This window comes from Andrena cerasifolii, chromosome 2 (assembly GCF_050908995.1).
Source record: "Andrena cerasifolii isolate SP2316 chromosome 2, iyAndCera1_principal, whole genome shotgun sequence".
NCBI classification, from domain to species: Eukaryota; Metazoa; Arthropoda; class Insecta; order Hymenoptera; family Andrenidae; genus Andrena; species Andrena cerasifolii.
In genome coordinates, this window is record NC_135119.1 from 9,389,899 (window position 1) to 9,534,077 (window position 144,179).

At 38.3% G+C, this 144,179-nt stretch overlaps 2 protein-coding genes across 2 annotated transcripts in view; one reads left to right on the forward strand and one right to left on the reverse strand.

Moving 5' to 3' along the window:
* The first annotated feature begins 443 nt into the window (after positions 1 to 443).
* Acj6 (abnormal chemosensory protein 6) lies at positions 444 to 85,131 on the forward strand. Its single transcript, XM_076830470.1, has 4 exons — positions 444 to 688; positions 60,999 to 61,055; positions 74,707 to 74,895; positions 84,020 to 85,131. Exons 1-4 carry the CDS (start codon positions 527 to 529, stop codon positions 84,782 to 84,784), a joined length of 1,173 nt encoding a protein of 390 aa, XP_076686585.1. The 5' UTR covers positions 444 to 526; the 3' UTR covers positions 84,785 to 85,131.
* A 50,025-nt stretch (positions 85,132 to 135,156) lies between these two features.
* LOC143366491 (uncharacterized) overlaps positions 135,157 to 144,179 on the reverse strand; it is a 9,317-nt gene continuing 294 nt past the window's right edge. Inside the window, exons 1-9 of the mRNA XM_076807607.1 lie at positions 143,876 to 144,179; positions 143,477 to 143,607; positions 143,006 to 143,246; positions 142,438 to 142,862; positions 140,091 to 140,104; positions 138,131 to 138,249; positions 136,160 to 136,290; positions 135,440 to 135,619; positions 135,157 to 135,301 (exon numbers count right to left, since the gene is read on the reverse strand). The exon at positions 143,876 to 144,179 is cut by the window's right edge and continues 294 nt beyond it. Coding sequence (XP_076663722.1) covers positions 135,157 to 135,301; positions 135,440 to 135,619; positions 136,160 to 136,290; positions 138,131 to 138,249; positions 140,091 to 140,104; positions 142,438 to 142,862; positions 143,006 to 143,246; positions 143,477 to 143,607; positions 143,876 to 143,989 — 1,500 coding nt within the window. The 5' untranslated portion in view covers positions 143,990 to 144,179. The remainder of the gene's footprint in view (positions 135,302 to 135,439; positions 135,620 to 136,159; positions 136,291 to 138,130; positions 138,250 to 140,090; positions 140,105 to 142,437; positions 142,863 to 143,005; positions 143,247 to 143,476; positions 143,608 to 143,875) is intronic.

Sequence of the window (144,179 nt, forward strand, 5' to 3'; positions counted from 1 at the left end):
TGCGCGTCTGCGTTCCGCCTGTGAAGTGTAAGATCGCTGGTTACGTACGGGCCAGCTGGAATTGTGATGGTTAGGACATAGGACATCGGTCGGACAACTGTGCGGACCTAGCCATCGCGTGCGCGATTACGTGCAACATGCCAGGTCCGCGGTCTCTTCGGTCGATCGTGGTAGAACCGGCGGACTGATCGGTCGTCCGCTCCACGGCGATTAGGATGAGTGTTGGTAACTGATAAAGGAGGAGTGTAATAGCAATCTCGGTCGCCGAGTGCGCAACCGTTTATGGTGGCACGTCATCGGTACCATCGGTGCGCGACTGCATCTTATCCCGAGGGGAAGTGAAAGTGAAGGTGGATGTACTTTGGTAGGGTGCGGGGTCATTGAGGATTGTTGTCACACAGATGCGAACCGCCACCGCTGACGTGAAGAAGCGCAGCTGCCGCTGCTGGTACCGTTCCGTTTGAAGCTGCCGGTTTCTGACTGGTTTAGGTCTAAGCCCGACAGCTTAGACTTAGCTGGCTGCAAGATGATGTATTCACCGGACAAGATGATGGGGAGCAAGGGGCTCCACGGGGCACCTATCACAGCCCCGGGCTGCTTCCCTTCGGGAAGGTATTCGCCGCCGCCTTATCGTCCTGCACCAGACCCCATGCCGCCACCGCCGCGACGCTGTATGCCGAATCCTACGGTGAGTAATCACCACCTCGACCCACCTTTATCTTTGCACTTGCCCTTTGTCATTACGGAACCGATGGTGATTACTCTTCAGAGCGGGATGCATCCTGATTCGATGCCCCGTAATCGACGAAAGACATGCCTGGTTAAATGATACCTTCCAGCGGTGTGAGTGGGGTCATTGCTTCTGGATGTTCAAGTGTTAAGTATTGCTTAAGAAATAGTTGAAAAGGAAAATTCTGCCCATCAAATATGCTTGTTCACGCAGCTTTCTTTCGGAAGTGAGTTTCTTCTTTAATTGGAGATTTCTTCTTGTTAGGCTATTCGATGTCTGGGGTAGGCGTACTTCAGAACTTGCTGACACTTGCGTTGATAAATTATTCTCAGCAGCTGTTTCTTAGCTCAAACCAGTCACCTTCTTCGGAGACTGTTTAATGGAAAGACTCTATTTATTGCATTTTGTAATGCAGACAGAGGAGATAAAAATCGTTATGGTAGAAGCATTTTGGCTTTTGGGGATTTCAATGTAGTAATGGTATTTCATTTTAACTGTATTGTTGTCGTTTGCGAATATTGGTGTTGATTTAAACTGCCAGGGTAACTCCAAACTCAAAGTGTGTGGAAACCACCCGCAGTGATCTTACAATGGAAAGTAAACTCGAACGCAGCTTATGTAATTTATAAATAATCTATTAATAAGAGTTTTTTTCAGCACAGTTAGGACATCAGTGCTTTTCTTTTACAATAAAACCTAATTTAAATGTTGCACAACATTCGTTAACATCATTTCTTTACGAATTTATTGATTCGGAGCTATGAATGTAGCAATGGCATTGAGTATTCTTCAAATACGTCCATAACCTCTGTAGTTTATTTATTTCAAGTTGAAGAAAGTAAAATAAATTAGATATAACTGTGTACATACTGGATAAACGATTTTCTAATTTCGTGAAATATTATAATCGTATGGTAGGGTTAAAATTTCGTTCCTCGAAAGTCTTTTTAGCGCTTCTCCAAAACCAAAGCAATTTTATAGTCTGAGAAATTGTTATAATCACCTTGAAAGCTTAATATAACGAAGCTCTGTAATAAATATTTTACAAAAATTCACACGAACAAAGCAAAAAATATATATGTAAAAGGATGCGTCTTTCAATTGTTAAAAAAAAGGGGTTCCGAATTTCTTCCCTTAGTTCCAGTGGGAAAACGTCGAAAAAATTGCACAGCCGTTTTTTATGTGTTTAAAAATTGTTTTATTAACATATGCACTACAAAAATAATGCTTTAAACGCAGAGTCGAGTCATAGATTTATGCAAGAATCACATAAAACTTTTTTTGTTTGCGGTGTAGATGAACACGACTCAAAGCATCGTCCGAAGCACCCAGTGCATCTAATCAATTTTTATACGTTGACATCGCTCGAAAATTGCTTGCCACATAGAAAACAGGCTCCACGTAGGGGACGAATTTGGGCACGAGCCATTTTTTTTTTAATATAATTGCCAGTTCTAATGGATACGCATAAGTGACAGAATGAGATCGCCAGTTCGGAATATGAAAACAGAAGTAATATATAAGAACGAAAATACCCACGAACAAAAATAAATGGTAGGTACAGTCACATACGTTGGATGCTGAAATACGGCTTCAAATATTAAGAAACAATACAGTGCCCTACTTCTGAAGAAACAAAGCGTTATAAAAGAATCTGGATATAACGAATTCATTTGATGTTATTGCCAGCTCATTAGTGGCGTTTCTGTTATAAATTCCAATTGTCGGACTATTACCTTGTTAGATGCAGCAGTTAACAATAGAGATTTGCCAGGGGACGAAATTCAGGCTCCTCACCCTGTATATTTTACAATTCAAACTTTCTTATTATATAATCTGAATCAACATCTTGAACAGTGATTGCGTTTACGGCTCAATTAAGTGTTCCTTAAGTCAATCTATTGATTTCATTACGATGCTATTCCATCGTGAACCGTGTGCAAGATCCTTCGAGGCAGTAACACAAATCAGGTTGCGATTAAACTCCGCAAGGAACAATACATTATACATGAATAGAGGTCGGTGGGCTCGAGGAATTCCCCCACATATTTGGAATGTAAGGTAGCGATAAAAAAGACATTGAAAGTTTGCATCATCCATTTTCATTGACCACAAGTTTCCCTTGTCACATATATTACACACCCCGTAGATCCGTTGCTTACCATACTTTTCGCCAATGCCTGGAACTTTTAAGAAATGCCTGAGCATTGCGGTCTTTTTTCCCTAATGTTACCGACTTCAATGCGTGCGATAGTGGGTTCCCCCATCACTGATAAGGATGTTAACCAAGAAATTTAAGAAGTTTATAACGAAACTAGCGTCCCCCGTGTCGGCTTCGCCCGAGATATTAGCGTGACTGCTTCATGTGTGTTAGAATTAATATATTTTAAGGAAATTAAGTATTTTGAAGGAAAGGGTAATTTTCTAAGGGATATTTCTTAAGGATTATCTCCTACATTCTCTCCTTTGGGAGATTTATAATATACCAGGCGCTTCTTCGTTCCATGCTAATAACGCGCTTTTGAGACACGCTACATAGCCTATGTCCGTCCTAGGGTATCCAGGAATAACGTGTTACAATTTCAGGAAGATCGGTTGAATAGGTCTTGAGTTTTGCGCGAACATAACAATCGGCTCTCTCTCTTTGTATAATAGTATAGATACCAACATTACACTTAAGTAATGTGTAAATTATGAATACCATGATTTATTCAGTTTGCTCAGTCTAAGAATTCAGCTCTACTTAGCTGTCGTTTTATCAGATAGAATAACCGATAAATCGAAATTTACATAAAATGCAAATCGAAGTATTAACGGCAATTAATGTGATTACCAATAATGCAAAAGAGTGTAATAATTATTTTTGAATTGTCAATTTGTGATATTCACTAACGTTTAGCACAGTACAGATTCTCAGTCTTTGCGTTTTGAACAGATCGCGGAACCTGAGTATGCAAATTGAGCGATTGTAGAATATTGTAATCGTGACAGCAGAGAGAAAAAGAACTGCAAACCACCGTTCGAGTATGAAATGCCGAATACATGACCTAATCACGTAATAAGAATCACAAAACTTGTGATTATAATTGCATAGTCAGAAACAGTGGTCTACATTACGCAGTCTTAGAGAAGACTGCGCTAGCAATTGGATCGTTTTAAAAAATCCTACAATATATTAATGATTTTAACCTGTACACCAACATGTTTGCCCCTCAATCGACCAACAATCTTTTGCAAATATAGTATAGTCAATTGAAAATCAATGATTCATTTAACTCCATAAGTTACAAACTCAAACTCTCCGGGTTAGGTCACTGTTGCAGTATTTAATGGTATCAGTATGTAATATTCATCGCTTCGACTATGTAAACTGGATAATCGCAACTCGGGGGAGAAATTATAAAAATTATATTTCAAACTGATGCGATTAGATCGTCTTAGTGTTTCCTTTCACACCAAGAGACGCAGTGCATATCTAAACATGAGTTCGCATAGCATTCATTTCTGGGTTGTAAGACGTTACAGGGTTATTCAAGGATTATTCATGAATCACCGATTTATGCCTCAGAACGACTGCCAGAAAAGAGATTCAGTACTACTGGATTGTTAAACGAATACATTATCCGAAGCAGGGTCCTAGATCATAATACTGAAAGCAAATCGAATCAGCCACGCTTCCAAACAACTTCCGATGCACAAAACGATATCGAACAGATCAGTCTGGATCAGGTTTACTATCTCTTTAGAGAATGCAAGCTTATTTGACAAGCCTCCCAAACTGACCGATCGTATCAACGTTCTACAAACGTCCATACTATTCCATCTTCGCCAACCCTTGTCTGAAGAAGTCTGGCCCGAAGATTCGCTGTTGCGACGAGTCAAAGCGACCGATCTGAAAGAGTGGAAAATCGCGACAGAAGGTACGGCTGCCGGGGAAGTACAGCCTCCGCTCAAGTCCCGTGGATTCGACACCCTGCGAAACCATCCACGTTGGAGAGAAAACGCGCACACCCTCCAGCGGTCGGTCATCCGTGTCGTCGGCAATACACGTTTCATGACGCAACCGGGGAAGTACAGCAAAGTAGCAGGCGTCTAAACAGAATCAATCGAAGCTCACAGTCACGCTGGCAGCCCTGCACCCCCCTGCCCTGACAGGTCCCACACTCGCCTCGATGTATCCATCCGCAGCTAGGATCCCTCTGCAGGCTGGCCCCGCGTCCCTCCGCAAAGCTGCAAACCGTGGCACACGTCGAACCGACCTGTCCCATCCTCCCCCCTCCCCCCTCCCCCTCCCCCCGCCAATCCCGCGATCTCTTTCCTCCGCTATATCGCGGACTCCACGGTCCTTTAGTTTATTCATGTGACGTAATAGGATAAAAACCGTCGCTACGAGCTGAGTGCCTAGATGAGATTACAGCCGTACTGTTACGCCCGGTAACGCGAATCCAGCATAATCGCTTCCTCCTGCGATTTTTCGGCTATCTTTACCATCGTCCTCGCAGTGGCTGTCTCTTTTTTTTCTCGATTCGATTCTCGACGGCGAATTTATTTTCCGCGCTTCGTCGCGTGGAATCAGCGCTAACGTATTGATTCATGGATTCATGCGGTTGGCTCTCCTGCGCTGTCCTTAACACCCTACCTGGTGTTAGTTGTAGCTGTAGTTTTACGATGACTATTAACCCCCTGCGCTTGTAAACCATGGATCATGAGCTTCGGTATTTCGAGTGCTATCACTCTGGGAAAGCTCGTCGAATAGTCAGTGTCGGACTTCGGTAGCCTCTCCTTGTTAGTGCTAGTCTCATTGTCAGTTTTGAGTTCATTTTTAGTTAGTTTAGTGGATCTTTATGGTTGTGTCTGGATACAGCGTTTTTGTTGTACGTCGACGGATATTTTTGTTGTACGTTACTTCAGCTGCGTTCCATGAAAATAATGTTAGTAGAAAGTATAGATTATTGTTGTTTCGTCCGTGGGCTCGTTTGTTTTGAGGTTTCAAGTTAAGGGGAGGTTCCGGTCTAGAGCCCCAAAAAAGGTTATCTTTAGGAATTAATTAAAGGAAAACTACTATATATAATTTAATGGGACTTTTTGCATTGTATTAAGAATGTCTTAAATTATTGAAATATATTTTTTGTTTTATAATTAATCATTACAGACGGCACTGGGAAGTCGTTAAAGTCAAGGCGTGAAATAATTGATCCAAATCGGTGGGGCTTGTAGCCCCAAAAGTTATTATCCGATTCGACTGAAACTTTTTTTATTTTGAAGAATATACTTCTGGCTATGGAGGGAAACAAGAAAAAAAATGCAAAAATGACATTTTTTAAGAAAATAACGACACTTGAAGTTTGAAATCACTTCCCCCCTATATTTTTCGTCCTTTCAACGCCTTTGAAAATTGTAAATTTTCAAATTTTTGTATTTTTTCTGCTTTCCCTCCTAGTCAGAAGTTTATTCTTCAAAGTAAAAAAAGTTTCAGTCGAATCGGATAATAACTTTTGGAGATACAGGTCCCACCGTTTTGAGAACACTGTTTCGAGAAAAACGCGTTTAAAGTTTTACGTGAGTGCCGAGTGGCCGGGTGTTACTCATGCATTTGCCGGGACTCAAATGCCTATAACTTCGGGAATTTTACGAATTTCAACAAATCCTTTTAAACACGCATTCCTAAAAGGTTGAATATTCGAAAAATGAGAAAAAAAATCGACTTTTATACCGGAACCTCCCCTTAATTCGCGCGGCAAATTGTGACGATTAAATGTTTAAATAGGGGCAGGGTGTTTAAGGATGTATCGGACGTACAACATTAGATTTACAGGGATTGTAACACGTTCGGAGCCGGTTACTAGTAACATAAGACAGTCTAGGCCAGACAGCCACTTAAGGGGGTACTTTGGTTATCTGGCCGAAAAATTGAGCAGCGCACAAGTAGATGAGTATTATGTAAAAAGTTTTGCACGATTATATTTGTTATTCGTTGAGTAAAAAATTCATAAAGATTGCTCATTTTTTCGGCCGGATGACCAGAGTGCGTTGAGTGGCTGTCTGAGCCAGACTGTCTTATACTACTAGTAACCCGCTCCGGGCGGGTTACAGGCCCTGAGTATCAGCAATGTCCATGACAATTGCTCTCAGAGTTGTCGTTGTCGAACAGGATTTACCTTCTCCGGTAATTTCGAATTAGCCAGTAATCCTGCCGCAGCAACGTTTTGACAAAGCAGCAGGAAAAATCCTTTGTGATTATTGCGTCCGGACGTCCAAACGAAATATCGCAGGGAAAGCTGTAGCACCGATAAGTGTAACGACTCTTGAGGGACACACGGCGGCGGCGATTATCGATTGCTCGACTACATTCACCGCGTCATCAGCTATTAACCATTAAAAGTGAACGCTCTTTTTCCCCTGATGGAGTGGCGGAAACCGCGAAACAACGTCACCGGAAATCGGCAGAATTTTATTTGCAACACTACCGTCGGCGTCGGGCTTGCTCCCATTAAGAATTGAATGGGAATCGTATCGGGCGTGGTAAATTTTGATTTTGAAGCGTAAATTGTTATTGCCAAAATGAGGAGACTACGAATAAGACGACCGGCTATTAGTATTTTAATTAGAGTCTCTAGAGTATCACGTCTCATTAGAACTCAAAATACCGTGTCTTTTGATGAACTTCTTAAGGTGCTAATGTAAAATCCTAATTGGATGTATGTGCTCAGGGGATACGTATGACTACATTCTGACGGTGACAATTTAAAAAGTACTTTTTAAATAATTTTAAATATTTCTAAGACTTTTTCGCGGGAGTTGCTATTGCAGCTCGCGACTGGAGTTTCGTAGAGGCATTATATCAGTGGCGGATTTAACAGGGCGGCCGATGAACAGTTGCCACCTGGGCCCCTGCTCGAAAGGCCCCACCACGGTCCCATCCTGAAACAAATTATGATTCTATCCAAACTTTTTTTTCTGTATTATTACACTGAACCCGTTTTCAGTAAACTGGCGCCTTACTTTCTCGAAAAATGGGCCCCTGCTCAGAGCCCCCCCCTGGGGCCCTATCTTCAAAACTAAATTATGATTATATCCAAGCAGTTATTATTCTATACAATTTTTTGTACATTTACTCCCTTTTAGTAAACTGCCTCTTCATTTTCCCGAAAAATGGGCCCCTCAACCTTTACCACCTGGGCCTTTTTTCTTAAATCCGCCACTGCACTGTATCCTACTGTTTTCTATCTTCTTTTATCTTTATTGTAACATTGCTTGGTGTGACGGGATAATGAGTATGAAATACCAGTCGTGGGCCATAGAAGTATCTTGTGCAAAAATCCTTCGAGTATTTCTGTATATAATTTCTTATAAATCTCTGATTATAAATAATTATATTACAATCAGCTATAACGTATGCAGATAATTTAACTATCCTGACTGAAAACATTCCACTATTCAAGCTTCATCATCATTACTTTTAAAGATACTAGCAACCTTGAAAAATACAAGAGTTTAAGAAATAAACAAAAAATAGGTGAGATCTCTATGCTTTTATACTACTTAGGTATTACGATTTCCATAACGAATGTTTTGCAATATTCAGAAATGTTTGACCAATGACTCTTTGTTTAGTTTCACCATGTTTCTTATGCTTTTAAGTTTCATATATTTTCGTGAACATGTTATGAGTTTTCAACAAAATCTCTTTTCTGACGTTAACGACTTGTTAGGAGCAACGACTGCGCGATCTTAAAGTAAACTTCGTCAAGAATAGACATTACTGCAAATTAATACTGATCACTATTCTCTTACCAATTGCAAAAATTTAATACAATTCTCCATGCAGCTTTTGTTTGGTACAAATACAGATTTCATTTCTTCATTGGGCGTTGTACAGTGCCAGGAAATGAATGTTTTCATAAGCTCATAAATATTTAATTATCAGCAGTTCAAACTCAAAACAAAGGTAGAGAATTTGACTTACCGTTACATATTATTACAAAATAGTAATTACTAAATAATCATTTCTGTATTGTATACATACAATAAACCAAAGCCTGTTCTGGGTATATCTTTAACATTTATGCATTTTAATACATTCCATTATGGCTCTAAAATAACAACAATAATCAGATTTTACAAAATTTTAATTAATTATCTCATCAATTTCATTACACATTCTTTTGCATACATATCGTTACATAAAAGCATTCTATATCAGTAAATCACTTCACCACTATACACGATATGATTTAATTTATATTTGAACTTTCATGGAGCCTCAGTAATTTGTATTCTGGATGATTTCGGCGAAAAGAGCTTGTAATAGTTTAGCCGAGATGCCATGTATTATTTTGAAACGTTTGTAGCGACAATCTCAGTAGTATAATAAAGAGAGTTCTAACTCAAGTTGGAGTTTTGCGTTCAATACACGTTCAGAGTGATACGATAGACGTTCAATAAACGTTCAGAGTGGTACGATAGACGTTCAATACACGTTTAAAGTGCTACAATAGACGTTCAATACACGTTTAAAGTGCTACAATAGACGTTCAATACATGTTCAGAGTGGTACTGGCGCCATAGGTGTATTGAACGTCTATCGTAGTGGTACGGCAGACGTTCAAGAAACGTTCAGAGTGGTTCGATAGACGTTCGATACACGTTTAAAGTGCTACAATAGACGTTCAATACTTGTTCAGAGTGGTACTGGAGCCATAGGTGTATTGAACGTCTATCGTACCACTTTGAACGTGTATTGAACGTCTATCGTATCACTCTGAACGTTTATTGAACGCAAAACTTAACTGTGGGTTAGAACTCTCTTTACTATACTACTAATACCACTGAAAAACTTTAATAATATAAAGGATTTTCAATTCTCTCCACTGCTTCATGCTACTGAAGCCTTCATTGTAACTTCGGTTAAGGGGGGCACACAAGCGTATTATACCGAGCAGATGTTACAAACGGACGTCAAAGTACGAAAACGAAGAGGAGCAAGTCAAACCAAGTAGAATCAGCTTTGTCAATAGTTGGAACTTAAACAGTGTTCCGCGTAGGTTAGTAACAAGCCACCTTGCAACGACTGCTATTCTACCGACACCACATGGCCAGTGGCCTGAATTTTCAGAATTTTCGTGAAACTCAATATTTGTTTAAGTGGTACATTTCTACCTAAACTACCAGAAAATCCTTGCCACCGAGTACGCCAACTGACGTCAGCCCGTACAGTCTCCACTATTTCGTTTTTGATGAACGGGCTGTGCACACACTGCATATCTGCCAGATTTGTAAAATCTTTCCTGAAGCGAAAAAATGTACTGTATTCTTTTTTTTACCAAGGAAACGTGCAGTCAGTTTCTACAGTTACTCTAGCGAGGTATTACTCTGTATGAAGAATGTTGCGCACCCGCTTCTTATACGTCAGATTTGTAAACCCTCGCGTTGGGTACGAAATGGGATTGAATTTTTATTCCGGAAGGAAGCGCGGAACTGACAAATAACGAGGATAGTAGGTACACTCACTGTTAGTGCAGATCTTCGATAGTTGTCACAGAAAAGAAAACCGCCATTGAAATTTAGATACGAGGTAAATCCAGAGGAACCTTCTGTTGATCGCGGATGTCGCGTGGGGATTTTAATTGCTTAATTCTTTGATGAAGTTTCTTCAGTGCTTCAACTAATCACGATGTACTGATCTTTTTAATCAGTCATATGATTTAGGTTATTATCGTTTATGTGAGACTATCAAGTTTTTCATCAGATTTGCATTCTATAATAGCAAAATACCCCCGCGTTGCGCTTTGGCTTTAAGAGAAATTAAGGACTCCATAAAACCACATTTCACCCGTTTTCACCACCCCCTTAGGGGATGATTAGGGCAAAATCATGAAGTTGGTTTTTAGGCATTTACGTGGGTAGCCTTTCGAAGTGAAAACCAAGTTGATATCTAATCGAGCCTAAGAGATTTTAAGAAATCCGTGGAAACACATTTCACCCCTTTTCACTCCCTTAGGGGCTGATTAGGGCCAAATGCTGAATCTGGGTTTTAGGCATTTACGTGGGTAACCTTTCTAAGCAAAAACCAGGTTGATATCTAATCGCGCCTAAGAAATAATGAGTCTGTGAAAACATATATGTATATAAATATAAAATAGAAAACTTCTATATTTTTGTGTTTGTCTGTCGCCTAAAAACTGTCGAACGATAAACTCTGGGATCTCGAAGTGTATCTCAGCTCATTATGCCTGACTTATCCAGACGAATGTGACCATTTTCAGAAAAAAACCTAAAATTTTTTTTTTATAAAATCAGAATCTAAATTTCGGGCGAGGCGGAGTAGTAAAGCTGGTATAAATACAATATAAGCTATTTCATTGTAGACAATAATATATGCGGAAAATGTAAAAGTACTAAAATGCGGGAAATTAGAATGGTGTGCCTTGATTCTGCAATTTAAATTGCAAGCAAATTTGAATAATTGAATAAAATATTTAAAAAAAAATCATTTTTGTGGAATATCTCGAGAACTATTAGAGATAGGGGAATAGTGTCAACGGACGAATTTTGTGTCTTTGAATGCGAAATATGACCGACTCACCAGATTTTCAAAAATCCACAAAAATGATTTTTCAACCCTAACTTTAAACGCACTTTTCACCCCCCAAATATGAAAACGGGGAGAAATAAAAAAACACGTATTTCTTATTTTTCGGTCCTCTCTGACATATCCAAAAATCAAAACGATCGGAGGCGGGCACCTAAAATACTCTCCTTGTAAGTAGTTGTCCGTGTAAAAACGGAACGATCCACTTCCGTCGATCTCTGCTTGTGCAGCGTCGGCCCGGTTTAGCCGTCGCTTCAGACGAGCGGCTTCCCCGTAGGGCGGCGTTGGAAGAATTTAAAAAGTGGGAAGAATGGGCCGCGTGGAATGGAAGGTGTATCGGGAAATCTGAAAAGTGGCATATGCTTCAAGTGGATGGCATGGTGTTTTCGTGAAGCGGTAGTAAGGCGATAATTAACGTCAGGACTGTTTGACAGACTGGGCTCGGGTCCGGTTTATACGTAGTGGGGTGGCTTACAGGGCAGCAGGGATGCACGCGCATACATGTATTACCGTTCGTACTGGGGGTTGCAGGCCACGAGATTGCATAATCGATATCTCGCCCACACCTGTGCCACTCACAAGTGCGCACCTGTGTACAGGGCTTGGGGGGGGGAGGGGGAGGGGCGAGGGCTGTGGCGGGAAGGTGAACGCGTTTGAAAAAGGTCATCCATGGATGCTTATCATCGGTATATTTATGCATCCTCAAGGGCCCGCTGAATTGATCACTTCACCTTCAACGCGTAACCACGACTTCTTTTCTCCTATTCTCTTGCGCACTTGTGCGGATCATCCGTGCGAATGCAAATTCCATACCGTGATTTTTGCAGAGAAATCACGCTCAAAGGTCGATTTATATTTACTGTTCAGACACGGAACGTTTCGGTTCACTCGAAACATCGTTGCGGGTTATTGGACACGAATGTTTACATACAGTGACTCGCATTAATATTCGGACACTTTTTAAAATCGCATAACTTTTTCAGAATTGGTCCAAACAACTTGAGTTTTTTTTAGAAGCTAGAAGGATTAGTTTGCTAAGTGACGCGATTCGTCGTTTTGAAAAAAATGCACTTGGTCGGAACAGCAAAAAAAAAATAGAAAAGGTCGTTTTTCAACTTTTTTTTGTGAGCCTGTAATGAAAATTCAAAAAAAAAACCGTTTGTAGATTGAAGTAAGTTGTATACGTGTCTAAAATTTCGTGAAAATCGGTCAACGTTGCTCTGAGCTATAAACGCTTAGAGATCGCAAAATCAGCGACTCTCGACCTTATTCTGCGATCTTTAAGCGTTTATAGCTCAGAGCAATGTTGACCGATTTTCACGAAATTTTAGACACGTATACAGCTTACTTCAATCTACAAACGAATTGAAAGAATTGGAGGTTTTTAAAATTGTAAGAATGTCGAATTAGTTTGATTGAAAAGTAATACATATATCGCCGTGAACAGTAATAGCTATACACGAGCGTAACTTATTGATTCCATTCCTCTGAAATAATAGAAAATTAGGTTTCCCAAATAGAATTTTCTATGTGACCTCGTTTAACAAAGTTCCAAATCTCCCGTGTGTTTCGTTCCGGGATTGGAAATTTATACTGCATACAATTTACAATGTTATTATATACGTATGAAGCACGTTCGATAAGTAGAGCGCTCTGATTTTACAAATCTCGGTGTCGTATAACTATAACGCAAAGCAATAGAATAAACGTTGTAAATGTACTTCATTGGCATTATATCGGATTCATTGGCGGTACGTTTCGAGCGTCTGCGATGACAAAACTCGAGTTGGCAAACGAATATATTATATACACTGCGTTCCATATAAGAGCGTACCAACGCCCCTACCGATTTGCGACCGAACTGCGCAGCTGCCACGGATCTGACGCACGCGATTGGTCGTAGCACTTTCCCTGCCGGTTTACTACCAATCAACAGTGTATCCCTGTGCGAAACGAGTATGCTCTAATGTGGAATGCGGTGTAGCGTGGAAATGAATAAATAACAATAGACTATAGCAGAGTTGGGGAAAATGTAATCTAATTAGAAATTACAAATTACGATTGAAATGTAATTGTGTAATTGATTAAACATTATTTTCTGTAATCGTTAATTGGACCATAATTTTGTCAACTACCTAAATTAACGATTACAGAAAATAATGTGTAGTCAATTACACAGTTTAATTTTAATCGTAATTTGTAATTTGTAATTAGATTACATTGTACCCAGTACTGCCTCAAAGTAAATGTGAGAAAGAATGATGACGTTTTGTCCCATTCGAAATAAAATAACTTACATAATGGAATAATGTGACATTTGTACTATCAATACAGGAGAACTGATATATATAGGGTAATAAAATATATATATATATAATATATATATATATATATATATATATATATATTTTATTACACTCTATTCAACAAACATTTTGGTTACAGATTTGACACAGTACTTAATAAGTTACTATATATATACTATGTCAAATCTGTAACCAAAGTGTTTGTTGAAGAGAGTGTAACAAAATTATCTGAGTGAGAGTGTAGGTAACAATTATTTTGGATGTCTCGTGAGAAACTAACAGCTGACCACTAGCTTTGATTATTACGACACACTATTTATAAAAAAAAAATGTTAAATAACATTAAACACTATATATATAATAATAGTGTCCCCCGATGTAATATATTGCAGACGTGAGAGTCGGTCGCGTTGTGTAGTAGGGTTCCCGATCCGAAGGAACATCGATGCGAGGTAAACGGGGTAGTATAGCTGGGTCCCTCCGGTGGCGAAAGTACGTGGATAGTGCATCGTCTCAAGAACCGCTCACCTACCCCCTGCCCTGTGCATGTGTGTCCCACAGCCATAGAACAGCCGCGGACGATCCCACACACGGGACACTGGGGACACATAACGCTCCCCACTTACATCCAATCACTCCTGATTTATATTTACTACTCGCGTGGCCCCTTATTTATCGCGCTTGACGGAGACGCGCGGAGAACAGGAACGTTAATTTGCACAAATTGAAAATTATGGAGCGCGACCGAAGACAAGAGTCATCGGTGGAAGGAACCTCCGCGGGAAGAGTTATCGACGCACCTCTCGTTCCGAGGGAATTAGCTGGCCTCAAGTTTCCCGATTTCACCCGTCGCGCGTGGTTCGCGCGCGCGTGCCGCTGGTCTTAATTGGCTGGTTTTATGGCAATCGGTTCGCGATATTACGACCCCCTCTCCACGGTCGCCTTCTTCGCTTTTGATGATAAAACGCTCGGGGAGATCGCAATCGTCTGGGCGGATCGTGAATTTTAAGCGACTTACGTTCCAACGCGGTGGGAATAATTGACATTTTCTACGCGGGGCAAGGAGCAATGGGTCGTTTAGTGGTTTCTGCTTCAGCAAGAGGATGCGAAAATTGCGCGCAAATGGTGGTAGTCTAGTTTAGGTTTAGATATTCGTAAGGGATATTCCACATTTGTCGACACTATTTCGTTTTAGAATTTAGTGCTGGAATTCTTTGTTTAGGAGAATTATCCACTAGGGCGGAGCGGAAAATTTTAATTTGAATTTTCAGTTGGATTGGGTGCGGGGTAGTTGTCTTTTGATTAACCAAATATAACTGTAAAAAAATTTTGAAAAAATATTCACGTCTGCAGGTTCCTTTTTCTCCTAAAAATGATTATATGATCAGCTAATGTATTTGTATTTACAAATACAGCAGTATGCATATTGCTTAGAAAGTATATGTATGTAAACATTTGAGAAATATATTATTAAATAAATTCATATTTAAAGAATTCAAACTACTAACAAATAAAAGCATATTCATTAACTTAATTATTTTCATCAGTCTGACGAAAATAATCCTCTTATTCAATTTATTTGAACTTTTTCCTTGCATTTTTACACCAACAAGACATTTAAATATTAATTTAACCTTATCCCTAAGGTTATGAATAAGATTTATAATTTACGGATGATGAAGAAATACAAACAAAATATTTATTCATCTAGTTCCAATAAATACACCGACAGTCCTAATAAATTTCATAGTCATTACAGACACCCTTTTACAGAGGTATTTGTAGTTGAAGACTGACATGCTATTGGGCAGTATGCATAAAAAATAAGAAAATGCTTGAAAGTAATAAGTAGAAGTAACAGCAAATACTAGATTTCGTATGCATAATCTTCTACTGCCACTAGATAGTAAATGATGGAAAATTTCAAGTAAATAGGTACTACTAGTATTTACCTACAAGGGAACACCGCGAACTCGCACTCGCCGATTGGAACGCAACTTTGTGGGTTTATAGAGTGACTCGAGGCAAGAACAAGGGCGTGTTTCGTTCGGGCCCTACCACCCTTTAAGGGGGTGAAAACTAACCTCAAAGTCAAATAGGCACTTGCACTTTTTCCCGCATAACTCCCAAAGTACAACAGAAGGAAAAAAATGTTTCAAACAAAAGTTTAATGGTGCAATCAGCGCTACAAACTTCCGTTAACAAAATTTTTGGAAAAGCTTCTTTCCTTAAAACAAAAATTTTACCTCACGTTATTTACAATTCCACGAGTAAACCGCTCTGCCTGTGGATATTTCCTGTAACACGCGGCAACGTCTCGCACGGGAACGTTACACGTGTGTACAGTCTAAAGCTCCTATACAGCACGGAAAATTGAATTTTGTCTGCCAATCACTTTTGACTTTTTCTACTTCATTTGTATTTTTTTTGGAAATTTAATCCAGTTTCGGCGTTTGGTATAGATTTTACCGGCAACTTCAGTTACTGTTCGACTAACTGTACCTACTCTGAAGAACACTCGTATCCTCACCAATGCCTACTTGCAAACCGGGATCACCTATGTATCTAAAAAAACACCTCCATTTTCGCTTTCCGTGAAAGACCGCCACCTCTGGTTTCGTTCACGATATCTAAAAATGTATCCGCCAGGTGGTTCACATGGTGTTCTTCGAATCTAAACCTGGCACGGTACTCTCGGGTACGGATATCGACTCTTGTAAACCTTGGGGTCACGAATTTGCATGAACAACGCCATGATTCCGATTGAGCAGACTATTTAAGACAGACGACTGGCAGACTTAAGACAACACTAGCATTTACTTGCAGTTTTCAGTAAGTACTATGTGCTATGCGTACAGAGTTGGGCAAAATGTAATTTAATTACAAATTGCAAATTACGATTAAACTGTAATTGTGTAATTAATTACACATTATTTTCTGTAATCGCTCATTTAGGTAGCTGACCACTTGGTTTTGTCAACTATCTAAATGAACGATTACAGAAAATAATGTGTAATTAATTACACAATTACAGTTTAATCGTAATTTGCAATTTGTAATTAGATTACATTTTGCCCAACTCTGTATGCATTCGTATTTTATGTATTCACTGAAAAATTAGTAAAAACTATTTCTAATAAATACTTCATCATTTATTGCATACGGAACTGAGTATTTGCTTGAAAAATCACTAGTAAAAGCTTATACTTGCTTTTATGTATACGGCCCACTGTTATTTAAAAAATACTATGTAGATTACTGATACATATGCATATAACAGAATAAAACTTAAAATTAATATTAACACCGTTGTAAATGTAATATTCATTGTTCTTGAATGGAAGGGGTGTGCGACTTACACATATAGTTTTATAAAGAGGAAGAAGAAAATCACTTTATATTATATTTAAGGAAGTATCGCCGAATATACTTTATGAATCTGAAATAACGCAAGAAATATTGAGTTGTTTAAATCAAAATAAGTAATTCTGCGAAAATTACGCGGATACAGCTGACATTTCACTTATCAACCCCTCTGGTGACGATGAATAATTATGATCTGTTTAGTCAAAAGTATTGTTCTTTGAAACCGTATCGAATGTATTGTGCCAAAAAAAAAGATAGCTACGAGTTGATCGAAAGCAAAGAAGTACAGGTGGACGAGGGGATGGATCACGTTAGGGCAAGAAATAAGTGGTGGTGGGTAGAATGAAGTAGGGATTTGAAGTGGTACTTGCTAATAGCAGGTGTAAAAGGAGAGGAGAGGTTTAGTCACGCACATATGTTCGAACGATACTTACTAATGGAAACCTTTATATCAACATACTGTGCCACACACGCGTATAGTTTTTTGACACGCAACGTGACTATCCTACTTGGAATCGTCATTGGTTACTCCACTCACGTGCGGAATATTTACGTGAATTATCGAAGACAGTTTTCCAAATTGTGTAATTTCTTCTTCTTCGCCCAATTAGATATCTGCTTAGGGTAGATTCTTTCTCGAGAAATTTTATAATTGCTTATTTCTTATTTCACGAGAAATACTATAATTTCTCGAGAAACTTAAGTCTAGGAAAAATATTATAAATCTCATTTATTTTCGTAAATGAAGAGAAATCAAGAAATTTAGAGAAATCAATTAAATTTAAGTAAATCTAGGAGCCTGTTTACCCTCCAGAAATCAGGCTTTTAGATTTTCAGAAAAATTTGAAATTTCACCACCCCCACTTTAGAGCAATCAATTAAATTTAAGTAAATCTAGGAGCCTCTTTACCCTCCAGAAATCAGGCTTTTAGATTTTCAGAAAAATTTGAAATTTCACCACCCCCACTTTAGAGCAATCAATTAAATTTAAGTAAATCTAGGAGCCTATTTACCCTCCAGGAATCAGGCTTTTAGATTTTCAGAAAAATTTGAAATTTCACTACCCCCACTTTAGAGCAATCAATTAAATTTAAGTAAATCTAGGAGCCTGTTTACCCTCCAAAAAACAGGCTTTTAGATTTTCAGAAGAATTTGAAATTTCACCATCCCCGCTTTAGAGAAATCAATACAGATCGTGCCCGATTATTGTCATTTCCATATTTAGCTGCAACCAAAAGTGTAGGTGCTTACGTCTTGGGGCGCAGCCGTACGGGGTAAAACTGTATCCCGCTATTTCAAGCAACAAGAAGAAGAAAACACCTACTCTATGTAGACAGATCCTACAAAGTTAATAGTACAATATTCGCAGCATGTTAAACCGGGGAAATACGAAAAGCACTAAATCTGTTGGAACGCTTTTCGTACGTGTAGAACACACACACATTCGCAGGCGAGCCGGCATTATTAATACGCGTGCATTACGAGGGTTTGCTGCAATGGGGCAGAAATGTCCATCGTTGGTCTGGAACAGGTACGCGGTGCGGGCTACCAGAAAGGGCGAACATTACTTCCGCTCGGTCCTCCGCGGTTTAACGCTCTTATTATTATTTTTATTAGGGAGCCGCAGTATATAATGCTATCAGCCCCTGGAAGGGCGGGCACGCAGGAAATAAACCTAAGTGTATAATTACAATAATACTTACCGAGATCCCTGCGTGGGTTTTCTCCCCTTCCTCAACCCCCTTTCTTCCACACCCTCCTGCAGACCCCACCGCCCCTCCGCGCCCCTCTCCTACACCCTCTATTTCTCCTTCCCTCCACGACTAATTGTGGACTTCTTTCCTTTTCTGTCGTTTCTTGCTTTCAACATGCCCAATCTTCTTCCCTCTTCTCCTTCGCCCTTCGCAAATCCATTTAACTGAAACTCCCTTCTTTTTCCTGATTATCCGTAATTCTTTGTTTCTTTCTCGCATATGCACAAACAAATATGTTAACTCATATTTGAGGACCGTTGGCTGAACGACGAACGAGATATAGTGCTCGACACTATTTTTTTGCCGACTATATGACTATGTATACATTAATCTGCAATATATATAAAAGAAGAAGTCCTGTCTGACTGACTCATTAGCGCCCAGCTCAAACCGTTTAACCGAGAGACGTGCAAAATTTGAAGGTACATTGTTGTCATGATCTAGGCACCCACTAAGAGAAAGGGTTTTTGGAAATTCCATCCCCAAGGGGGTGGAACGGAATAAAATGTATTTTCTCGGACTCCCTAATATCTCTCAGGCCCGATTAGATATCAACTTGGTTCTTACTCACAAAGATTACCCACACAAATGCCTAAAAACCAATTTCAGGATTTTTCCCTAACCAACCCCTAAGGGAGTGAAAATAGTTGAAATGTATTTTCACGGGTTGCTCAAAATCTCTTAGGCCCGATTAGATATCAACTTGGTTCTTACTCACAAAGATTACCCACACAAATGCCTAAAATCAAATTTCAGGATTTTTCCCTAACCAACCCCTAAGGGAGTGAAAATAGTTGAAATGTATTTTCACGGGTTGCTCAAAATCTCTTAGGCCCGATTAGATATCAACTTGGTTTTTACTTCGAAAGGTTACCCACATAAATGCCTAAGAACCAATTTCATGATTTTGCCCTAATCAACTCCTAAGGGGGTGGCGAAAAGGGGTGAAATGTGTTTTCATGGAATCCTTAGTATTATTTATAATTTATACAAAACTTGTGTAAATGAAAAAATAGATATTAAATATAATTGGTAAATTTATTTATTTAATAAAAAAGTCTTATCTCCTCTTTTCTATATTTCTTCTTTAATAGCCACAAGAAACTCATTAGGTACTTAATTCAGTATACAATTTTTCTAAATTTTTAAATAAGAATTTAAGAGCACCTTCAGCAGTTAATAATATCGAATCTTCTGTACTGTGATTTTCTATTGGAATTCATATACGTTCTAATGTTATTTACGAAAATAAATGAGATTTATAATATTTTTCCTGGACTTGAGTTTCTCGAGAAATTATAGTATTTCTCGAGAAATGAGAAATAAACAATTATAAAATTTTTATAATTGCTGAGAATGCTTTCTCGAGAAGGAGCACTATACGTGACCGATCGTCAAAAGATAGTGTCCAGCACTATAAGAGAATCCTCAATTTGTGACGGCTGTCAGCTGAGCCTCTAGCACCTTTCAGCACACAGATACAAACGATCGGTATTAATCCTTATTCTACTTCAACACTTCGAGTGACGTCGTCGGCGTACTTTCACGCCGAGAGGTTTCCACCTGGTGCATGGATTTGGCCGTGTCCTCAAGTTCATATTTTCCGGAGAGCATCGATCGTATTGTCCGAGTGTCCCCGAATGTTTGCTCGGGGCGAGTTAAACAAAACTTCCGTGGCAGTAGCGATCGCCTGGAAAGGTCAGACCGATTTGAAACGGTATTTCGCCTCACCTTGCACCACGCAAAGAGTTATATAATATAACTAGTAGTTCCTTTCTACTAAGTGTGTTGAAATGCAAGTCTATGGCCTTATGACGTTCAATACACGTACACTGACACCCCTCTTTATTCGATCAACTTTGACATACCTGGGTGGCTCACACCCAGAATAATATTTCAACGACTGCCATTCTTATCTGAAGAATCCAATCGTTATGAAAAAAATCATGGGTCAATTTCAACGTCTGTAGAATGTACTCCAATAGTTTTTTTTATTTAAATTTCATCACAGTTTTTGTAAAAAAATATCTAGATTACCATGTGTCGACGAAACACGAAGAAAATCTTTAAAAAATTGTAACTTTTACAAATTCCAATATTAGAAGCTAAAAATCTACAGAGTTATTGTTCAGATATAATATTTTCAGAGAAAAAATACAGTTTGTAAGTCGGCTTCGGAAAAAAGGTATTTATTCCACATATAGAAGACACAGAGCGTCAAAATCAGCTCGTGGGTGGCTCACACCCAGAGTGTCAGCGAAGGGTTAATACGTAAAAAATAACTAATCGGAATAACATCGTGGAAAGTGGCTTAATCGGTTGAAAATCGTTGTAGGCTTAACGAGAGAAACTACTAAAATAGATGCATACTTGTGAAAGTTAGAAGGGTGTTATACTACATGGAACGTGGCTTCTTACAGTGTAAGAATGTAGTGTCTCTGGTATGATATGTTTTATGCAAAACTGCACCCGAAAGGGGCATAAAAGTATTACGGTTAAATCGTTATTCCTCCCGTTGCACAGACAGACGCTAGAACGATCGAATACACTCCTGGAACATGGATTCTCCGTTTCATACGATACGCTGACAGTGTAACATCGCGAATGCCATTGATTATCGGTTATCGTTAGACGTGCTACTTTAACTGTAGTAGGTCGAGGGGATTATTGCTATCCTGCTTCGAATATGTACACAGGCATTCGAAAATATTCGACGGGTGGTATATTTGCAGTTGAAATTTAAACAAATTGCAATGCGTAAGTAATTTACTGTGCAAGACTACTTAAGGTCAATGACACATCTGCGACGTAATTCGTAACTTCGTGAAATTCTTCAAAACTCTCGTCAAATGATTTTCGTTGCAATTATTTACAGACGTACGTAAAATAGGAAAAATGTTTCGATGGGATTTTATAGAATTACATGGTATCTATTTGGAAATAATAAAATTATGTAGTATTCTATTTAACAGAATGGGTTTTTCTGCTCCCTTTTGTGAGGGTGACAAAGGTAGCCCCCCTCCCTTTGTCATATAAAAGGTTCCAGCAATCAATAAAAATTGCACTAAAAGTTTTCGCACTACCTTCCGGCTTCCACTGTCCTTCTGTTTCAGAAAAAAATAGATTCTAACGCTTTACATAATATACGTTGTATACGACAATAACACGGTTCGACAACCGTCTGGACTTGTAACATTCAATAGCTATTTCTTATAGGTTTTTTGAGAAATTCGATTTTAAAACAAAACTACAAAATTTTCAAATTTTAACATCTTTCGTGTCGAAACAGTAATAGTTATTCGAGTTAAACAATGACCATGGGAAAAGAACACCTGAAATGCACCCATTTTTGCAGATACCTTTCAATTTATTTCCAAAACTAAGGGGAAAAGCTGACTGCTCCACGCGATGCACCAAACATTTTTCTTTCGGAAATCACGTTTCGGTACTTTCACTGAAAGATGACACTTTCACTAGGAGGCGAGTAACCAGCACGGGCTGTAGCACTCAATTGATTAGAACCCATGGTATTCCCATGTAAAAATATTTCTTCCGTGAAAACATCGCCTGTATGATCGCGGCCTTATGGAGATACGAGTTGGAGTGGTCGTGGACGATTATAAAACATAAGCAATTCCGTGGTGTGTGTGTGTGTGTTACAGTACGGGGCAGACGTATACGTGCCTGAACTCTTAAATGCGAGAATTGCCAAGTTCCGATGGAGTTCGGATGGGGAATGGTCCGTGCTTGTGTCTACTCCGTTAGCTTCATCCCCCTCACGCAGACCGAATGGCACCCCGTACACGTACCAGTGTCCCATCCCCCTTGGCCATGTACAACGAGATACATACGGGTCACACGTGTGCCGCCTCCCGGATAAGGATACAGCTTCTCGATATATTTTATGTCGTGCGAAGCATAACCACCACCGTAGGTGAAACTGCTCACTTCGACGAAACACCCAGTTGATACTTTCCTTGGGAACCGTTCGATGTTGGACGCTGAATTCCGTGCTGTGGATCATTCGTTAAGTAATTAAAATTTTGTCGTGGGGAACATCTTTGCGATGGGAGCTTCAGCGTGGGTTTGAGAGCTAGGTGGTGGTAGGAGAGAAGCCATTCATTGTCAGTGGGACTAATAATTTGCCTGTTTCACTTTTCGTGGTTAAAATGTTCAGGGAAGTGTTTCCATGCCTGAGACAAGTTACGTGTAGCTGTGCTTGAAATACAGGTGATGTTAGGGGAGGATAAAGTAAACTGCATTTTAGTAAGCAATTTTTCTGTGATCTTCCATGTTTCCTGGAGGTTTGCTGGTACAAACTGGGATGTGTAGCGATGAAGATATTATAGACAATTTTTAATATTACAGTTTTGTGACTTTGAAAGCATTTTATTGTTATTACTGGGGGTTCTAAGACTCTAATTTTATTTTTCATTTATGGTTGAATATTTTTAGAAGCTATTTTCTTGAGGATGACCACAGATTGAGCTGAAGCTGTGGGAGACAACACAGCATAATTCTGCGTTTTTATTTTTCTTGAGAAATGATTTTGAATTCGACACTTCATCTGCAGGTCAGTCGGCTTTGTCAAAGATCTGATATAACACTGATACTATTCATTGTTGCTGAATCAGAGCTTGCTCCATCTTCGATTTGTTTCTTCCATGAGCTTCAGTGCCACGAAATCAAACTGTCCTTTAATAAAGTGGTATTAACAATTAATACTCTATTTACTAATTTCATGTTTCTTCTTTACTCCATATCTCATGTACAATAGCAATCTAGTGATTGAAAAAGTAGTTCCATATTTCCAACAGCCGACGAAGAATGAAATAAAAACAAACACCCCAAACTTGGGGCTTTAGACTGAATTCGGACAGCGAAAAAGTGTTTACCAAGTAACCCTCGTGCATTCCCAAAGTTTCATAACTATTTGGAAATTTAAATTCAAGATCCCCCTGGTAAATTATACCGATGTACACTTTATCTCTTGATGGGAAGAGCAGCTAGGTGACCTGCTAGTGTCTGTTTTCAATTAGAATCCACTTTTCACGGAGGAAGCGATCGGCCTATAATGCAAGGCCATCCGCGCGTTTTCTGTTTAGGTAGCGGAGAAACAATCACGAGACACTCAAAGGGAGCACCCCTCGTCAAAATCAAGAGTCTATTATTATGACCATATGTTTATGACACGATTGTATCTTGACGAAGAGGGCGAAACGTGCTCGGGCTAGGGGTGCAGTCGTACACCTGCTCGAACTCGACGATACATGTGTAAGAGTAGAATGCGTGGGCAGAGTAAACATTCGCATAGGATATGTGTCACTCTTCAAACAAAACGGTATACCTACTATACTGTTTATTGATAATTATTCGCGTTGCTGTTGTACTCGTGTGCTTTTTGGGCGATACATTTTGGCTTCGTACATGAAAGACACCCTGTATATGTCGACTGTGTCGCTACCGCTTATCATTTACTCATCGCAGAGCTATTCCAACCTAACCCGGCACTTGTTTCATTAATATCTCATCACGCCTGCAATATTTCCTAAATTTAATGGTATTTTTCTTATGCAAATCGCATATAAGCTTTCGAATAAGACCAAATTTAAAAAAATCGTTCCACGCATGACAGAGATATCGTGATATCGTGTCATGGATCTGTCAGAAACGGTCAGGTTTTTCTTATGCTTCTGATTCTTCTTCTGCAGTCAAAATTTTCGTCAACATAATACGTATCCCCATAAAAAAACTTCAAAAAAGTAAAGAAATTACGCCAAGTACACGAAATGAAATAAATCACAGAAAATAGAAGGTAATAATAATTACAAAATAAAAAAAAGATGTGAAATCAAAATGGGCTGCAAGTACGTAAAAGTGGTTTCCAACTGTGCTTAAGATGACACAACTACATATACACAGCTAAAATGCTGTGTTCATACATTGTGTTCATTCCATTACTCATATCGCGGACATTTTAATTAACCCATCAAAAAGAATCCCATTTAAAAACATTGTCGTAAATTAATAGCTTTAGAAAATTAATCAATGATATACAAAAATTGCGCCAATTATAATAATGGCTGTTTATACTAAATAAAAATGTATTACATAATATTAAGCAGATATATTTTTATACAAATGTTTCGTTCGTCAATTGCTATCTCCACTATGCAACCCTAGTAGCATTTCTGGTTGGCCCACAGTATCCCCAAGTTGGGAATTAGTTGGCCCTCAAAATGCCAACAATAAATGCTACCAGGGAATCTACTCCAAATTTTTGACACCTTACCGTCAAGTTGTAACCAAGTTATAAACGTGTTTTTACAAATATGCATCGTTGTGCCATTGAATTGCAACCAAAATGCAGTCTCAAACACAAGGTAAGTTGCCGAAATTAGAATTGCGCCATGTTTGAATATCATCAAACTGTTTTTTTTTATTTGTAACTAAACTGAGGATTTTATGTATATATAGATAATCGATGCGTAAAATGATGCTGTGACTAGATTTATCCTTAATTCTGTCCCGTGATAATTTGTAAGTTGTAATATTAAAAATTATCTGAAGTCATTCCCTATGCAAATTATCTTTGTAAAAAGAAGTGAGATCCCCATAAAAACACTTGAAAAAAGTAAAAAAATTACGCCAAGTACATGAAATCAAATAAATCGCAAAAGAATAGGAGATAATAATAATTAGAATATAAAAAAAGACGTGAAATCAAAATGAGCTGCAAGTACATAAAGGTGCTTTCCAACTGCGCTTAAGATGACACAGCTACATATACACAGCTAAAATGCGTGGTGATGAGTAAGTTGTTTCGGTCAGATTTCCTATAAAGCCCTATCGAAGGCTGTCTGATTAACAGAATGCTAGGGGAAAAAACTGGTCATTCAATATTATTCGAACTTCGGGTCGTTTTATCGAATTAGTGAGACCATCGTGGTAAATGTTCTTAAACAGCAACTTGTTAAGTAGTCGTTTAACATAATTTCTCATATTACACTACGTTTTGTGAAATTAAGAATTGAGAATATTGTGGAGCTTCGGGTGTGAAATTATTAAATGTAATATACATGCGCAAGCAAATCTGATAAATAAATAGTATATTTGAATGAGCAAAAGAGATAATAGTTGGAGAACAGTTCGTAAATAATGCATTGCAATCCTTTTATGCCACATGTTACTGTGTTCATTTATTAATAGCGAGACTCTAATACGACTTTTATGTAATTGCGTGAAGTGAGCACGCCTATGAATTCAATATTTAATACTACAGGCCTTGAACATTAATAAATTTTCCATTATGGAATTATTCAGAAGATATGAATACCTACTTAAAACTAAATGGTAAACATTCTATTTAGTGATACGTACTTTCAATGGAAACGGAAGGCAGAATGTAACAGTGTTGAATTTTAGCGATTTGGAACCACTGTGCGTCGCGCCGTCCGACGTTGACTACCCCTGTTGGCGCCGCACGTTTTGCCAAACTATTTCGCTTCTGTATTGAAAACAAAAAGTGATTTACCACTTTTGTTGATGTTTTCCGGGAGGGAAATATCTGCTGCATCGCGTGGAGTAGTCAGATTTTCTCCTGGACCTTTCGTTTTTGAAATATATAGAAAGATATCTGCAAAAATGGATGCATTTCGGGTGTCCTTTTCCCTTTGATTGATGTTCAAGCACATTTAAATGTTCAAAATGCAATAATACCTTATATCGTTGTATTCGGATGGATTCATAGAATAATTTGGCGGAATAAGCAACCGTTGATAGTTGAAAATTTGTATTTTTTTTTCAAAATCGAATTTCTCAAAAACTGAGGGTGATGGCGACAAACGGTTTGCATATTCGTTTTCAGCGCCAAAAATTTTTATAAAAAAAAACCGCTATTGAATTTTATAATTCCACGACGACAGTGATATTTGTATTAAGGTTATGTTTCGCCTGACGTCGGAGCGCAGTATTTCGTTAGTAATTGGCTCGCAGTAATGCATGCATGTCCGCAGTAACTCCTGCAATGACATTGATCGACAAATCTCTGTGTTTTTAATTAACTGTGCTTATCACCCCGCCCTCGTATTTTTTTTATGGAATTATTAAGGTTCCGCCTTTCTTTTAAAAAAAGAAGGAAGAACTTTCATTCGTTTGAACGCCGTATCGAGGGTTTTAAAGTTAACCAACCTTAAAAGTCCGCGGTAATACCCCCACCTACCCTATGGGAAAACAGTCGCATAAAGAATAGACTTTTTTTGTCGTATAGAATGGGGGAATGCCCGCCGACTAGATCACTGTTACCAACGTCAGGAAAACACTCTAGTACTAATGTCACTAATATTCATGTGCACGGCTACCAACTTTAAACATTCTTTTGCCCGTCACTGTATATCTTCAACAAATCGTTTAAACAAACTGAACGTTTGAACCAACGCACAACTTCGGATAATCAAGCCGAAATTGATCGATGCCCGGGGTAAACGTCTCCATCCTATCCACCGAGAGCAGTTCGCACGGTTAGCATTCTAGTCGAACGGGAAGCCACGATATCCATCAGATATCCGGAAGCCATAAATCACTGCACGTAACGTGGCCTTAAAAGCAATGAGAAAGCAGTCCCGCTATGACGCTTTATAAATGTAAGCCTCCTCTCCTCGGATAGAAGGAGGATCCTTCTGGTGGAACGCAGCCGAAGTGGCTGAACGTCCGCTGAAATTAGCATCATCCCTGGTTAAAGCAATATCGACCGTAGTACGTCTTCCGCGGTGTCTATTCTCCCGGCGTCAGGGTTTCACCCCAGGTCTTAATGAAATTATCGTCAGGCCGAGTTTCGAGGACAAATCGACGTTTCAATTTTCTTAATGCGCTCATCTCCCCGGTGGGATATTGGCGGGCGGCCGCCCTCCGTAGCCCCCGGAAAGATGTAGCCGTGGGTCGTAAGGGCACGCTCCGTTCTCCCGTTGCCCCAGCGAAATCCCCGTGCCACGGGACAAGTATCCGAGCACCGGACAACACGGCACGCTACAGTTGGGTGTCGCTGCCACGTGTCGTCGCGTGGCCTGCCACGTGACCGACCTGCTACCCGCTGTTTGCTCTCATCCTTCCTTAAGTGCATTACTACCATTGCAATTACAGGCCCACTGAATTTACGTGTCATTCGAATTATTTCCCTCGCACCCCTCCGTGGCTCCTCCCCCCGAACGGATGTACCCCATTTCCTGTTTTGTTTTTAGAAGTGGGTCAATAACACGACTCGTTTGGGACGGTTCCGACTAGTGTTCCTTCTCGAGAATTTCTCGAGAAATTTTATAATTGCTTATTTCTTATTTCACGAGAAATACTATAATTTCTCGAGAAACTTAAGTCTAGGAGAAATATTATAAATTTATTTATTTTCGTAAATGAATGTATTACTAGTTAATCGCGAACGTATAAACACATCTACAATTTATTATACATCTTGTTAATAACATTAGAACCTATATGAATTCCAATAGAAAATCACAGTACAGAAGATTCGATATTATTAGCTGCTGATGGTGCTCTTAAATTCTTATTTAAAAATTTAGAAAAATTGTGTACTAAATTGAGTGCCTAATGAGTTTCTTGTGGCTATTAAAGAAGAAATATTGAAAAGAGATTTTTGCACGACCCAGAATTTCTTCCAAAAGGGTCAAAAGACGCATTTTTCATTTAACAGCCAAGATAGATATTTCTAAAACGTCAAAATATAGCAGTAACTGATTTTGCTACAAAAAAAATAGATTCGCTGACGCTACATTAGACGCATTGTGCTATTTAAAAATAAATTTTAAAATCAAAAAGGAATGTTTCGCTTTGTACAAATTTTGTATTAAATAAATAAATTTACCAATTATATTTAATATCTATTTTTTCATTTACACAAGTTTTGTATAAATTAGACAGGAATATTAATTTAGTTAAAGTTTTCTTGTGTTTTTGATAAATATTATCAACGTTATTCCAAAAATATAATTTTTGCAATATTTTTTTTAATTTCTCGAGAAACAAAAAATATCGAGAAATCAGGAACACTAGTTCCAACGATTCCTTGAGAGTTGAGTGTTTCGAAATGATTAGCGATCTTGACTAGGGGGAGTGAAGAGTGTGATTCTTGGAAGTTGAGGGACTTACTAGAGGTTTTCTGTTATCGAGAGAGGTATGAATATTTTGTTCGCTTAGGAAAATGTTATGCAGTGATGTATTGTGCGAAGATCTTTATAGCGTGTGTTTAAGACGGGAAATTTTGAATGCGCTATTCCAGAGTTGCCAGTGTACTCGGTTTTAGTTAGTTTAAGGGGTTAGTTAGGCGGCCGCAAAAAGGCGAATGTTTGTGATTTTTTTTTTTCAAAAAGCAGAACCATATATTTTTACAGAACTTGTTGCACTCAAAAGAGCAACATTTACAGAACATTTGGTAATTTTTTCGTGGAAAAATATTTACGTTTATAATAAAGTAACAACCGACATCCAAGAAGCCTTTTTGAAAAATTGGTTTTGCGGTGAGCACTGCTATTCGGGACCAGATTATCTAAAATCAACAAACAAAAGAGATTTCGTTAGTATATTAATGTGAGGGAATTTCCGAAACATTAATTTAAAACAGAATGTTTAACTTAATTTTCAATATATCAAGATGAGCGTGATATCACCGAACTTAAATACACTGTGATTAAATGCTATGAAGGCCCTTTGAATGTAGCGCACTTGTATCAACGTTTTCTCTCTCGTAGGTTCACTATAATTTTTACGATATTTTTGCCACTCTGTGTTATTCCCTTCAGCGTAATGAAATGAATCTTCAATATATCAGATAATATAGTACTAATAACTTAGATGTTATGGAAGACGATGTGCAATAAATAATTCACAATATCAATTAAAACACGTGGATTACTAAACCATGTTTATTATATTAAAAATGAAATTGCTTGAACATAATTAAAAGTGAGTCGTGTTATGTTTCTATAAAATAATTATTCATCTCATAATAATATTAACGAAATACCTTGAGGCAACGTGACGATTTCGAAGCAATATTGTTTGATAAAGTAGCATCCTCACAGCTGGTTCATGCTCTGTAACGAGTGGGACGTCTGCAAAACTGATGAACTATTAATCAGCAGACCTGCAGCCAATTTGATTTTGCTTATTATTCGGTACGTGACCACCGTGTACAAATCCTGAAATATTCAAGCTTCCCATCGTTAGCATATATTTGTCGTATACGCTCTCGGGGATGTCACGAATATCTATTTAAGTCGGTCATTGGTTGACGTACGGTTAGTCAGATAGGATCAAAAGTCATTTTGAAATGTTTACTGGATACAAGGACGGGGCAATAAGGAAGCTATGAAAGCAGTGCAAAGAATGCTTCTTAGTGTTTAATTTTTTCTACAAATATAAGCATGTAGCTTTGCTACAAGAACTATTACCTATTACAATATGCTTGTGTCCGAGGCAAATTCAAGTAAAAATGTTAACGTTTTTAATTAAATAATTAAGTCATTTCTGCATATTAATTCTAGCATATAAAACCGGGTTTTTAAATTTAAAAACCGGTTTTCGAATTCTACAAATTTATAAATATAAACCGATTTTCAAACTCGGTTTTTAAAAACTGACAAACCCTATTTTCTAACATAAGCCAGTTTTATAAAAGGAAAGTCCATTATGAGAAACGAAAATCTTATTCCACTATCTCTTCTCTTCTTCTCTTCTTCTCTTCTTCTCTTCTTCTCTTCTTCTCTTCTTCTCTTCTTCTCTTCTTCTCTTCTTCTCTTCTTCTCTTCTTCTCTTCTTCTCTTCTTCTCTTCTTCTCTTCTTCTCTTCTTCTCTTCTTCTCTTCTTCTCTTCTTCTCTTCTTCTCTTCTTCTCTTCTTCTCTTCTTCTCTTCTTCTCTTCTTCTCTTCTTCTCTACATATATAAAATGGAAACGTTAGTCTGTCTGTTACCTTTTATAACTCAGGAACTGTGTTCCAATCTGTGTAGATACATGAAAATACAGAATAAAACAATTATACCCTGCTCTGTGAAAAATACGATATACAGTAACAATACATAACTACACATACATAACGATATTTTTAATAAATAATTATCCGAAACAATTATTTTTTCACGATGGTATCGCTTTTACCTTCGAATTTCGAACAAAATCACCTATACTCGTGATTGTTTAAATTCAGTGAGAAGTAAAACGGACAATGCCGGTTATATTATTAGTGAATCATAAACCTCTTGTTCGCCGAGAATTAAAAAACTCGGTGGAAACGGCTTGATATTTTGTCGCAAAATGACATGACGCGTAAACAATGGAATCAATAAATTTAACTGAACTCAATTTGTTTTTCCTGGATTATTTTTACCAGTAAAGAGTTTTACGTCACTGGAAAAAAGTCTTAAGCATAAATGTACATATTATGCTGCATATTTCACGCGAACCTACGGCTGTGTCTCTGACGCCATCTGAGTCAATTTTGCGCGCTCTCGCGTCGCCGTCTTCCTAGCACGTTGCTCACGATTTCGCTCCTCTGCGGTATATTTTTTGGCATTTTGCTCGGAAGAAGGCGGCACGAGACCGCGCGTAACACACGTTCGATACCGCAGTGGCTTGCACAACCCGTTTAAACGTAATAATTAGACTGCGGATGTCGATGCAAATATACATTTTTATAGAAAAGGACTGATCACGCGAAACTTGGATAGAAATATATTTCGTCATTAGAGGGTTTCCAAAATATATTTTTTATTTTAAAAAATGTAATGTTTATGATTTCTAGCATATACAGAACTTACTTACTTAGCTCGAGTATAGTAGCGGCCATGATATAGTTTATACGATTTAATGTACTAGGTAGTGTATTCGATTTTCTTACAATAGGGAGCTCGTAATTACCGTAAAAAATACCATACTTGCATAAACTTCCGCAGTCTAGTAATAACACGTATATTCCTTTTGCGACGTAGGTGCTGGATAAGAACCCGAAGGGGGTAGAAAGGGGTGAAATATATTTTCACGGATTCCTTATTACTTCTTAGGACCGATTAGATATCAACTTGGTTTTTACTTACAAAGGTAACCCACACAAATGCCTAGAAATCAGATTCAGCATTTTGCCCTAATCAACCCCTAAGGGATTGAAAAGGGGTAAAATGTGTTTCCACGAGTTTCTTAAAATCCCTTCGGCCCGATTAGATATCAACTTGGTTTTTATTTCGAAAGCTTACCCACATAAATGCCTAAAAACCGATTTAAGGATTTTACCCTAATCAACCCCTAAGGGGGTGGTCAAAATGGTGAAATGTGTTTTCATGGAGTCCCTAATATCTCTCAGACCCGAAGCAAAGCGCGGGGGTATTTTGGTAGTTGTGACGTCTCGGCCCCACCACATGGGTCACGCCAGTTAGTTTCCGCCGGCGCCGCTAGAGGTCTACTCTTCTCGCAAGTCCTACCGTCCACTTTCATCCGTATATATACAAGTTCCAAGTTCACTTCCTTTCAGTCCCCGTGTGTCTAGGGCAGGGGCCGTCAGCTATGGCCCTACTGACGAGTCTGGCTGACGGTCCCAAGACGAAACACGCACATCTTCTTTTTCCTCGATCTTTAATGCCAATCCACCTGCCCCGCACGGTACTCCAAAAAGCGTGACCGGCCCGAGGGATTACGATTACGCCGGAGGCGACGGGGCAAGAATAATCCCTCTTTACGTTCCGGAATCAGTCACCAATCACCATCTCGGTTTCGGACGTAACAGTAGTAGTCTATCATGTAACAGCATTTGCAGAATCTACATCGTTCGAGCTGTTGTAAGTATTCAAGCAACTGGAGTTAAACGCTTTGGCAGTAGTTTAGATAATAGGAGTTCAGCAGCAGCTCAGTAAATCGAGCAGCGATTAAAATTTCGTTCCAATAAATCAGTGCCATTCAGCCTATAGTTTTGCGGGCAAGGGCACCCGCCACTGTCCAGGGCTAACGCTGTGGGCAAAGCTCCGGGCAGTGCCGTCAGCTATCGTTACAGCGGAGTGGGGAGGAACGGTTGTGCAGGTTCCTAGATGCGTAGGCAGACATGTGTTAGTAGGTTCATTGTAATACTGTTGAGTCGACGCGACAGTCCTTGTTCATCCTGGCATCTGTAGAGTCTGTACCGTATTGCCCGGGGAGGCCATAACTTACTCGCCGCTGACTCGGTCTGCCCCGGGCAGCCTGATCTGTTGCCCGTACGGGCAACTCCTCAACGACGCTCAATAAATGGTGTCCGGATGATTTAGAAATGCAACATAAATCAAACAAGGAATTCGCAGAAGTGATGTAGTAAGGTCAACCGCTATTAGAAACATAAGCTTTTCGTAATGTCAAATTGCAGAACACTTTACACATCGCACGTACTGTACAATCTCTCACCTTTTGGGGCCGTTGTATTTAGAGACTGGTTATTGCCAGTCCAAAGAATGTCAGCGAAGAACATTGCCAAGTGATCAATAGTGCGCGCAATATTGGCTCAAGAATAGATGCCCGGCTGTTCGTTCACAGTCTTTTTCAATTACGAATAAAAATTTAAATAATTCATTCGATTACCTTTAGACAAGCAAACCGATTCATTTAATTAAAACAAAGTAAACATTTAGCTAGTGAACTATTATTCAAATAGAGGAGACCCAGGACATTTAAATATTTATACAGTAAATTATGTATACTTGTGTTCTTTGAGCTGCAATAACATAATGCAGGAATTACAACCTGTAGAAAAGCTTGCATTGTAAATTTAACATCTACGAATTATTTTCAATAATTTCTTTCAAAACTTGGCACCATTCATCAGCTATAGTAGGCCTACATTTAGCATTAAGATATCTCTGCAACAATTTGATGCGAAGCCAGGAACTGCTACCATTTTACATTTCTTTAATCTCCTTGAGAACTTGAGTAGCTTTTATTTTCAGAGTGGTATAAGAAAATATAAATATTTCCTCGAGGTTCAACTATGGATCTGTTAATATGAACTGGGTTGGCGAAAACCTAGAACCCTTAATGGGGGCGTGACAATCAGGGCTGTTTAATTTACCTGCAACGAAATCAAGCAGGCTACTGGAAGATTCTATTTTAATAAATGCCTCGGGCGACCGAGGTCCGGAAAGTAGTTTCTGGCTTGGCAGCCGTGCCGTCGGAAGAAAACGGGGAAAATGGAGGACGGGGTCTGCCACGTTCCTGCTAACCGAAATGACGTGAAACATCGGGCTGGAGAACTGGAAGGAAAATCAGACGAAAGTGCCAGAGCTGCGATCCCGCCGAGCTAACCGGGATAAGGACGAATGAAGACGCGAGATGGAAGAAATGACGAACAAGTCTCGTTATACAAAGTGATCTATCAAAAACAGGTCACTTTAATATGTCGCATCTAATTGCTGCCACACGAAATGTATCAAAAGAAGATAGAGCAGAACGAAGAAGTTGACTAGCAGAGACAGACGTCTGCATCAATTACAGCTAGATTGTTCGTTTATATATTTCATTATGTTTATTATCAGAATTTCCTTTTACCCTTTTCTGAACAGTTAGAAAAAATAAAAAATTTAGAACAAATAATTTCTAACGTGAATTTTGTAAAATTTTGGTAGCTTATGTGTCTTTTTTTCTGCACAAAGGAGATTGGACGCGTTAACAAAGTGGCAGGTAGAATTAGAATTGCTATTCATACAGAAGTGAAGCAAGGGTTAGATTTGTGTTAGCTAAAAAATGGCGCGGGTTTTTGAAGCAGGTATGAAGTTAAAATGAGGGTGATAAGCCAGGGCAAAGTTTAAGAAGCTGGGGCTGAGAAAGTTTTGTAGTGATTCCTTCGTGCCTTTGAACGTTGGTATCTCTTGCATACCCGAAACCATAACTACTGTCTTTTCTGCTTTTTCGTACTCCCCTTCGCGAACATCGTGTCTGTGAAGATTTCACTTCCATACACGCTTTCATTGTTCAAGGATTTTATTTCTATACGTTGCCTTTATTCCAGTCGCTGCAAAATTATATTCTCCCCTCCAAATTCTCTCCATATTCTGCTCCTTAATTCCTACTCCTCTTTCTTCGGCATACTTCTGTCCCTATTTTTCATTTCTTTATTTCATAACTTTTTTACTTCACTTTTGCATGTTTTGTTACTTTTAATGTTAAGCACCATTGCTGTAGGTTGAATATTTCGTACAAGATGGACCCTCAAAATGTTGGACAACGGAACAGGAAAAAAAGATTAATTAGGGTGTAGGAAATTAGGTAAAGGAAATTAGGATTTCACAAAGTCGCTGTTGACTTATTTCTTTCGCCTTTTCGTTATAATTTTTTCTTAAAATCAAGGGATGTTATTACCTGAAGATGTATGTAAATATCTATGCATTCAATAATTATAAAATACACAGGGCAGGGACAATAGGAAGCTCTATTTGTTTAATAAAAAATTATCCTGTATGAACTATTATTATAGTCTATAATTAAGAAGTTTCATTACAACAAAATTAATCCGTTTGGAGTCCATATAAGCAATGATATAATGTAAAATCTTGTTCTATCGAGAGAAAAAATATGAAGTCTTTACAGTTCTATAAAAGGGAAATAAACGGCGATAATAACGACAGAAATAAATCGATTTATGGTATCATCTTCAAGACAAGGTCAAAGCAATAATGAAGCTGGACTATAGAAGCCATAAAGAATTAAACTGTAAAATGTACGACAGCGATGGAGGAGACGGAGGAAGTTACATACATACCTGATTAATCTTAAACATGCACCGAGAAACACTACATTACTGATAAGGGTGACCTATTAATGCATAATACAAAAAAACAGTGGGAGCAAGAGCAGAGGGGAATAGCTGAGAACGCAAGGGTAGAAAAACGTGAACAACGAGAGAGGGACTAAGTGAAAAACCGACACAAGTGAATGGGCAGTGTGGATGATGAAAAGGGCGAGGAAGGGGTAATAAAAACTAGAATAAATAAAGATGGTGGTACAGAAGGGAGGGGGGCAGGCAGGGGACAAGAGGGGAAGCAAGCCAGAGGAGCGAGGAGAAACGCGGAGGGAAAAGAGGAAGAGGGGTAGAGGGTGGTAGAGGGCGAATCAGAGGAGGACAGAAGTAGAAGAGGGCGATTTTAGTCGTTAGGGTGGTGGCGTAGATGAGGTTGCGCGGATAGGTGCGCGGGCCGAGTAGATGGAAGCAGACCTCCATTAGAGGAACTCTGCCATCGCCATCTACGGCCGTTACTGCGGCCACAGTAATGACGAGGCTGCGTGTTAACTAGATAGAACTCGCATAGATAATCACTTTTCATGATTAGCCCTGCTATTATCGTCTATTCTATTCCGACATATTTTTTTACCCCGGTTCCACATCTACTGCCCATAACCTCGCGATTCTAAAACGTTATTTGTCTGGAACTTAATGTTTGCCCCACGCGGGTGCCCCTACACTTTTTTTTTTTAAAGCAAAACGAATGCTCGTTGATTTGTGAAAAGTGGCGAAGAAGAAAAATAGTACAGCAATGTATCGAATGCAACAAGTTCGCGAGAACATTTGTGCACGTCGTTATAGGTTACGGATTCGCGTATTACAATTACAATGTTACTGTGAGGAGGAGTAACATGTGGCGCGCTTACATCGTAAACATGCTAATGTCGTTATAATTATACTAATAAGCGCGTTAATATAGGATAGATAGGTGCGAGCGCCATGATTCTAAAGCTGGATGCAATATGGAATGTGTCTGTGCCCCCGTGGGTTATCAATCGTTTAGTTACGCAGCGCATGGTAACTTCTGAATCGACAACAAAATATATCCTTCCGTCTGGGAAATCTACACCCGTTCTTGTCAACTAGCGTATGATGGATGAGAAACGATTACACAAGAATATCGCTCCATCACACTTAAGAGCAATTCATTGCACTTGCGGTCCCTCCTCGTGACATGTCACACAGGCCACGTTGTAACAAATAATACGATTCCGTTAACAAGATTCAGCGATGTATTCGCGAGGGCATAGATGTAAGAATATAATACAAAGTTAACACGTTAACTCGCTGCAACAAAAATTTCCACGGCATTGGTACACATTAATTATTGCATAAGAATTAACGGGGGATTTCCATTCCATTTAATAAACATTTCATTATTACATAAGGCTTTGCGATACCCATGTTACAATAGGGTGGTATTTTCAACCTGCGATTTCTTTTGCTCTCACCCCCTGATATGGTTCCATTTCATAAAAATACAGTCCCTGAAAAAGATTGTTGCAATCGGACAACAGGAAAGGGTGCCGGCCAGGCCTTAAAGTTTAGAATTCATTAGTGGTTTGAATTTGAAGAATTTCTCAAAAATGGTAAGCCCTATCGAAATTTTGTTCAAATAACGTTAAAAGAGCAGTCAATTTCCTACAATTATTCTATATATAATTTTTTCGTGCTTCCAACCATTTTTTGGATAATAGCGTTTGAATATAGAGAGATCCGCGCCTCGCGCGTCCCACCTGTGCGACGTGACGTATTGTCTATACGCGCGTAGCGCGGGCCTCTCTATATTCAAACCCTATTATCTAAAAAGTGGTTGGAAGCACGAAAAAATTATATATACAGTAATTGTAGCAAATTGTATGCTCTTTCAATATTATTTCAACAAAATTTCGATAGGGCTTACCATTTTTGAGAAATTCTGCAAATTCAAAACATTGATTAATTCTAAACTTTAAGGCCTGGTCTTTTTCAGGAACTATTTTTTTATCAAATCGCACCGTTCTAGGTGGTCAGAGCAAAGAAATACAAAAACAAAAATTTCGACGCGTATAAATAAGAGCTGAGTGAGCCTTCGAGTGAATTTGGGCAGCGAAGAAAAATTGCGTTGTAACCAGGAGGAAATCCCCTACGTACTCACAACGTTTCAGAATTTTCGGGTTCGGGATCTTCCCTTGTCAGATTCGCAAAAATTGCAGTTTCGCAATCTAATATTTTAGTAACGGTAGTAATTACGTTATAAACCGATCGGAACAAAGAAATTAGTTTACTGAAGGCACGATCACGTTGAAGAGCAAATACACGTTTCCAACTAGTTTCGCGTGATAAACGACGTGAGTGTAATATACACCATCTATCATATGTATAATATATAGTGTATTCCCAGTTCCACTTATGAGTGACATTCATACCCCTTTCCATTTCACTCTTCAATTGCGTGCAATCAACATGATTAGGTCTGCCGTTTGAAGAAAAGTTCTCTTACTTTTATCCTTCATCAACCTCAACGTATCAACTTCATCTTTGCCTGTAACAACATGGTATTTATTTTCAATGAATAAGAAAAATTAAATTTCACAATCTAGGAATAGAATTTCGATATCATTCATATCTATTGCACAGTACCTATTTCGGAAAATCTTTCAATTAATATTAATAATAAAGATACTAAATACTATCCAATACTTGCAACAAAATGTGCAAAGCTCGTACAGTGAGCCACAAAAGTATTCGAACGGCATTAATTATACGCACCTTATTTTATATTATTACTTTATATTTATATTATTATTTTATATATTACCTTTAGCTTCAAATACGCTTTTGAGACGTTGTCGCATTCTGTGCACTAGTTTTTCAATTATTTTAGATTCGATAGAATTCCATACTTCTAAAATCTTTTGTTTTAGTACGTCTTTCAAAGTTTTGTTGTAATTTTTTTAATCTCCTGTCGATTTCCGCCTACAAATATTCGAGGTGATTAATATCCAGACTTTAGGGGGTTGAATGTAACCCATGCAGTGTATTATACAATTATACATTATACAATATCCATTCTTGCATAATTCATAATTCATCATTGTCTTGCTGGAAATAAAAAATTTCCAATAACCCCAATTTGGTAGGACTTTCTTCTAAATTGTTTTTAAAAATATTTAAAAATGTATGTTTATCTAAAATGTCATCTATAAAAAAACGAGATTTCCAGTGCCGTTTGTAACCCCACAGCATCGCGATATAAAGCAACATACGCGGTATAAAAATTTGTCCCTTTTACTCATCGGCAGATTCAAAAGAACAATCAAGTTTCGGCGCGCTTCAATGTGAAACGAACTCCAAAATCTTACGCGAATCGAGTTAAGCTTTCTCGGTGTCTAAATAAGTAACGTTGCCCGAAAAGTAATCTGAGATTGCCTCTTTATAAAACGGGTGTCAGGAAATACGAGCGCTTGATACTTTCTCTTCAATCACCCCTCTCTCCTCTGTTTCGTATACTGTAGCTACTTTAAGCGATCCTTTTTGTTCAGTTTAAATCGAGCCAACCTATGTACGATCGCGTTATGACAATACATACACATTTTCGCTGTAAATAGGCAAGCCATAATTTTGAATTCAGTTTATATTTGTTTGTTTTTGTGAAGGATGTTTTCATTCGCCTTGTTGGGCAACTTACCCTGGGATAAAATGACCCTCTATTCTTTCTCTATTTAATGTTCAGAGTATCGTACATTTAAAGTTATTCGCATCATCCGTGCCTTATGTAAAATCAGGGTTTATGGTTGTCTACTAACAATTTCCACTAGTTTCCTACTTATTCTATTCACTATACATTTGAGAAAGCAAAACAACTCTCTTTACCCCCGTTTCCACCCTGACGCTCTGCTTCATCAAAGAACTTTTTCCGCACCGTTGTTCACTTTACAATTTAGATAAAACAGACAATATAATTTATGCATTAACTAGGTCATTGGAGTATATTAAAACAGAACTAGGGGAGCCTAGGGCAAAGTGAAACGCGTGATTTAATAAAATTAAGATTTAATAAACAAGTGATTCAATAGCACGCAAAATTCACAAAGACAACAGAAACAAGTATATTTTTTTATTATATTGTATTACACACTTTTGTTTTATAAAATCCACAATTCAACAGCTCTGTCACTTTAGAATTCGATAAAATATTTGTACAAAGTATATCCTACAATTTTTTCACTTTTTCGCGGGGCACGGTGAAAAATAACTCATGAAATAAATAAGTCAGGAAAGATCAAGTATTTTCATTGAATACGAGTTTATAAAAAATATGTTGAAACTTGGTTGTGAAATAATTTAAGAAAAAGGCTTTAATTCCAGAATATCCAAAATGGTAAAGAAGTTAAAATACATACAAAAAAAAGAAGAAGAAATAATACGCTGAAAACGGGATGAAATTATAGGTAAAGAGCTCAAAACATTTTTTTATAAAAAGTTATAAAGTTTCACGAAAAAAATTGAATATAAAATGAATTAAATAATTAAAATTTCTCAAATTAACTAAAATTTATTACTAAAGAAATACATAAAAAAATGATTTATGTACATTTGGTACATAAAATCGGCGTATCTCCTGTATGATTTTTGCAAATAATGTTACTGCAATTTAGGCATTATATACTATATTTTGTCATTGCCAACAAAAATATAACATTGTGATAGACTTTGTCAGAGTTGGATCGAAATGACCCTGCATTCGTTGCACGAGGGTTAAGATGCTGAAATAAAGCCAATTTAACGTTCTTTCATATAATCTGAATGTTAAGCTGAAGCAATAACACCTATGCAAATAAGACCTTACTTACCTGACTTTATAGATTACATGCATAAAACTGAAAATTTTGGAATAAAATCTCTAAATGCTTCACTGCAGCAACAAGCAGTCGCACAAACGATAATCGCTTCCTTTTATGATATACCTAAGTACCTGCTAGAATATCACTACTACATAGCTTGTGCAAAACAATATTTCACTTTGCCTCACCATTTCGGTTTTGCCCCGGTGTTACCAACTATTGTAATACAGAGATGATCTTATCTTACTTTACTAATAACCCTAACAACTGACGAAAGTTTTAACAATAATAATAATAATAGTTTATTTGACGGAAATAAAATCCACTGCTACAGAGAAGAAATTGACGATAAACCCGTAAAGTCCTTCAGTACAGAGTCTGACATCGCAGATATTGTAGACATTCCACAGCTAATCAGGACACATCCGTTACCTGGGTTGATCCCCTTGATATAAATCAAATTTTTAGACTTAAAAGTGCGCAGGGAATCGACAAAAGTATCAGCGTATAACGTCATGCGGTTTAGCTGTATTACAGACTCTGTTTATCGGGTCGGTCTCCGCCAGATTCGATCTAAAGAACCTGATATGAAAAAGGTGTTTGTAACGGAGTGTCCTAGACTGAGCGTTGAGCCCCACCGGACCTAGAATATCAGGGCAGTCAGTCTCATCGCGCAGCAAATTTCGCAAAAAGGTGAGAGCAAGAACAGACCTACAGTCCTCCAAGGTGTCCGTTTTTAAACTTGACAGCAAATAGCACTGTAGTCCTGATCCGAGTAAGCCTTACTTCTGCCTAGCAAGAAGCTGGCGTGCCAGAGATTGCATCTATTTTGTCGCTCAGCATTATCCTGAAACAAATCAGACCTGTTGGCAAGCTACTTCCTGGGTCAGCGAAGTTTCCTTCTTAATAAAGAAGAGACAAATAGGGAAATTGACCATCACCACCTATTAATAACCCTCCATGAGCGATTGGAGCAGACTCAGGCTGAAAGAACCAGGCTCGAACGAAAGTTCTTTCTGGCACGGTGTCAACGAACACCACCGACCACCTCAAATGTTGATCAACAAATTTAGCCGCCGGTAGAGCTCTGTTGCCCCGAGTCTTACAGATTGTTATATAGTCCAGATCGGTGTATGGTCGGCGAAGGATAGGGGAATGGGCAAGCTGAGCATGGCGGCTGACTATAGTGTAGATGGTTTGGATCGATGAGAGAGAGCGGCTGGTCTGATTGGCGGGGCTGCGGGGGCGGAACACCACGTAGCCAATGAGCGTGTCTATCCCTCGATACATCTACTCGTGGTAACGAAATCACTGAATTTTACGCTGGGCAACCGTCAATTTCGGTTTAACTGTAAATACCATAAAGCGAATCATCATGATTTATGGACGCGCCCTCGTACCACCCCCATGCGCAGTGATAAGAATCCGAATTTTTCTGGCGAACAACGTTGCACGCTGCAACCCTTGCGTCGAGCAGCGAATTTTTCCCCCGGCACTACTATATATACACTGTCTGTTCTTGCCCCTGATGATTATTTAATGGATCAAATTTGACCAGCTCGCTTTCGATTCCTTTTGTATTTAGGTACTTACTATTGCGTGGTTTGGAGAACCTTCGGGGTGAAAATAAATAAGATAAGGTTTTGCTTGGATAGCTGAAGCAATTAAAAATTTTTTGCAACATTTACTGTCATTTGGTATAAGTGATAACTTTTAAGGGTTGGGTCCATAGTTTGTTGGCTTTCTATGAGCAACATACAATATATGAATACGCAAATGAAATGAAATACCTGAGAGTTTGGCAGTTTGAGGACATAATAATGTATCAGAATAAAATAATCCAGGATATAATGAAAAAATTCTTGTCTAACAAGGGAAGATCCCGAATCGGAAAATTCAAAAAATTCTGAAACTTTGTGAATATAATAGGGGATTTCCTCCCTATTACGACGCAATTTTTGTTTGCGGCCCAAATTCGCTCGAAGGGGGTGAACTTAACCCCTGAGAATTCGGCTATTTTTTCGATATTTTGTTATAACTCGCTAATAATCTGTGATGTGTCTATAGCAATCTATAAATATGCATGTTACAACAATCTTGAGTGAATAAGTTGAGAGAGTCACAGTGACGATTAACCAAGTAGCAAATATCAGAAATAAGTTGGTGCAACCTCTCCAAACGCACAATCGAAGTTCAAGAAGAGGAAGCTATCCAGTCCGCGAAAGAAAATGTAGCGCTAAAGTTAGAGTTAAAATTGTACAGCTTTAAAAAAAATGCGAATATACATTCGCATGAGAAAAAAATTACAACAAATCTTCTGGATTTCAGAAATTTGATTTCTTAACTTTCATCTAATTTTTTCGAAAATTGCTACCAAATGTGCTGTCGATTTGCCAAAGCAATGGCGGAAAAGGCAAAGGTCCGTTAATTTTTTAAAACTTGGATAACTTTTGGTGGACTATTTCAAATAGAATGCAGGATTTGTTTTCTAATTACTTACAGCTGTTTACTGAATTATTCCACTTTTTTTTAGAAAACCGTCGTACTCTTTGCATTAGATCACTCATCATCATGGTTGGCAGTTCTTCATCTTTTCACACCAACAGTTGAGTCTCTAACTTTGTCAGAACATCGCATCAACAGGATTCAAATTCTAATTTTCACCTGTACGTTATTTGTTTTTTTTATTAACTGTACTAGTATATCTGTGACAGTTCTAACTCAAATTTGAGTTTCGAGGGAGGGGGAAATCCAAATTTGGATTTGAATTTTTTCAAAATTATCTATCAAACGTCTGTCGTACCACTTTGAACGTGTATCGAACATCTATCGCACCACTCTGAACGTGTATTGAAAATCTGCATGTTCGATAGACGTTCCATACACGCTCAGAGTGGTACGATAGACGTTCAATACACGTTCAAAGTGGTACGATAGATAATTTCGAAAATTTTCAAATCCAAATTTGGATTTCCCCCTCCGTCAAAACTCAAATTTGAGTTAGAACTGTCACAGATATACTACTAACTGTGAGCATCAGCAACGTTCCACATTAATATTTCATTCACTAGACCATTCTTTCATTCAAAATCTTTTTATACAATATTCATATCATTGTTCCACAATCCTTAATCAAGTGTAATCGTTCTGAAATACTTCAGACTGTTTCTGTGGAACGTTTTAGTCGATAAGCTGCATTTGAAATTCTCAGAAAACATTACCCACTCGATAACAGTAGCGCACTTAGGATTTAATCTTGGGGGGGACCCGAGTTGAATGGATAAAAATATTTTTAATGCAAATTCAATAAAATTCATTCATAGGTGATTATGAAATTTATTTAAAGAACAAAATCCACTTTTCTTTTCATCTTACAAGGCCCCTTCTTTGGGGGTGCCAAGGCCTCCTGCCCTCCCTCTACCCACTGTTCAATAATAATTTCGTGACAGAAATAACGTTTTCCCAACTTTACTAAATATTCGAACATTTACATTCACGCATCTGAAGCTCCGCTGTTGCGTACACAAACCATTCGTTTTTAACTCTTACAGAATGGCATTGAGTTTTCGTACCACCCTGCGCTTATTTATAACAGCGCGCAACAAAACTCGCCCTGTGCCAAGGCATAGTGGTACGTTACCACGCAATAATACACATTATTTCGTTGTTATCTCCTTCTCGCTGCAGTGCTCGCATGAATTTAAGCGTCCATAAAGCAGCATAGCCGTAAAGCGAGCATGATGAGTGAAATTTCATATCAATAAAGGCATCTACTTCGTTACTCAACGAGTGCGAAGTGATACTTTCGCCGCGACTAATAATCCTGCTCGCGTTTATACAACACTAAATTTAATGGTAGACGTGGCATTCGACGGGCGGCCCCAGCAGATATGTAAAGTTTAAAGCCGCGGCGCGAAGGGAGAAATATTTGTATTTTTGGAAATGAGGGAATAACAGGGGCGACGCTGGTCGATAAACCGGGGACGTTCTAGCGCTGTACGTACGCGCGAGCCCACGATTTCTCTGCTAGATTTCGTGCGTCACGTGACGGATAACAATTATGATACTGCGACAACAGAACGCGACTTTATATGGATTCGAACGATAATTCCAGTATACCGCGTATTATTGACCATCGAATTAGTATGGTGTTATTAAATCATGCACCGACGGAGATAAACTACTTTAATGACAAATCGTGGGAAAATTTATCCGCGATACATATATTTTTGTTCTGTCGATTGTCCGCAGGAGAATCAGAGGAAATTAGGATATTTAAATATGTTTGGGACATTTGGTAACTGTGAAGTGAAAACAGTGAACGGCAAATGGAATAGATCGCACTGTATAATTGAAAAAATTTTCGCTCGTGCTCCTAAGTAGTCCTAAACGAAGTAAATGAAATTAAGGACCTTGGGGTTCATATTACATCCACGCTGGATTTTTCCAAACACTATTCAGTGATTAAAACATATGATTTCGGCGCACAGTTTCGGTCAATTAAAAGAATAAAAGCTAATTTGCAAATATAAGAAGTATCATCTTCCGACGTGTCGGTCAATTTTTAGACCTTTATCACGGAAAGTTTGAATAACTAAATACTGCGTATACTTATACGTCGCACGCTTCTATCAAGCATGTTACATATTACTGTGCGCCGAAATCATGTTTTAATTTTTTAAAAAAAAAAATTTATGGTCGAAATTCCAACTTCATTATTTACTATTGAATACTAACAAAGCCTTGAAGACTTTGGGTTTCGTGAGACGTTTCTTTGCTGACTTTGTAAATGTAAGTACTTTGAAGTTATTGTACACATCCTTAGCTAGGCCTCATTTAGAGTATCCATCCATTATATGGTCTCGGAATACAATCAAATGCAATACTCAACTGGAGAGGGTGCAACATAGGTTTCTGAGGTTCGCAGGATATAAATTACACATTCACAGGCCTGTCTGGGATCATGATTTTGCATCGATACTTGTTAAACTTAATATGACAACGCTTTCTGCGCGCAGAACTGTAACGGACATGACCTTTCTTTTTAAGATCATAAAGAGTGAAATTAATTGTTCTGCACTACTGGAACTTGTTGAATCACCTGCACCAGCATTACATCACTTTCTCAAGGCGTTTACATCAATGCGATATAGAATTTAAAAATACTGTTAAAAATTTAAAATATATTCTTTTATACTGTCAATAAGTGTATTAATAAGAAGACAAAACCTTATTTACCTTGGACATTCCGTTTACTAAACAAGAAATCCTAAAAAGTGACAATTTTTCACGACTTCGCAGTGGACTGTCCCTTAAAGGAACTTAAACCCAAAATTATTTTTATAAAACCTTATTTAAAACATTATTAAAACACTTTCAGTCCCCTTTCTAAACTTTTGTTCCGAATCACCTACCAATAAGTTTAGCAACACTAGGAATTGTAATTTAAAAAGTATTCTGTGTTCTTTATAAGTACATATGAATAATTCCTATTGCGAACATATTTTCGGTGGGTTCTGTGATTATCAACACAAATAACCCAGCAGTGAAACTATAATTTAATAAACAATTAGTTTTAAAGATTATCGAATAGTGCAATGTTATGTTCGTAAATAATTGTTGACGAGAAGTTACATTGCATCGCGTTGGAAATTCTCGGAATTAGAGTAACTCGTTTCGCAACGTGAATCAGCTGAAACGATGTTCCTCGGGCGACTTAATCGTATTCTACATTAAAAGCAAAAAATTACTCGGGTAAAGAGTTGACGCTGAGCAGGAGGAGCGCCTACGAATCAGAATACTACATTACGAAATTTCATAAATTCTCTTTATGATGGCTCTTAGACGGTTCGCGCTTCGTCAAGACCTGTGTTTTTAGCTTGAAATGGTAATGACTCGAGCGAACATAAATTCGGTGCAGCTACTAGCCCCCCTTCATTTTTGGTACCATCGAAAAGTATCTAACGCCATGCTTGAAGGAACGTAGATGAACCGACATATATTATGACAGACGATGCAATCATATCAAATGTGTGACATAAAGTTTCTGCTACGTATGATTCATGTAGAAACGTTTAATGTGATTTTTGCTTTAGCTTCCACGCTTTGTTTCATAAGGGGAATAAGCAATGTACTAGGCCCAAACCTAGGGTCAACTGTACAACTTATTTTTGGGTCCAGTAATGCTTTTTTTTATTGCAATTTACTGTTATGGTAAAAAATACATTCCTCGCAGAGTGAAGTAAAGCGAAAATCTTTGCAAAACATTACTTTTAGGTGAATTTATTTGCTGCCGAAGTTGGTGGTGTAGAAAAATTGGTTGCTTTGTCATTGTGAAGATTGCTTAGAATCTAGTGACTGGATTGACTTGAATCATGGGCAGTAAATTCTAACATGTCCTGTCTGTCCATCGATGGTGGATTTTTTCATTTTCCCATTTGTTCTCATTTTGTGTTAATGGAAATGAAAAAAATTCATGTCAAAAGTGGAATTTACAACCCTTTATGACTGCCATTTTGTTATAAATTACTGTTTTGCAATAATTCACAATTACAGGATGGGCTGTACGGCTTAGAATATAGGTACTGTCAAAGTTTGAAGTCATTTTGATTCTGATAAGGGAACATCCCGAACCCGGAAATTTAAAAAATTCTGAAACTTTGTGAGTATGTAGGAAATTCCCACCCCATTATAACTGAATTTTTGTTTGCTACCGAAATTCAGTCTAAGAGGGTATAATTTACCCCCGAAAATCCGGTTATTTTCCGATTTTGTATTATAACTCGTGAACTGTAAAATAATTTCTTCACCAAATGATTAAAAGAAGTAACTTTTGACGACAAACTTTTATTCTATCCCTTACAGTTCGCGAGTTATAGCACAAAATCGGAAAATAGCTGAATTTTCAGAGGTTAATTTCACCCCGTTCGAGTGAATTTGGGCCCCAAACAAGGAGGAAGTCCTCTACATATTCACAAAGTATCAGAATTATTTGAATTTTCGGGTTCGGGATCTTCCCTTGTCAGCAGAGTAGTTACCCCTCCTAAATTATACAAAATTATTAACTTTGTCTTTGTCATTCATTCAATTTGCATAGGACCCCTTTATAGGATTATTAGTACCCTACGTAGTAGGTACATACCTATTTAATTGCAAATCTAAAATAATTTTGATACTTCCACTCTAGAATTTTTGTTTATATTTTCAGCACCACAAAGGCATCCTACTAACCTAACCCAGACCTTTTTTTATAGAGGGGGCAAATGCATTTACGCATACCGCGACATTTGATGTCGGCAGAAATTGCGGACTACCCACTAAAAACCCCCTCTGAAGCCCTCCAAGGGCAGGCCCCAGGGCGGTACCAAACGTTACCTAATAAACAATCTATAGAGTACCACGGTATAAATGTATTATTGCTTCAAGTTTTTAATGCTTTCATGTGTATCAAAAACCTGACACTACTCAATGTATACAATTGAATGATTACATAAAAAAATAAACAGTACATGCCAAATCTTCCACGTAAAAATTCTTTAAACACAGCTAATGTCACATAGTTTTGTAATTGAAACAAGAAGTACTGTCATGCTGAAAGGCAGTAGAAACACGTACGAAGAGAATAAACTCACGTAGGCCGAGAAGAAAAATTGGGATATGAAGATTGAAGGCGGGTAGCACGTCCGAGCGATGTTTAGAATGGTTCAAACGGATCCGTTGAATAATACAGGCTGGTAGACAGTTACTGTAAGGGAGCAAGTGTCTCCGATTATAACAAAAGTGAAGGGGGAGAAGCTCGGCTCATTTGTTATTAACCAGCGTAGTGGAGCGTCGAAGTGCAGAAAGACTTGGAACACGACTTCACACTTTGACTCGCAACCCTTGGTAAATTTAGTTAATTATCAGTCAAACTTCCGCGAAGAACCTCGCTTCCTCTGTCCTCCCGTTTCTCGAATGCTCTTTCCTCTTCCAGAAGGAGAATTTTATCTCAATTATCGTTCGCTACACTTCGGTTCAGGCATCAAATCCCGAGGCCCCAACACCGGTAGCAAACATTCTTTATTTTAAACAATTGTGTTGTACAATTGTGCATATGTGTGCAAACTGCAATTGTGTTCGAGAAATTTTTATGTCGTAAAATTTATTGCCATCGGGTTTGCAATAATTCCAGTTTCTGTAATATTAGGTTTCGATAAAACGGCTTGCAATATTAACAGGCACTGTGCAATGCGTTTTCATTTTACTCTTCACGAATTATTCAGTTTTTTATTCAATACCCCACGGTGTTTTACTGATTGGAGGCAATGATTTTCGATCGACAATTTAATTAAATCGAATAATGATACATCATAATTAACTTGATGCAACAGGTTCCATTAAGATTGACGATCGATTATTGTGAAGATTTTACTGGTTATATTTAGCACAATAAGTTCGTTATTATCATTAAATATATTACTGTCCTTGTGTTGTTGCGACTGGTCCTTCGAACCCTTGAAAAAAAAAACAGTTGGCTGTACCGTACGTAAGACCGGGTGTGACAATTCTCAGACCGTAATGGCATTGCATCTTGAGTAAAGAGGAAGTCACGAACGGGGGCGCAAAGTGTTCGAAACGGTCATTACGAACAAGATGCACATAGGTACCAAGGTTGCATCACTTTGGTACAAAAAATTAATTTACATTAATCATTCGATTGCTTCTTAATTGAGGACCTTGCAGCAAGAGGGGTGCAACTCCATCTTTACCAACTTTGAGTAAACTGGAAAAAACTGTTTATAAAGTTATTGCTTTGACATAACATTAAAAGGTGAACAGTAATTGAAAAATATACATTTTCGCACAATAAGTAGTAGTTACTGAGTTGATAAGTTTTTATTTCTATTTTTGGCGAATTTTTCAAGTTGGAGCTGGACCTGTCTGGCAACAAAGAGTATAATAATCGGTTGCCTTTTAATAACTGTGCACAATAAGGAACACATTTTTTTTATTTATTTTGTTGCTTTATTAATCAAATATGGAAGAAATACGTCGACATTTGTTGCATATACCAAAAAATAACATTATTTCTTGTGCCTGCTCGTCATCATTAACTGTTGACCAGCTTTACTACTCGGCTTCGCCCGAAATTTAAATTCTAATTTTATAAAAAAAAACATTTGTTTTTATTTTGTGAAAATAGTCGCCGCATTCATCTGGATTAGCTAGGCATAATGAGCTTGCTTGGAGACATTTCGTGACCACAGAGTTTACCGTTCGAAATTTTTTAGGCGACAGGACAAAACACTTTCTGCTATATACATATATATTGAGACTAGGATTAGCGTCCCCGCCTCGGCTTCGCCCAAAATATTAGCGTGACTGATACATAATTTGTAATCTGCCATCTGTAAACTCGAGAGCCCTCGGCCACTTATTCCCGCCGCGGTGCTATTTCGCAAGCGAGAAGCGCTCGGTCGGTCGCCGCCTGGCGGTCGCCTCGCGATCTACTATTATTGAAAAATCATCATTTTAAAAAAATAAAAACGTTAGAACCTTTCTCTCGCCAAGACGAACAAAGTGATGTTTTGTGGGTACAGTTCATATTTACTGAGAAACCGCATTTCAAAGTATGCAACTTCAATTTTATATAATAGTATAGATATAGATACCCTCATCCCCAGTCAACACACATTGGAGAGTCTTATAAAAAGGCTGCTTATTAGGTGGGACGTAGTTGGTGGCTAACTGCATTACGTCGTTATACTTTGCCTTTTTCAGTGGCAAAGGAGCAGTGTACATTACATTGTACATCACTTGTTTAGTACAAGAATGAGGCAGATCCAGAACTCCAAAATGGGCAATGAATTGCCCATTTGTTATCGGATTTGCATCAAACTTGCGCCAAACGATGTAGATTTTTTTATGACTATTACACGTCATAACTGAAAAACTGTAAAAAGTGGAATTGTACCCCTCTTGCTGCAAGATCTTCAATTTTATTATAGACTGTATAAACGAGAGGGAAGAAAAATGCTGAAAGTAATAAAACCGATTTAGGAAAATTAATACAGATTATTACGAAAGCCTCTCAGCGCTAGTGAATTATCAATGAGATATTAGTGTGGAAACATAATTTCTTCAGCCATCTATGACTTTTAATATACTGTATAATGGAGAAATTTTCCTAACATCATCTATGAAGACACCAGAAAATGTTGTTATAATTTATTTATTGCTATAAACCCTAAGTGGTTTATATAGCGTACAATAATTATTATGCACAAGGTTGTAACTAAAAAATAGATATTGAATAAGTATACAGTAATATTTCTCGGTTTCGTATTCTACAATTTCTGAGAAAATTCTGAATAATTTTTAATGCTGCAATCTATCTAGTCCACGCAAAAATGAGTTACTGTTATACAGAGGACAATGCTTGCCTCTGAGGAGCACTGCGAAATGGAATGGCTTAGATTGAGATTCTACATTCTAGATCTTGGGTTCCTACTTTACAGTGGTAGGTGTTAACTGAGATGTAAATTATTCTAGCTAAGGAAGCATTTAAATTATAATGAGAATGTTATAATGTAAAAAGACAATAGTAAAGGAGCATATTAAAGAAATTATGGGAAAGAATTACATTTAAGTAAAAATACCATTTCCAATAAATTTCGTAAGATCAATAACACTTCTGTCCCAATTTTAGTTATGATATTAAAATATTCCAATTTCGTCTTTATTGACTTGCATACCGAAACTATTGATCCTTACTGTACAGACGCAAAAGCTATGCATATTAATGCATATTAATATCTTCCTCTAATATTAGAAGCTTTCACCATTTATGACGCGCGTCTTAAAGGAGCAAAAAGACATTGTGCAAACGAATCTCCGAAGACGCAAATAAGAACCGTGAGGAGCATGGAAGCATCGAAGAATACGGCTCGCGTAAAGTTGCCTCCCGAGGCCACAAAGGGACCGCAAGCTTTTATCGATATCGACTGACTTGATTTGTCGAATAATTTTATTTCCTTCCAGCGAACCTTCGCAAGCTTTACACTGTCGCTACAATGGATATCCTCTGCACTCGATGTATTGCGTTTAGTGAAAAAGATTAGTAGTATTCATTAAAGAACATTGAAATGAAAATTGTATACAATAGTATCTAACAAGGGAAGAATTAAAATTTAAACTAGCATTTCAAAATGACGTAAAAAGAATTACAAAAAATGTATTACATACATTGTTAAATTAAAATTTAAACTAGTTTAAATTGTAATTTTTAAACTAGTTTAAATTTTAATTTTTAAACTAGTTTAAATTTTAATTTTGAAACTAGTTTAAATTTTAATTTTTCCTACTATTTTTAAGTCATTATGAAATTTCCTATAAAAATTTCACACATTTGGTACTTTCGCCCTAAAGCGCCCAACATGCTTCCCAGCGACGTTACTGTCTCCTCGGAGAGAGGGTTGTAGGAGTCGTCCCACCTTAGCTGAAGGCGCACCGGTGGAGGGAGTACCGAAACATCTGTTTTAGGAGTGCATTTCCCCTACTTGGGAAGGCCTGATCTACCCAATCACTTTCTTACATCTTTACAAAACTTTTCCAATTTTAACCCCCCGGTGTGTTATGACGAGCTGGACTCGTCATAGGAAAACTGTCCGCAACGGCGGTATGACGAGCACCGCTCGTGAAGGGACGTGAAAGGGAGGCGTAACGAGAAGGGCTTGGGACTAAGGTCTATTGGACCCCGGAACTATACTGAATCCATCCTAAGAAAAACCCTAACGTCTAAACCGTTTTGTGACCGATCTGCGCAGCCCCCCACTACTGCTTACGGGCCCGACGCAGGCGATTGTTTATAGCGCTTTTCCTGCCGGGTTCCCTGCTTCTCCAAGGGCGGGACGTAACAGATGTCAATGTCAACACTGCAGGTTGCGGAACAGTTGACAGAGAGGTAACAGGCGGTAAGACGGAGAAAAACGTAGGCGATTAAGTGGGAAGTCGGACCAATCAGCGCCTCCTCAGAATCATCCCTGCGCGAACGAGGTTTTTCTTAGGATGGAACAACTATAGAGGTGTGCTGTGCTCTTCTCATATACATTCCGTAGGCCTTGGGAAGGAGATATTGGTGCGAAGAGGCCTTCTTCAAGAGAGTGGCCGTTTGGGGGGAATGCAAGCCCGACTGGTTAGATCAGGAGGTGTGACAATACTTCTTCAGGTCTGCTATGCAGTAACGCCTTAACAGCGGGGGTTAAGGTTCCAACCAATGCAATTAATTCCACAGCTACGTACTGTTCTGGGCAGAAAGCCTCCACGCTGACGGGTTAATAAGAACCACACAAAGAAAAACTATTCTATAGTGCATGTGTTTCTCGTTTCTCGGCATTACGTTAAACACAGGTGCACTGAAGATTGTAGCAGGGCGAAAGTAGGATTCTCTGTACAAACGGCAAGGCTTTTACACGAACCTAATACATATTGCTACTACAGTGAGTCCGGCAACCGATTGGCAGAACGATCGACCGTGTCCCGTATAATTTGGCGAAGCGGAGTTTTTGGGGGTTGATTTACAATCGGCCGGGTGCAGCCTCTCTGATAATCAAACGGGAGTTTCCGATTGGATTTGCACGATGGGCGCATGGTTGTCTCCCCGTATCCGTCGGCGCAGCAACGCGTGCATGCACCCGGTTACGCCGAATCGGGGATACCAAGGAAAATCAATTAACCGGGCAAATTGTTTCGACTGCGGCTGTTTGCCCGCTCGCGGGAGTAGGCAATGTGTTTCGTCTCGAATCTGGATACGTGTCCCTGCACCGCCGTGTAAACGCGTACCTGCGTGCACACACACCGCCCCCGTGCGCTTACAACCGGGCCACCGAGCGACCTACGCCAGCGCCGCAGCATAACGCACCGGTGGCCCGTTGTAACGCCGATGTTTCCGTGAGCGTGGAGCGTGGCTGATTGCACACGCGAACACGCGGCACGAGAATTCGAAATTGTTCGGGGGAAATTGAAATGCTCGCGATAACGTAGAAATGCCACGGTATTTCGAGTGTAAACGGTTTCGTGATGCCCATAGGCGGTATGGCAGATTTTCAGTTCTGCTGATTGCAATCATACGAGGAAGCACTTGGCACAGTTAATTGTTTGTTATTTAGCTGTTTGGTATCGGCACGGTAAAGTTATTCTGTACTCTTGCTGGAAAGTCGTGGATGGTACCTATGCGATGAAGAAAGTTGTCCACTAGGGTACACATATGTAGTTGCGTAACGGACACGAAAAAACGACGAATCAATAGTTCCTTTCACAAAACGTTTGTTGGCTAATTGCAAGGTGTATAATAGTGCTGGTATACTTTCGTATTATAGAGTTGGTTATGGATTATACTGAAACTGCACTGAATTGGATCTGAATTTGAATAGGAACTAAGTATGGGGTAAGAAATGAAAGTGGTACCTCCCTAAACACAGTCCTGCAAGAGGTAGTAGGGGGCCACGTTTAGCGGCCCATACCCAGCAGGATATCGGTTAAGACCCCGCTGAGTGACCTCACACCTAAGTCACTATAGCTCCTAGAGGCACTGTACACAATTTTTCACAAGGGAAAAAAGTTTCCGGGCTCTTATAACTGTGAGGCTTATATTGGCGAAATACTTGAAGCGAAGTAAAATTAAATGGAGACTGAAATCGTGACAATTAGGACTGAATAAGTGCCATATTAAAACTCCGCTTGAATGTGACGCAATATTGAGTTCTTAGGGTGTTTTCAAACAGAAGTAAGCAGGAATGTGATCCAGAATGGGTGACTCAGGAGCTGGGGTAACGCAGGATTCGTGTGATGTAGGGTTTAGGGAAAGAACATATTTAGGTTGACTAGAAATACTTAAGCTGAGTTTACACCTGACGAATGACTCGGCCGAGTCACTCGGTCTGCAACTCGGCCGAGGGAAAATCTTGGCCGATTTGCCGCCGGATTACTCAGCCGAGTACTAGAATATGTGTTCAGACTGGGGTTATAGGCGAGTGCTCGGATCAGTGGGCTCACGCGGCCGAACACTCGTCAGGTGTAAACTCAGCATTAGCTATTATAATAGGGTTATTCCACTGCAGTAAATGTAGTAGCATATTCTAAATTATAACAAAACCACGCCATAGATTTGCAATATCAATTTAGTGACAATAAACGTTTGATACTTTCAATATCTACTGACACCTAGAAGCTACGTATAATTATATAATATGAGATTCTGTGCTAAAAATCGTGAATCAAATATGTTTTGCTTTGAAACGTTTTTAATTCTTCAAACAGGTAGACACATTCGAGTTGAAGCTTTCTTCTCATAAAAAAGAACTGTGTCTTTGAAGAAATGATTCAACGAGCAATGATTATGACCATTAAAATGTAATACGCAATCGCAAATTATTGTTTTTTAAAAGATATTATCATTTTCGTTTGTTAATACTTTGTGAACCACGAACTCGTGCATCCATTCAGTTAGTGCATGCAGCCTATGCGGACAACGCCGATACGCGTTTAGTGAATGCTGTGAACAAACGTGACTGGAAGATTTCCGCAATTAGAGATTGAAGAACTGAAAGAAATAACTGAAGATTTCAGTTATTTATTAGTATAGAACAAGCGGTTGTTGTCTAACAAAACTTTTGAACCCGTTTCCCCAAAAATCGTGAATTTTGCTATCGCAGAAAATGAGCGATATGATCTAGGGTAAACCAACCAGTGTTATATATTTATATATAACAACATAACAACTTTTGAAATTGCATTTAAATTTATTTTTCTTGAAATTTCTATAAAAATAATTACTTATTCTTATCGTAATTTAACAAAAAAAAAAATTATAAAATGCAAAACGTGTAGAAGCCCAGTAAATGACCGCATACTTTTAATAAGAATTTTACTTATTAATCTTCGCTTTATACGCCTAACCAAAATATAGGATATTAAAAGTGCAACTACACTCCATTTATAAACATATAATAATGTTCAAATTTATAATTGTCATTTCTTTGCCTAATGGTCATTCACCGGTATGCGGTCAATTACTGGTTGGTCTGTGAGATCTAGTTGGAGCAGGATACTATTGGTAAGAACAGGCAGGCATGTTTGCTCTGCAAAACAGTAATTAATTGCAGTGCCTTAATTTTAAATCGAATTCACCACTTGCAGATGAAACGTCAGTTTTAATCAATACCAAACAATGGCAAATTTACAAATACACGCACATCTATAGTCGTGTGTGTGTGTGCATACGTCGTAGATGTTAGCCAAGCTTTGTATTTACATTTGATGTACTCTATACAGCTTGCAGCAAAGCACACAGGATATGTCTACATACATACGGGAACGCACACGCGTACACGTGTGTAGGCATATACGCGTCGATTGTGCTGTTGGCATACCTGCGAAAGATACAAATGCATACAGGTGAATGCATAATATGTATCCACCTATATCTATATTTAATGTGCGCGCAGAGCTACGTTGAAACATCAGTGAAAATTGGAGAAGCAATATTTCTAATGCTGCGATTGCAAATTCACGTAGGCTAGGGTGTCCCTTATAATGACTTTTTTTTTTAAACTTAAGAATCCGGTCCGAGACGCTAGCCTGATTTATTTCCCTTTGGTGTGGTAAATATGTGTGCACAATTTCAGCTCGATCAAACAACTCTAAACCCTGCCTCAAGAGGCTCAAAGTTAAACGAAACTGCGCTCTTGCAAACAGCTGTTTTTTTAATGTGCAACCCCGTATGCAAGCAAATATGTGATGGAACTGGAGTTGGGACTACCGATTATCGATATCTCATCGATAACTTGTTGATACTTAACGATAAGTATATCGATAATATCGTTAAGATATCGTTAAGTGGTGGAAGAACGAGGGTGGTACAGGCTTTCCATTTCTCCTGACTTTGGACTCTTGCGGTAAAATATGTATTTATGCAGTCCAGGAACCTCTGTCCCAAGTGAACGTTTATTTTCTTAAGGTGGACGAACAAATAAAAATAAATACAAAAAAGTCTATAGTGTATCGTAACTTTAAGCTTCTTGAGGCAGGGTTCAGACGAATCCGATTGTGCCGAAATTTTGCGTAGTTCCTTAGCACACCAAAAGGTATAAAATTAGCGGGCGTCCCAACGTTTTATCGCACCTTCAATTCTAAGGGACACTCTAACGCAGGCATATAGATTAGGGTGGTCCATTTTTTTCAAGTATAAAATGTAGGTTTTCCTCAAGGTTGCTTTTGTTCCGAACATGCTAACTGTCATCTGTGCAAAAATTGAGCCTAATTGGTAAATATTTAGAGGTTGCTAGGGTTAATCGTTTTTAAGGGCATGGGAAAGAGTTTCTGTGTGTTTTCCAATTAATGACTCTCCAGCTGACGTCGCGTAGATTTGGGGATACTAGTGGAAGCCATTTTTATACCTGACAGAAAAAGAACTTTTTTTACGCTACTAAGGAATAATATGTACTATATAAATTTAATGTTGTGTAAAATAATCGTACGGATCGGTAAATATGGTTCATTAGGGTGGCCCTCCTTTATAATTGTTGAATTTTTTTTTGTATTTCGTTTCTCCCACCCCCCCCCCAGAACGGGGCTATTTGCTAAAAACAATTGTCCCTGAAAAAGTTTATTGCAATCGAGCAACAGGAGAGGGTGCCGACCAGGCCTTAAAGTTTAGAATTCATCAATGGTTTGAATTTGAAGAATTTCTCAAAAATGGTAAGCCCTATCGAAATTTTCTTCAAATAATATTGAAAGAGCATACAATTTGCTACAATTACGGTATATATAATTTTTTCGTGCTTCCAACCATTTTCTAGATAATAGCGTTTGAATATAGAGAGATCCGCGCCTCGCGCGTCTCACCCGTACGGCGTGACGTATTGTCCATACGCAGACCTCTCTATATTCAAACGCCATTATCTAAAAAATGGTTGGAAGCACGAAAAAAATTATATATACAGTAATTGTAGGAAATTTAATGCTCTTTTAATATTGTTTGAACAAAATTTCGATAGGGTTTACCACTTTTGAGAAAAGTGAATTTAGGATGTTTATGGTGTATAATTAGCTGGCATCCAACAGTTATAATACCTCAGAGTACGAAATAGTAAATACAATATGATTTAAAAGGTTAATTAATAGTAGACCCCACGGCGCGGGACGTGACGCCGCAAAAAGATTAATAACAAATTAATTTGTTCCGAGCAAAAGCTGAAACATCTAGTAGTAGGTGACAAAAACACCAAGCTAGAATATCCAATATTAACTTGCATTCCAATTACTACCAAATTCGAAATGTAACGTAAAATATCTTAAGCGATTCGATACAGGCAACCTTCTTTAACATTGCGAAATAAATGAAGAAATAAAAATGTCACAATACTTCTAAACCGACTTGTCAGAAATAATGCATTATTGAAATAAATTCGTTTTCTGATTCTTATAACAATCGTACTGAATTTTGTTCGAACAGATTATTCTTGTTTACAGATATGATAAATTCACTCTTCGCGAAAGATGAATGATCCTACGAAGTTTACATAAAAATGATGCAACGGCATTCAAAATAACTGTACAAAAACGCGTCGGAGAAGTTGACAGATTAATGAAGACGATAATATGAAGCATTGATGTCAGTCGCGACTCGACAATGACACGATCATTGTCATCAGCGCCGATTGAACACAGAATTGGCCGGCACTTTAATGAGAACGATATCGAGTTCTGCGCGAATCCTAAAATGACTCATTTAATTTGTGATGCCCGCCGGCGCGGCGTCGCGACGCTGCAATGGCCCGATTCTGTCAATCTTAGTGGCGCGCTTTAAATATACACATCACGCGATTGCTGAGAATAAAATATGCAGACTAGATGAATATTAAGCCCCGTTGACAGATAAACTGCGCCGATATACACAGATTTCTAGCCGATGGAAAATATATCGCCGCATAGATCATCGGTTGATTTATGGAAACCCATTAATCACCACGGCGACGCATAGTCGTTTCCAAATTGATTTTACGCGATAGATTTGGAATAAAGGGATTTGAAAATCATCAAGCTTTTGAACTTCCTTCGTAACTTCAATATGAAATTTTGGGGGAAAGCCAGGAAAAGATTGCTAACAAACTAACTAACTAATGATTACTAACTTATTAATAAGGTTACACTGTATTTGGATGTGGGAAATGCAACTGGTTTAAGTACCTACATTTGGCAATATTATTTTTGTTCTGGTTGCTGGTAGCATTTCCCCAAAAACATGAGGATCCTTTGCTATATAACAACACAGTCTAAAAATCATCCCTCTTTTGTCAGTGAATGTGTAAATACATTTACGTGTCAAATGTGATCCCAAACAACTAGCAGAAGCTGTCTTTTTATATAGGACAACGTAGTCTAAAATTTGGAAACCTCGAACAATAAAAACTGTATATAATTTTTTTTCTTATTTTCAGTGTTTGATATGTCATGAATGTTTCCTGAAAATTTGGGACCGAAATTCGCAAAAATATCGAAGATATAGTCTCATATTTCGATATTTTTCCGAATTTCGATCGCAAATTTTCAGGAAACATTCATGACATATCAAACACTGAAAATATATGGAAAAAATATGCCCGCCCCCCTTAAATATTTAAAAAATAGTCCTCGAAAATAAAAATTCCATTTTTTTGTTCGCTGTCATAAATAAAAAGTGTTCTAGAAGCAACTTTCAAAATTTGAGGGAAACAATTTTTTCTTTTTAGCCTTTCGGACTTTTTCAAAAACCGTTTGTCGCACGAGAAAAAGTAATACAACATAAAAGATGCTCCTTATCCGGATCTACAACTTTCGTTTGACATATTTTTTTATGTAATCAATAATTGGAGGATATTATATAAAATCGACTTCGCGAGCTATTCAATTATTTAAATGTTTCAGGGCCCAGGGGCGCCCTTTCCTGTTATCCGATCGAGCTCAAACTTTACACGAATTTTTTTAAATTATTTGGAACTATTCTGGAGGGTGCCCCGATGAAAATTCAAAAGTCGAAAACAAGAGCCACCCTAATATAATTGCTACAGTTTGACAGTGAAATAGGAATCAAAATATCTCAAGCCCTTATAACAACATCGCTTCAAAAGTAAAGTATCAATTATCTCCATTAATTAGCCGGGGTGAAGAAAGTTAAATATGATTTCATTTACTTAGTCGAATATCAGTTCCATCATTTTGTTACCATTTAATTCATTACAATTAAGGCAAGTTAAGTTCGTTACTGAATTGATTCGCAGTTATTTTTGAGTATCTTCAGTCGATTCAATGGACAAATATAGGCATTGATATAATTTGTTAAGAGTATGCGCAGATGAATATAGTCCATTATTATATCAACTGATAAGACCAAAATTCAATTTAAACGACCCCCCTTTTTTTCGTAAATTATGACAATAAACATTTTTTCAATACTTGTGCGAAACAATGTTTTGAGATAGTTACATTTCTATATTAATTTGAACTTATTCTAAATATGTAAAGGAAACATGAATACTCTAGCAGAAAAGTGTACGACAGTGCTCCATGCGCAATTAATATTTATGACTACTAGTCTAGACAGATTATTGGGGTCAAAGCGTCAGGTTGGAAAATTTTACCAGCTTTCCAGTCCCGATTTGGTCTCTAAACAGTCTATCACCTATCACTGAGAGTTCAACGACATTTAAAACTTATAAAGGGAAAAGTACGGACGAGCTTAGATACCTATACATAGAACTGCCCTACACATATAATACATATAAGTACATATTACACTATCTATTTCAATTTCGTAAAAATATTTTTCAGATCATCGACAAATTCGATACGTCCTAATAAAAACTAGACTCCGCAAAGTTTATCATAAATTAAAAGTTAATCCGGCCTGCGCTGATAAAGAATTAATTTGCATCTGAAGCTTCTAGTTGGAGAATACTTGAATATTGTATAATGCGTTAAAGAGGAATTATACAGTGACTGGGGCTATAATGAAACCGAAATTAAGGGCATTCACCGGTCAAATCGCGCGAAAACATAGGTGACTTTTATGATTTTTTCTAGAAGAAAGTATACAACGTATGGGTCTAAAACTTTTTGCACTCTATTCTGCTACAAATGTGGAGTATAAAACAATTTTTTTTACTTCATTTTTACCCACCTCTGCCTGCGATTGCGTGCTGCATCGTTGTAAAAAAAAAACAAACTGGCGCCACGATAACTATAGACAGGATCATCCAAAATAAAAAAACCAAAGATATTCCTTAATTACACATCTGTGGTTATCGCGCTACCCTCAGGCAGTGTTAAGAAACAACTGGACAATGATTGCCAAATGTTTAAACGATAGGGTCCCCCGAACATGGGTTTTTTCGCACAAAAATGTTTCCTAAAGAAAATTGAGTGGATGAAAATTGGCAATGGAGGGTAGCGCGGAAGCCGATGTAATTACGAGCAGAATCCCGTTGGAGTTTTTAGATTCGGTCGAGAATTGCATTTTTCATCGTGGCGCCAGTGCGTGAAAATTAAGAAAAAAATTTATGAATGTGTCGAAGGATGTGAAACAGTTAAAAATCGAAACCTTTTCTTTTTACAGAGTCGTATATTGGAAGATGCCTCCATTATGTGCAATTCCTGGTCACCGAGGCATAACGTGAGTAGAAAATAACATTGATTACATTCATCGTAGGTACACTGGTCGACAGCAAAAGTGTAGTGTCACTGCGAGACATTACTAAATTATTCTTGGTTGATTAATCGGTTTATTAATTATTAATAACAAGCTTTAAGTTCAACCCAGACCTAACCCAGCTCTTCAGACTTGCCTAACTGGGCGCGTTGCGGCTTTTACACCGCAATCGGAGTTCTCGTTGTTTTACCTCTAAATTTAGGCAATTTTAGATCTCACAGAAGAAAATCGAAATTACGTTAGTTGCTTAATAATATCCACATCCATCTGCTGCTCGTTTTTATAGTGAACATACGAAATATAAAATTTGCGGCTAACTATCGCGGGCGCGCCCACCCCGGAGGGTTAAGCAATTACTTCGATTAGACAAATGAAATTAATGTAAATTTAATAGTGAACGATTTAATTGATTATGCTAATGAATTAACTAGCCCCTACTCGGGGCACGTTGATACAACATGTCTGGACCTTCAAAATGGCTTGTTTCAAAGTCATGGTTCTCGTTTAATTACACGCGATAGCGGTCATCGGTAGAGGAAAGAACGTACTTTAAGTCAGAGTCATTGATAGTATTGAAAATGGAATGCAAAACAAAATAAAAAATAAAAAACTGAAAATTGTAACAACTAGCCCCGGTCTCCCCTACTTAGCAAAACAAAAAAAAATAAATAAAGATTAGTTAAGTAAAGTTAAAATTACTACTACGCAATGATGCATTACAAAATAAAAGGGGCTATAGTGTAAGCTTCAAGAAAAATGAAGACAGTTGAACGGACACTTTGAAAACGACAGCTACAAGAAAAGGGTAGAAGAAGGGATGTACGAGTAAAGGACAGATGAAGAGACAAAACTCCGAACTCTGTTGCTTCAGGCAAAATACTCCATAATCGTATTTATGCTTTACGAAGCCACGTAGTTATGATGGCTTCGCTGACATAAACTTGCTAACTCGTGGTTACGATTATGGCCAGTAGTAAATTGATTATTTAGACATACGACGAGGTGATGCGAGATAGTTGGACTGCCGTAAAAAGAGCTATGGGTCGCTTACGCCTCCCGCAAATGCGGCAAACAGTTGCAACCGTGACATCTTTCGCATGACCCACTCAGCACTCTTAATTACTGGATTTATGCTGTCTGGCAATAATCACGAGATAATTTAATTTCTTACGGTTCTCGTTGCAAACAACGGATTCTTTAAAATTTACCAAAATTTTCTTTCATTTCGCGACACATTCTTCTGAACTTTACGAGAATATTTAATGCATCGCAGTTTTAGCTAGTACTAATTAAATTGACAATTGTCATCATTAGAATGGTTTTCCTCTGTTAATTTTAAACGATGTTGAATGCTTATTAAATTCTCACTTCTTGCAAATTTATTACTCTATAGGTATATGCCTGGGAATTCGCTAGTCTAATCCCAAAAGCCACTTCGCGTACTTATCTATTCCTGAAAAAAATTCTTAAAAATGGTTTACTTTTCCGGCCGTCACAGTGGTGTTCCCCCTTAAAGGGTCTTTCCACTGTGACGCCTTGATAAAGTACCGCTGTTTGGAACTTTTTTTGTCACAAAAAAATGTGTTTACTAAATTGGAGCTTCTTCTATTTATTAATGTGTTTTGAGAATACAAAAAAATTTCATATTTTTTAATGCATGCTTGCCCCTAAATAAGAAGGTACAATATGCGCTGTGAAAAAAAATACCTCGACTGCGTGGTCGATTTTGAAGGAACATTTTATCTTGGGCGGTGGTAGAGAGTTGTGAATCACATATTTTCTAGGCTTCTTCTCATCTTTTGCGTCCCGGAATGATTAAAAAATTTAAAAAATTTGTTAATTCCACATCAATCTAATTAATTTTAAGTAGTCCCTGCCATAGCGATAGTCATACTGATTACAAATCCTTTTGGTTTTTTCGTTTTAAACACACGTCTGCTCCAAAATCGACCACACAGTCGAGGCGCCTTTTATTTTACAGCGTATATTACACCCACTTATTTTGGCGCAAGCAAGCATTAAAAAAATATGAAGAAAAAAAATAATTTTGTATTCTCAAAGCACGTATTAATAAATAGAAAAAACATAAATTTAGTAAACAAATTCTTTTCGTGACAAAAAGAAGTTCCAAACAGAGATGCTTCATCAGGGTGTCACAGTGAGACCCCTTAACACAAACCTCAGGATTAAAAGTAGCCTGACTTCCCACGGTAGGCATCCTACCGTGAACATTTTTACAACATTTCGTGAGTATGCTTTAGGCGAGAGTCTATTCTTCGTCCTAGACTATATTCCGGAAAAATACCAACCGTTTGAAGTGGGGTAACTCTCCGTCGTGTATTTGCATCGGGGCGGCCAGAATCGAGGGATGTCTCTTGTGCTTCTTGTCCATGTCGCGGAACGCAGCGCGAGCATTTTGCGTCGCAGCCTGATGTACGGCAATATTTCATATGGCGGGCCTCCACACATTCAGCCGATGGTAATTTACAACAGGGCGCAGTATTTCGTAGCTTGCATCAATAATAACGGAATAATTGCGTTATCGAATGAACGGCATCAATTATTTGCGCACAATGTCGAACGAACCAACGACGCGACGCGGCGACGAGTTACGGCGTCAGGCCAGACGCCGCGCCGGCAGAGAGCTTCCTGCAGGGAAATATCGAGCGCCATATAAATCTGGATCGTTTCTAAATCGATGACGGTGACGGCGAGGTCCAGTCGCGTCTGTGTCACAAGTGAAACTGAATGTCATCATGACAGGACCGGCACCACGGGGATAATATACCCGTTACTCTAGACAGCAGGTACTCCGCCATGCAAGTGATAATTCGAACAGTCTGCTGGTTTTCGTGTCAGACGTCAGATTTTCTGGAAGAATTTACTTATTCATTCGTCAGACTACTTCGCGATGTAGGTTATCGGACGGAAATAACATAATTGTCCCAATTTGCAATATCCGTTGGCCGTCGGCCCTCGAACGCTCTGTATTTAGCCGGTAGTAACCGACGCTTCGATCCTGGACCAGCTTTTAATCGCAAACTCGGCTGGATAATAAAGTATAGGAGTCATCGCTTTGATTGCTTTTATTTATTGATTATTTATGGAATTATTCAGAGCTGTTTGAGTATCGTCTGTTTAAGGCGGCAACTTAAACCGCCCGGCAACTTTAAATACTTCATAAATTACAGGGATGTCTACCTAAGCGTATTCAGAATGTATCAAATATTAACTAGACATCCCAGTTTATTTAGTATTCGAATTTTACATGTGGGACAAAATGCAGTATAGTTTTGAAGAAGTAAGTACAGTGGCGGATTTAACAGGGCGGCTGAGGAGCAGTTGCCACCTAAGTCCCTGCACAGAAGGCCCCCGCAGGGCCCTATGACCAAAACAAAATTATGATTAGATTATCCAAACACTATATTTTTTTCTGTACTACTACACTTGGCTCGTTTTTAGTAAACTACCCCTTCATTTTCCCCCAAAAATGGGCCCCTCAGAACGTTTGCCACCTGGGCCTTTTTTCTTAAACCCGCCACTGAGAAAGTAGACTTCTGTGTACGCCTTACAAAGAATATCACTTAATTGACATTTTTCGATTTTGGTGAAACTTGACACATGGGTAGGTACGGTATTATTCAATATTAGACGCGTCTTTTGTTTATCAGCTGAAATTTATGCGAAGGGTTGATAATCGTCCCTAAAATTGAGGATGGAAAACCTAGTGAGTTAAATACGGTCGTGCTTCATAAACTGCGAGGGGTCTGTCCTTTAGGAAACGCACGATCGACATGCGACATCCCCACTTCGAGTTCTATGTCACTCAGTCTCGGTGCGTCTTGTTTAAGTACTGTCCTCGGCGGCGCGGCATGGTGGGTAGGCTCGAAGCCACGATAAAAATCATTACCATGCACCGAAAATCGCACACGACCGGTCCCGGATGGTCGTGCGAATAATGAAGCACTACTGTACCTTGAAATCTATTGAGAATAGAAAAAAAAATGTTTGGAATTTGACTAATTATTTATTTTAACAAAAATTTGACCAACGAAGGAACATTTCTAACCCGAAAAGTCTGATTCTAATGGAACTTCGTGTGAATGTAGAGCACGTTGGAGTGTGCCAGGTGAAATTGTTTTTGTCTCCGGAAATTCACTCGAAAAGAGTGAAATCAGAACTATCGCATTTTCTCTTTTTTTTATTTTTAATATAACTTTATAACGGTGCGATATAGAACAGAACTTTACATATAAGAATTGTTTAATTTTTTATTCTCTATCACACTTCTAAGAGAAAAATAAAGTTTTATTAAAAAATCACGATAACTTTAAGGGCTGATTTCACCCCTGTAGAGTGAATTTCCAAAGACAAAAAGCATTGATCCTGCATACTCCAATATGGATTGCATTCACACGAAGTTTCATTAAAATCCAAATTTTTGGGGTTTGAAATGTTCACTTGCAAGTTGTAAGCGGTGCCACTATAGATTGTTAGGTGCGTTTTTTGCAACATTAGTCAGAGTACCTATAAATTTTGCGTTTAACATGCACCTACTATTTGTCAGAACTTTATAGAATGTTACATTTTGAAGGAGAAGTGGAAATGTTCAACATTGATATTACATTTAATAATACTGTAATAGGAAATAATACTAGCGTCAGCGTCATTCTTATGAGAATAAAATAATTGCCTGCACTTGCCACGCTACCATCAAATTACCGTTCACGTAATTATTGGAGCACTGCCATTAAAAGGGAACGACAAATAGTATTATAAAACGTGATTAAAACTCCATACTTAATTATAATAGAAATAAGCATCAATTTTAATTTGAACGTTAGATAACAAAACTTTTAAGTATAATAATGCGATATGTGATTTCAACGAGCGATGAGGAAATTGAAATTGATGCTATTTCTTAGATGAATAACTTAAGGGGAGAAGACCCTACAAATCGACAGAAAAATCGAAAAAAAATAAAAAATAAAAAAAATAAAATAAAAAAAAATCAAAAATATATTTTCAAAGTTATAGGCCGAAATTTAACTTCGTATCGATACTATAGCTTGGTGAGTCAGCGCGCCTCCGAGGGCTGAGCACACCTAAAATGCACTTTAAACACGTTTTACTCGAAACCACGTTTTCAAAATTGGTGCCGCGGATAACTCAAAAACTATTTGACCGACGAACTTCAAATTTTGCACACTTTTAGTTTATAATATTCCTCAGAACGTGAACCTAAATCTCCAACCAAATTATTAATTTTAACCACTTTTTTAAACAAACAAACCGCGATTTTTTGCGAAAATTACACTTAATTGTTTGAATGCCGCTATTTTTAAAATATGCAATTTTTTTTACACCGTTTTAGGTTCACATTCTGACAATTGTCAAATAAATTGAAAAAAATTGTATTGTTCTGTTTCACATAACTACCAGAGATGCTACAACCGGCACCGTTTTGCACCTCGAAAAAAATCTATTTAAGATATCCTTCTATTTCTTTTATATTTATTATAATTTTACTGTAATAACATTTTTTTTACTTGTCAGAATATTAAATAGAGTAGGTACGCTTAAAGTTTCAAAAGGATTAGCACATTGGTATCTGTTACATCAAAAAATTCTTAAATACTGATAAAAAAATAAGCCGTTGAGAGGGGCTTCTCCCTTTAAGGGAGGAAACCAGGCTGCCGGCCGGAAAAGAAGGCTGATTTTGAGGCTCCGTTTTTGGTAAATTAAAAGTTATTATAAGTTATTATTTAGCACGTGTATTGTCTATTAACGTTCTCCTTTCTATATGTAAATAATCAAATGGTTATCGTTCACCACGTGTTGGAAAATACGAAAGTTTAATAGAAACAGTATCATTAGAGTCAGTTTCGCTCTTGTATCCCTGACATTTTCGCGACTGAGGTAGACAAATTAAAAAAACAAATCAATTTCCTCTCCCCTATTTTGTATTCTCCGAGATTGAATTTTTTATCGTCTTTATTTTAAACTGTGAGTTTGTTTTCATCTGGTGAAACGTAATGGAAACCAGAACTGTACGCATTACATAGTCATGAATGTGCACGTCGTGTTCAATTGCATCGAGTTCTGCTCCATTCATCTTAGCTTTCAGGTATACGTACTTTATTTATGCAGTTTATTTCATTCTGACAAGAGTGGCTCGGTTTTTTTTTTGTTTTTTTTTTCGATGCGAAACATTGTGCATAAGAGATAGAAGTGGATTGCATCATGGAATGACGGATGGAGCAGTAAAAAAATGTAATAAAAATTTGGTTAGGACGCCACCTTTCCCATCAGTCGCGAAAATTTACGAAATTCATGTTCCTCGTTGCGAAGCAATCGAAACGAATTTTGATCGACTCGTGAATGGCTCTGGGAGAAAGAAACATCGCGAATGCTATTTTATGAATAGCGCTGTGCTCTGAAATCAAATAAACGTTGCCTCGCAGAGCAAGCTGATAATTCGATTCGATGCTACGGATTAAACGACGAGGGATGAATTTACTGATAAAATATATGAAAATACAATCTATGAATATCGAAAAATTAGATTGTTTGAAACATAATGACTGATATCATTATTTGTTAATTCAAACATTTTAGCTGAAATAAAATTTGCATGGAGACAACTAAATATGCAGTATATTCGATTAAAAGTCATCAGAATTTTTATTGTGTTTGTGAATACCGAATAGAAATTATTGCAAATTTAAATGCCGAATGAAGTCATTGAAATTCACATGATTTATCTAAAATCGATAAGAAACGTTTGCACTTTATAATTTACTCCCATCATTAAATATGCACAGTCTTGCTAAGCAAACAATTTTCAAGTATTTATGTAAGTTTTATCAGGCATAAAGTAATTAAAATTTATTTAAGTTACTTAAGTTTACAATGATTCAGTTACAATTAATTTCCAAAATCTGTGCACGTTTCGTAATTGCTTACAAAAAATTATTTTGCCTATTCATTGTTATTCATTTTAAATGGCCGTGCACCGTATAGTCAAATACATAAATGAATGAATAAATTATACTATCCACTTTTTTCACGAATTCTTGACAAATTTCCTTTCCCGCACAAAAGAGCAATTCCACACTATTTTCTCCTAAATTTCGAACCACTTTGCATTACCCTATCTTCTCTAATACTCGAGTATTCCCAATTTATGCTATAATCACTTGCGAGAATGGTGGAATTATCGTCTGGGGGAGCGGGGGGGAACAGGTTGATGTAACACTTTGTTTCGCGCGGTACATTACGAGCTTAATCATTCCCGCCTTTTCGCGAATCAACTCGGGCAGATAAATTACACCGACGGCTTGTAGGGTGCGATAATTCAATTGTAATTGGCTAATCTTTAACGTGCCGTGGCTGGAAGACGTATTTAACGGGTGGGTTGGCCGCAGGCAGCTCGGAAAAATGACTCTATTAACCACGGGGACGTACTGAATCGTGGCTCGAAGGGGGACCCCGTAGAAACTTTGCTAAACAACTGCACGAGGTGCTAACTACGCAGCTAACAAGAGCAATCTGTATCCGTTGCTGGGTATTGCCGTCGCTTTTCTCATCTCTGCCCTTTCTCTGCCAAACGGTGCCTTAGCAAAACCTAGTTGCACTGGCGTGCCTATATGTGGTCTGTTAGAAATAAAATTGAAAGACAGACGTAAACTGCATCGTTTCGGATAAATTATCGAACTTCAGTCGTAATTCTTTTTTTTTTTAATAAGGAAACAGGGTTCTTCTGTTTTCTTTTGCAAGTACTTAAGTGATTTCGCGTGTGTTTAATTTCAATTGCACTGCTTAGTTGAGAAATAATTTTGAAATTAATATTTGTTCATTTAGCATAATGGAATTCGCTGATTTCGGGAATTTGCGCGATTCTCGACCTTATTTTGCGATCTTTAAACGTTTGTAGCTCGGAGCAACGTTAACCGATTTTCATGAAATTTTTACAAACAGGTTTTTTTTGAATTTTCATTACAAGCTCATAAAAAATTGTTTAAAAATCGACCTTTACTATTCTTTGCGCTATTCCAACCAAATACATTTTTTTTTCAAAACGACGAACCGCGTCAGTTAGCAAACTAATCCTTCTAGCTTCTAAAAAAAAACTCAAGTTGTTTGGACCAATTCTAAAAAAGTTACGCGATTTTAAAAAGTGTCCGAATATTAATGCGAGTCACTGTACATATTTGCACTTGCAACCTACGTGGAGCGTTCTGAACAAAAGTCTATTTTTTTCTTCTGAACTTGTAGTTTATTCATTTATTTCGCAATAAGAATCTTATTAAAAGAATAACAATTTGTACGCAAGACTAGCGTCAAAAGATCAACGTACTGCTAGCCCCGAGTCATCAACACTTCTCACTAAAAATTTCAATGTAGCAGTTGTTTTTTTAAGGATTTTATTACCGTGCTCACGATTCATTTCAAAGTCAAAAACAGAACATTGAAGGCATTCTTCGTCCCCTGAGCATGAATTTCAATTGATAAGAAAAAAAAAATACGTGTCTCAAGTTCTCCAATAGCTTTTAGCATGTCCAGGTTCGATCACAATCGCAAATTGTCAATAAGTTGATGATCCTTGTTGATTTCTATTGAGATTTCAATAACAAAAAATGGAAAGTTTCCTGTCATTTAAGTGTACTGGGAAATTACAAAAAAGTGAAGCGTAACCATTGCTGTTTGAACATAGTAATTATATTTACACAAAGTCGAGGATATATGCGGCAAAGAATAGTGCGTCACGCTACAAAATTGAAAGCAAAATACTCTGTAAAGTGGCAATTTCATGGCACGCAGGAAGGGAAACGCGATGATAAACTTCAAAATTAGAAAAAGTGCCGGTAGTTCAGCAACCTACAGACAAACAGTACAGTACACGTACTCGACGAAGGCCCGAGGAGTTCATAAATAATCGAAGCGCTGAAGCACGACGGTGGTTTTCACATGAAACATTGATCGACCGATGCGGACATTACAGTTTATAATGAAGTAAGTGGATAGTGAATCGCTCTTAGCTTCGAGTGACTGAACGAAACTATCGACGCTCTCATGAGTGCCTACCCTAAGAATATATTAATATAAATTTTTAATACTTTTCCTGTAATAGCCTCGGTGGAAGAAACTTCTCCTGTACATTGCTTAAATTCCTTCAGAATGTTATTTAATATTTTACGTGCACACACAAGGGTATTAAAATCAGCGTTATATACAGTTACTTACAAAAGAACTCACCCACTGTATACGCGCAACATATTTTACATATTTAATCGATGTTAAAGTTAGAATCACCAATTCTAATTTACATTATTATAAACAGCGATTCGTACGCTTAAAATTAGGAGGAGTTTAATTGAAAAATTATACCTAATTTGTTTAAAAAAAATATTGCTATCCGTACAAAAATATTCTCGAAATTTAATAGTTATTTTATATAAACTTGATTAGAATGAATTAATATTCGTCCGATATCCTTGCGACTATACATATAAGCTTTAATCTATTTTGTATAGATTGAACTACTTTTTTTCTAGAAGCCACGTTTATTTTCATCCATTCCTCTACCAAAATCTGTTTGAACATTTCATTGGTAGATGGTACCAAATAACTATAAGTACATTTCTCAAGTGAGAATGCGAGCCAGGATTGGCAACTCTAACATTGATTAAATGTGTAAAATATGTATGTTACAGGTTTGTGGTGTGTGGATACTTTTGCGAGCAACTGTATATGTATATGTATACATAAATGTGACATTGGTTACGTAGTAACAGAGAAGTTTCAAGGAATTTTTTTAATTCTTGCTTAAGATTTATTTCGCACGTTTCAAGTGGCACATGGAAAATATGCTTTCAGAGTTTCACTTACACAGTCTACGATTATCGAGCTAAAACGTTTTGACGATGCGATTTGATTAAGACGGATTCATACAACTTTAATCGGACTCCGCAGCACAGATGGTTCCCGTTAAACTGTTTTGACAATGAATCGGCCTTTATCGATATTTAATAAAGCCAAGAAATCGATGACACTGTTCGATTGTATTCTATTTTCGTGTTCCGTTAAGAGAACACTAACAACAACCAACATACCAAAGGTCACGGATTTCATGTTACAGAAAACTGTACATATTTTTCTAAAGAGTATTCATTTGTATTCTAAGATTTTAAACACAGAGTTTCCAAGACAAACAACTTTTTCGATCACGTTTACCTTAATTTAATTGAACGGCGTAACACATTTTCCAAGGATGAGTCACATTATCTCGGTTTAAAAAAAAATTAGAGCTTTTCAACGTTTAATTATTTCGAAATAAATGTTGAATGAAATTAAATTTTCCAAACTACACGTATGTACCAGTTTAATAATTCTAAGTGCTTTTATTGCCATTCTTATCGCATTTAGTCTTGTAATAAGATCAGTTTTTTTCAATTTGTTCGAAACGTAATTGCTGTGTATAAGTTTTATATTTAATTATTAAATAATGACCATGGACATTTTCACGTATTATTCTGAGCATTTCTAATTAAATAAGATATTATGAAAATATATATATAAAGAATAGACTGTCTATACTTTTATTGGATATTTATAAGACACTTTTACAGACATGTTATTTAAAATGTTAAGTAAAATTATTATTCCTGATAAGTACTATTTTTAAGCTAAACTCATTTTTCATCATTTTGGGGGTTTACCACTTGTCCAATGGAACAGCTCGAATATTGGCATTCATATAAAAAATACTGTCCTTCGAAGCAATTTTATTGTTGGTCGATAAAATGTATGTCTCTTTCACGTTACAATCAAACTTCAAAAGTGATATAGCGCGTTCATATCATAAAGTTCTTTCTTTTTATTAGAGTTTCAAGTTGCTTCGCATTAGAGTTGTTTCGATTTTCCTCGAATAATGTGACGATGTTCCTTGCGTGGCCGCCAAACCTTGCAATGCGACGCGAGTGACAGATGCAGTTGACGCAAAATATCCCATATAATATCGATTGCCACGGTATAGAGGTGTATCTGGACAAAACGAAACCGTGAATTCGCTTCACAACTGTTATTAATATATCAACGGGGAAGAGATCGTATTACTCCTTCACCCTCGGTCGTTCTCCGTTTATCATTATTCCATATAAAATTATGTGATTCATCTTCGTCAACGTCCTCGTTTGTTCCACCTCGGATGTAGTATTAATATTAACACTAACGTACGAAATGTTGTATGTCTGCTTTTGCGATGGTGGCCATTACAAATGAATTCGAGAAATCATTTAAAAAAGTATTTTAATGGTAGACTTAAGGGGTTATACCCAGTCAGGCGGCCGAAAAGAGGCGAATATTTGCGATTTTTTTTTGAATAAGCGGAAGCGTATATTTTTATAAAACCTTTTGCGCTTAAAAGAGCAACATTTAAAGAACATTTGGTAATTTTTTCGTGGAAAAATATTTACGTTTATAATAAAGTAACAACCGACATCCAAGAAGCATTTTTAAAAATTCGGTTTTGCGGTGAGCACTGCCATTCGGAAGCAGATTATCTAAAATCAAAGAAACAAAAAAGATTTCGTTAGTATATTAATGTATCCTCAGGTTGGCGAAGAGAATTTTCTGAAATATTAATTTAAAACAAAATGAAATCCTGTTTTTTTTCGTGCAAAAATCACGCGAAAACAATCAGGGTTTCAACTTTAAATAGCCGCCATTTTGTTTTAGATTAATATTTCGGAAAATTCTCTCCGTCAATCTGAGGATACATTGATATACTAACGAAATCATTTTTGTTTTTTAATTTTAGATAATCTGGTTCCGAATGGCAGTGCTCACCGCAAAACCAAATTTTTAAAAATGCTTCTTGGATGTCGGTTGTTATTTTATTATAAACCTAAATATTTTTCTACGAAAAAATTACCAAATGTTCTTTAAATGTTGCTCTTCTAAGCGCAAAAAGTTTTGTAAAAATATAAGCCTCCGCTTCTTCAAGAAAAATTCACAAATATTCGCCCCTTTTCGGCCGCCTGACTATGTATAGCCCCTTAATGAGACCGTTGACCTGATATAAAAGTTACTATAAACTTCTATCAGCTTGATCAGTAAGATCTGGGTTGTATTCAGAAAAAGATCTACTACAATCCTGCTGTAACAAAACATGTGTTCCCATTTAAAAATTCAATAGTTGACAAAACCAAGTGGTCAACTACCTAAATGAACGATTACAGAAAATAATGTGTAATCAATTACACAATTACAGTTTAATCGTAATTTGCAATTTGTAATTAGATTACATTTTGCCCAACTCTGTCTGACACCCTCTGTTTAGTAACTTTCAAAATTTTCTGTTGGTTATATTGCTATTTGCGAAAGTCATTTTCATTGTTGTTAACCATAATTTCATCAGTAATTATAGGCATGTTTCTAAACGCATGAAAGGATTGGCAGACCCTATTGCGCGTCCGGTTCAAATGGCACATCCACCCCAATATAGTCTGGTCAGCAACCCCAGCGACATTTGACAAGCAAGCGAACGTGATTAGTGAGTTTCGTAGGTCACACGTAGTTGCTTTTCAAACAACATTAATTTCGCCTCAGTAAGCCACATTTTATGTTTCACGTACCTACACTATAACCCGGGCTGTACTGTGAGATCATAAAATGTACAGGAAAATATTAACAACATTTACTGAAATGTAGAATTTGCTACACTTCCTTATATCTACAATTCGCTGAGAATAGTATAAAAATGACATTCGCCAAGTATCCGAGAATACTGAAATTAAAGTTAATTTAAACAAAACCGATTGCCCTCACAGAACTAGGGAACAACAAATAATCTAAGGAGTATACCGTTAATACTTCAGTTAGACACCAATTAATAAGGAATTCATATTTAACTAATGAAACACTTGTATGTAAATTTATCAACAAGATTATTATTGTCGATGTGTCATAAGCATCGGTAATTCAATAAAGCTTAGCAGCTACTAAAGGACTGCCACTAAATTGTTAAAAGTAATCAACGCAATAGTACTATAAACATTAGCATAAAATTAAGCTGAGTTAAAAATCTCAACACAGTTCAGCTTCCGTTAAAATCGAAGTATGGGAAAGGCTAAATTCAAGTTTCCAGTGTCAAAACTATTTTTAGAATATCGATCGCACGGCCATGTTGAGTACGTGGAGTGACCTCTGACCGGGTGCTTTTACACAAACGAGTCGCGAACTCTTTCGCATAAAATGACATTGCCACGAATTTTTAAACAAATGTTCTTTCCGTGTATATTATAAATAGCAACTCCGGTCCCTGAAATCCTCTCACCGAAAGTTTCTCAGAATCCGGCACGCCCTTAAATAAATTTCTAACGTTCAACGCAGCATCTATTTCCCTGTGCCCCGATCTAACAACCCCCCTCCGAAAATCGTAACTCTGGAGGTTGCACGGTATCAACTGCTGACGTTACAAGATTTGTCCGATACGATTTAACTTCGTTTAAAAAGACGGGAGGCAGGCCTCTTTCTGAATTCTGTTATTCCAGCCTTATAGCGTGATCCATGATTCTTCAATCAGTGTCACGTGTCCCTTTTAACGTTTCAGGGTGACTTATTCGGGGGCTTGAACAGCGGCCTACAAGACGGCTTACTCTCGAGGGCGGAGGCTTTGGCTGCGGATTTAGGAAAACACAACGCGGGCACTCCGATGCCTTTGAAGCACGACCCTGTCTCCGTCTATCATCACGGAGCCCACATGCCAACCCCCCATCCAAATAACCGGCCACATCATCAGGTACATTCACACCTCTTTGTGAGTCTGCTTTTTTTGACATATTACTCTCTCGTATGAATATTTCTTATGCGTATGCGCGCGGCTCGTGCCACCGGTGAATTATTACGTCAGTTGTTTCTGCAAAGCACAGCCGTCGTTTACGAGGCTGCTGAGACTTTTAATGAATATTCTGTGTACATGTGTACAGATTGTTCGAGTCTGATTTATAATGTAGAAGCTTAAACTAACCGACGCTGCAACGGGCTTCTTATCTCCTTCTTTCATTTGTGGAAGGGTGAAAGTCGAACGATAACAATATAATATTCTTAAAATAACTGGCACGTTCATTAATTATTACGCAATGCTTAGGCACTTATATAATAATGCGCTGAACTTCAATTATCACGTAGTGTCGAGCGGTTGAAATTAGAGGGACGGGTTTCATGGTGGTCTATGGTATTTTTCGCAGGGTCCTAGAGAGTAACTATGCAGAAGGGCCAGAGCGGGCAAAGCGTTTAGGAGTTAGGGGAGACCGGGGCAAAGTGACGCGAAAAAAGTTTGAAGGCGAATAAAATTTTTCCCTTTCAATAAAAATGTGTGGAAATAGATTTATAATATAATTTGAACATTACTACTGATAAATGACGAATAGCAATAGTTAAAATAAACTTAAAGTATATTAAAATTCAACTTGAAAAGAAAATGCCAAAACGACCACTTTACCCCATATATGGGGTCTGGGTTAGGTTATGTATATGAGGTAAAAGTATGCAATAAAATTGTTTCATAAAGTGTGTTTTAATGAAACAGTCGTCGGTATTGGTATTCATGACAAATGAAAAAAGTGAAAAGAAAGAAAAATATGACACTATTTCATTACCTGTTTATTTTTATACTTGTCTTAATTGTTGAAATTTAAGAATTAAATTATTTGTAAACTTTAATAGTTAACTATATACAATAAATAATTTAACGGTTATTTTTTCGATCATAGACAGAATTATTTTTCCATTTTTGTTAAGAGGTATTGGTATTGACAAAGTACTGAGTAAAGTAAAATGTACTAACGCCAATGCCGCTGCATTCCAATAAATAATGATACGCGTAAATGGTTTCCGGGGAACAATAATTATATTATAGCCTGATATTGTTTCCAGCGGTAATGTTTATCTATGAAATAATTATCACAAATGCATTTGACCGTTGTTACTGCAGTTTCGGAAAATTCAACGTTTAAATGTGGTTATAAAATGCAACGAATTCTAGCAGTGAATTAAAATCGCGTACAATAATTGATTATGCGTAGCAATTAATCACGATACATAATTAATCTCGCAGCTGAAACATTCATCTCTGTCGATTTTTCATGAATGCCCGTAACAATACGGGCAGCAGTTTTTGTTTTCAGACTTTAATCAATAATAACTTCAGTATTCCCACGTGTGCAAGCAATTTTGTACATTTAAATGTGAAAATTTAATGTCCCATTTCATTAACAATTATTCATCGCTGCAGAATAAGCGTTCGTTGAAAAATAAACATTTTGGTGTGCATGGATGAACTAAAGTAGTATTGGTCAAAAGAGAGTTAAAAAATGGTATTGTTGTGTATGCACAATTGGTTCAAAAGGATGAAAAAGAACGTTTCCCCCGTTTGGAATACTAAATAAGAAACGCATAAACGAACCTATACCAACGTTCTTAAATTTAATTTAAAAAATAAACCATAAGGAACATTTACAATTCTATTGGTCAAAATATATTCAGTTTTGAAAAAGTGTCAAGATATTAACGAAGGTACAAATGACAGTTGCTTTAGTAGACTAACAATAAGTATTATAAAAGTACAAGGAAAGTCCAAAGAGAAGTGTATAAAACAATAGAAAGACACAACAAAGAGAAAAGACACAAATAAAAGTAAGGCTGCTAGTGACCACAGTAGTCTAAAGTGTACGTGTAGTAGGGCTGTTCGAGTACTCGAATAATCGAGTAGCTTGAAATTCGGACCTAGCCGAGACTCGGCTGCCGAGCCGAGCCGAGTACTCGAAAAAAACGAGCGGCTCGAATAGAACCGAGTAGCTTGAATAGAACCGTGAACTCGAATTTTTTTCGAGCGGCTCGAATAGAACCGAGCGGCTCGAATAGAACCGAGTAGCTTGAATAGAACCGTGAACTCGAATTTTCTCGAGCGACTCGAATAGAACCGAGTAGCTTGAATAGAACCGTGAACTCGAAGTTTTCGAGCGGCTCGAAGAAAACCGAGCGGACCGAAAGTACCGAACAGTCCGGTGTGTCGAGTAGTTTGAAGCTTGAATGTTTCGAATATTTTAGAATATGTTTATATACTGGATAATGGTTTGTAACTACTACTATTATTATTTCGACTTTATTTTCAATAGTTAGAGAATACTTTCATTTGCATTTTACATTTCAATTACTCGCATTATTACTGCGGCCTCGCCTTTACTCGTATCTTACTTACTCCTTATGCACTATATTTTCTGTTTACCGAGTAATAAAGTCGATAAACAAACAAATAACTCTGAAAAGAAGCGGTGTACATAAGTGGGGATGTTACGACCGCGCACAAATTCAATTACAATTTGCTACTTGGTGTTTCGGGGTGCTTTATGCTAATACAAGCAATCTGAGGCCGACGAATGTAGGATAGGACGACAGTAGGGTGAAGTAACCAATGTGCAGCGACCCGGAATGATCTTCTTCAGCGCAGGGGCGTTGCTCGTATATTATCTCGCCATCGAGACAATTCGTAACATACTGGGCGGAACGCAATCAATTTTGACAGAATGTTGTTTCTATAGTACCAAGATTGGGTACACCATCTAATCCGTAACGCACAAAAAATTCATTTAGTTGATCATAGAAAACTGTCTCACAAATTTACGAAGTACCTATGTATGGATTTCACAGGGAAGATCGATGAATCATTTTTTAAACATGTTTTAAATTTCAAAAGATGACGGAGGTGTAGGCCAGTGGAAGTCAGTGGAACTTCTCACAGCGATCAGAATTTTTTAAACAGTTTGATATTGCGACATGTATGTACACTGCAAATGAAACGAATGTCACAAAGCTCTAAACCCCAGTTACATTAAATCATAACGAAATCCGAGCGGATATCATACGTCAAGTTAATGTCGTTCGATCGATTCACTTAAGGAGTTGGAGGAGCGAAATGTGGATGACAGGAAGAAAACCAGTGACGGTCGAAAGACAGTTTAAAAAGCGAACGATAACAAAAATGCCACAATTTAGCCACAGGGAACTGTATCACTATGCTGTTTAAAATCAGCAGATTCTCTGCAACTAATCAGTGACACCAACATAATAATTACAGCCTACGTTATAGTAATTGTAATATACTATATAATACTGAACTTTAATCTGGTATAATACTGGTCACAGTTACAATTTAATGTCCTTATTAAATAATAAAATTACAGAGACGAAAAATTTACTTCTGTCGCTTAAGAATTTGTTTATTTCACTACACACACGTGTTGCACCACAGACAAATAGAACTTCTGTTAGAGTTACCTAGCGGCACTCTCTACAACCTGTAATGAGTTTCAACTGTTTATATAGCACCAGTAATAGACAATGTTTCAAGGTACACTATGCCCGAGGTACAACAGTCTCCCCTACTTTTCTCGATAGTGTATGGTGATTTAATTAATAAAAAAAAATGGCTCTTGGGTCTTAAACGTTACACATATGAACATCTTTCTTTTGAATAGTAGCGAAAGTGAGACGATGTTGCAAATCTTCAGCAGTGAAATCGCAAACTAAGAAAATTAGTAGCCCTGTACGAGAAATTGGAGAATTAGGTACCCATTGAACGAATTTATTGTCAGAACAGGGGAAATCAAATGTAACCTGTTTCGGAGTTTCTAGCTTCCTATTACAAGTACACCTACCAGCACAATTCTTACGAATCGATAATATGATTTTTAATAATTTGAGTGAAATTTAATTTCGTCAATGTTCACGTTATGAATAAAATAATGCGGTGAAGGGGATAGAAAAAAATTTCACACTAGCATACAGTTGCCAGTCGTCGTATCTACCTGAAAACCATGCCAAAATTAAAAATATCATATGCAGTAGTAATCTAGTAACACAGTAGATTTTCATAAAAGAGAATTATGTTAAGAAACGTTTGCTTCCCTCGTGTGATATCCACATTGCATACTCCTCTTGTTATTTATTACGCGCATATACAACATTTTAACACGACGAAGGAAAGAAAGCTGCACAGTGATAGAAATGAACGTAAGCTAATTTTCCAAAGAGTTTTTCACTGCAAGAACTGATCGATAATAAGTCACGAAATCAATTACTAAACGAAGACGAGGCTCCTGAATAGCAAATCGGCTAAGGACACCGCCAGCAGGAAAGAATAAAAAGTAAGGCGGGCCCATCGATCTTGATGAAAATTGGTTGACTGTTGGCCCGGAGGTGTACCCCGTTGACCATCAAGTGGCTGTATAGATCGCAGTTCTGGCTTCCCGCAGTGCGGTGGCATGAAACAGCCCCCTTCTCGCTTACAGCTCGCCCTCTCGCTCTTTCGCGCGAGCCTCCCCGTACAGATGGCCAAACAGCAAGTGTCCCATAAAGTCTGTTTTTATACGCGAGGCTGACGAATTCAATAACGGCGGTGTCCTACCGGCGACCCGCCAAACGCGCAACGTATTACGTTCACGGACGCATGTAACGAGTTTTGTATCATTGGCACAAGCTTGGGGAGCAAAACGTGAGAGGGAGAGAGAGGAATCGTGACGAGTGATAGGCGGTGCAAGGGAGCAAGCGTGATAGAGAGGAAAGATAGAACGAAAAGGATAGACAGATAGATAGATAGAAAGGGAGAGAGAGAGGGGTGAGAGCGAGAGAGTAAGAGGGAGAAGAGGGGAGAAATCGACTAACCCTACCGTCGTGTCAGCGTAATGATGAAATATTGCGGGGGTCTCTGGGGTCCTACCTTATACGCCCCTGGGCTAGTCCCTGGCTCACTCCATATTTGCCACCATCCTCTTCCAACCCCGTTCCTTCTTCCTCTTTCATGCTGCTTGCCGCCACCCCCAGCCCCCCTCTGCATTTCTGATGTAACGATGCTATTCCAGAGCACCCCAGGACTGAAATCGTGCCATCCAGTTAGGCCGCTATACTGCATATCCTCGTGAGAATAAATGTTGCGTACATTGCGAGTATAAATGTTGCATATATGCGTAGGCGTACGTGTCACGCCCTACGTACCGTATCGCGAACGTCGCGATGCCGTATGCTCGCGCAGGAATTGAAAGACACATTTCCCTTTTTTTACGGCCCCTCCCGTACGCCCCCGTGGTTCCAAGATCACGGATGCGCTGAAAAATCTTGAGCGTCGTGATAGAGACTGGCGATACCTGAAATCACGATGTTACGTAGAGTGACGTATGGTTCTGGGACTGTATACCTGTGTTTCTAGGATTATTGCTGTTATTAATGCCTTTAGTGTGGAACGACAGATAGAATTGTATACAATGTGAAAGTAGTATACGGAAAGGGAAGAATAGCGAGACCGGTTGGGGATAAAGGGACGACATATGTACTTAAGGGGAAGTCCTATTCTTTGGACTAAAATCGTAGCAAAATTTGGGATTTTTTTTTTAAGAAACCAGCGCTTCGATTCGTCTGAAATTTGGAACATGTTTTGATCCACCTTTGAGGAAGCTGCGGTTTTTTTTTTATTAAATTGTAACCGTAAATATAGTAGTTATGCATGATCGACCATCATGCCGCGCAAAATTCGTCGGCCGTTGGTGTGCATGATATTTATCTACCAGGTAATCTGAAACAGAAAAGTGAAACGGCGTTTTATTTTATACATATGTAGCTTGAATTTGATGAACCAGCAAAGAACAAAAAAATTTATTCAGCAGTGTGGAGAGTTTTCAAACTGAAAGGTCTGAACCTTTCATTTTTGCGATCCAGTTTTGCGCCAATTTTCTTATGCAACGAAAGAAGTAGAGAACTTAACGGTGTTCTGGTTCATCAAATTGAAGCTACATGTGTACAAAGTAATACGCCGATTCATTTTTCTGTTTCGGATTACCTGGAAGGTAAATATCATGCACACCAGCGGACGACGAGTTTTGCGAGGCATAACTCCTATGTTTATTATTAAAAATTAATAAAAAAAAAACTGCAACTTCTTCAAGGATGCATAAAAACATGGTCCAAATTTCAGATGAATCGAAATGCTAGTTTCTTTAAAAAAAATTCCTAAATATTGCTATGTTTTTAGCCCATAAAATAGGATTCCCCCTTAAGGTATAGGTGGAGAAGAATAGGTTAGGTCTGTGGGAAAGTTCTCTCACAAGATTTGGTCTGCTCATAATGCAACAAGAATGGGTACGTGGATTTCACTAATTGACTATGCCTAGCTTAAACTATGAAATTAGTTAATTTCTTGGGAAATACAGCATTGTTTTATGGAGCTTGATAGAGCCAAAGTGTTCAACAGCGAAGTGCAATAGCAGAATGTATACTTCATAAGTAACAAAAAGGCAATGAGATAAAATGTTCGCGTAAAATTATTAATAGAGAGATTGTTTTCCATCATGAAACCTTAGCCCATGCACAGCAATCGTGACTAAAAAATAATCCATTACTTCGCTTTGGAAGTAATTAGTCATCCACTATAATGCTCCGATTAGGTGCTATAAAATTTTCATTCGGTCGTTGCAAAATTTTGGATCTTACATTAAAGTACTTATTAGTGTGGCTAGTGTTCACTAAGCTAGTAAAACACGTTTAATAACAATAGGTCGAAAGTTTCAACCTACCAGAGACAGAAGTGAGTTTATTATTTAGCGAAATAAGTGATTTGCTTGCTTCTATCGGGCGTATGTGCAATGAAAGCAAAAGATTACCTTACTATTCTCTTGCATCGACGCTAACGAACGGTGTTCCAAGCCTTCCGTATCCATTTTTGCGCACGCTTCGTTATTTTCATACCACAGAGTTGTGCACTCTTTTAAGAATTCCCTGTCTGTCCTTAACAGGCCTTTTCTACTTACTTTAGCAATCTTTACAGTAGATTGTGTCTTATAACATAGTATACACAGTACAATATTATTATATGAATGAAATCCAATTGTTGTTAATGTAGCAAGATAAAAATGTGATCACCTTTTCGTCTCTTGACCTCACTTCGCGTTTAAGATAAATAGAAACAGACAAATCACTTGCATTAACAGCGTCATAAATTGGTTTCTTCTCTGACAGAGTTAATTTTTTACCTATGTTCACTAATAATCTTTTACGCAGCGTAGTTGGTACTGTATACCATGTAAGTTCCGAATCCTTTTCGGAAATTATAGCGTGAGCACCGTAATAGGCTTATGAAAGGAAAGCACACGGACACCACTTGACGTGATGCAACTGAGAGGAAAAATATGAAGGGAGCTCATAAATAATTTGTAAGGGGACGCGCACACGGCTCGCAACGACAACTACGCCACGTGCTGCATAATTGTCCGTACTAGTTTGTACACGTTTCTTCTTCGTCTTTGCATCCCCGCGCCTCCCCTCCACAAATCGCCACCCCATTCATCCATTCCTTTCATCAATGGTAATTAATGCAATCATGCCACCATGTCGCTAGGGTAATTTTTCACCTTGCAATAACTATCCACTTAACGTAATTTCACAGTTGCAGTACTTCGAAACTGAGAATTGATTAATAACATTGAATGAAGCAGCAAGTCAATCAGTCATTTACAAATATTATATAGGGTGGTGCATAATTTGTAGCAGAACAGAAGAACGACTATTATTGACAATTATTTAAGTATCTGAAATATGTGAATAAGTAGGTTTATATAAATATGCCATTATTCCTGAAAGAAATATTATATTTTTAATTCTTTCTTCCAATTTACATTTATGAAGTATATGTAGATTAATGTTGCTCATATATATGTATTCACTCAGGTCTTAATTATTTTCTGCTTAATTTTATTCATTAATAATTTAATATCGACGATTCATTAGATATGAAATAGTATTTTTTTTTATTCCAATTAACACTATACGACATTCTGGTTTGCAATTCGTACTTTTAATATGATTAAAAGTCTGAGTTCTCTGTAGACAAAAGAACTAGCCAAATCTTTATCGGCAATCATGAACAGTTTAAATCAATCGTTGCATTCAGCATGTGAGATATCATAGCTAAATCTTTATATGTGAAATATCCGATGCAAAGTTTCTTTTTCCGAAGATTAATCACATACAGGCTGTACATATAGAAATATCTTGATCTAATGTCACTAAACCTCATTTAATATACTGCGAATGGAGGATATGAAAATATATTTAAGAGTAGCATAATAATACGATCGTACGTGCCAGTGTTTTTAATTGCAATGTAGAAATAAGTATTACATAGTATTCAACAGCTTACTCTAAATTCTTAAGGAAGAAAGCATGTCTGTTGTTGCAGGTACTTACATATATAAACATTTATAAAAATTAAAAAAAATCTTGTGTGCATTTGTTGATATATACTCTCCCATAAGAATCAAATAACCATGTAGCTCTTGAATAATCTATAACTAAACATGACTTCCAAAAATAACTTAAGGGGTCTTTCCACTGTGCCTCGATAAAGTACCTCTGTTTGGGACTTCTTTTTGTCACAAAAAGAATTTGTTTAGGGAAGACCGAGGCTAAAAGTTCCGATTTCGATAAAATATAAAAAATGACTGAACAATAATGTAGTTATTCTCTTCGCTATTGACTAATTTCTTAGTAAACCCATTCTTTTTGTGACAAAAAGAAGTTCCAAACAGCGGTACTTTATCGAGGCGTCACAGTGGAAAGACCCCTTTATCCTACAGTAAGTAGGTACTTTCCATTACCACTTATTCCGAACTTCCCTTTAATTACGAACATGATAGCTTCCGAACAATCGCGTACACAGGAATTTTAAAGTCAACCCTTTACACTCCACAACAAGCTGGAACGAAGTAAGATTACACGGGGTCCATCCGGACGTTAGAATACTAATTATTAAAAAGGCAATGCAACAACAAAAATACTTGCTGTATCGCACGAATCGAAAGTGTATGTATCTTTTCCAGATGAGTCATCCAGGAATGGAGAGCCTGGACATGCTAGACCCAGCGAACTCGATGACCACACTGACGCCAATGTCAGAGAACACCGGCGGTGGTCCCGGCCACCACGCCGGCATCCACGGCCCCTCCGTTTACGGAGGTATGAATGGCATGATGGGTCACCATCACCACCACGGGAACCTCGGCGGCGGCGGCGGTAGTGTGCCTCATCCGGCCCACCATCATCCAGCCATGGCGGCAGCCGCGGCAGCGGCCGCTGCCGCGGGCCTCCACCCTGACGCGGACACGGATCCTCGGGAACTGGAGGCGTTCGCCGAGCGGTTTAAACAGAGACGCATAAAGCTCGGTGTGACCCAGGCTGACGTAGGTAAGGCGCTCGCGAACCTCAAGTTGCCAGGTGTCGGCGCCCTGTCCCAGTCGACGATATGTCGATTCGAGTCGCTGACGTTGTCGCACAACAACATGATCGCCCTGAAGCCGATACTGCAGGCGTGGCTCGAGGAAGCAGAGGCCCAGGCGAAGAACAAAAGGCGAGACCCGGACGCCCCGTCCGTGCTACCCGCTGGCGAGAAGAAGCGGAAAAGGACGAGCATAGCCGCGCCGGAGAAACGATCGCTGGAGGCGTACTTCGCCGTGCAGCCCCGGCCGTCCGGCGAGAAGATCGCCGCGATCGCGGAGAAGCTCGACCTGAAGAAGAACGTGGTCAGGGTCTGGTTCTGCAATCAGCGACAGAAGCAGAAGCGTATGAAATTCGCTGCCCAGCATTGACCCGAGGGTGGCTTGTGACAGCAAAACTGACCGTATCAGTTGCCCAGTCTCGAGCCTAAACCAGAACCCTTGACCGAGTTTCAGGGATGGCCGTAAACAGATACGGACGGCGCCATCGCTGCAAGAGGACAACCGTCGGCTGGATTCGAAGACGCTCGATGGTCCACGGTGCACCGTCGGCGGGCTCGGATCCGCGAAGGCAACTCGGTTTCAATTGGGTCGCTTAAACGGTAACTCGATGTTGTGGGCAAATAGACGATAGCCAAACTGTCACAGGCTTAAAATTGAACATACTGTTGTGGTGGTCGCGTGCGCGCGCGTGATGTTCTCGACGCGTCTCCTGCGGAATTTTCGATTGGCAGAAATGATTTCCTGGCTCATCGGCTAGCGAGTCTCTTCCCTCCGGCGCTGCGATCGATCTCTCATTAACTGACACCGCTTTATAAAACGGTGTTTACTGCTTTGCTATGTTCACCTGGTCCTGGTTTGCACAGCGATCTTCATTATTGAACGATTTGCTGCTTAAACAGCTGTTGTTGAGAGGGTAATTATGTTTTCCACTTAGTATGAAAATGGAGTATATTAAGATACGTTGTTATCGAAACATATCCAGTGTCATTTGTTGTATTCCTCATCTACTTGCAAATTTATTTTCTTAATTACTACTTGCGTGTTTAACACCATTAAATTATCTGCGTTGAAGAAATAGCTGCGGGATTAGGGATGGAAATATGCAAGTAATAACAATATGTTTGGAAAAATGCGAGGATAATTCAGCAGTCTGAGTGATATGAATCAACATTTTCGTGGTGAGAAGTAGAAGACGGGGTTCGTATTGTGTAAAAATTTTGTATAAAATCGCGTGAAATAACCCCGGTGGAAACCTTGGCTCAAATACTCTGCAAAGTGAGATAGAATTTGCGAAGTGTATCAGTTACGATCGCGATAAAACAGTTTACGAGCGTATCCATCCTGAGACAGCTCTCGTGTAAACTCGTTGAAATTGTGGTTGATGCCGATTTTCATGATCAAGGGTTCCACCGAAGCTTGCCAAAGTCAGCATGCAGGTATCTGAAGCCACATATTTCTTTCTACGGAATTTCACAACAATTTCTCGAACCGATAGAATCGTCGAGCCATGTATAATTTATTTTAAGTCATATACACTGCATCTAGCACGATACAGGTACATTTAGATATTTGACAAATGGAGGGAAAAGTAAATTAAATGCCTGGTATTTAACTTTTAACGTTTAACCATATCGAATGTTTTATTTATCTATTAAATGTATTTAATTTATGAGATCGAAGGTGAAATGTAATTTATACAGTTTATCATTCCCCTTCGAATACGGACAAACGTACTGACGCGCGCAGACCAACTCTCACGCGTCACAATTCGTATTCGTGCCTGAATTTCTAAACAATTCTGTGTAATTCGTGATAGGGCAAATTGATATTGCCGTGTAATAAAATAATTATAAAGTAATGAAATTAAAGAGACCAGGAAATAGCATTTCAATAATACACTGCTTTACAACGCCATTGAAGAAGAGGGGAGATTCCGCGTACGAAGAAGAGCCAGTTGCAACGAAGTAGTCGAATAATCGTCGACGCGTCTTGGAAAGTACAATTCGAAACAATTAAAAGTATAAAAAGTACGCATTGTTATAAAGCTGACGCGCGGGTACGTCGCGCCGAAGAAATAAGTGATATTAATCCTAATGAAGACACTCAGTGCAGTGTAAAAAGTGAAAAGCTAGTAAAAAGAGAGAAAAGAATATGTATATGCGTGTGCGTGGTAGAAGCAAGAGTGTAAAGCATCGATATATTTAATGCTAGAACAATATTTATACTTCTGCACACTATTCTCTGTGATTTTTATTCGTGGAGAACAATTTCATCGCTGTCTTACAGTTTCCAAAGACCTAATGGAAACAAATGGAAACAACCTTGATGACTGGTGTATAAATTTTATTAGAATTAAAGATGCTAATCTCAAAGGAAATTTTCGTTTGTCAAATTCAGGAATATACATTTTGATCGAACAGTCGCGCGAAATAATCTATAAATTTTGCGCAGCACTGTCTTTAACAAACTCTAAAAACCTACTCCGCAAGAGGAGCTCTCAATCTTGACTCTGAATTCTTCATAATTCCGCGTATGAAATCAATTTCGAAAGTGTTATATTTGTTAATAGCTATAGATTGTTACACGTGTATTTTGCTGTACTTTATGGCTAAACGAACATTACCCAAATCATCAAGGTTTGAAAAGTTTAAAAAATTTGAGGAATCTTCTGTTTCGTTTCCATAGTAAACATCGCAATTGCTATTGGTCCCAGTAAAATGTATCGATGAAGAAAAACGCTGCGAGGTGAGAATGAAAGGGAGAAAGAGGGTAGGGAACCACGACGAAGGAAAGGAAAAGAAATAAGAGAATGTGTTACGTAGTGATATTGGACAATCAGTGAAAAGACTGTATCATATCATATTGAAGCAATACTGTAGCATTAGTCGACGAATTGATGAACTTTATTTATATTCTTCGTGATCGACCGCGCGTTCCTTGTGCACTCGAGGGTTGCTTTCGTACCGTAGGAAAGACGGGGGGGAAAAATAGAGGAAAGCTGCGAGAGGCCATTCGATCGAGTGCCCTCGAAACGAACCAATCCCAGACCCAATATTTTCGATGACAAAAAAAAAAAAAAAACAAATGGTTGAACGCATAACCGATAGAACTATGCTTCGCGGATTACTCGCGTGACATTGGGGGCCGCGGTTGATCGCTCAACGAACAACTCAGAAATTGATCTTTCGATTCTTGAAATTGAGAAAAATCGCTCGCCGTATCGCGAGCGGGCACGTTTTATTTTCCGTTTCCCCCGAACGATTTCGGTGTCCTTCGCTGACAACGAAACTCGATCGACGCGAAAGAGGGGATATCCTCGTACAACTGTGCATGTCGGGGCTGATGACGGGCCGGCCGGGCGGCGCGGCGAGCCAGTTTGGGTGCCGAACAATCAAAGAATTAGAACTCGACAGCACAGCCGAGTGATCACGCTAGAATTTGTCGCGTGCATCGAGCAATACCACGAGGATGTTCGACGAAAAGGAAACGATATGTCATTACGATAGTTAAAAGTAAGCGGGAGGGTAGTAGTAATTTTTAAATTGTACATACGTAAGAGGATAGGTATTTTCTAGAGGAATAATAGTCTATTGCCACTCTGCTAGGTAATGGAAGAAAATTCTAGTGCAATATAAAGTCTAACGACAATTTATTATTATTATCATCATCGACATTATTATTATTAATATTATTATTATATTCTTTATTGCTCGTTATTTTGTCTCTATGTCTGGCTGCACTAGGCTACCATTGTCGCGTCTATCAGCCACCTCAGACCTACATTTGAAACCTCGTCTCATTTATGTTCGGGATACATAACTGTTCTTTTCAACTATCGCAAATTACTTTCGCATTCGCGTGCGTTCGTATGACAGTTTAATAGATCGCGTGCCACTGGCGACAGCAACCTTGTCTTGGGCATGTGTTTGCACGATAGAGAAATAGCCAAGAGGACAGCAAGGAAGAAGGGACCGGTTTATCGCAACACTCTGAAATATTCTGTATAGTGTCACGAGTATCGTTTCAAACCAGAGGGAAATGACAGAGTCCATCGTAGCTGGTTTCGTTCGTTTATCGATCTGTCTGTTTCCTTCGAAAATTGCAGTGTTCCCGCGTGCACGATTTGCAGTGCGCAATTACTGTGATGCTTCGAAGTATATCAGTGTCGTTTGTTCATTTCGCGAATGGATAGGTGCGTAGGTACGCGAGTACGTACATCGATGGTCTGCTGGCTAACCGACGACATATTTCCGTTGATTCTTTTTTTCCTATCGTTCACGGAACCAACGCGATACCGACAAATCTGTGTGTAGGGTATTGGTTCAACTCCTGTGTACACTGATCCAGAATATACGTTACGAACGGTATCTCACTGCGCGTGTGCACCAAGGATACGTGTTTTTGACTCGTCAAACACACTTGCCACGCTTTTAAATCCCCGAGGCAAGGTGCGCACAGAAGTGGAACGGCGGATGGTGTGGTGTATGGCATAACTTACAAAGCTGAAGTATACAAATGAGTGAACATTCTGCTGAATAGCAACACACCGACGTTAGTAGACGCCGTACTCTACTTGCTGTTTTATTTCTTTGTGCATCTTGACTAACATTGGATGGTATGCTCATTTAGTTCTGCCGTGATACGCGATGAAGTAGTAGTGTTTACATTTATTCTTTGTATTTTGTTTTTACTGTGTTATTTACACAGGATGGCGTTTCAAGAATTTTGTTTATATTGCCCAACGAACAGTAAGTCAATTCCATTTTTTCCCTCCTCTCTCCTTCGGCTCCCAGCAGCAGCAGCGCACCGAGAGAAAAGGTGGTGTGGGGTGTGGTGTCTCGGTCGGTCTCAGTGGTCACCCATCTTTCCTCAGTACACCGCCCTGTGACGTTTAACTTCGGTGATCTAACGAGAACCGGTGTATTCATCACGGCTACGGCCGCTGGTAGTATTACATTTATCGAGGAACGATTGTGATACATATGTGTCGCATAAACATTAGGGAATTAAGTAGGTACCATATTCAAGGGATCTCTGATTTTGAACAACCTAATTCTGATAAATTTAAAAGGAGTACACATGTACCAGCATTTAGCAATATTGATACTTCTGTAAAAGAAACATTTTTTACCGTGGAAATGTATTTATGGTTTTTAATACTACTGCAATAGATACTGCGATTTTTAATTGCTTCATTTTTGTCCTCTTTGTAACAGCTACTGTTGCTATAATAGAATAGTAATAGAATAGCTTTATATAGGTATTATCATATTTTTCTTTTACATTCAAATTTTAATTTTTTTTTTATCTGGCTTGGACTAGTTCCATAGATGTTACACGTTGATTTAACAGATTTTCCAGATTCACCGAAACAATTTGTACAGGTTGTTTGGAATCGACAACCCCGCGGCTATGGTCTTTCAAGATATTAGTCCTTTCCATCTCAATATCGGTTCGTCATTTTAAATCAGCGCTGTCCAGCGTAGGGGCCCCTCACGCGCCTGCTTCCCCTTCCAATCTTTCTCACGCACAGCTTGCCTTCCGTTGTCAAGGAGACCGCGCGACGCTACGAAGGCTGCCATGACGGGCTAGCCGGGCTAGCATCTTTGCGGTCAGCGTCGCGCGGTGTCCCCGACAACGCGGACGAGAGTGGGAGAGCCGCAAGCTCCCGCGGGAGCGACCTTGGACAGCGCTGTTTTAAATAGTAGCAGCATCGTCGCAGCAACTCTCAACGATAAAATACTACGAGCAGATACTCGCCATTGAAGATTTCTCGTATTTTTTTTGTTCTTCACGACGAAATTAGTAAAATATCCCACAAGCGAGCATACCATCCTTCCGTGTACGAAATTTCTCACGCGTATTCTTTCCATTCTTTCAAGAGGTTCGCTTTAATTGAACCAGTGAACGAGCAGTCGAAAATCCGCGGCACGACTTGCTCGTAACAATTATCCAAACACCTCTTCCTCTTCTCGCGACGACTCAGCACGGGCACAAGAGATTTATCTTCTCAGGTAGCCATGCAAGATTGCTCGTACAGAAACGTTCTAACCAACAAAATGTTATGTAGATACTAAAGACAGGGTAACAAGTCATATCGCAGTATCCTTTTATCAATTATTATTATCCTCATGTACACCTAGGTGTCTTGCTGTTTGGCGCGAATAGTTGTACGTGCCGTGATTTATTTTCACGTGATCCCAAGCGATCTTTAAAGAAGTGGCGGCACACCTATCTGAGAAAGGAACAAGGAAAAAAAAAACTGTAGTCCACTATTTTGCATACACGTGTATATACAGCCATTGAGCAAAGAATGGAAGTAATCATTGACGACTGAATAAATGGTTCAAATAGACCAGAGTGTTTCCTGATTTTCAAGTTAGAGACGGGATTCTGGATGCAATATATCAGACGTGTCGAATGGAAAGAAACATCGTTAGCTATGTTGTGTAATAATCGGTGAACGGTATTATTTGTTAAGAATATCGTCGTCTTGTACACAATTACAAATTTAACGAAACTCGAACCTCTCTTTCATGTGTTCTGCGTGCCAAGTACTTCGAAGCAACGTTAACAAACCCGTAACGAAACATACAATTATATTCAAATGCATGTACAATCCGGTATGTCCTTGAACTTGTTAGCAGTAAGGAGTCACTCTCGAACCTATTACTCGTGATTAAATCGGGTATGAACCTTGTGTACATACATTCTGCACCTACAATAATTGCAAACGTAATCGTATACACGTAGGACGATCCATAAAGGCATGTCCTCTGTTTTCAAGATTTTTTCGAAATTCTGGTAACGATTGATGGTTTGATTTTTCAGTAAACGATCTGAGGTGATATGTTTACAATGGAATTAAGTGTAATCTGTCCATTTTTGATGAAATAAAGAAAAAAGCATTACCATGTTAATAATAATTATGTACAATAAAATAATGCCAATTAGCGTCTAAATCTTAAGTACCTATTACTGAAAATTCTACTAACAAATGCTTAACACTCTGACTGACGCGCCAGTTTTGTGAATGTCATCACGTGAGCCACAGTAAAACTTTCATCACGCGATGATTATATTATCACGAGATGTGCTAGGTATATTTATTAATTAACGAGGCGTCAAAACTTTATTGCTAGAATCTTGTCACATGTCAGTTGATTATATGGACACCTGAAACATTATTACCCTTCAATAATATTTTGCAAAAATGAATGAATAAATTCATGGACTTTGCAGTTTAAATATTTACAAAATACTCTTAAACCTTTGCTAACTACTGAGTTGTTTAAATTATTAAAGTCTCCTCGACGCGACAGTCAAAGTGTTAATTATTAAAAAAATGCTCAATTACTAAAAGAATATTATAATAAGAAACGAATGAACCAATTATTGCATTTTCTTTATCTTCATCAAACTATTCGAAAGTCATACAAGGCTTTAAAAACACCACTCTGCCTTTCACGTGCACTGGAGCCACATTGGTGCGTTCAATTACAAATGAAAAACAGTGAAACTAACGTGCCCTCGGGCAAGCATAAATTCTATATGGATCAACGTTTCATAAGGTGACTTCCCAAGTGAGCTTGCATGGATCGTCCTGTACTAACGCTGCATATAGTCGATTCGAATTTTCCGAAGGCGCGAGACAAAAATAGAAAAAGACAGAAATTACGCGCAAAGGGTTGCTTAATCCTTCATGCGTAAAGATCAGACATTTCTGTGTATATATACGTGCGAATCGTTTCTTTATTTGTAACATGGTCGCACGCAACAGCGACGATAGTTTCGAATGCTTGTCGAAGGCTAAAAACTAGTAATATAACCAGCGTTGCCAGAGTTGGGGACGCGATTTAGGGACGCGCACGTCACCCCTTGTCCCTGTCGTCCCGACCGTAGCTACGTATACTATACTACTTGTGCGCACACGCGAGGATGCTCCCTCTACTGCGGTAGTCACTCGTTATGAGTCCGTCGAGCGGGGCTGGCGGCGGACTCATAGTGGCTTGCGGACACGGTTCCGCGCGGCCAGTGGCGCGAGTGAGAGTAGCGGACAACGAGCGAGAGGACACGAAAGCGTCGACACGAAGTTGCCGTCGGGTACGAAAGAGAGAAAGCACGACACTTTGTCTCGCTCCGTCTTTCAGCTGAAGCTCTTCTTTTCACCGAGAATATGTAATACGGCGGAGAATTAAATTTTTCAGGTTTCAATACTACAGAGGATTTTACGTTCCGCGAATATTTGTCATGCTCGGCTGCCGCGAAACGAATTATAATATGTATGATAAATACGGAATGCGCCGATGCATCGTAGAGGCCCGCACGCGGGTTGAGCCCGAGCTCGAGCTGAAAGACGGAGCGAGGCAAAGTATCGTGCTTTCTCTCTTTCGTACCCGACGGCAACTTCGCGTCGACGCTTTCGTGTCCTCTCGCTCGTTGTCCGGTTCTCTCGCTCTCGTCCGCAGGCTTCCAAGAAACGGTGGAGATAGTCGCCGGACTCTCAACAGGCGGAAAGAACGGACTCATAACGGGGGATTACTGTACGCCCCGATGCGTCGTAAGTCGCCCCCTAGTGCCCCTGGTTCTGGCATCCCTGAATATAACCAAAGAGTATTACGTTGACATGTACGACTATAAAAAGAAGATTTGTATAAAGGATTTCGAGAACTACTAATTAGTATAAATAATTACTATCAGCAATTAGATTGAATGTTTATAATAAATCTAAAGAAGCCAAACTGAATTGTTAAACTTAGAATCATTACTCATAGGTGTATGGCGTGATCAGTTTCCAGTGGCCGCTCTTATTGCACAGCGACACGCCCATTAACGCAATGTATCAATCGACGGAATCGTTTAGCAGTTTAATATATTTCCAACAATTACGCATTCGTTCGTTCCATTGCTCCTTTTTCGCGTTACGTAGTTGACTCGCGCTAGATCAACAGTGGTAATAAAGGGGGGGGGGGAATATTTGAAAACAGCTCTGGAGTGAATATAAAGAGCGACTATTTGAAAATGTAAAATTAATAGGTGAATCGATCCCAAGGATGCTTTAGAAACGTAATTATTGTTCGAAATTACAAATATACAGTGTTGCCAGAATCGTGGGATGTGGGACAAATGCTTACCCCCACTATGACCTACCGTCGTCCCCCCACTTTCTTCCCATCGCACTGCACTGAAGCATATCCCTACTCCTGTCCATGTGAGGTGTCTGTGGGCTGCCGCATAGCATGTATAGACGGAGCAGAAGCTGGGACTATCGGCGAACGGAACGGTAAGCTTGGAGGGGAAGAGGCAGAGGTCAGATACAGGCACGTCGGGTTAGCTTCGGAAGCATTCGGTACATATGCATAACCACTACGTTACCCGATTTGCCTGTATCGCTCCCCTTACCGCGAATCTTACACACACCCTCAGCTTACGCTCTGTCTATATATGCTATGGGCTGCCGAGCACACGGACAGGAGTAGGGATATGCTTGTGTACAGTGCGATGGGAAGAAAGTGGGGGGCGACGGTAGGCCATGGTGGGAGACGACGGTAGGTCATAGTGGGGGTAAGCATTTGTCCCACGTCCCACGATTCTGGCATCACTGCAAATATAGTTTTCACCGTCTTAAGGGGTTAGGCCACCTTGGACGGAGCAAAATTGCAGTCACTTTCGGCATTTTTTTTTAGGAAGATAACGAAGTAAACAGAAAATTTAATATAAAGACTGCTATTGTACAACTCTCGCCGGAGAAAATCGTATTTTTTTTTCCTAGAAAGTGGCGACGGTAGAGCCGTGATACGCAAGATCTTGAGGAACGACGTTTTCTACGGTGTTCAATCTTACGGCTATACCCTCTGACCTAGAACAAGAAACAAAAAAGTTTTATTTTCTACATGACTAAATCTAGAGAAGTACGTAGCGGTTTCGCGATATCTTTAATATATCCTTTGCAATTGACACTTTTATAAAAAAAACTGCACTTTTTCTCCCCATGGTCACCATTCCGAGAGAAATTAATATTTCTCGATTTCCCTACGTACTTCACTAGATTCAGGCATGCAGAAAATAAAACTTTTTGATTTTTAGAAAAAATACGATTTTACCCAGCGAGAGTTGTACAATAACAGGCTTAATATTAAATTTTCAGTTTATTTCATTATCTTCCTAAAAAAAATGCCGAAAGTGACTCCAATTTTGCTCCGTCCAAGGTGGCCTAACCCCTTAACGTAGGAATCGAAGACGCTTTCATATATTTACTGCGAAAAATTCGATCGAACGATTTTTGTTGTTTATTGCGTTCGTAGGGTTTTGTACGCGACTAAAAGAAGATACGTTACATGCGACATTAGATTCCATGTGAGCTACGAAAACAAGCTATCTCGCGTGTTGCATCGATGAGTAAGAAAACGAATCACGCACGGCCAAGATCTCCAATTTTATTTCTACAAATACCGAGACTTACGTTGGTTATCGTTAAAAAATTCCTCGGAAAATAAATATATTTGGGTATATAGCTGTAAGCATTCGAGAGTATTTACTAATTTTTACAAAGATTCATTGTATAGGGAAACACGAGCGCGGTTTGGTAAAATGGTTCTGTAAAATATAACAAGTTTAACTGGATATATACTGTAAAAGTATCCGAACACCATTTACGAGTAAGGCCGTAATTGACGAACGATATAATAATATAATAAAGACATATCATCAAGTATTAGTTTAATTGCCAGACAGCGTAGAGTTTATATGTAAATATGTTGCGTGCAACTTGGAGCAACGTTCTGGGGCGATGTAATGTTAATGGATTATTTGAGGCAGGTAGCAACACACCACCGCAGACAAGACTTTCATTAATTCTATTCGTCGTAGACACTATTCATGAATTTGTATATATATATAACCAAGAACGTATATGTCTTTGTAAATTGTTATGTAATAATTGATGCACTAGTTAAATTCTATTCGCTTTTTATCTACGATACGCGTCGGCGACGTGAAAAGCAACGGCGCTCACGTCGGGAAGAATATCTCGTGTTGTTCCACGACACAAAGAACTTTTGTAAACTCGTCAACTTGTACTGTACGATAGCTGCTTGTGGACTTTCATTTCAGATCTGGAACGAATGATCAAGACTATCTTTTACCCTTCGAAGAAAACGGTGTCCGTGAATTACATATAGGGGTAGGGTTATATGTAAGGGCAGGCGACGTTTCTGTAGTACCTAAAGCTTTCTTAAAACGAAATAGATACGAGAGCAATGTTTTCTGAGTGTACCAAATTGCGCGCAATGTAAGACAAAGAATAAGGGAAACAATTTTCCTCCATACTGTACATATCATGTGCCATAACTCATTTACCACACTTTGTGTCCAACTTTGTTCCAAGTACCTACTCAACTATAAATATTATAGTATAATAAAGTAAACTTTGATGTTATTGATAAATCTGTATTATTACTTTACCCTTCCGTTCACCTGAATGCACACTTTCACCAATTGCACCGATGTAAAACCAATTTACAGGACTCTCTTTTTTTACCTGTATTTAATCACATCACATTTTCCAAGCGCTTTCAGACTCTCAGACTTGTCTATAATTTAGGTCCAAGCACAGGAGATTTATTAAATTCCCTTTTACAAGATTACTTTATAAGGGTTGCTCGATAAATGGATTTACAAGATTCAAGTACGTCCAGACATACTCTTCTTTAGTAACTCAAACCATTTGCTCTTTTAACAATTCTTTCTCAGGGATATAAGACGTATTTTCAATTACGTCAAATTGTTTAGAAAATTTTAAAAATTAATTAATATACAAGACATCAAAGTGAATGCTTGCGTAATGCGCGCCTCCATGTGGTGAACACGATTCCGATTTACGGACTCCTCGGATTTAACTGAAAATCTACAAAGTGGAACTCGGGCGAAAATTTTTAATAAAAATTCGCGGAGTTATACAACAAATATTAATTTTGAAGAATTTTCCTGAAATAATTCTGTGATAAATGTTATTTTAAATGTTGTTAAAGTTATGTGATCTTAGCGAGGGTGTTGCACCTTGTGGAGAAAAGTGTTTCATAGGTTCAGTTAAAGTTTTAACAAGAATTATCCATTCGTTCTCAAGTCACGATGTTGATTGTCTTGAGAAACATAGTTTTGAGGGAAACGACCGTGACGCTCGCAATTTTTAGAATTTTTCAATGAAATCTTTTTTAAAATACTTCCAAGACTGGTGGCTATCATAAACAATGGAAAAAGAATTTCGATTTTTTGACCCCGAAATACCCATATACGTACCTCCTTAATTATTGAAAGTTTGTTTTATTTTCCTACTGAATTTCAGATTCGTTAAGTTCTCCAACTGGATCATAAATTCCTCATTAAATAACCAGTCCTTTATAAATTGTTCTATTACTTTTCTCCACTGATAATAAAGTTCATAATAAATTTAAGCATTCGGATGATTGAATTATAATTTCAGAACAATGTCACAGTGTATCCAATTAAAATATTCGTGCCAATTTATGGATCAATTATTTTATAATTTCATTATTCCAGACGGACAATTACTATTTCATAGATTATTTATTGAAATGCAATAGGATAATTTCATTTCAGAAACAAAATAACAGAAAAATAAAATAAGACGTTATCTGAAATAATATTTTACGCCAATTAAATTATAGACGACTCCTGTAATATCTATTCACATGCAAAAAAAAACGAGTTCAAATGTGCATTCACACAGAGCAGATAAATATTTTAATACACTGGTGAAATTTGTCATGTATATTTGCACTGAAATTAACAATATGTTTCATACCAAGACCACGGACTGTTTTTGCTCTATAATTTCAAACACATTTATTATGCAATCACGTAAAATTACTTCGCTCAAAAGCATACTGGAAAAAGTCTTTCATTTTGTGTAATCCGCACAAAAATTACCAGTAAATTACAACGTTCACGTACAATAGATATTAATTATTACTTGTGGGCTCAACTCAACCATTTTTGCAACGGCGAAATAGTCTTTCGTACTTATTGGGCACAGCATACAAATACAACGACTGTTGTAGTTATACAGAATTGCCAGGAAAAGTTGCAACTAGTTAAATATTATTGCTGATTAAATATTTACATATTTCATAATATTTTAATGTTTTGGTATTACCAAAACCAAAAATCGTGGATAACTCTGAAAAAATGTAATTTTTTTAATAGTTCAAGTGTTTGTTAACCGGCAATATGTAAATAGCAAACACTTTCCTAAGTTCTAAACTGTTCTTTTAATATTTTCCAGATCACTTTCTGTGTATATAGAAAATCCAGGCACAGCAGGCAGACACGTCGCGTGTCGTGGCACTATCAAGTATTATGTGGAATTATAAATTTATAATGCCGACACGAATACACCGTTAAAAGGATTATTTATCCAAATCAGAATATCGTAGTTCAACGCACGCTCCTCATAAAGTGGGTAACGATATCGTCGCGATATGCGTTGGCTACCGAGAAACACGACTAACATGGACAAAAGGTTTTCGATTAATACCTTCCTACTATATAATTAGGTTAATGCTTTTCTCCTAATTCCAGACGAGTTTGCCGCAAGAAATTAATTGAAAAATTTCGTAGCTGTTTATGGTACGTAATATATTCATTTATGCTATGAATTATCCCATAGATTTTTCATCTTTAGTATGCGATTGCACCCGTTTCTAACGGGGAATAATTCTTGCCACCTATTTTCCTGCGAATCATTAAAATAATCCGGTAGGTTAAAGCCAGTCAAATAACGAGATACATGTGAAAGTACAGTAGGGTAAGTGTGGGTATTACTGGGGATGCCCCGATTACTGCGGATATTCTAGCACAGATCATATTTAATGGTGGAGAGTACATGATCTCTTGAAAATTTTTCATAAACTTATTTTAAACTCTATTACAGATAATTATTAATAAATATGTACAGCAAAGTTATTATTAATCCAGCGTTATTACTCGACGGAGTAAGAGTTATTTTTGTAGAAAAACAGTAAACCAGTCATCTACATTTTAGTTTTAATTTTTATTTCTCACCTTAGTATTGGGTGCAGTACTTTGCACCATGCGCATGTATTACTGCGGACTGACGACTGCGTAACCTAACCTTTTCTCCGACCGTACGTCAGCCTAACGTCCAAAGTGAGCCGCGGTGCGTGAGTGACAACTACAACTCTATAAAGATGCCAAGAAAAGATAAAAGTGAAAAAAAGTATAACAAAAAATAACAGAAGAGTCAATAGGCTTTCTTATACTAGTATTTCGCCTAACATCAGTCCGTAGTAATAGACGCGGAGTAATCGGTATTTTGTTAGTAACTGGCAGGCAGTAATGCACGCATGTCCGCAGTAACTCCTGCAATGACATTGATGTTTCAATCTCTGTGTTTTTAATTAACCGTGCCTATTACCCCGTCCCCGCATTTTGTATGGAACTATTAAGGTCCCAGCTTTCTTTTAAAGAAAAGAAGGAGGGATTTTCATTCATTTCAGCGCTCTATCGAAGGTTCTAAACTTAACCTATCTTTAAAGTCCATAATACCCACACTTACACTTAGGCTCTGCTCATCTTGCATTCGACTTCAAAACGTAATTCCCATTTTGTTTGCAAAGCAACATTAATGCCACTGCACAGTACAAATTTAGCCCAGAGTGTCGGTACATGAGCACATCTATAAGTCGCTTCTTGGCCCCTTCTGTAAATACTTTAAGTGGTTTAATAGGATTTACTTCTTAAAATGGAATGCCTGAATAAAATTGAAAAGACCAGTGAGCCACCCCACACAAGTATTCTGCATTCTGGTTAACGACGTTTCAGTTAAAGTAGCAAAGATCAAAGTTCAGCCAGCAGCCGCGACAGCCCGGCATCTTCAGCAGCTGCAGTCACCCAGAACAACCTGCCACAGTGTCAGAGCAGAAGTTTAGAAAGAAAAAGCCGCGGGGGAAACAAGCTTATAGTATCTGCTGATTAATTGGTATGGCATGTAAACACCGTTCAGTACCTAAGGCTTGTTTGCCTGTGTACACACTGCTCATAAGGATGGAGGAGCACATGGGGGTCGTTCAATACGCGAACGAGCCTACGTTGGCACGACACACTCGTGCACTCAGGGCCCGAACATGTGGCAGGCGTGCCTAACCCATGTAGCCTTTGTGTTACAAATCATGTTTACATTATCGTTACACTTGTGCGGCTCTAACCGGTGCACTATGCGCGCACTCGTTCTCGATGACCCAATAGCCTGGGGAAAACAGCCAATTTGCCTTCAGGCCTAGCTTGATTAGTTTAATTTCCGGATTCGTTTTGGCCAGCAGTCGTTTAAACGGAGGGGCGGCTGCAGAGGTTACCCTGCGATCTTGGTAGCTATGCAGTCCTCGGTTGGTCGAGTTACCAGTCTCTCGAACGTTCGACTTACAGTTAGAGGGGGCGGGATTTATACTGCCACAGAGTTATTAAAACGCTCCGCATTAGGCGTCGACTCGAATAGCTCTCCATTGTAGAGGAACGTTGTAACGGAACGTTAGTTAGCTGTACGTCCTACGGTAGCTGTAATCGTTACACGATGCAAATTTGATCACTGTATCGGTTCGTGAATATTGACTACACATTGTTCCTCGGAATTGAAAAAGTTTCACGTATTCGTAGGACTTCACAATGTGGTATTAACAATGGTTTGTAAAGGAATATTTTCAGCAGACGGTACAATTGTTATTAAAATCTGTCTAGGTCAGACGAGTCTTCTTCTGTTCGGCTTATGCAGTTTCTAAAATTACTTTTGCAGTATTACCGGTGTGGAGTATGAAATCTAATGAATTATAGCCGGTCGTAAGCTTAGGAGTTGTTTTTTTGTTAATGATTTTTTGTAATTTCTATGGTATATTAGACGGATATAATTATATATAAACTGAGTTTTCCAGAATATATGTATAAAAGTCAAATTGAAAGGGAGACATTAAAAACTTTTGCATTTATATTGTCTCCAGCAAGAAAGTATGGCATTGTGTTAAACTTTTTATGTACCACATAATTAAAAAAAATCTGAGAAAGATAGAATAATTTTTTAAACTATCTTACATGAACAAGTTTTACGTGAATATGGAGGCGCGCTGACTCACCAGGCTATATTATTAATACGGAGTTGAATTTCGGCTTGTAACTTTCAGAATATATTTTTTAAATGTTTTAGAAGCAATTTATGAAAAAAAATTTTTTTCTATTTTTCGTTCGATCTACACGGTCTTCCCCCCTTAAACGTATAGGGTCTATTAATCAGAATTTTTCAAGAAAATTAAATTCCATTGCCATGAAAATTAAATTCCAACCCATGAAGAACTATTACTTACTACAATATGCTTGTATCCGAGGCGATTTCAAGTAAAAATGTTAACGTTTTTAATTAAATAATTATTAATTAATTCATTCATTCATTTCTGCACATCAATTCTAGTATATAAAACCGGTTTGTTTTAAATTTAAAAACCGGTTTTCGAATTTTACAAATTTATAAATACAAACCGGTTTTCAAACCCGGTTTTTAAAAACCGACAGACCCTATTCGTGAGTTTGCAAACTCCATGCCTATATCATGACGTTCGTAAACGAACAAAAAAAAAAGGCCACGAACACCCAGTGCAACACTTAAAGCCGCAAGGAAACTTCGTATTTCGAAACTCCTTGATTCCCACAGCGTCTTGTAGATTCTCGGAAAGCGATATCCAACGCTCTGACGTCGCAGCGGGCGGCTGATAGAAAAAGAATAACCCCGCGACGGTAAGTTTCCAAGAATACCCGGGGACATTACCTCGCGATCTCATCACAAAAGTTATTGCGATACAATGACCATCTCATGAATGATGCACGCGGCCACGGAATTATCAAAGTTATGTGGCATTGTATGGCCACGGTACACGAAGGACTCCGTGACACGCAAAATTGACCAAAGGGAAAGCTAAAAGAACGATGTGACCGAAAGGATGAGCAAACGCGGGAATGAGAAAAAGAAAACGGGGAGGAAAAGAAAAGGGGGCGAAGGATGCAAGTGGAATGGAAATAGAGGAACGAGTGAAGGGGCAAGGAAGAGGGGCTGGAAGGGAAAAATTGGGGCCGTTAGGGGTAGGGAAAATATCTAAGATGTCGTGACAGCGAAGAGGTTGCATATACTCTGCCACGGGACCGGTACAGCGGATACATGTAACGGGCACGGTACAGTAGTTGCTGAAGCGAGACCCGAGCTATGCTAGTGAATTATACATGATACAGAACACAATCGCCCCGCTCGACCTTCCTAACTCGCCCGAAAACCGCCCCTCAACTTCCAACTGTCCGCATAGATGCCGATACTCGACCATCTCCTCGAGCCTCCGACAGGGCGACCTGTCGACCAACTGCTGCTTCTTTTCTCGAATTCCCGATCCCCTGCTGGCAAGAGTCTCCAACAGATTGAACGACCTCTGCGATACTGTTGGTTAATCTCAAATAAGTCACTAAACGTATACGCAGTTCTGTAAACAATTCACAGATGATAGTAGCAGGCAGTAATGTAGTTCGTGCGAACGAACCCAGAAGTTAGTAATGGTTTGACGAAATTTCTGATATATTCATAGTTTGCCGCAATCACTGTGTGAGGAACCATGATTGGTAATCATCGATGCGGCGTAAGGAATTATCTATTTTATTATTGTATTTCACTATTTCATATGCTTTTCACTGGTAAATACTATAAATCTTTACAACTTTTATTATATTGTAGACAACATAGCGTTAGGCTGTCTGAAACAAGTGGGATCAGTTTCCTCGTTTGAGAAAAAAAGTGGCAAAAATACAATGAAACTTATGAAATTTTGAACATTCTGAAAAATACATATCGTGTTCAAATATTCTGGAAAAATGTCTGCACGCTTTAACACTACAGCGTTTCAAATAAAACATTAAAGTGTTGCCAACTAGTTTCAACTCTTTACCTTTCACCTAGCAATCATTCAGCAGCAGGCTGAAAGTTTTAGTATGTGCAAACGCGAGTGCAATAGAAATTAATAATTCGAAACCGCTAAAAAATGTCCTGGCTCCACTTTTCACTGAGTAAACAACGCTCGTAAAAATATATATCATCCATCTCATCCACGTAGGTATGTGCATCCACACACATTCATCTTCATCCAATATGTTACCAATTTCGTACGTTTTTATAATTCTAGGCTTTCGCTGATGTGATCATGTATCCCCTCTGATCAACTATCCCACCTTTCCCCTACTACCTCTTGAAACAGACGAGCATTTTAGATGCTAACAAGATGAATACCTTATTTAGGAGCTTGTCCCAAGGTGTATACGAATTAAATTATGGGTCAAAATGGACCCCGCATCTAATGTGTTGTTGAAATATCAGGCAAGGCTTAAATTACTTCATATGGTTTTCATATCTATACATCTCATATTATACATCTAACTTGATTTATATTCGGTGCCTATAAAACGTTCCAGCTACACCAAGCTAGCACACTACACCATACAGTCGACTACCTAAAATATATTCGGGAGGTACGAACCATTCGAGTTACCCGAAATATACGAGCTGCTCGAAAAAATCGAGCTACCCGAAACCGTTCGGGTCTCGGCTCGGCTCAAAAGACCGAGTCCCGCTCGGTGCGGACTTCAAGCTACTCGAATGTTTCGAGTCTCGAAACTGCTCTAGTCTTAGGCAGTCAAATTGCTCTAAAATCAAGTATTATTTGCGAACTAATTACAAGGATATGAAAGCAAGTACAGACGTTTCCTTTTACACTATGTTTATTACTATCACGTACAGTAAAAAAATATCTTCCTTGTCTACATATCTATTTTACAAATGGCGCCACACAAGGTTGATTAGACAGTGTTTTAGAGAAAGTGTATTTACTATTGCCGAAATATTGAGCTTAAAAATAAAAATACAACGGTTTCCTTGGAATATGTTACTCCTAGAACCTGTAATTTTGGAGGGGACCTCTGGAAAAAGAATTGAACCGAAATTATTAGCTCGTCGGGGTGCACAGATGGCTGCTTTTTTGCTCGGAAACTAGAGCTTTTACATTTAAGTATTGAGGTACACTCCAGAATGAAATATATTTTGAATATGCTGTAAAAATTTCAAATCGATCCGAACCCCGGTTTTTTCACAATCAGGGCAAAACCACAGAAAAAACGCCCACGCATCAGACAACTATAGCGCTGTCATATACATGTATATATTATTAAAAAAAAAATCTTCTACACTTTACAGTGTTAATAAACATTGCCCAAAAGTACTAGTCATAATTTGTATTCATTTCTTTCAATTAATTCCCAAAAAATACTTGATCTTCGAGCGATTTGACTACCTAGTCCCCTTAAGCCAGACATAAGATACTGTCATTGTTATACCACAACAATTTATTTCCTACTTTCGACGTATTGTCTCTGTAATATTTGAATTTTACAAAGTATCTTTTGTTTTCGTAGTTAGTATATGAAACCAAGTTTACATCGCATTTAGGTTACTCATTAGAGGGGAAGGAGAAAGAGAAAGTAAAACTCGGTTCGTTTGGGACAGATTAAATGCAACTACTTCCAGCACCGACTGTTAATCCTTGATCTCATATTTAAGTGGGGAAGAGTTCACGCGACGTAGACGACGCTCCTCCGTATTTTTACGAGAGCGCTAATGGTGTCGAAAGACCCTCTCTCGCCTTGACGAGAATCTACCCTCGCTTCTTTGCCCGTCTTAATTGAAAAAATATGAACTTTTTTGTCGTCGCCGGAGAGTACTTTGTTCCCCCTTAATACCACCGCTGTCTTACTTGCCGCGTTATTATAAAACATTGTAGTTGTGCGCGCGAAAGATTAAGCTCGGTTCTTCCACGCCATAAGAGAAAATTGATTTACGTCGTTTCGGAAGAGAAATACAATTCCACTGGTATTTTATCTCATTAACAGGTCCTGTTCTGAATTTATATTTTCTCGTAATTTGCTTTTCTTACACATTTCTTGCATGGAACAGTTATGAACAGTAAGCTACAAGAAATTTTTCTATTATGTACAATTATGTGTGTGTATATATATATATATTACTAACTATTACTGTTTGAACACAAAAGATGTTCAAAGTTGGAAATTTGCAGTTTTTTCAAAATCGAATTTCTCAAAAACTGAGGGTGATAGCGACAAATGCTTTGCGGATTCGTTTTCAGCGCACAGAAATCTATAAGAAACGGCTATTGAATGTTACAGTGCAGAAAAAAAGTTTAATTTTGTTGGACAGTGTGATATGTCACCTTCGTATGTATTAAATATCTTCTAACTCTTTTTAGAAAATAAAAAGAAACACGAATTCCCACTGAAATTACTCGCCATTGTTAGAGGAAATTAACGAAACCACGATTTAAAGTAAGTGCATATTTTCATGTCCAATCGGAGGTATGACAGTAAAACCTTTTCCGTTCCCATGTTCGTTTCCACAATCCACCGAACGTAACGATTCAATTATTCGTCTCATCGTTCCCTTCCCTTACATTTTTATCGCTGTAATGACCTTATCAATCTGTCATTTCCTAATTTGTACACCTTAATTAATAATCTCATACTTTCACAGACAGACTATTTAAAATACAGAAATTCGGTAAAACATTATGTATTCTCCTTAAAATATATCTCTAATTCTTCATCCACTATTTCATTTTTATATCTTACATGGGTACCACGAAATTCTTTATTATAATATACCTTAACAATTCTCTAACTAAGTTATCAACGAATATTTGAAAGCCTACAAACAGAAAGAGTTTTCACAATTTTACTGCCTACACTTATTCTCCACACATCGATGGAAATAAAAAAAGAAAGGAGAGAAAGTGTATTCCCGAAATAAATACCAGTATACCTATGTCATGCATAGTTCAACGCTCGTTTAACAACGGAGGTACTACTTCCGGCAACCATTGCCCCTCTTAGAATTTACAATCAATATTCACGATTACTAAAATTACAATTAGTATCTTCTTAGATATGCTTACGAATGACCTAATTTACATGTATTGGTATATGCTTCACGTCAACAGTGATTCAAATTAAGAATCACACCAAATATTGCCTTGGTTGCTTCGCAAACAGGTTTTTATTAACTTTTAGTTAGTAGATTTTTTATACTTTGCCGGCCATTTTGGTAGTATATATGCATAAATTTTAAGCGAATAAAATGTACAATTTCAATGAAAAAAATCCCGGCCCTCTAAAGGTTGAAATAGCAGGCACGTAAGTGTCACTGTTCCACGTTTGGCCATTGCTTTAGAGACTAGTTGATGCTAATCCCAAATCCCAATTGCCGCGGCAGTTAAAAGACGACGGCGGTAGGAAAAACAAGACCTGACCGCGGCTAATCAAAGTGTTTGTCTTCGCTTAATCCTAGCTTAGCGGAGACTTAAATATTCCTTGTAAACTTCCGTCCAACGTCGGGGATTACTAAATGAGAGCAACGGAGGGTCTTGTCTTCGACTTAGCTAGAAAGTGCCAAGCTTGACTGTAATAGGATAAGACCGCCGAGGAGCTTTCTTCGTTGGTATATGTGCAACGCGTGTGATGCATTGCCAAAGCAAGCATTTCCGCCTATCCTCTGCGACGTGCGTGATCTGCACGAGCATTTTTAAGTCTAACCCCCGAAACGCGTTAGGTGGTATTAAAATCATTTTCGCGTAAATATATTTATATTCTTTCACAAGATAATTGCGATACCGTTTACGTGTCTTAACGGACAAATGTATTAGAGAAAGAAGATCTTAACGGAGCAAAATGGATAACTGATGCTGTGTTAACGTAATCTCTTTGAAGTAATTAACCCCTGCGGCAATTACAAACGAATCTCCATAATTGTTATATATATTAGTAAATTAAAAAATCATGAAACTTTTTTGTTTATCATTTTTCTCCATCCCTAGCCATCTCGGAGTTCTTCGACTAAATAGTTTTCCAACCACCAATTTCGAAAGGCAATTTCATCCCCAAACGTGATTTTTATTACGAACGCTAAAAAGAATATGTGTCTAATATAATATTTGGGCACTGTATCTGCATACCGAGTTTCTTCAGTATCAGCGGATGACAGTTCGTTGATGTCTATTGGTAGCTTCGTCTGGCAAGCGTAGAATGTTAACGTTGCAAAAGTAGAAGCACATGGTTGACGTAAAGACCGTAGATGGGTGACAATTCGCAGTGACGGACGTTTGACACGCGAGACTAAGGAATCACCTTATAATTAGACGCAATACGGGGCAATGACGTGCAAAGGGGTGATGGAAGCTAAGTGGTATGATGTTACCGAGGAACGATATGACACGGGAGTTGAGAGAAAAGAAAAACGTTTAGGGGCACTCTTCCAGTAAAGGCCTTTTCGCGCGACACACTTCTGTGGTATTTCAAGACATATTCATACACTGTCTATCCTTTTTAAACCAGAGCCAAGGACCTAAGAGGAGGGTCCAGGATGTAGAAAATGGAAATGAATAAGCGGACATCTCGAGTGCGCAGGTGCGCACGCTTTTAGCCTTCTTTGGATGGGAATAGAGATGAAAGTATTAGTGAAGATGAGTATCGATATTGATTGATATTATTAAAATCCTAAAACTGTATACAGGGTTCGTTTTATTTTATATTGATATTGAACCGTTAGAGCTTTGCCCAGGGGGCTGCCACTCTCGTTTGCGATTTTGGAACAGTGTTTCAACTGCCACCTAGGCAGTCCCATTTTTTTCGAACTAAAATCCAATATGGCCGTGATCACGCGTTCATGATTCACCTGGAACAGACACGTCCAGTAATTTAGTCGAGTAGCGAGTAATTTAGTAATTTACCATTGTTTTATTAAACTACTCGACTAAATTTTAGTCCCCACACACGGTAAATTACTAAATTACTCGCTACTCGACTAAAACACTGGACGTGTCTGAACCAGCCATAACTGTGTACGCCATTGATATGCATTGCATGGCATTTGTGAATTGTTGATTGATGCGAGCTATAGTACCGCATGAAACCCAAACAATTCTATGGAAAAATGAGTTTTATAAAATCAGTTTGACAGTAACAGGTATGCATATAGTTGAATATATATTTTTAATGTAGCGCATGTAGAATATCTTTTTAAATTATAATGTTTTTTATAGAGCTATGTCACGACATATACTACATTAAAAATATATATGTATTCAACTATATACATACCTGTTACTGTCAAACTGATTTTTCGATAGGATTGTTGATAGGATTGCTGTGTCTGCTCCAGCCTTAACAGATGAACCATGAACACGTGATCACGGCCATATTGAATTTTAGTTCTAGAAAATTGGAACTGCCTAGGTGGCAGTTGAAACGCTGCTTCAAAATCGCAAGTGAGAGTGGCAGCCTCCTGGTTTTGCCCGTAATATTATGGTATTTAGGATGATATAGTGTAATTAATAATTGCGTATTCTTTACCACTAATTTGACAGCTTTACATTTAAATACAGAGGGTGGCCAAATTATCATACTCAAACAAAACAGTTTGAGATTTTGTAAGTTTAAGCGATGCAATAAAATAGGTGTCACACTTTTAATGTTATAATATTATTTTCTTAATAGTAATACATGTATTTAAGAATGACAATTAAATACATCCCTACTAATATATAAAAGTGAAACGGTGTCTGTTTGTTTGTCCTTCTTTTACGCCCAAACGGCTGAACGGATTTCAATGAAATTTGGAACATACATTACATACGTCCTAGATTAGATTATAGGCTATTTATTTTTGTAGGCTCTTTTATTTTGGAAACATCATAAATAATTCCCGGGTGAAACCGGGTAACGGGCTAGCTAGTTTAGGTATATAGGTGTAAGACTATGTTGTTCACTAGGCGCCAGAATCGGCTTCCCTTCGGAAATTTGGCAACTCAGGCAACTAGGCACAACTCAGCGGTTCTAGTGACATGCAACGTTGCCAAATTTCCGGGGGGAAGCCGTTTTGATGCCTAGTGTACGAGAAATACAATTACTCAATATTTGGCAGAGTTGGGCAAAATGTAATCTAATTACGAATTACAAATTACGATTAAACTGTAATTGTGTAATTAATTACACATTATTTTCTGTAATTGTTACTTTGGGTAGTTGACCATTTGGTTTAGTCAACTGTCTAAATGAACGATTACAGAAAATAATGTGTAATCAATTACACAATTATAGTTTAATTTGTAATCGTAATTTATAATTTGTAATTGGATTACATTTTGCCCAACTCTGATATTTGGTGACTCCGCCTTTAGCTTTTATGACGGCTTGGATTCGGCGTGGCATGCTTTCAATGCATTCTGTGACTACTTCCTGCAGTTTTAGAATATTCTGCCATACTCTGATGATATTCTCTATTATTTCTGTCTTATTTGTAATAATTTCATATCCGCCCTTTTAAAAACAAATGCGATTTATATGTTGAAAAATCACTCACAATGTTGATAGACGTTGTAGCTAATCAACGGTTAAAAAACAGTAACATTCGTGCATTGTTACTTTAATTACAGCCACGACTTTCACAGATTTGGACGAAAATGTTTTGAGGTTAATAATTTAGCCACCCTCTGTACCTCTGAAGCATTTCTCGGTAGCATCGATGATTCTAATGCCTTGTGTTGAAAATTCAGATATATCATAAACATATTATTATCGTTAATTTTATAATAATATCTAACAGATTGCCCCCATAACTAAACTTTCGATATTACAGTTTTCATTTGGAAGTTAGTACGAAAATAACGTACACATTCCAAATGGAGGACTAAAAAATTCTTATACAAGTCAAGGACGCAAACTAGTTGTTTTGAGTACGGAATATTAGTTGTATACTTTCTTGTACGACATTTCCATTTTATTATAATGAATATACTACGACACTTTATGTAGATTACATCACAAATCTGGAATATAAACATTTGTGAACATTCTTCGCTGCCAAAAGGAGTCACCTGACACTACTGTAATCCTTCTAAACCCTCCATATACGCGACCCGATCCCCCGAATCGGAGACTTTCTCAGGCATCGAAATTGTTCGCGATTCACAAATCAATTACAGGGTTGATCCAGTCTCTGCTGCTGGTTACGTTCGGCTTGTAGACTCGGGTCGCGGTCGCGTAGGAAGCGTATTGTTGTGCCATAGAGAGGCGATATAGCTGGAGGTACCCCACCTACTCTGGTTCGGCTCACTCCCCGGCGTGTGCCTGGCTACACACGTTAAGAGAACAGGAGAAGTGTGTATGTTTTGAGAGCGGTATTATATCGAGCATAAAGAGCGGCCTCGTCCCAAGGGAATGCAGCGTGTGCGTGCTTGCATGCTCTATTCGCGACCCCCCAACTTGGGACAAACCCCCTTCTCGACGACCCTCGCCGTTCTACCTCCTCCACGACCCCTTCCAACTTTCCTCGCTCCGCTACAAGCGTCCCCCTTTCGTTCTATGTGCCATCACACCGACTCCCTTACCCTCGCCAGCCCTCCACCCCTCCCGCCCACCCGCACCCCCCCCCTTACCACCCCCCTGGGCCTGTGCACCCTCGAAATGGAACCGAACAGGTTGATAATCTCCGTATAATACAAAAACTCGTACGGCCACCCCATGTTGATGCAGTCTCGCCCCTTGTATTCTTCTCCTAACCACTTCAAATCGCCCGACTATACCTCTATCCCTGTCATCTTATTAACACGTTTCTCCTTCCCTCTCTCTCGCTCCTCAAACAGAGCAAAAGTTGCCCACCTTAATGACAGTTTTATGTGCAGACTTCTTGAGCCAGAACGCTGAACCATAGTGCTATTAATTATTCACGTGTCGCGAGGAAGAATTAATATGTACTTGCATTTTTTCTTGACTAAATAGCGTGCTTTTTAACTTCGACAGTAACACATAGACACGAACCTCTTCGAAACGCGCAATACTCTGCAAGGCGTAAATTTAAACTTGTCCTGCTTCCACTAGACAGAGCAGACGGGCGAACGAATCCACACGAGGGGCATGTATCGCGTGCTTCCGACTGCAATTCGGTTTCGCGTGATTCAAATGACGTTATTGCAGAGCGAACAATTGTCCGACTGTAAACTACACGTTCCTTACGTTCCCACTGTATCAAGCCTGCCGGGGGTAGACCGATTGCTGGCCGTATATAAAACTCGAAGGAATGGCCAATTGAAGCGGCGGCGGTTTACCCAGGGAATTGCTGAGGGTCGGTCAGCCAATACTCTTAAAAGATTAACGTGTTTCTTTTCTAGGTAGTGACGTGACATTAAAAGAAGAGTAACTATGTTGGCTGCCGTAGTAGTTGGCTGTTCGGACAACCACAGTGCCTGATGTTGCCCTCTGATTCGGTAATCTGATTGGTCTTTCGACCGATAGTCTTTGGCCAGGATGCGCGGGTGCTCGAGTACTCGCTGGACTACCGCTCATTCCGCTTCTTTGTTGTAAGTCTCCCAGTGTCTTCATCTTTCTCCAATCCACGATCTCTTCTCATCACTCGCCTCTACTCTACCCCTTTCTCTCGACCCCGGTTTCTTTCCTTTTTCTAAGCGATAACGCGTGACGTTTTTCAACTCCTCTTTCAATCTTTCTCCACCTCTGTCGCCCTTTCTCATCATGCTATTCTTCGGCCTTCTTCTCTTCTTCCCGCCACCGCTTTCTTTATGGTCGTCCTGGCGTTTCTCTCGTTCCTCAGCCACTCCGACCCCTCCTGCCCCCAGATTCTCCCCATTCCCTCTATCTTTACGATTCCCTCTCTCGCTCTCTTCCCTTCTGCCTCGCGTTGCCTCTCCTGCGGCAGTCAGGCTGCTTCTCTCCGTCGCCTGTCGTCTGTCTACACAGTTAAGTGCCCCGCTTTGATTTCCGTCGGCAAACACTGTAAATTCCTATTGACCCGTCTGCCGTCACGTTATCACGTTAAATTAGTCGAAAGTAACGAGTATCGACTGGCTGGCTACGACCAGTAGTTCCCTGTACCTATATTCTTCCCCATTGCCCGATATGGGTCTTTCGAGGCTAATGCCTGCGAACTGTACTGACCATTTGTCGCGACGCGATATAAAACTGTGCTTCGTTTTTATATTGTCAACGTTGCAATAATTAACCACATTCGTCGCGAAAGGTATGAATGCCTAAAAAATGGTAAGGTTCTTAAAACATGTAGATATTATTAAATCGTCGATTTTAAATTAGTGATCGGAAGTAATATCAATTTTATAAAGGACTATCGTCGTGATTTGATTTAATTATCTAGGGAAATACATTTTTTTAAATTTGCCACTTCTACAATTTTCAGCCCAGTTTTCTGCATTGTATGATATTTCTATTTAAATAATTTAAATGCTATAAGGAAATCGAGAATGGTGATTTAAAACACTCGATATCAGGCCAAACTTCTACTTAATTTTAATTCATGATTTCAGATAGCATAATGCTGGAAAGTGGTTTAATAAACAACGCGTTACAAACATGTTGTATCGAACTAGTTATCTGCAAAATATTAATTTCAGTAAGTACAAAAGATAAACTACGCACCAGATTTCTTTCTACACACATCCTACGATTTTCTCTGAAAAGAGTACTCGTTCAAAATTCTTATTCCACAGTTTCGATCCATTTTTTTTTTAAATAGTAACCCCTTTTTGAATTGTGTCACATACTTCTCCCACGTCCTGTATTTTCTTAATTACATTGTACACGTAATTTTGACGCCGTTTCAAATAAACATTGTGTAACCACTGTGAATTGAAGATAATATAATAAAAAGAACACACAAGAAACATAAAAAGAAAAGCGTAAAAAGTGTGACAAACTCAAAACACTGTAATTAAACTTAAGTTATTAACTTGCACTTTGAATCTTACGATTCGTTTCTACTTAACATTGAATTGAAGATTAGCATAAAACATGATTCGAAGTGGAAACAAATTTATGAGGCGCAAATTGAGCCGTCATAATACGTATCGGCGAAGGCTATAGTTATATACGAATCTCGGAAAGTTAAGGAGAAGACGGAGCATAACGGTACTGCGTGACAGTGTCTCCTAAATATTCAAGCGGAGCAGGTACCTAAAACTTGGCAGCTTTATCTCGGCATTACTCGAAAATTTATTCATATATAATGAACGGCTGAATTATGTAGGAGGTTAACCCCTTGTTCTGCCTCCACAAAGCCTACACGAGGAAACTGGGAGCTTGAATACTGCGAGGAGGAGATGGAAGAGTAAGAAGTAACAAACGCGGTACCAGATTATATTTAACAGCTTGGGTGGGGTCTTCAGATTGGGGGAGAAATATATTTTCCATGGAATTATGCTGGGATACAAGGGAATTAAGCGTACCATATTTGATTATTACCCTTTTAATCTGACTACAGGCCAAACATTTTCTAACCAGAGCTGCGATCGAGCGATTATATCCTGCATCGTTAACCAGTACACTCATAATTTAACCACAACGGCGCGGTTTTAAGGAGGATTCGTTATGCAGCTGAATCGAAAGTACCTGCATGCAAATTCGTATACAAACTGTAACACTCGCGACTGTTTTAATAATTAACGAGTTTAAATAAACGTGTGATTACTTTATAGCCATATCACGAGTTTAATGCCATTTCGAATATATTGACATTGGTTGCAGATAGTGGATCTACAATAGGGCGGAGTGATACTGTATAGGTGAAAATTTAAATTTCAATGTTCAATTGGCCTGGTGCGGGATAGTTGTATTTTGATTAACCAAACACAACTGTAAAAAAAAATTTGGAAAAATATTCATGTCTGCAGGTTCCTTTTTCTCTTAAAAATGATTATATAATCATACTATATAGGTGAAAATGTAAATTTGAATTTCCAGTTGGCCTGGGTGCGGGATAGCAGTCTTTTGATTAACAAAACACTGCTGTAAAAAAATATTCATGTCTTCAGGATCTTTTTTCCCTAAAAATGATCATATAGTCATGTAATTATTATTAGGAGAAACAGGATCTGGGTTAAAATTTTTTTGGAAAAATATTCATGTCTTCAGAATCCTGTTTCTCCTATAAATGATCATATGATCATACAATCATATAATCATACAATCATATAATCATACAATCATACAATCATACAATCATACAATCATACAATCATACAACCATACAACCATACAATCATACAATCATACAACCATACAATCATACAATCATACAATCATACAATCATGCAATCATACAATCATACAATCATACAATCATATAATCATTTTTAGGAGAAAAAGGATCTGGGTTAAAATTTTTTTGGAAAAATATTCATGTCTTCAGGATCCCTTTTCTCCTAAAAATGATTATATGATTATATTATCATTTTTAGGAGAAAAATGATCCCGAAGACATGAATATTTTTCCAAAATTTTTTTACAGTTGTGTTTGGTTAATCATAAGACAACTATCCCGCACCCAGGCCAACCGAATATTCAAATTTAAATTTTCCGCTCCGCCCTAATCTGTAAGTATATTCCGGGAGAAGGACATTTCCATCGACGTTCGAAGAATAATTTATTCTGCTGAAATTGAAGAATATATTAATCAATACTTTGTTCTCGAAGGGTGCCGCAAATAGTATTTCAAGTATCCGTGTACTGTCAGGCTTGAGAGAAAAGTGGTTTCAAAATGGTTCGAATGATTTACTTCGTTTCTTCGGAGTGATAAGGAATAGGTAAGTACTACTCGTTGAAGATAATGAAGATTGAATTACGAATTGGTAGTAAAGGAGAATGAAGGATGATTGTAGAAGGATTTATTAAGTATCCTTATTACACATTACATTTATGTAAATATTTACCGATTAAACTGATAATTAACGAAGTTACCAAATAATAGTTTTAATGGATATGACTGCTTCTGTTCCAGAAATCAGAATTTTCGTCTACAACTAAATGTTGCGAAAGAAATAATTAACCTGCAGTAGGCAGCAATTTTGTGATCCTATTTTCCGGTAATTTCTGAGCTCATGATTCGTCACATATTTTTAGCCAAACTACGTTATTTCAATCCAACATGCTTCTTTGCAAATATTTTCAATTCTGCTTCATTCGAAGCTTTAATTAACTTAAACACTTGTAATCACCAATGCAATAGTTAGATTTCAAGCATCAAATCATTCAGGTATAATTAACTATACCGCAGACCTATTAACACCTTAAAAATATAGTTCAACAACTGTACGAAACGAGGTTAATCATTGCACATGTTAAATCTACAGCTATACGTTATACTATACTGTTTTACGCACGAAGGGAAGTTATAAAACCGACTTCCATTATACTACTTCGACAACTGTCTCAATAGGGAAAGGAATTATTAGTCAGTTACTGTTATATAATAACTAGTAGTAAATAGGTTTATTTTTCGCCTTTCGGCCTCAAAATGGGGTTACGTGTGTTTCGTGTGTAAGTGTTTCTGGGACTGTTAACTCAAGATTGAGCTTTCGTTCTGACTTCTTCTTCCTTCATCTTGTTCTTCTTTTCTTCTCCTCTTTTCCAGAACCATACGCATCCACTCCGCTCCTTCTCCTCCTCCCTTTAATATCCCTCTGATCGTTGAGTTTTCTCTTTTCAACTCCCTACAGTCTTGCAGCATGTGACCCATCGTCTCTCTAGCCCCACTGCATAGTCTGCATACTGTCTCTTTTCTTCCTCCCAGTACTTGCTTCCCCGCTCTTCGTTCCCACATCTGAACCTTGCAATCATTCTTTGGTCGCTGCCTCTGTAATTTCCGTTTAGGTAATTTGCTCTCATGTTATCCCTGATTTCTGGGTAATGTGCGTTGAATCTGCCTCCTAGTACTCTGTCGTAGTGCCATTGGACCTGCTCTGCCCTGTCTCCTTGCGCTAGTTCCTCAGCAAACTCTCTTCCTCTCCTTCTTTCTATTTCCACTTCTTGGATATCCATCATTTTTTGCCTGTAGTATGAGTGTTATATAATAACTATAATGATAGTATTATTATTATTAACACTATTCCTACCGACACTTCGCGTATACCTATTCTTACCGTTTTTAAAATTTTGATTAGAATTTCCTATATTTGACCGGTCGTGGAAGGTAAGACAGACTACAAATTTTTCTGAGAAAATAAACAGTAAAAAAAAGCAGTGAATATTGAAAAATGTATTATACGTATTTTTGAGGAAAAGTCGCGAAGTTTAAAGGCGATTCAATTACGTTGAATATAGGAAATTCTAATCGAAATTTTAAAAACGGTCATTTGACCGGTCCTGGTAGGATTGGTGTCAATATCTATATTTATATTAACAATAATATCCCTGTTATGATATCGTCTGTATTACGCAATATCGGGAATATATACGAATTTATAATACATAATACTCTCTTGAATTTCGCAGAATCAGATCCATTCGCAGAAGAAAGATCCATACGGAGCTTATATACACGCTATTAAGCGTATAATAGAGTGGAAGAGGGCGGCGAAATAAATCCGTTTCCGATACCCTTTGTAATTTGAGATGATCGGCTTGCCCCGGCCGTATTGGGACTGGAACTGGTCTCTTATATGTGTCACCAGGAAGCGGTCGTAATCTGTGATGTGATCCTCCGGGTGAAAAAAGGTTCCGAGAGGACCGGTTCAAGTGGATTGTGAAGGAAGAAAGATGAGGGACGATGCTCATGGGAAGAGAAGGCACGTCGATTCCTCGATCACTGTGTTTTGGGACTAAAATTGATTATCCGATTTTTCTATCTGAGAAAACCCATTCAACAAAATTCAGAAGGATGTGAGAGGGGGTGATCTTTCGTGGTGAAACTAACTGAAGCTGTAAAATGGCGATATTTCCTATGACCTATCGTTCTCGAGAAAAATAAGTTTGTAAATGTGTCGGGCATGCGAGCAATTCTTGTTTAAATGTTTTTAAATAATAGCATTGAAGTAATGTTGTATAAAGCTCGAGTCTTCAAAGCTTTAAGGAGGTTCGATACCTCACTTGCGGGGCAGGCGGCGAGAGGGGTAAGCCTATGCTTATACATGGGAGCTCTGCAGTGATACCAGTCTTAGATAAAAAAAAATTATGTAGACAAAAATGTTATTTACATGTATATTCCTAATAAAATTATTACTACGTATTTTGTTTTGCAATTCAATTAAACAAAAAGTATGTTTAATGCAGTTAGAAATATAATATTTTCATTAAAAGTAGCGTAAAATATGCGAGCGAAATGCGGCAACGTCGCTTTGCGTCCATCTTTTTTTCTCTTTACTGGTTCGCAACAAATTACTCAATACATGTTTACAGCTTGGTAGTGTTTTTACAAATTTTTACTGTATCCTTTGTACAAGTATACACTGCACAGATGACTACCTGGCGTACAGCGTTGCCACGTTTCAAACAGTTCCTTCAGGCAGTTCCAAAAATACGAGCACATTGCTGTCTATTTATTCAATTATCTAATAAACCGTACGGTAAATGTCCAATTTTTTTTTTTAGAATTTCATAGGAATACTTAAGCTTTTCATTGCAACATTTAGAATAACGTCAACTGATTATTTTGTGCTTTACATGCTGATAAAAATGTCTCTAAGAACATGGCACTATGTGTCAAAAGGCTGAAAAGAGTGAAATGAAAGGTGATCACTGTCTCATGTTCCGTTTTGGTATCAAATCTTTATTTTAAACATTTCTGACTATCTATAAATAAATAGGAAGGAGCTATTCGAGGAATCTGTATGAACTCAATACCATATATTACTTACCGAAGTAGAAAACTCGTAAGTAGAAACGATTCATTACTAGTCAGACACCACCGCGGCAGGTATATGTAAATTAGGGCTGGGACTATTCCAATAATTTAATATTCGAATATTTTACAAGTATTCGAATCCTACGAATATACTTCGAATATTTGAGTATTCGAATGTTATTATTCGAATACTATTCGAATACTGATGATGTATTCGAATAGTATGGTGTGAAGTGGGTCAAAATTAGCTTACAATATTCCACCCTAACATATGAACTTAAAGAACTTGATTTATAATTCACACCATACTATTCGAATACTTGGATATTCGAATAGTATTCGAATACTTGGATATTCGAATAGTATTCGAATACCTGGATATTCGAATAGTATTCGAATACTTGGATATTCGAATAGTATTCGAATACCTGGATATTCGAATAGCATTCGAATACTTGGATATTCGAATAGTATCCGAATACTTGGATATTCGAATTATATTCGCCAAATAATTGAGCAACTAAAGTATTCAAATATTCGAATACCGAAAAATTCGACAAATAGTCCCAGCCCTTACATTGTAAATAGAAACGCCATGCACTAGTCAGACGTTCACTCCAATATCACACGGAGCAGTAGAACTGGTTTGTAACAAGTCAGGCATTCACTTCGCTATTGCCTTGGGCAGTAGAATAATTTAAAGTGATCAGACACATTCACTCAGGTACATACTGTACATACTTAAACAGATGCTTTATGATTTTTCCACGAACACAATAAACTTCCTGTTTAATAATTACGCCTCTTTCATACCACAAATTGAAAAACAAAAATATAACAATCTCGGCCTGGTGTTTCAAATACTGATTGTGTGTTGCAGATAGTGGTGCAATAAAAGAAACATTTGTCGATAGATAAATAAGTACATATACATGTACAAATTTATGGAAACAATGTATGCCTAGCTGTGAACAATAGCATTGGGCGATCTACGAGATCAAGATCCATTCAGAAGCAACCGAGGAGCCGCCTAACAATAAGTATATTTCAAAGACGGAGAAGGAACGAATAATGGCGCTCATGGGAAGAAGAACACTACGTGGCTTGCCGCGTACGATATAGTCGAGACATAATGGTTGGGGTAGAGAGCTTGGGGGGTGGGCGGGGAGGGGGGGGGCTGGTGAGCGGGGTAGGGGGCTACAGAGATCGGTACAAAGCTTGCTAATGGACGTCCATTGCTCTTGTCAAAGATACGTCTACTTATCAGCTTAATGGGCACGTATGTAAAACAGCAGAAGTAGCGCACGTAAAAAAATATAATATCACATTGTGCCTTTAAATCGGCAGAGAACGAGGCAGCATGTTGCCGCAGATCCATATTAAATGTAAGACGCTGTCAAAGAATTATAATAACTACATAGTTCACTCTGCAAGTTTACTCGCTATAATTCTCTTTAAACGCATATTTTGAAATGCTGAGTATGAAGTGGGAGAATAGAATTAGAAGGTAAATAGACAGGGATGTTTCAATTCAAACCCATTGCAAACCTAGTTCTTCCCATTGTTTTGGACCGTGGCTCCCCTCGAGTATCCAAATTACTACTTACTTCGACACACGAATGATTCAAGAGCGATCGGACTGAGAGATCAGGCGCGGTAAGCGTCATCCCTCCGAATCCAAAGTCAATCAGGAAAAATGCCCCGTGGAACTTCATTGCCGACCGGAGAGAAACGGTCATGTTGGTAAAAGAATAGGCACGGGCGGGGCGGGGAGGGATTGCGGAGCGGAGGGGTGTCTCGCTTGAAATCCCTGAGACGATGGAAAACGGCAGAATAGAAAAGAGACAGAGAATGGGAGAACGCAGCGAAGGCCGCGCACGGATGCTGCGTGCTTCTCCATTTTGTCTTAACGTGGTGTATACGGTTGCTAGGCGACAGCCCTTACGCTCCATTCATTTATAATTCAGCAGCCAATGCGGGCCACGCGAGTCCGCACCCTCGCTCAGTCATTCGGCTCCGCTCCGCTCCGCTCTGCTCTGTGAAACGCTGAAACAGTGCCTCCGCGGTTATACAGCGCACGCACCTTCGCGTGCACGCATATTCCTTCTTCTTCGTCCCCTCCCTGCCGGTCCTCCACAACCCCCTTTCCATTCCCCTTTCGCCTACCGCGCCCGCTTATTTCACCCTTAACTTTGCCCTCGCGCTCTAACCCCCGCCTGTATTGCCAACAGCGTTCACGATCTTGCTTTATGCACTTTTCCACGGTTTACAGTCATGGACAATGTCTCGCGCTACCTTTTTCTTCCCGCCAAGGCGACATTTATTCTGACTGGCGTTTCTATTCGATAGCACGGTTTCTCCTTAAATCCACCAAAAGCGGAGGTCCCCTGGAGGAACCAACACTGGAAGCGGGGCTACCTAACGTACGACCCGAAGTGAATATCAGCGAAATTTACAGTAGAGTTTTATTAATTCTGATTCATAGGTGTAAGAACTTACCGCTGTTACGTGCTCGATTCGTTTGGTGAAACTGGGTGAGTTTCAAATGTGATTCTGCTGTAAATAGTGAAAGGTAAGCCGAAAGTATAGAATAATTTAGTTCCGCGAGATATTTTGTTTCAAAAATATGACGGACTGCGCACATCGCATTAAATGTTGGTAAGTGTACAGATATGTTCGAACTAGCGCTGGGACTATTTGTCGAATTTTTTGGTATTCGAATATTCGAATACTTCAGTTGCTCAATTATTTGGAGAATATAATTCGAATATCCAAGTATTCGAATACTATTCGAATATCCGAGTATTCGAATACTATTCGAATATTTAAGTATTCGAATAGTATGGTGTGAATTATAAATCAAGTTCTTTAGGATCATTTGTCACGGTGAAATCTTTCGAATAATAACATTCGAATACTCAAATATTCGAAGTTTATTCGTAGCATTCGAATACTTGTAAAATATTTGAATATTAAATTATTCGAATTGTCCCAGCCTTAGTTCGAACTTCAAACGTACGTGTATGAGGGAATGCATGAACGACTGACCCAGACCTGACCCAGACATAGGCCTTTGTAGATTGAACTTCAATTGAACACCTTGCAGCAAGAGGGGTGCAACTCCATCTTGACCAGTTTCGAGTAAACTCTAAAAAAAAACTGTTTGTTGACATAAAAGAATAACATTATTCTTGCGCCTGCTCGTCGTCATTATCCGTGGAAATATCCTCATGCGCAGTCAACACATATTTGAAAGCCTTCCAAGATGGCTGTTTATAAGGTGGGATGTAGTTGCGCGTTCGTAATGCAAAAAACAGTAAATGGGTGCAGGTCCAAAATTTGCAATAAATCGCTAATTTGTTATCGGACTTGCACCAAATTTGCGCCAAACGATGTAGATTTTTTTTTACGAATATTACACGTCATAACTTAAAAACTGTCAAAAGTGGAGTTGCACCCCTTTTGCGGCAAGGTCTCCAATTTCATCAATTTGAAGATGTATCTTAGCTTCAAATGGATGTTTTAGGCTCGAAAGTTTCTTACTTGCAGAAAATTCTTGGAATTAAATTTAATTTCGTCAGCACGTTCCTTCTTTATTGAGTCTAATACCTTCTTTAATTTATTAACCGCCTTCTATTACCAACTGCAGACTTTACATATAAATCGAATTTTCAAGATATTCAAGTATTATGCAAAGACATAAAAGCAGTCTTTCAATTCTTATTTCCCCCCAAAAAAAGAAATACTTCGCCAATGCATCTTGGAACTGTTTGCCAAACTGAACTCCGCGATATATGGTTACAAAAGTGAATAGCAGAAAAATGTGAAAGTCGAGCGAAAAAAATGTTCCTCGCAATTCAATCATCGTGCCCCAGCATGTGTTCCTGACGGAACGTCCGTGAGTTTTACCTGAACGTATGATTGCACTCTGGTTCTAAGGGATAACTCTCGGCCGGGTTGGCGACTTGCGGCAGAAGGGGTGGCCAGAGAATGGGAGCCTCGATACCGACGGAGCCAGTTCGATGTATGCGTGGAAAAAGACTTTAATCCGAGCGTCAACAGAGGTATTACCGAGCATCGGTGCCCCGACTCTTCTCATCCCTTCATATTCCCACCTCAACTCCCTTTAACCCCGACCATTGGCTATGGTATGGAGCCTAGCGAGCGAAGCGAGGAGTTGCCATCCCCAACTCACTCGCCTCATGCCGTATTCATGGTTCATTATCATAGCGAATCATGGCCCATCAGCTTTTGATTGTCCGCCAGCGTTGTTAGTCGTAACTAATGCGACTGCAGTGACCACGATACCCGAGGACATCCGGAATGTTGTATTAGAGGATAAGCATCATCCTTCGCTCACGATTATTACGTCTTCCTAGCCTGACTCTGGACTTTCTTTTAATTACCCCTCGTCTTTTTATGATGAAACTTTACGCTAGGTTCGGTTAATTGTTTTTCGCTACAGGCTGTCAAAATAGGGAACATCTGCACACACGTTAGAGGGAGGAGAGAAAGACATATCAATTATGTGGCTTTAAGGCGTGCTAACTTTTTTATTTACTCGTTGAAATTTTTTGTGAAATTTACTTTTGCCAGATCTCTAAGATCGAAAGTGAATTCACCATGTGAAGTTTTATCTTTCTGCGGGTAGTATGTTTGAATTTAAGAAAATTGAAATTATACAACATTATAATGATTCTAGTCGATTGTACGATCAAAAAGAAAAAAGGTTAGAAAATTGTGTATTTTATTAACATTTCTGGTAGTAATATGGAATTGTAATTTTCATTCGATGTCCTTACTGTGGTTATGTGGAAGTTAATTAATAGTTTCTATTACTCATCCAAAAACGAATTAATTTCTAATGCTTTAGGAGTTATGGTGGAAGAAATTTGTTTTCGTTATATTAATTCTTTAAAGTACTAGTACTACATTTAATATTTTTGAATCAGTCACAATTTGTGCGTGAATTTCTGTTATTTGCACTGTATTATGCTTTTCATTGTCATTTTTTTTTCGTATAATAAGATTACTGCAGAGAAAGAACAATTTTCATTACATGTTGTAATTGAATTTACTCCCCCTCAGTAACAAAAGAAATTAATCCATAATATTCTCTTAAGACAGGAAATTAACCTTCTGATCCTATTTTCAATGTATACCTACAAGTGATTTTGAACTGTAGCCTAACATTTATTTGAATAACCTACAGCACTGTGTTTCGAAAAGAATTGAAAATTTTATAGTTGTATGTATGGATACTCTCAGCAAACTAAATATATCTGGGGAATTTTTATACACAGCGAAATCAATCAGTTTACATTAAGGAATAAGAACGATATTACATCACGTATTCTTCTGACTTTTCTCGAAGACGAATCACGCGGCTTTAAAAGTAGGATCTTCTTTAATATGTAAGCTCTTCCTTTAGTATCGTATTCGATAAAGAGATGTTGCTACGAAGTCAGACAGAGCATTTCCCTCACTCTTATACATTATGCTAATGCATATCCATTATTCCGCTAATTCTGATTTTCTTTATTCTCTTTAGATGCAAGCCTCTGCAGTGCAAAACACGCGATTTCTTTATAACATGACCTTCCATTTTTACTTAACTCGGCGGGAGGCGCTGCTGGGTAAAATTTACCACAGATGCGCTAGTTGCGAAAATCGTGCAAAAATCACGCGAAAAAAATCAGGATTTGAACTTTAAATAGCCGCCATTTTGTTTTAAATTAATATTTCGGAAAATTCTCTCCGTCAACCTGAGGATACATTAATATACTAACGAAATCATTTTTGTTTTTTGATTTTAGATAATCTGGTTCCGAATGGCAGTGCTCACCGCAAAACCAAATTTTTAAAAATGCTTCTTGGATGTCGGTTGTTACTTTATTATAAACGTAAATATTTTTCTACGAAAAAATTACCAAATGTTCTTTAAATGTTTCTCTTTTAAGCGCAAAAGGTTTTATAAAAATATACGCTTCCGCTTCTTCAAAAAAATTCACAAATATTCGCCTATTTTCGGCCGCTTGACTAGGTATAACCCCTTAAACACCACGGTAAATCATTTTTTACACGTTATGATTGATTTATCCGGAGTTGAAATATTTCAATTCTGCGTTAATAAAGCAACTTCAGGAAGCGCTGTAAACGAGGGAAAATGTCGATCGTACATCGCACGTGATATAGCGTGTGAAGTCGCCTGGTTAGACGGTCTAACTAAGTTGGCACCTCGGACGGACGCCAAACGACCTTTTCCTCTCTGTCTCCCATCACTGCACCTTGACTCCTGCTCGACCACGGTTTCACATTAAGTATTCACGTTGAACCCAATTTGCGTGCAAGGAGTGTTCTAGGAAACTGAGACCGCGGTACCATTTCGAATTCGCCAAATTCCGAAGAAGAGAAGTGTCCAAAAGTTCATTTCGAAAGCGTCCGTCATTCGTTGCCAGAGACCAACAATGGGTATTGGAAAAATTGACACTAACTACGGATCTATAAAAATTTCAAAACGTTGCAGTCCTAAACGATTTTAGATTTTAATTTTTAAATAGTTTATTGATACCAGTCACGGTTCTTGTGTATAGACCCTAGATCTATTTCTCTTTCTATCTATTCGTGAAATCTGCTTACAATAGTGTGACAAGACACAGAAACGACATATCGTGGCTGTGGATTAGGGCTGGGACTATTTATCGAATTTTTCGGTATTGAAATATTCGAATACTTCAGTTGCTCAATTTTTTGGCGAATATAATTCGAATATCCGAGTATTCGAATACTATTCGAATATCCGAGTATTCGAATACTATTCGAATATCCAAGTATTCGAATACTATTCGAATATTTAAGTATTCGAATACTATTCGAATATTTAAGTATTCGAATACTGATGGATTCAAATAGTATGGTATGAATTATAAATCAAGTTCTTTCGATTCATTTGTCAGGGTGAAATCTTGTAAGCTAATTTTGACCCACTTCACACCATACTATTCGAATACATCAGTATTCGAATACTTGAATATTCGAATAGTATTCGAATACTTGGATTTTCAAATAGTATTCGACTATTTGGATATTCGAATAGTATTCGAATACTTGGATATTCGAATAGTATTCGAATACTTGGATATTCGAATAGTATTCGAATACTTGGATATTCGAATTATATTCGCCAAATAATTGAGCAACTGCATTAGTATTCGAATAGTACTCGAATAATAACATTCGAATACTCAAATATTCGAATATTAAATTATTCGAATAGTCCCAGCTCTACTGTAGATTGTGTAAACGGGTAGTAATAATAGTAGCTGTTGTATAACTATGACGAATGAACAAGTAAGGAAAGAAGCATTTAATTATTAAGGTTCCTATAATAAATGAAAATACTTGCATAAATTTGTGTTAAACACGAGCTCAATGTTTACTTAATATGTAGGCAGATATTTCGGTACTATCTTGGCAAATAAGAAATTTATTTGCATTTTTCAAATTATTCAACTGAAGCAGTATTACTAAATAAAATGCATATTTCATTTCATTTCAGAATTCCATTACCTGTACAGTGTTCAAACGTTCGTCACAACGAAGAGATTTACTATTTCTTAACTCCTTAATCTGAACATAAACTTATTTGTGTGATGCAGTTTTCAATAAGACAAGTATTAAATAGAGTAGAATTTCAAGTACCTGACTACATCCAAATTAAAAAATAGTAGTTTCGTCCATTATTGCAGCGAATTATCCAAACATCTATTTCGAGAAAATATTTTCAATTACAGAAACGATATTGTCCGTGAATTCCGAATTCTATGTAGCACTCTCTTTCTTCTATGTATTCGTTCATTCTGTGTAACGCCCATGTGACGGCTGACAGAAGTTGGTAGCACTTTCCGCTGTCTAAAATGATATCCAGCTGCAATTTTAGTCTGATTTCTGATGCGAGAGGGTTCGAGAGCTAGGATTTTCCTCACTCATCCCACTCGAGTCTGCACTCGAAGAACATCCCTAATGGGAACAGGCAATGGGTTGGGATGGGTTGACAATCCGCTAATTACTTTAAAGTAGTTTTCAATTCTCCAAGCACCGCCACGGTTATCGAGGGTTGCACGCCAGGAATTTCAGTATCTTTCACGTCTGAGCGCCGTATTAGGGATACAGGCAGAAATTCTAAATTACATTCTCAATTCTGAGCAAGAAGTTCTTTGTTTCGGAACTTCCAAACTATAAATAAACAGTTTATGCACAAGGCTCTGCTATTTGTTCTATAATTTTCTAGTATGGGCACCTCTTTTAAGCAAAAAATTAATAATTATACAGTTAAAAAGGAAACAGTTTCACTTTTATATCATACATATTCGACATGTTATATCATACAAAGTTACTAACGAAAACAATGCAATTGTGGTGGTAAAAAACGTTCGTCAGGCTATGGAAAGATTTTTAGTCAAATTCTGTCATTGGAGCTGGTTTAAGGAATGAGATTAAGACAGCAGGTCGGAAACGTACTTGAAGAAGCTTGTCAAACAAAATCGGAGAAATTTTATACGAGACGAATAGATGTGAAAGGCTTGCAGAAAATAAGGGAAAGCAAAATATATATTCGTGATTAATCCTAAACTTATGGCATGACCAAATACTATTAGTCTAAACGAACGCTGTCTAAACTATCAATTGTACGAAATAAAAACATTAATTTTTAATCTGCAGATGAATACATTTTATCAAAATAATTGGAACTGTATGCTGAAGCATGCTTAAAGAGGTGTTGAACATTAAAGTAGGATGATCTGGAAGGCTAACAAATCATTTCCGTAAAACGAATCATTCTTTGCCCAAGTTATCGGCTCGTTACCCTTTATTTGCCTTCCGTGGTGCGAGGATCGCATAAATTTATACTTAACGGGAGCATAAAGGTGTGACAAGGAATGAGTTCCGAGACCTTGACTTAAATGGAGGCGAGCGTACGGGTAGTTGCTGCTACTCGTTGATTATTTATTCAAAGGGTATTACGGGGCTCCACTAATTATAATTTATATCGTGGCAGTAACAACATCACATCGACCATACAGCTTCAGAGGTGGCACCATACACGCGAAAGTGCCAGGAAAACTTTCGAAACGCTGTGCGCGGTAACTACGGCTTTGTTTATATATACAAATATGTATCTCTCTGCTCGTCGCAACTACATTTAACAGATGGTACAATCTTCCCACCCGTGCCTGTATATACCTTCTTAAATGTTCCTCAGTTCTTTAAATAATATTCAAAAAATCGAATTTTAATCTAACGTAAACATTAACTAATATTCCTCTTTATATTTACAACGTAAGTGTTTCTTATATATTTCCACATCTGCTTTCTACTCGCAAGTCATAAGACAATTTCCTACATGAATTACAATTAAGTTAAGACAAAAATTTTCACTCACAGAGAGACTTTCAGCGTGGCGATAAAAGTGTCTCGCTTCAGAACGTATTACCAACAAGAAGGCTCGCCTTTCCCTCCGTCAGATGTGCCCACGTTAAATTCCATACACTCGATTTGCCGCCAGTCGAAAGAGAAAATTGCTCAGGCACAGATTTCAGCGGACTCGCGCAGTCTCGGGGCTGAACGTTCGCCGTCCCGATGATAGATAATATTTGAAAAGTAAGCTAGGAATTCAACAAATTCGCGTTCCCTCGGAAACACGAAAATCAGCCCCGGCCGGCGTGCAGCTTGATTTCGATCGAGCTCCACATAGGTAGACACAGAGACTGTGACAGGCACGAGAGCCAGAAGCATGTTCAGCCAATCAGCGGTTTTTCCTAGACTGGCTGTCATTCAGTCAGCCAAGTGGAAGGACAGGAACGGCTTGTGGTTCGGCTTTGGCATTATTCATTATGCAGCTCACAACACGCCGTCACCTGCCACCGCAGTCCTGCATACACAGTCAGCCTGCCATTGACCACATACGTGCGCCCACGTCTGTGCATGTGCCCACTGCTATATCAGCTATATCTACCAAGAATTCTCTCCCCCTTTATTTTTTTTTTTTTTAGATAACACTCCGGGTTCCCTGTCATCCGCGTCGATTCGCGTCGTTGCGCTGCTAAAACTTATTAGCCACGGAATTCGGCCGAAATCGTTTAAATGGTTTACTAGGTTTCCCCGGCGAACGTTCCTCCAGCCAGGAATCTCGTTCGCGGCGATTCGCTGCTTTAAAAGTAACTGGATAAGCGTCGCGTGGTTATCGGGTTCTGATCGCCGGACACGTGTATGCAATATGGAGCTTTTTGGTGACACAGGGGGTCCAGTGGCGAACACATTTTTCTAATAAAGAGAAATTAAGGGCGGTATTCTCAGTCGCTACTTATTCTTAAGCATGCGGCAGCCTCTACTGACTCTAGTAGCTAGTAAAGGATGCGGAATGCTTAAGCATTTGGTTAAGAATAAGTAGCGACTGAGAATACCCCCCTAAGACTCTGTTGAGGATGTAAGCGAATGAAAGGCGCCACTTCGGGAGCAGCCTGGTCAGTTAGGATTAGGGAAGGAAGTTCTTCGGCTGTCTATCTGTGACGATGGAGTGACATGTGGATTTGAATTACGTGAGTTAAATGTCTCACATTGATCGAGTGTACTTTTAACCGACTTCGAGGAGGAGGCTACTCAATTCGTCACGTATATTTCATTACGTATGTATGTTCAGGCTTAACTTCCGCATAGGTGCACCGATTTCGATGATTTTTTTTTTCGTTTGAAAGAGCATGAAGAGCCGGTGGAAAGAGTATGAAGAGCCCCACTTGATGAAAAGTTATTCTGCAACTTTGACTTATTTTTTCATTACTGTATTCTGCTAATTCATTTACAGCTTTTAAAATCGATTGCCTTGCCAACGAAGTCGTCTAAAGGAAAATTTTGTTTCATATTTTCGATTTACTTGTACATAAATCACCGTTTCTACTCCTGTACCACAAACCTCGCTTCACCAGCTAGAGTGCATTCTCGAATTCCCGTATAAAAATTTACCAATCGCTCTTAGGAATAATGCTGAACCAGAAATGTCACGTGACTATAGCATCATACTGAATAGTTAAGGAGACATTGCTAATTACTTGCTAATTTCGGTCAACTTGGCGAGTCTGGGCTTTCTAGATGAATTTCCATCTTCGTAACAGTTAATCATATTTACATTTATTTTACATCTATTCAGGAAACTCCGAGCTCCCTAAACAGTTCTTTGTAACATAACTTCGTAACACTTTAAACATAAGAATTGTTCAGTTTTTTGTGTTTCGTCACACTACCAAAAGAAATAGAAAGTTAGGTATATTAAGAAAACGCGATAACTGTAAGGGCTGATTTCACCCCATTCCCAGTGAAATTCCGCAGAAGAACGTTGCTCCTTTCATACCCCAGTAATGTGCTCTACATTCACATGTTTTATTAAAATCAGAATTTTCGGGTGGTGAAGTTTCCTTGCTAGGAAGGCCGCCCCGATTGACTTGTAACTTTTTACACTAGAGTTCGACACCTGTATACGCCCGGAATAAATGGCAAAGTCACGGATACTCGGAATCGATGATATTGTTTCTGCGCACACGTAACGGCCATCGGTACCATGGATCGCGGATAGACTCTCACCTTTCGAATTGACTAAATCACAATATTCCATAAGCTGATTGACGCATGAAAGAATAGTAAGCCATGGAATAGATAGGCGGCCCCAGGGGGAGGACGGATAATAGGTAGGAACACGACTCGGATTTTGGTAGCGTAGCTTCCGTCCGCTGACAGCGTTCCCCTGCCCCGCTTATAGTGGCAATATGTTTATACTAGACTGATAATGAATTCATGCTGTGCATAGGGCAACCTACTCGTGAACAGGTTGCAGCAGCATTACAGATCGGATCGCGCAGATGCTCTTTTGTCGGCAGATGAGTGAGAGCCCTGGGGATAGCGGTGGATGATATCAGATCTGTCGGGGTCGAAGTAAGAATCAAGGGAATCGGAGGATATCCGCGTGTGTACCGTACGTGTGCATGGGCTCGGCCGAACGCGGACGCATGTAGGCGCAACCGGGGGATCCCACGGGTCCCAACGGGGTACCATCCTCGGGGCTTAATGACAATTCTGACTATTCTATACCGCTCAAACGCTCGTTTGCGCTTGTTTGTATGTATTATGATCATTTGTACTTAAGCGGGTGCACACATACTGGCCTAATCACACGAAGATTTCCTTCCATCCTCGTCGTACAGCGGAACGGAGCGACAGGAGAAGCATACGTTGTCGCCGCTGACCGAGTTAAAATAATATTCATATGAAAACAAACGGGGATTCAGGTGATTGCATTAGCTGCAGACTTTTATCTATCGAATATTCCACACTTGTGTTGTTTGTAATTAATCGACGTAAAACACTTTGTAAATGCTGATTGCTGCAAAGGCAGCATCGTGAGGTGAACCTGGACACTTTTGAGTGACGGTGTTTGAACTAATCTTTAAATGATTATTCTGAGATAGTATTTTACTTTATTTCAAAATTAAAGTTGAGTTTAATCTTTTAGATACTTTCAGATTGTTTCGCTTGAAGAGGTGATTTTTTAGACAATAATTGTCGAACTGAGATTATAAACTACGAAGGAGCTGATTAATGGTAAAACGCAAGTGTTTTAATTGCGTAAAGAGGCTATTTTGAAAATTGCATTCTTTTAGAACTCCACAGAAGTATAGATATAATAAATACGAATTATATTTCAATGTAATACAGTGGCGTTAGATCTTAGAGTCCGTACTTGATTAATACAAATAATAATACAAATTGGTAGAATATGTTCTGGGGTTACGATAAGTTGTTATGCAAAGGCTAACAAATATCACGCGCTTTTTCTTTGCAAATGCTGTTACAGATGTTTCATATTTCCCAATTACAAGCTGTTGTGTCACAATTACGAAATGGTTAATAACACACCCGTTTTTATGGTTGTCCTTCATTTTCCATTTCTTTTTCACGCTACATTTGCTAAGCAACTCAAAATATTTCTTTGAAAAAATATGATTTCTGATACACTTGAACTAAAATGATTTTAAAATGCCTATTATATTTGACCATTCATTCTTTAACAATATCCGAAATGGAAATTTATTAACGTTTTATTGTTGAGATTTTTGTTATAAATAATTAGAGATGTGCCGACTAAGGTTTTAGCCAACTAGCCGACTATTCGCCGATACGAAAATGGCCGGATAGGCGGCCACTAGTCGGTACATCTGTATAAATAATAGACTGAAACGCTATTTCAATTCGTTATTTCGTCTTTTTATCGCAAATAGAATCTGTCCAGGCCTGGTCTCAAATAGCCATTAAACTAACATCGATCATAAGGAAAGGAAAAAGAAAATCAATCTGTCACTCATGAAAGTTAAGTGTATTTCGTTTTCTATTTGAATGAATTATTTTGTTTTGTCAAAAAAACTGTAATTTTTTATAGTCGTCTACGAAAGAGTTTTAATATATTGAAAGACCAACATATACGATTTTTTTTAAACAAGTAATACATGTATTTTACGATTTATATTTATATCAATACTATAATAAATAAGAATATAAATAAATAGTAATATTTCCAAGATAAAGATGCAGGAATATGTATAAGACTAATAATATTAAAAAATATAATTAAAATAAATCCTTCAGTTCCCATTGAATTGAATATGTAGAATGTAGACCATAAATAATTTTTTTTATTCAATTAAATATGTAAATTAATTTCCATACCCATCATCTGCACCCCTGCAAATTAACGAATTAAAAATAACATGATTAATTTTGGAAGATGATTTCCTCGTTTGTATTGAAATTAAAAATTATTTTTTATACCAAACACCCTAATTTTTTTCCAATGACATGTGACTTCACCCGATAGGCACAGAAATGTATATAATTTTTGTGAAACGTGTTTCATCGCATCTAGTGTCAGAAACGTGCACTTAAGAGACACATAGAAGTGTCCCTCAGAAGTTAAACTGATTTATTCTACATTCTGTTCATTCCTCAATCCTAGTACTTGGGCATTTGACGCAAAAATTCCTGCTCTTCCTTTATGGAATACATCAGATTGATAGACTACTTAGAATAATATAATAACGGCAAGAAATATGTAGAAAAATTTATATGAAATTCATAAAACAACGCTCACTTATATTACATATTTTTATATTACACCCGAGAAAATACTTCGAAAGACATTAAATGGCACTCGCCTTTGGAGAAAACGGAAGTATGATGTACTCTGAAGTAATTTAACAGAAAATTATTTTACTGGCAAGTGATTATATTATCCATTGTAACTAAAAATGATTCCACGAGAGAAAAACCTCGTGTGATACGTTACCTTTTGTAGGTAATGTGTATAGCCACATACAGGATGTAGGATAGACTTATCACAGACGAGGTATAGGATAGACTTATCACAGACGAGGTATAGGATAGACTTATCACCTTATGGATGTCAGTATCGCTGCCCATACTGTATTGCCGACTCATAATTTGAGGTCTGAATGTAGTGGCATCTGCTCATGAACAGCGTCCAACTCAGCAACTACTCTGAAATGTGTTGAAATGCTGAAAGGTGTGCGCATACTTATATACGTGTGACTTGTTTAGAGAGAGAATTTGACATAAGAGGTTAGGCTTTTGTTACGCTACGCTTTGGCTCGGTTTGTCAACGACTCACGCGGATTTCTCTCCCAAAATCCATTTCGTGGATCAAGACACTATGGCGCTCAGAAATGGTATTTCTTCAAAGCCTGTGCAAGCTATAAATTGCAAGATGACATTATTTATTAGCACCTTGCGTACCCTTGCGAACACATTCACGTATCGTGCGCCGAAAAGTATTAAAAATTCATGCTGTTACTGATATTCTCACAAATTTCTAATGTACTGTTTAATCATTCCAGTGAAGTAATAATAATTGGATTCCGTTTGCCCCTAATATTAGTTTACCGCCAACACTGAAATTTACTGTAAAATCTAATTTTAAAAGTCTCGCAGAAAGTTGCATGATGCATGAGTGTCTTGTGGTGCATGGATGCAACTGCAAATCCAGTTACTTTTGAAACCCGCATTGTGAAATAAAAGTTTGTCTAGCCCTGAGAAATTCATCGGTTCAGTGAAGTGTGTGCATGGCATAGTGCATATTATCTCGTGATTTCTCAATTCGCGCATCAATTTCATCGATTACTGGACCATGTGGGAGGCCTTTTAATTTAACAGGATTCCATTGAGATATACCTGTTACTTAGAAGACTTTTTCAGAAACTGAAGGATGTTTAAAAACAGAAAATGATTTTGTAATCGTGTGCAACGCGATTGTAGAGTCAGTGCCTGAGCCTGCCAAAAAGTGTTTCATAGAGTACCGTGCCTCTACGTGTTAGTGATGTGAACGCGAATTCCCATAAGGTGATAGGTCTATCGCTCTATCCTATACTTCGTCGATGTTAGTAACTAAGGGAGAAACAAGTATGTCACTCATATTTTTCCAAATATTCCTGTAAATATTCATTTACACCAAGTTCAACTAAACTGTATTTATACATTATAAATAATACTATGTGATATGTATAAGCATTAACATTAATGTATCAAAGGATTAAATATGCAGAATAAAAGAGAATTCATTCGGCGTAGAAAATCATTTGCAAATCCAAGGCCAAATGTTACTAATTGCTTGATATCTCGAGTCCTATCGATCATAGTTAATAATAATTTATACTGGGTGGTTAGTGTAAATGTTGTTAATATTATTTGTCAAAGCAATAGCCACTGGAGTGGATATTTCAGCGGAAAATCCATTTTTGCCGAAGAATTCGTTGGATTTCGCTATTGTAATTAACCGTCGACCTTGTTTTGATCGGGGGACATCTTTCCTCGAAGTCTATGTAAGGAGCTCACGGAGCTCCATGTATTCAGTCGTCGTCGATCCTCCGACCCTGGAGGGCCTCCGGGGACCCTGGAGCTGGCGAGCCCCCCTGGACCTAATGGACTTCCTGAGGACCTGGTCCTTCCTCCACCTCCTGGAGCTCCTGAGCCCCCTGGAACTTTCAGACCTACTGGCCTAGCTGGACTTGCTGGGGACCTGGTCAGAGTTTCAACCCTGGTTCTTCCTCCAGCCCCTCGCCCCCCCCCCCTGGCCTAGGTTAGCTTATTCGGTTGGTGCCGAAGAAAGTTCAGGGTTCGTTACCAACGTCAAAACTGATTTCCCTCCCTTTGTAACTGATTTCTTTGATTGTTTTTCTATACCTCGTCTGTGGCAGCACCAACTCCCCGACAGACAGTAAGGTACGTGTACCGTGGTCGAAAACGCGCCCGACAAGCCACGAATCGATCGCAAGTAGAGCCGATATCTGCATTCGCGTCAGAATTGCGATCCGGAACGTGACTCTATCCACAGACGAGGTATAGAATAGACCTATCAAGCAATGTATTTTTTGTGTCGCCGGTTTAGGGGGTCCTAGGACCCCCTTGCCATTTTAGTGTCGCATGCAACGTTACCGGTGAAGTCTCAAAACAGATTGTAACGCTACGCGTGGTAGGAACTAGAATTAAGCACGAGTAAAACTAGGTTATGTTTTGAGAGTCAAAGCCCGCGATTTACAAATGTTTCTGTTAGAGTCACACGGAGTCCACGTTGTGTCGCGTGCTGTACCGTAGATCAGTTGCCCAAAAACCACCATAGGGGCAAGCAAAATCCATATTACGTAGCCAATTATTGTATATATCCGCGTCTTAAGTTGTTGTTGTCTATACTCAGTATTATTAAAGTTAGTGCTAGGAAATACTGTGGTTACAGTCGTTTCAAATTCTCCCAGCCAGTCACAGTTCCCGTCGCCATTAGTTTGCTGCCGGGAAGCGTTGTTTGATAAGTGAAATTGTCAAACGCGCACCTACGTTCGCTAAGTTTAGTGAAGTACGGTCGAAAAAAAAGTTCTTAAAATTAGGATGAAAAATTTAATTTCATGTTCACATGTTCTTTCATTTATTTCGACATTTACTAAGGTATTTAACTCGATATATATCTTGGGTGGGAAAAAACTCATACTCCACTTGTGTTTCAATAATTATCAGTTTATTATCACACGTTTTACTACTTCTCAGTCCGTTACGTTCCATAATAAAGAAATAAATAAATAAATACAATAAATACAACAACGTAACAAAACAAAATATAAAAACAGTTGACTCACGATTTCTTACAATGCCAAAAACATAATTATACTCAGGGCCGTTCCTGGCGGGGGTGCAGAAAATTTTGATTAATAAGAATAATAATCGAAACTGTTTTGCACGATAGCTGTTGAAAATGATGTATGTATAGATATAAAAGTAAACACTGCATGTTAAATTCTTAATTAAAGAATATTGGATTAATAAGGGCGGTAATATTGTTTCTGCACCTGTGCGGCCAAAACACAGGAACGGCCCTGATTGTAATACTTCTTAATTTCTAAACCTACATGAAGAACCATTAAACGCAAACTTTCTAAAAGCTACTGAAATCGATTTGTAAAAAAAATTTAAATACGTAACAAATAAGTTAAGTAACGGATACGGAAGAGATCAGAAACTGAAAAATTGCACGGCAAGGAAACTGAGCTCGCTAAAATATCCGTCTACCAATTGACTTTATCGACGCACGATAAAGCCAATTGCGAGTTACGAATGTCGTCGCAAAACGCACAAAATAAATATAACCTATTTAATACAAATTACACGAGAACCATAGTTATACTATCACGAATCGAATTGAGCATTCATCGTCATTTACGATTTTTAAAAATTACTCTTCTACAGAATGCCGTTAACCTATCGTACAGTGAAAAGTGGGGTTATGCTTCTTTCGGGGAGCGTACCTCGACATTGTACAATTTTATTAATTTCCTGCTGGACAATTTTTCTGATCTGTACGAATGAAATATGCTCTACTTATATTACTTTTGTCTATTATTTGATAAGCTTTCTCCAAAACAGAGACTGGCGGCTTTGGTTCTCTTGTCAGGATCCAAGCGTTTCGTATACTGCAACGCATCACATGTCATTAAAATATATGCGGATGTATATAGAAATAGATCTCTGCCATGTGCTAGTAAAATTGTGTGACACAATCATCACTTGTAAGGATTAAAATGTATGGTTTTGTTGTTTTATATACTTACCTAAATACACCAAAGTTGGAACAACTCCACACCACGGCGAAAGATTTGTAGTCGGTATCGAGGATCCAATACGGCGCGTCTATAGGAAGAGGTAGAGACGGGAACGTAACGATTAATTTAGGATCGTCCATCCTGCCGACTAATCTTCCAATTCCCTCGATACTCGAAGAAACTCCAGTGCTAAATAGATAATCGAAAATTTTCATTTCACTATGCAGAATTATTATTTTCAAGCACCACCTTCACTTGGACTCGGTAGGTACATATTCTTTCACATCTATTTATTTAAATACAACATACCAATAATAATTCCAACTTTCGTAGTTTATTTCGTAAACATTGTATTGCAAATGTGAATAACTGTAATAATCTATCACAACAGGCTATTTTAATCTATCGCCACAAACATCATTAAATCTATTTGCAAATATGTACTTATCTACCCGTCGTGATTGGTAAAATAAGTAAATACTTCCATCGTATTATAGTATAGCTAATTAATGATCGAATCACAATTTTGTTAAGAAAGTTACTATAGGCAAATATTGCTTAATTAAAACAAGGTGTGTGTGTAAAAAATTTATTAGGAAAAAATGGGCGCATCTGTAAGAAGTTTGAAGACTACTGTATTAAATTATTTCTTACACGCCCTTTTGCGATGCTATCGCGTACTTTCAAGAAAGCAATCATGTTTGCAAAAAGTAATTCCATTGTACTCACAGGGCGGATATTTGTTTGTTCAGGATCTTTATCGAGCCGCTTTCATCTTGGCTGTAATTCGCCGTCACGCACTTTCCACCGAATTCGAAAACGGCGAAGTACCTCTCCACTTCGTACCATTTTCCTATATACTGGAAAGCAGGTTAAAGCCGGCATGATTATTTGGATAATACAGTAATGTTATCGGGGAAAGAAATGCAGCGCGTCATCGGAAGAAAGTCTGAATGGACTTCCTTTTAAACTTGAATGCTTTACGTGTCCCTGGCCGCGTAGGATGTACTATATGTAGTATATCAGCGTCCAATTGAGAACGACTTTCTAAATACTGGTTGTATTCCCTCATAAGTAAGTCAATATACAGGTAAACACAATAAATCTATTCTAGTTTCTAATATACAGGGTGCCCATAAAGTCTCGATCCATCTCAGTGAAAATCCTTGATAACCTCAAAACAAGTTTTATTAAAGTGATAAACACATTTTGCAAAAGTAAATTAATAGAATTCAACATGACCCTTTTGCATGTCAGCGCACTGTTGCCAACGTTCTAAGGTACTATTACCCGGCCGAAAGAAGATCCCCAAGAGGCGGGCTCGGGCGATACAGTCCGTCGCTATGACGATTTGTCGAATCACCTATTTGAGCACACTTTTAATGACGCGGCACACGTATTTTACTTATTGGCTGAAGTAGGCACATACATTGTCGCACCGCGCGACGAAGAGAGCGAACAAAACCCATCGAGATCGAGTGGAATAGAGCGATCTGACCGACAAGCGTCAAAGCAATAGCGTAGGAATCTCAGACGGTTAACCAGTAATATATAATAACATAAAAATTTCCTTATTTTTCAAACAATCTGTGCGACATTGCGTTTGGGCTTATTTTAATCAGAAAAATCTAACCAAACCAATGATAATACTTTCCTGAATATATTGTGAAAAATAAGGAAATTTTTATGTTATTATATATTAATGGTTAACCGTCTGAGATGTCTACGCTATTGCTTTGGCGCTCGTCGGTCAGATCGCTCTATTCCACCCGATCTCGATGTGTTTTGTTCGCTCTCTTCGTCGCGCGGTGCGACAATGTATGTGCCTACTTCAGCCAATAACCAAAATACGTGTGCCGCGTCTTTAAAAATGTGCCCAAATAGGTGATTCGACCAATCGTCATAGCGACGGACTGTATTGCCCGAGCCCGCCTCTTGGGGATCTTCTTTCGGCCGGGTAATAGTAGATCGAAGGGTTGCCCGCAACATGTCCGGTGTAATGATTTTTATCTTCGATGCCGTGGCGGATTTAACAGAGCGGCTGATGAGCAGTTGCCGCATAGGCCCCTGCGTAGAAGGCCCACGCAAGGCCCCATTTCAAAAAAATTATGATTAGGAATAGGTATCCAAATACTTCATTTTATTCGTACTACTACACTCGGTCCGTGTTTAGTAAACTACCTCTTCATTCCCCCCCCCCCCCCCATTGGGCCCCTTAGAACGTTTGCCACCTGGGCCTTTTTTCTTAAATTCGCCACTGCGCCGGTGATTTCTAATCGGATTTTTCAGGTCTCGAAGGTAATTCGCCGTAGTTTGGTATACGTTAGATTTGACGAATACCCAAGCGAAAGATCCAACGGAGTTATGTATAAGCCCGTTGAATGCGGTACCTAAAGTCTTTGTGGCTCTTCGACCTATCCATCTGCCTGAAAGGCTTGGTTTAAGTGACCGCTGGGTTTTTTCGCTTCGGGATTTATCAAATCTAAGGTATACCGAACTACGGTGCTTTGAAATGCAAGGGGGTTACGTTGAATTGTATTAATTTATTGTTGCAAAATGTGTATATTACTTTAATAAAACTGGTCTTGAGGTTATGAAGAATTTTCACTGAAATGGCTCAAGACTTTATGGGCACCCTATACATACATCGCTACTTGGACTACAAATGCAGAGAATCAAGGGATGATCCACTGTACATACCCTTTTCAAATCGAAGCTCGGCATTGTCTCCAAATTGGGGCATGCGCCTAGAAATGGCACTTGTGCCATTGTCGCGCTCGCGATGGTAAGAAGTAGACACACCCTTAACATGGTCGCTTCTGTAAACAGAACAGCAAAAAGTTGTTCGTTATTATTTGACACTTAATGTGGCGCTGTCAGGTACCTGTGCATGAGTTCACAATTTCGATCTATCATTGCGTGTAAATTTAAATAAAAAAGTCTTACAAGGGGAGGACACCATGAGGTAGACACCGATTTTTATGAGCTTTGGCACGCTGGATCTATGTCGAAAATAAGTAAATAGGTGTCCGAGCGTTTCTGCCAATGGGCCTTAATAATAAATATATTTACATGGAAATTATTAAAAATTTCATAGTGGCCGTGGGGTTTTAGTGGGTAAAAATCCCACACTACCCTGGCGTCCGCGGGAGATTCTCTTCTGGAGGCGTCGGGGTTCCTTTTGAAGATGCCTCCACGTTAATAAAAAAACTTATAAATTTTTTTTATAAATTATTCTTTTTATAATTTTTTTTTTAACTTCGGGAAATCTTCAAAAGGCACCCCGACTCCTATGTTTTGTATTATTTAATGAAAACAATGGACAGCTAACTCAGTTTATCCAAGTAAGTAACAACTTTCTGCATTTGAATACAAAGAAAAACAGATATATCTCTGCGTTTCAGAAAGCTATACTATTTTATTTTGCTTGTGGGTTATTTACCTTTTTATCATGTTTTATACACGTTTCTAATTCAATACATTTTTTTCTTGTAACCACCCAAAGGATACATTCTTCAACTTTAGACCAGGAAAAATTCTGATATTCTAGGAATAATAGTAATCACTTGTTATAAATAATAATTAAGCGATCAATTTTTTAAAACAATATACAGCTTCGAATACGTAAAATTAACATTGCATCATATTATCAGTTCACGTTAGCTATCACTATGCAATGTAACATATATGAACACGTATACAGCCTTAGATGTATTTATAATAATTGCAAATGTTTACTACAGAAAAGATACGATCAGAATTTGAATCGAAACACGTTTCAAAAGAACAGTTAACTTGCAGGCTGCAACGATGCAGTTATGGCAGTATTACTTGCATAGACACCGTTATATTTCAATACCTTAACACGAAAACTGGAAGACAGTACCGATGTTCATTGTTTTGTAACACTTAATGATAATCCATTTTGATGATACATGTTCTGTAAAATAATTTTGCTTGTTTAAGAGAAGCTTTTACGTTACCAAATATGTTCAGACACGTTACTTCATATTTCCATTTATGTACAAAGCTATAAAAAAAATCATATAGATTATGCATTATCCTATCGTAATGAGTGTTTTATTTTTATTCATCCCATAATAAAACTTTAATTTCTATTTAACTGAAAGAAGAAAAATGGATTTACTGGAAAATGAATTTCTCTTTTAGTATGAAAAAGAGAAAAGAGTTAATGCACTCAAATTACACCACCAGAAATATCTCTATTATTTGTCATGTCCAGAAGAGGAAATTTTTTGTATTGAACTGATAATTTTCTGGATGCAGATGGGAATCTATTCCAGATCAAAATTTCTTACATTTCAGAATGCTTAAATTAATTTTGTTTACTTGTTAATTATTAACAATGCTAGTTCCATTAAATAGGAGTTGCCTCTTTGAAAATCTTCATCTTCATAATAAGAGTGTTTTCCGGAGGCAAACAATTTTTTGTTACTCATTTATCAATTACAAAAAGCAGCAGACGTAAAAGCAGCACCACAACACATGCGTGTCGTCATGCTTTATGGGCAGTATCTACCCCTGTGTCTAATTATAATATGTATGCGCGCAACGTATTCGGGAATACTGTCAACTTCGGTCACGTCTAAACGAAAGCAACCGAATGTCACGAATTGCATTAATTGCGGTGGACACGTACCGGATTGATAATCGCTGCGCAAACAAGAAACTTGGCACCTCGAGGAACCGATCGGGGATGACTGTTACACTTCTCACGCGACGAACTGTTCGCCAGTGACTGGCCTTCCCGTTCCTCACGGCTTCCACTTGGACAGCGGACGGACTCTTGAGGGCTGACTGGATGCGTTCGAAAAATTTCTGTCAGTTAGTGGGTCACTAACGGTACGTCGAAAGTTCAAGAAACCCCGGGTCTGTAATTCGGATTTACCGTCGACTAATCGCTTTTTAAACGAAAGTCTGTTTTCGATGGGTCGAATTTCGAATTGTGTACCGGTTTCAGAAACCTTTGTTCGAGCTCCCTTGATTTCTTTTTGTTTTTTAATCGATAGCTGGGAGATGTTTACATCATAAATATATTAAATATTTTCTAGCTGTACTTTTTCGAAGTTAAGAGAAGGTTCAGCGTGTTTTGATAATGAGTTTTAAAACATTTTGTTTTAGTTGCTTGGATTAATAGAAGGATGCCCATTAGTGAGGTAAACGCGCGCGCGAGTTGAGTTTTGTGTGTACAATAGTTTGATTATTTTGCAATGAGGAGCACAGGCAATTGGATAAAATACGAAATTAAGGAGGGATTGCGCCTTGTTCGGTCGAGAATTATTATGTGAATTATTTGTGAATTTTTTGTACAATTATTTTTTTGTACCGTTCCTTTTTTATTTAAAGGAGGTTTCCTGATTTTGGGGCAAAACCTTTATCAAACTCAAATCGGGGTCAAACTTCATCTTCCTTAAAAGGCTGCCATTTTAAGAATTTTTATTTTTCTTAATGCATCTACTACCACCCATAGCCACATTCATATAGTTTAAGAATATCTTTTCCTTTTTGTGTGTTCAGATAACCCTTACAGTACTTTCCGGCAACGCCAGGACCACCCGATTATTTTTCAACGCTCTCTCTGTATCTACAATGTATTTTTTTTTTCACTATCTCACAGACATTCAGAACAATCGTTCAAGATACAATAAAACTGCCTGTCAAACCTCAAATTAATTTGTCGAATCGTTTTTGTACAAAAAATGTACAAATAATTACCTATTTTTCGGCCCAACAAGTAGATAGGTTTCTCATTTCCCTAAGAGTAAATTATTTCACATTAATAATGAAGGTGACTTCACATGTGGTATCTATCATTTTCCACGTCACTTTCGTTTTAGTGACAGTATTTCTATAATCATGAAGTTGAGATATACAGAGGGAATGACTTGTGTATATCTTAATGAGAACATTAACAGTCCCATCATATAACATTTCATATTTTGCTAATATTCTAATTATTAATATCCATAAGGGATGACGTTTGCAATATACGTGTATAACGCACAATAAAAATGTATCTCCCTAAAATTTTCGAACTCAATTTTTCTTTAAGGAGACCTTCCAGTCTACAGCCCCCCAAAATAGGTGATCTTTAGGAATTAATTAAAGGCAAACTACTATATATAATTTAATGGGACTTTTTGCATTGTATTAAGGGTGTCTTGGATTATAGAAATATGTTTTTTGTTTTATAATTAATCATTGCAGACGGCACTGAGGAGTCGTTAAAGTCAAGGCGTCAAAAAAATCATCCAAATCGGTGGGACCTATATCTCCAAAAGTTATTATCCGATTCGACTGAAACTCTTTTTATTTTGAAGAATATACATCTGGCTAGGGGGGAAACCAGAGAAAATTACAAACATAACATTTTCTTTAGAAAATAACGACACTTGAAGTTTGTAATCACTTTTTCCCTATATTTGTCACCCTTTCAACGGCTTTGAAAATTATAAATTTTCAAATTTTTGTATTTTATCTAAACACGTATTCCTAAAATGTTGAACATTCGAAAAATGAAATAAAAAAAAAATCGACTTTTAAACCGGAACCTCCCCTTAAACAGCTACCCTTTCCTCTGACAATATTTACTCATTATTTTATTTCTTATAATTCCAGTTTGTTTCTTTCTTCAGCATTTGTGCGCCTCCGCTAACAGTTTACGCAAATAAGGAATTGTAAGTTAGAATGGGAGGAATAAATGAGTAAAAGACTATCACAGTAACATTTTATGTAACAATTTATTCAGTTTCTCTTTTCTTTCACATTTGTACATAATAAGAAAAACAAATATCCCCCAATCCCTCCGCGAACCATAAAAGTGATCATTTTTTAAGGAATGATGACCAGCGAACGCTATGCTCAGGCGAGACTGGTTCCACCAAGAAAACCGCTACAAGCCTGAGATCCCTAAACTAATCGTATACCATCTACATGTATTTCCTCCAATCGGATGATATAACTATGCCTTTCAACGTCATTCTCACGCAGCCTTCTCTGTTTCCTTCACATTTTCAGAGGTGTCCTCTTTCATATCCTCGCTTGCTTTCTCCACTTCCGCAGGGCGCGTGCTGTCCATCAACATGTCTTCTTTCAAACCATCAGCCACTTCCATGATTCGTTCGGGGACCGTGTTAATCGGTCGCTTTTTCGCGTTCTCCGCAGCTAGGGCGACCTTCTTCTTCTCTTTCGCGCTCTGTATTTCAATAATCACATTGGGAGCATCTGGCACGAAAGCGGTTCTGAGGTTCCCCGTTTGTTTCTCTGCGTCTTTTTGGGGCTCGCCCTGCTTTTCAGGTGCTTCCACTGCTGCTGGTTGCGCCTGGGGCATATCCAAGTAAGCGCAATCATCCTGATCCGTCTTGACGAAGAATGTCCTTGATATCTTGTACTTGTCCAGAACGGCGTAGGCCTGTTCAAAGGGGGCATGTTTTAGTGCAACGCTTCTATTTGAAAATTGACTTAGATACCAGGTTAGATATCAATAAATTTATATAACGATCTATTTTACTGGAAGAGAAGAGAAACAAATGAGCCAGTTTAAGAAGGAACTACCTTTTGTACAATTGCGCCTGGGGCCAGCCTTGCCCTAGTCATGATCCACGCGTTCTGCGTGTGGAATGGCCCAATACCGGAGCAGCTCCACAACACTGCATAGGTGTCGTAATCTGTTTCGAGTACCGAGTACTTCGTTTCTGGTGTTAATGGTATCGTGTATTTCACGACTAGTTTCCCTTCTTCAGCCTTCGAAGCAGCTTTCTTGATTTCACCCTCCACTACCCTTTTGATGCCAGTGCTGAATGCCAATACAATTACAGATTAGAAATTATGTGACAAGTGAAAGGTGGGCAGAAAGAACGCGTGTCCTAGCAATAGATGCGTGTGTGAACTACATCTCTTTTTTTTTTATTAACTATATAAAAGTCGCGAGTTATTACGTGATTTACGCTTTTCTATTCAACTCTTTGTTCACTGCTGGCAATAAGTATAACAAGAAATAGTGTCGAATTTCCTGCATATACTCACAATCTATTCGTGACTTCATTGCTGACACGGAATTTACCATCAGGGCCGTGCGTGTAGTTAGCCATTACGCATCGCGACACCACTTCCGTAAGTTGGAAGTACCTTTCAGCTTCGTACCAAACACCCATGAACTAAAACAAAAATCGAAACAATCACTGAGACTACCGATACTGTTCTTTTTAAACTTCCCTTGCCGTCACTTCCGATTCATGCTGATGACACCTACCGAGGGGCAACATCTCTATCCCGCAGATATTTAAGCCTATGAATAGCTAAGTCCCTGAGAGAACTTATCCCTTCATTCGACTATTCTATATTTTGTCTACAAATTTATTACCTTCGCTTACTCATCGAGGGAACGATGAACAAGTTTCGATACGAGCCCTGAATCATATTTACCTTCTCCATGTTAAAGTTCGCCATGGGCACGTAGTCTGGACAGAAGCCCAGGCTAGGTACCTGGGCCCTGGCCACTGCCAGAGCGGAAAGAATCAAAACAATTTTCCCGATCATGTCTGCTGGTGATCTGCCGTGAGCATAGTTCGAACCTCTTGCCTTATATACATTAACCGGAGAGGGCAGGAGCGTTGACCGGGCACACTACCCCCCTCTGTCTTACCAACACTTGAATCTCCTTACGGTACTCCTCATGGCCCCAGAATCTGGTCAACAGACGATGGTCATTGGTCAATGTTGCCACCGA

Excerpts from the sequence above, each read along its gene's own strand:
- Acj6 (XM_076830470.1), top strand. The coding sequence starts at position 527 with ATGATGTATTCACCGGACAAGATGATGGGGAGCAAGGGGCTCCACGGG. Across the intron at positions 689-60,998 it reads GCTGTATGCCGAATCCTACG|AGTCGTATATTGGAAGATGC; the intron begins GTGAGTAATCAC and ends TTCTTTTTACAG. Across the intron at positions 61,056-74,706 it reads CCTGGTCACCGAGGCATAAC|GGTGACTTATTCGGGGGCTT; the intron begins GTGAGTAGAAAA and ends TTAACGTTTCAG.